This window comes from Eretmochelys imbricata, chromosome 2 (assembly GCF_965152235.1).
Source record: "Eretmochelys imbricata isolate rEreImb1 chromosome 2, rEreImb1.hap1, whole genome shotgun sequence".
In the NCBI taxonomy this organism is placed as follows: domain Eukaryota; kingdom Metazoa; phylum Chordata; order Testudines; family Cheloniidae; genus Eretmochelys; species Eretmochelys imbricata.
The window spans coordinates 91,926,366-92,070,544 of NC_135573.1; the positions used below are offsets into that span (position 1 = coordinate 91,926,366).

Here is a 144,179-nt window from a genome sequence, read left to right on the forward strand (position 1 = left end):
GAAACTTAAAAGTGGGGTATAGGGGGATAGTCTATTTCAATGATACCGAAGCAAACCCAGAGTAAATATAGAATTTCTGCAGTCCCAGCGATAACTGGCAAACAAACTAATAAAAACCCCACCAACAAAACAGAAACAAAAATCCTTCAGAAGTTTCCAAAGTGACAGAGGAGTTGATGCAACTGGTTGAGAATGTCGATGAGTTTAAAGGGAGTTTTTCTTCAGTCTCGCTAGAAATATTCCTTTTTGAAGTGTGGAGCCAGTCAGATATTTTTGCTTCATTGTAGTCTCTGAATTTTTATTAATCATAATTTTGTGCTTCTAATTTACCTTGGTTTAATTAAAAATATTGACGACATTGCACCTCTTCCAACAAATTCCTCCCCTCCACTCCCTATTTGTTGATTTGTTGACTTTAAACTGAGGAAGCTGGGCGACTTTGGAGGCATCAGGAAACAAAATATGTAAAAATGGCTTTGAAAAGTCACCTGCCTGATAAATCTCTTTGTGAAATACAAAACAAGGAAATTATTTTATGAAGCATATGCAATATCGCAAGCTCTAAACCTTGACTATTATCTTTACTTTAAGACCTTTTAGTGTGAATACAATAAGCTTTATCAACTGCCATTATTCTTTCAGGACCTAAATCTAAAGCTTCTCTCCATAAATTAGTACCAAAAGCAGGAATATACCCATGAGAAGACCTAGCTGGAACGCTAAGGTTTTTACTTCTAATATTTTTTAATTATTAGTTTAGCATGAAGAGACATATCATCTTCCATCCCAAAATCTAATACTCTTTGAAAAGAATCAAATGTAGGACTCAATACATGAGATTGTTCTTCCTAAGTATATATCTTGAAGCCCAGTTCGGCAATGCCCATCATCTACCATACTAGGGAGAAAAATTTAAGGGAGCATACTCTCCTAGCTATGCCTTGATAGCATAATAATTAATGTAGAAACCACATCTTTTAAAAACATCATTGAACAGCATCCCTTTAGTTAGAATATTCAAACCCCACAACATCCTAAGAGTCATAAATGCCATAGCCCAACCTAGCAACACATGGTAAAAGAACTGAGCCAGGAGGCAGTCCCTCTGAAAGCAAACTTCTTATAGCTAACTCTTCCCACCCCAGTCAGCAACATGGAGCTGAGTCTTGGCTGGTGGAGTAGCAGGAGCTAGTGCCAGGACTGAGAGGCATCCACTGCTTTATTTAAGTCTAAAAATCACAACTCCTTTATTTAAAAAAAATAACTGGTGAATTATTCGGAAAGGGAAAGTAGTTATTGTTTATACCTAGTGATCAACTGATGAGTGAAAATAAGGTAAGAGCCATAGATTTTTTTTTTTTAGTATTGAATTACTATATCTCAGTATATTGATTGATAGAGAAATAGCAAGAGAGAGTGAGAGACTACAAATACAATACTATAAAATCTTTATCTTATTTTAAATGGTGCAACTTCAGGTTCCAGGAAAGGAGATAAAGGAGATCTCTGGCTGGCAGCCAGTAGCTGAGAGTGAGAACTCGTCTGCACTCTTCAACTGCTGGCTATCAGGTGAAATCCACAAGTATGGGGGTAAGGAGAGTATAAGGAAAAACTTCTTTAACATGTTCCCTTTGATAGATGAAATAATTTCAAGGATAGCAAAGAGGCTGAAAAGATCTAACTTGGTATCAGATACCTGTGCAGCCAGAACTGTCTTTGGCCAAATACATGTCTCCTTTCATAATGGAGATAAGAGTTTCTTTTTAGAGTGACGGGAAAAGCCCAAACAATGTTTATGGCATCTCAGTTCCTGATGCAGCAAAGCATGTAAGTATATTAAGCCCTACATTTTAAACTAAAAAAAGTTTAATTAATTTAGGAAATCCGCATCCAACCCCTCATCCCCCACTGTAAGAGCGAGAACCTAACAAACTGAAGTATACTTAATAAGAGGGGTGAGAAGCATTCAGTGCTTGATATTAAATACAAAAGATTTTTGTTTGCAAAACCTTACAATATCTTTCAAATATATAAAATCTAATAAAATTATAAAGAAGACTGTACACATCCATTTATTTCTCTCTTGTTTTTTCTCTCTCTCATTTTTCCTCCCCTCCCCCATTCTCATTTCTATCTTTTTCACTTTTTTCTGTTCTCTTCCCCTTTTCCCAATTTGGCACCTTTCCTCCTTTTTTGCATTTTGTTTGTTCAATGTCACAAAATTTGTTTCTAATGGTTCTTGTGGGGCAGCATATCTCTTTCTGCTTCTCCAGGAGGTTCTTACACATGGAATAGCTGCGGATTGCAGTGCAAATTTACTAACATCCTTCTCACTTTCTCCCTGCATCCATGTGATTAGCCTTAGGGCTTGTCTACATGGAAAAGTCGTATCAGTATAATTATATTGGTGCAGATAAATTAATACAAGTTATACTAGTATAATTCCCTGCACTGCATGGACACTCTTATTCTGGATAAAAGTGGACTTTTCCGATTTGGCTTAAAATGCTTGCAAAACGATATATGCTAAACTGGAAAAATACAATAAGAATGAACCACTATAGTTATACCAGTGTAAATTCATACCTTACCTTATACTGGTATAACTTCCCCTGTAGATAAGCCCTTATTCAGCCCTGGGTGTAGAAGGAACATGACTCAGTGCTGTGTGCTAGCCCAGGAGACTATCCTTGTCTTACCCCTTCTTCCCTGACACAGTTCCCCCTCACTATTCAAACTATCTGCCAGTGCTCTTTCTTTCTTTCTTTCTTTCTTTCTTTCTTTCTTTCTTTCTTTCTTTCTTTCTTTCTTTCTTTCTTTCTTTCTTTCTTTCTTGTGGGGATTAGGAAAGCAGGTACACATTTCTCACATTGGAAAAGGCTCAAAATGAGCAATGGGAAACTGAGGCAGAACAGCTCCTGCAAAGTGAATAAACGTGCCGTAAATTACCAGGGAATGAACTGAAGAAGAGAGTATGTAAATGAGCTCCAGGGATTTCTACATAGAGGAGGATTGAGGGGCATGGTGAAAAAGCAGGAAGGTGAAATTTACAATAAACCCAAAGGGGAAAAATGGCTTTTTCCTGTTACTGGCATTTCTTATATTTGTATCATGACAGAATTGACTTAGTTCCAAGAAAGTTATCATAACGGAGATGCTTCAGCAAAGCCAATTACTTCGTAGAAATAACATTTTTATTTTGCCACATTTCGACTGAATTTCTGTGCTTTACAGCTTCTCTTGTCCCTTTTGGATTTATCTTAAAGCTGTATTCCTTTCAGCTGTGATAGTTTCAAGTGAAATAAAGCCATTAAGGTAGTTATTGCTGCTCTGAAAAGAAAAATGTAATGAAATAACAATATACCTTAAGCTCTTTTCCCTTATTGACATTTTCTTATGTTTTGTTCGTGCTTTCATTCTGCCCTTAATGTTCTAAAGTGTCAAAAATGCATTAGTAGCATAAGAAAGAAAATCCTTAGCAGGGAGATGGCTGAGAATAGGGATTGAGGAATGGAAATTGGTGGGTGAAACCTTGCTTACGCCCAATGGTCATACTTGTACACTACTCTACCCTTGGGTTGGCCAAAGAGATCCTCAGAATATTATTTCATGGGGGAAGAGTGTATGTGGAGAGAGAGAGAGAGACTAACCAATGAGATCATGAATGTTAGATTCTGTTGGGGACCATTTGGGTCTTGTGCAGTAGCCCATAGTATTGCAAGAAAGGTAAGGAAAGTCACGTGAAATTCCAGGAAAACAGGCGAATGTGCAAGCTTGTACTAAATGGAAAAAAGCAAATTTTAAATATGGTTTAGTTTGAATGTCGCACTTATGTTTGCTCTCTGTGGTTTTGGCTGAGTTCTGGGTTCAGATTTCAACAGCAAAAGAAGTGATAGGTTACTTTTTAATAATGCTTCTTTTGATGAATGTAACCAACTGATGAAAGCTGATTGTTCTGAAAAGTTATCTTAAGTTGAAATAAAAATTATGCAAGAAGTTAATATTCTCCTCTGTTTTCTTTCTCCTGCTAGGAAGGGTGCTTGTGGCCTTCAGACAGCTCAGTGTCACGACAAGGTGCTTCAGAGGTAATGTTTAATTTCTTGGTAACTTTCAATGATTTGCTTTACTGCTTCTAACATATATTTCACCTCCCTCAAAAAACATTGTTTGGTTGACTTGCCTACAAGTTGGTTAATGAAGTCTTTTAAATTTAGATCAAAAGAGTAAAATAATAATTTAATAACTTTAGGTCCGATAGGTTCTGGGTGCCCACAACTTCTATTGACTAGATAATGTGAATCATTGTCTTTAAATTGTAAGTCCACGCATGATCTCTATGAAATCAATAGGATTCTGCACTGGAGCAAGGGATTTGGACCCTGGCTAAGCATTGAGGTCGAAGGAAAAAGGTGACGTTTTCTCATGGTGAGAGTGTGAGATGTCTTGGACATTTTTCAATTCAGTTAAAATGACCATCTGGATTCCTCTACAAAGCAAGATTTTAATCTGTGTAGGAAGAAAGGCTCTCACTGGCCAAAAATCAATGTTGGGATATTTTCTTAGGTTCGCAACTAATTTATTTCGGGGGTGGAAACAGAAATAACTTTTCTGGAATGTTTTATCTTTAAAGGAGTAGAATCTCTCCGCCCCCCTCCCTGGGTGAACATTTTTATAACTTGACAAGGAGGTGGGGGATTAAAACCCTTTAGGGAACCCTCTTCATTTTTAAAGCCATTCACAAATTACTTCTTCTGGATCTTTACCCCACCTCCGACTCACACTACCACTGTTGGGCATGTGTCTCCATGCTGCAATCATAGGGTGCAATTGCAGCTTGTGTAGATATCCCCGAGCTAGCTTTGTCTAGCTATCTCAGGTACCAGAATAGTGAAGCTGCAGCAGTATGAGTTTCAGCACAGGCTAGCAGTGCAAGTAATTATCCAGGGCTCCGGGCAGGCTTGTATAGTCCGTGCTGCAGCAAGTGCTGCTGAAGCTTCATTGCTCTGGTGCCCAAACTAGCTAGATTAAAGCTATCTTGGGTATGTCTCCATGAGCTGCAATCATGCCTGTGACTGTGTGCATCTGACTTGTTTAATCTGTGTCTGAGCTAACTTGTCAACTCCCTGCGGCAGTGACCATTTTCTCTTTGTTGGCCCTTGATAACTAATTAATTCCCATAATGTTTTGCTGGGTGATGCTTGGAAGTGGATTCACAGCTCCCTCTTACCTTTTCAGATCATGTATGCCCCAAGGTCCAGGGACAGGTTTACCGCTCCATCATTCATGCAGCGGGACCGTTTCAGTCGCTTCCAGCCAACCTACCCTTACATGCAGCATGAGATTGACCTTCCTCCGACCATCTCCCTCTCTGATGGAGAAGAGCCACCACCATACCAAGGGCCATGCACGCTGCAGCTCCGGGACCCAGAACAGCAGATGGAACTCAATCGAGAGTCTGTCAGGGCTCCACCTAACAGAACCATTTTTGACAGTGACTTGATAGACATTTCAACGTACAATGGGGGCCCATGCCCACCAAGCAGCAATTCGGGCATAAGTGCAACCAACTATAGCAGTAATGGAAGGATGGAAGGACCACCCCCAACATACAGTGAGGTCATGGGTAATTACCCAGGCTCCTCTTTTTTCCATCACCAGCACAACAATGCGCCTCCTTCATCACAGAGGGGGAGCAGACTTCAGTTTCAGCAGAACAATTCAGAGAGCACAATAGTCCCTATTAAAGGCAAAGACAGGAAACCAGGAAACCTTGTCTAAGTTACTTTCCCAGGTGCACTTGAACTGAAGACAAGAGAATCAAACAGGAATGTGGAGGAAAATTCCCACATTCCTGTGCACAATGTTGTTAAGTTACACGTGGTACAATGTAGTAAAACCAAACGTGCAAACCAGTTCGTTCTGATTCATTTCAGGGGAATTGCATGCAAAGTGGATTGAGATAATACAAACTTCCATTCAGTTTGGCCATGAGCAGTGTTTTGGGGGAAAATATATATTATTTTTTTTAAGTAAACTATTTGAATTATTTAATTCTAAAAGGAAACTTAGCACAGAAATTAGGCTTGTACAGCCTGTTTTATATTAACTGAATGGCAGAAAGAAGAAAATGAGAAGAAAGTTTTGCTAGGTAAATGGGGGAAGAATCGGCCAGTTTGCTTTTTTTTCCCAAGGTGTGGAATTTTTTTTATATGAATCAAAATTCCTGTTTTGTGTGCCAAGGTGTAAAGTTGAGAAATTAGATGAATGCAAGGAGTTAATTTGTGTTGTGAAAAATGTGTTTTAAAAAGTTGCACTATCTTAATGTTTTAAAAAATATATATATGAGGGAACTGTTTTACGTGAAGTTCTTCTATATGTTGTCTTTTCAAAACCTGTGGAATAATGATTAGACCCCAGGAGTAATCTGGAGGAGTTTGCCCCACCTGGTATTTGTCACTGAAAGGGGATTGTTGAATTTAGCCTAACACCTATTGACTTACATAATCAGGCAATACAGGGACACTTAACATGTTATTATCTTTGCAGTAATTTGCATTAAAATGACAGTGCATCAATGAAGTGTCTTGGAGACTTTTGGATGGAAGTAAGCAAACATGAAATTCCAGCATTTCACATCACTTAGGTTGTTTTAGCTATTATACAGTTTAGGCCATTTGTTTCATTAAAAGCAAAACAAAATCCCAGATATACTAATTTATATTAATTATTAACAAAGCACTGTAATTTTTTTTCTCCTTTTCACAATGCAGTATCGTTAATACGTAAGGTTTTAGAGATGTTGTTTTCAGTGTAGCCTGAAATATATTTAGTCACATATCCTGACATTATGCAATAAATTGTTTAAAAATGCAAGGTGGTTCTGTCCCGTCCCCCCAGAATGCAGTTAAAATATGTGACTCTTTCTTGTGCATTTACTGTCCAATTTCTATTTAAATTCTGTACTGGAGAATTTTATGCTAATCCTGTTTACGCAAGTGGACATCAGTAACCATACCCCCTCCTATGCAGTTTCTGCAACACATGTGATACTTTTTACAGTGCTAGTGATATTGGCAATGGTTTCTGCAGCATTAGAAAGCCATTGGAAGTGACTTGGAAACCCTGGTTAATCTCACTGTAAGCCATTAGCCTTTTCGTATGGGCCTGATCCCACAAACACTTACTCATGCACGTAATCCCATTGAGCCCAATGAGACTAGGCACATGGGTAAAGATTACTCACATGTGTGTGTTTGTGTGTAGGATCTGGCCCTATTTTTGTAATTCTGGTCTCAAAGTAATTGGAAGATATGTGTCTGCCTGACGAATGTTGCTTAGGGTTTTGCTTTCTTTCCGTGGTTAGCTTCTGTGCCGAAGCTAATGTAAGATTTGGAAGTCAATTGAACAATGGTGGTAGTGACTTCAAGAGCACACAGAAAAAGCACAACATGCACTTAAAATGCATTTTGGAAATGGACTTTAAAAGAAAAAAAGAATCTTTAGAGTCTTAGTTGTAATATTCCTAATATATATGTGTAGTAGAGTTTTCACTGTAAGGTCTCACTTTTTCTATGGTCTTAAGCCTAGTGCTTTGTTAACAGCAGCAACCAACGAGTGCATCAAATGCACTGCAGAAAAGTACTGTATTGTACAGCACCTGTTCCGATTGCTGGAGATTGGATTTCTGTGTGACTTCTACATACTACAGGGCTTGATTGAAACATTGATTACTGAAGCGAATCTTTGATCTATGCAGAGTTTTAATGCCAAAACAGCGTGTGTGTATGCATGTGTGTGTTCATTTTATGGGTCTCTGTATAGATAACTTCCTTAGTGAGGTGACTTTGTACTATTCTAGCTTGATGAATATTGGAATAACTATATTCTGAACAGACAGCCCCATTTATAACTGATCAGAATCTGCTTGTTTCTTGATCTGAATTGTCCCTGATAATGCAAAGTGAACCCTTTTTATTTATGTAGCTATATTTGAAGAGAGAAGTAGGAGACTGGATTTAGCGCAGCCCCCAGCACAGATGTTTATGGGATGACTGACTAGCTGTCTGTCGATTATAGCTCTTGCCTTTTATAGTTTCTGGGAGTAATACGTCTTGGAATTAGGAATTTACAGATGACCTGCAGGTTTAGGCCACAGGCAGTATCCACAATTTAAGTCACTTCAGGGAGTTTGTTGCTATTAAAGGTGAGCAGAAGTATGTTGTTGCCTAGATCAGGATTATTCAGCCCTGAGACATCTAGGTCAGAGAACAAATGGAAATCAATTGTCATTCTGTCAGGGAACCACTGGGTCAGGAGAAGGGCAGGTGAACAGTCCTGGGCTTTGGACCAGTTTGAATACAAGCTGTCCCACTGCTCTGCAGATCTCATTAAAGCCACATCTATTAACTTCAAAGCCTCCTCTTGGGAACGTATCTTCTTTGAGGATAACCCTTTACCATCTTTCCATCCTAGTGTCCCAGTGTGTTGGTGTAACTCCCATGGACACTGATGGATCTGATGCATGCACATACAGAAGAAAACACCTACCAAAGTGGTCTGTTAGGTTTCCTTGAACTAGGGTTACAAACGCTGCAGAAGAAGTAACACATTTTCTCCACTCTGCAAAAAGCGATTTTTAGACTTCATTCTGATTATATCTTAATGAATGTTAGTAATCTCTGAGGTGGATTGTGCCAACAATATTACAAAGGAGCGCTCTTTCTTTCTTTCTGCTCATAGAGAACAGAGAACACGCCAGTACTGTTAGAACTGAACTCCGAAAGAGAAAATAAGAAAAAATGATATCAAACAAGAAGTCGCTGTCAATCTGTTCAGGCTCAAAAATGGGCATTCTCTCAAGGGAGGTAAATTCTACACAGCAATTCTGGAGGATTCTCTGTAAAAAGACTCAGGACCGTATTCTAAACCTTCCTAGCCACCCAAATGTAATTTTTAAACTATTAAATTGATATATGTTCTATAGATTATCACATGGGTAAAACTCCACATACATGTTTCATTTGTGTGTGTGTGTGTGTGTCCATGTAAGTATATTATATATAAAATACACACAAATATACCACGTATGTAGAGGTTTTTATCCTCTGACTGCCTCACTTGCCCTCTGCCCAACAACCTATCTTCCCCAAGATTTATTCAAATACTCCACATTTCTGAGCAACTTCAAACAGCTGTTACTTTAAAAAAATTTAATCTGTCAGAAATAGATATTCCCTCCTCCTCCTCTCTCCCCCTCAAATGTAGAATTCCTCCCAAAAATTACCTTGTTCCAAGGCCCAGGCTGGACAAGTTTCAGCTGTTGGACTGGTGTCAGCTTTTCTAGATAGAAAAATGTCTAATCTTCCGTGTATGTTGCCTGGCGGTCTTACAGGGCTAGGAAAGGAAGAGGGGATTACAAACTTCCCAGTGGGATACATATCACTTCTAGCCCTGGAATTACAGAAAAATCTCTCGAGCCTATTTTTAGAGGTTTGCCTGGCTCCTTCTGAGCACGGCGCAGTTGGCCTCCTGGTATGTGAGGCACCTGACTATAAGGTATGAATGAGAGATGAAAAATAGTCCCAATAAAAATGTTAAAAGCTCTCTCAAGTATTCTTAAGATAGCATTTCTGTAAGATGTATGGCATATAGAGAATATATGATACTGTGATGTGATAGGAAGGTTTGGTCATCATTAGTTTGGGATGATTTCTGTACGCCCCACTCATGGCTTTGTCACTCATGAGGAATGCATCTAACTCAAACTCATGCTGATAACATTTTACCACACCGTTGTTCACTCTCTGTATGTGAGAAAACACGCACACGTTCTGTGTATGCAGTCACGATCAACAGAATAACTTCCTTTCTTTTTGTTTCTGCAACCATAGAATTAATTGGAACCGTGCAATTAATTGCATTTATTTTGCACCTTTGTCCTCATTTTCATTCTGCCCACTAATCCATCCCAGTTGGAGCTACTTCTGATGTTCCAAATCTCAAAACTACTAGTGTCAAATGAAAAAGAGCCTGCCACTAAAATTTTTCCCATAACTGTGGCTTGGGTGAAAATGGGGATTGAAATTACACTGCTGCAAGAATAGCACAATTCACTAGGAAAAAAGCTTTAGCCCAGTGAAGAGCTCAAAGTGCAGGCTTTCTAGTGTTCTCCTGTAGGAAGCATTCATTTCTAGCCCTGACAGAGAGTGTGTCATGGAACCTTAAAACTGACACCTGCATTTGTGAGAAATGTTTGAAGGTTTTAAAAATGTTTTATAACTAACATTTCTCTGACTCTGAGGCCTGCACACTCATGGTAACTAAGGCAACCTGGCTTTACAGGCAAGGACCACAAGAAAATAAGCAATCAAAATACACACACTCTAAAATTGTTCTTAAAAATCTTTTAAGCAGGAGGAATAAACAAAACACCTGCTGGTGTGTTCAAAAGGATTAATTGGGATTTGGATATTTGGGATTTTCCCAGAAACTCTCATAGCTGCCCTGCCTGGGACTCATGCCATACGTGACCATTTTGTGTGTGTGTGTGTGGGTGTGTTTGCCAACACAGACGTGCACACCTTCTCTCTATCTGTTCTAGTTATCCAGATATTAGTTATTATTCTATATACAACTTCCAGGGATGCTGCATGGGTTTATTTTATGTCATAAGCCAGTTTAAAATGTCCCTTTCCTGCTGTAGTAAACTATTTTGAATCCTACTGTTGAACATGGCTCTGTTACATGCCTGGGCAGTGGCAGGTAACCACTCAAAAGGTTGAAAGTGTGAGGAGCACCTGCTCTCTTCCCTCGCCCTTTGAATAATGTACAGTACCCTGCTTCAACCAGTTGCCCAGGTTCCCAACTCTGACATGGGGCACTGGTGCATCTTCCATCCAACAGCTCTCCTCTTTAGGATGCTTTTGACAGCAGTCCTCATATCTTGGGCACTGCCCTGCAGGAGACCGCTTGTGCTGAGCTACTGCAGTGAAACAGATTTTTAAAACTACAGAAGCACATTGTCTCTAATAAGCCTATGTGGTACTAACAAGGGACCCACGTTTGAGAGTTGGCTCAGATGAAGCTTTGCTTTAGGTTACTTTTGTTTTCTGTTCCATTTAAGGGCTGTTGTAAGAATCTTGTGAAATATGGTTGGCCTTTCCCGTTATGTACATGCCCCAAAACTAACCCCAAATGTCTCACTTTTGTTTTAACCCCCTCCCTCTCCCAAGGAGGCACTGTCATAGAATTGTTTAACATCTATAGGGGCCCTTATAGCAGCATTTCAAATGTAAAAAATCCTTGTGGGGATTTGTCTGAGTTACATCATTTCAGCTGAACTTTCAGAGTTTTGTTCTAATTTCTCTTTACTTGCTATGTTTCCTTTTTAAATTACAATTTACACTTCTCATTATAGGGTCCCACTTTAAAATCCAGACCAAGGCCCACCTATGAATGTTGGCTCAGGCCTGGTCTGGACTTAGCAGTTTTGCTGGCATAGCAGTGTTGCTCGGGATGTGATCCCCACCCCCTTGACTAACATAGGTACGTCAGCAAAAGCCCAAATGTAAATACAGTTAAACAAGTGGCACAAAAGTCCTTTTGCTAGTCTAGCATACTCCATTCGGGGAACTGGTATAAGCTGCATCTCCACCACCGGGGATTTGCCAGTATATAGGTATTCGCAAAAAGAAAAGGAGTACTTGTGGCACCTTAGAGACTAACAAATTTATTTGAGCGTAAGCTTTCGTGAGCTACAGCTCACTTCATCGGATGCATTCAGTGGAAAATACGGTGGGGAGATTTATATACATAGAGAACATGAAACAATGGGTGTTACCATACACACTGTACGGAGAGTGATCACTTAAGGTGAGAGATTACCAGCAGGAGAGTGGGGGCGGGGGGGAACCTTTTGTAGTGATAATCAAGGTGGGCCATTTCCAGCAGTTGAGCAAACCCTTCCATGTGTAAGCAAGGCTCAATGTAGATGAAGTGCTTTATCCAAACAGTAAATAGCACCAATGCAAAATTTAGAAGCTGATTAATGCTTTGTAAATCAGCCACAAATATTTTGCTTTAATACATTTAAAGGCCACGAACACCTCATTTGCAATCATTCACTCTACATTTCTCTGCTCCCAAAGCAAAGCAGGGAAGGTTGAGCTTGGTTTGTACTGAAAATGTCAAAACCTCTCCTTCTGGCTGTACTTCTGCCTTGGCATATTTTGTGTTACAGCTCGAGAATAAATACAAGCAAAGCTAGCATCGCTTTAGTGCTAAAATATTGTACCTTTTTGTGTTTAAAACGGAGAGAAACAAACAAAAATACTTCCCCCACCTCCCAAGGAACCCCGCCCTGTGTGTGATTTACTGCCAGAGAGGCCTGTGTCTCATTTCTTTGCTGTCTTCCTGCTGCTGCTGCTTTAAATGGTTTGCTATGTGAGTTGTCTGATACCACATGGTATGTGTTCAGATCACGTGGGTGACAGAGCTGTCTTTTTCTTCATTCTTTCTCGCCTCAGTTTGTGCTTGTCTGTCTGCTGTGGTAGGGGTATTAATAAATAAATAAATATATACATATATATTCGATATAATTTTGAGGAGGTTTGCATGTTAGTAGTTTGTAAGCAACTAAGGGGCCTCGTGTTCAGGTCTGAGCAGATAGGAATCCGCTTGCACTCGAGGGGCCGGATCCGAAGCTCATTGAAGTCAATGGAAAGACTCCCACTGATTTCAGTGGACTTTGGCTCAAGTCCTATGCTCCCACCTTTGTTGTGCCTCACTTAAAATGGTGCTTCTTCAGTTGTCTGTCTCTTCTTCTGAGTTTTATTTGTAAGGTGCTGTATATAACTTGAATATATTATGCACATATCCTACCCAATGGGTAGAACAAACAAACAAAAAAAAAGACATTGTTAATACTGTAAGATAATGTATAGATGATACCAATTTTAACACAAAAAATGGCATCCAATTTGTGAATGCCTACTTTCGTGCTTGGTCCTCTTTTGTAAGAAAATTTGCAAATGTATGCATACAAATGACAAAAAGTCTATGTATTTTATTTTCCTATTAAATATCAATATAATATCATAAGGGAAAAGCAGAGTTTGAACAAATCACTTTTGACCAGCTTGTATATAGCAACTGGTTGTTTGATGCATCTTTGCGATGAAGGTCATTCTTTTTGTGTGTGTCACTTTAAGGAAAAAGAAAAACAAAACAAACAAATCTTCACAGCTTTAACTTTGCAACTAGATACTTCTCTTCTTTGTTGTCACCTTGTTTTTGCTGAGCTGAACCAGTATTAGCTACTTCTTCTCCAGCAGATATTTTATTTATACCCTCAGTTACCTTATTTACCTAAAGATGAGTTAAAAACCTAGAACTTTTTATCCAAACCCTATGATACTGTATGGGCCTTGGCTAAATTGATCGAAACTGACCCTGCAAAAATGAAAAGTAGGCCAACAGAGTTTTTCAAAAACAAAAACAGTCCTTGTGTTGCACCTATATCTAATACACAACCTTCCCATTCTATACTCTGAAGGCTTGTCTGCATTCAGGATTCAGCAATCAGTGTAGCTGCAGGGGTACAAACCCCAGGTATAATAGACAAGGAAAGCTGTAATTTACGCTGTTTGATCTTACCCCTGATTGAAATGGGAGCATATTGAAGTGGTTCAGTATTCAACTTTCCTTGTTCACACTGAGGTTTGCAGCACTGCTGGACCAGTGATAGCTGAAGTGGGGCTAATACTGAGTATAGGCAAGGCCTAAACCCATCCAAGCCAGGTGAGCAGTGGTGTAAGGCCAGGTCTATACTTAAAACTTTTGCAAGTATAATGATGTCTATTCGGCGTGTGACTTACTTTATTTTTATGACATTTTATACCAGCAAAAGCCCAAGTGTAGACACAGTTATACAGGCATAAAAATCCTTTTGCTGGTATCCATTTTGTCGTTCAGGAAATTGATATAAGCTTTTGCCAGCATAACCTTCGTCTACACTTGCTGATATGGTTATATCTGTATGGCAAACCATTTTTCAGGTAGACAAGACCTAAGCTTTCGATTTTGAGGATGGGGTGGGAGTCAGTTTATTTTTAAGGCTGACGAGCAAGAAAAGCCTTTTGTAGTTTGACCGGCGCTTTGTTGTGCATGGCAAGGCCCTCTGGACAGTTTGCTCCTCCAGTCTTTCCACACTTTTGGTTGTCCATGTACACTCTTGGCGTGGCTTGTTAGGTAAAGCGAATACCTCAGGAAAACAAACATAAAGTTTGAGTTTGGAATTGCAGATAGGGAACTTATTTTTCTAAACTGCTTGTTTTAAATAGTCTGGGAACGTAGATGATATAAAAGTTAACTGTCAAAGACTGAATAATCCACTAACGAATGGCTACTTTTTTATACTTGTCAGGCTTTAACCACAAGCATAACATAGCAATGTATTGGAATATGTTTGAGGTGGCGTTTTTGTTGGTTTTCAGATATCTAGCTAAATGCTACACTAAAACTCAGGGGGCCTCATCTAAAGCCAGCTGAAGACAATGGTAAGACTCCCATTGATTTCAAGGGGCTTTGGATCAGGTCCATAGCACTCAAGAATTGACTTTGTCCTTTTATTGGCCTATCATGGCTTCTCTCTCTATTGACCTGAAACTTCAGCTAACCATTTGTCTCTAAATATCTTTTAAAGAAACCATCACAGCAGTCCTGTACCTGACTAGTGATCACGGTTGTTTTGTTTTGTTTTAAAGAACTGTGTAGATTTTGTGGCCAGTTCTCCTCATGCCCTTGCAAGTAGCTTTGTCCATCCCTTTCTGTATATTGTGCTGTGCTAGCCAGGAAGCAGGTAACATATCTGAATCTGCCTACTTTATGGTTGTCGTTTGTTAACTTGTTCATTGTTTATCAGGCACAAAGTTTTGCAAATAGGTCTTGCCGGCCATTTCCACATTTCTGTTTGCACTGCAGTAGAATGTGTGTGTCTGGAAAAAAATCTCGACTACGAAGAACATTTACAAAGTAAACCTTGTGCAGGGGGAGCCTAGAGTATGATTTACAATAGCAAACCTTGCATACTGAGTGGACCAAACAGGATGATGTCTCCCTTAAAAGTAACTAATCTCCTTTGAAGCTGCAGTGAAAAGATTAGAAAATCTATGAAGTGTAACCATAGATTACACATCCCATTTACTACAACGCGCAGCAGGCATCCATGATTTAAAAAGAACTATGATCCGGAGTTATGAGAGCCCAAGGCATCTTACTGCTGGACAGCAAAAATAAAACACAAAACTCATTCAGCTTAATATTCTTTAACAAAACAACTGTTTCTTTACTTGCAGTACAAAGGCTTGCTAAGCATTGCCAAGAAATTTGTCTTTTGTGGCTCTCAACTATCTAGTGCCTCTGTGTCAGAGTGTTTCATGATGGTGTGTACATTGATCAAGCTATTATACCTAGAATTTATCATCAGATTAATGCCTGTTTTCAGAGCTTTGACCATTTTTGTTGTTTATTGTTAGTTATTATTTTACAGCCTAATATGCTTTATTGCTGTATGGGTCTTTTTTTTTTTTTTTGGTGATTCTAACTTTGTGGCTTTCAGGATCACATTTTTCAACACGTCTGTCTGGATTTTTGTCCATTTTGTTTCACGTTATTCTGAAATATGTACAGCACTATCCACAATATTTAATCCTTCATTTAAATTTTATTGTTGTAAAAACAGGTCTATTAAAAGAAAAAGTCTTTTTACAACTGTATTGGAACTTCTCAGTAACTGTTTATGTGAAGCTGTGACAAACCTGGCTTGCTTTAAAGACTTTTTTATTTTCCTTTAACACAATCAACCTGTTGCTTATTTTCAAACATAACTCCCAGTTATATACAGGAGAAGAAGATTTCATCTGTTGTGTATCTGCCTCTTTTAATTGAGCAAATGGTGATGTCCTAGTTTTTAGACCTAAGGTCTGTTATTGCAATACTTTTAAAGAAAGATGTTGCTCTAAGTGCTGTTGTTAGTTTTAAATACAGATTTTATGCTTGTTCTTAATATGCTCTGGTCAAACCATAGCACAAAATTATTAAAAATCATGAAATAACATTTGTCTCCTGATGAATTTGTTTTCTCCTCAAACCGAGGGAGTAAAGTGAAAGGGGGTAACATCAAACTGATCCACGATGGCAGCATTTGCTCAACCAAACGTATCCACCTTTTTTCCTCCCACAGGATTGTTTCCGACTCCTGATTATTAGGGAATCTTGGAGAATTGAATTAGTTGGTTCTTAAATTCTAAATAAGTGAAGTACTAAAAGGAAACCCTTATAAAGACAGATAATCTCTTCATTTAAACTACCTAGACTTCCTTTTTAATGGGGGTCTCATCTGAAGGATTAGTTATTGGCCATTGCTTGGGATATGATACCAGGATTGATGAACCTGTGGTCTGACCCAGTATAGTAAATACTATATTCCCCAAACCCCGGAGTTAAAAAGGTTGAATAAAAAACTAATTTACAGGATACAGTTCATTTGTCCTGAAAAAACACAGATCCTCTTTGTCCATTGATTTAAATTAAATCAATCTTGTCACGAGATGGAGGAGGGTGGCGGGAGGAGGGGATAGACTGGGCTCGAAAGAGATGAGCTGAAATGATCCTTGAAAATCTTTGTGAAACAAGTCTTAACAAGATACCATTGATGGGCACATTTCAAGCTATTTTAAGATGCCTTTCACCTTGGTGCTGAAGAGTCAAACAAAATTATGAAGAATGAAAATCCCCCCAAACATGGGCTGTTCTCTTTATTCCAGGTTTCAAGGCACAAGTATTACACGGTGAGCTTTTTGTTTAACATTATTCCTGGGGCAAAGATGTATCCCACATTTTGCCTGATCTCAGGATTGCTGAAGTCTGAGATCTTCCAACTTAGTTTCATTGCTGGATTGTGGGTGCTTAGAATGCTGTGCTGCTCAAAGCCTGTCATCCTAAACCTTGGTTTTTCTCTCTCTTCCTGTGGAGGATGAGGCAGCCAGGTCTCACTCTGTTAAGGGCTTTGTACATAGGGACCAGGACTTTGATTTCTGTTCTAAAATAGAGGAGGAGCCAATGGAGTGATGTATTTGCTGCTCTATACTGTGGTATATCTGGTCATGCGTTCAAATGACTTGATTATTTAAACCTTGAGTGTATGCTTATTGACAAACAACAAACCCTATCACTAATTCCCTACCATTTTCCCTTTTTCTCTGGCTCCCTCAGTATGTTAACCGCCAGCGTTTCAATTCCTGTCGTACCAGTTCAATTCAAGGATGCAACTGGAAAAAAATAAGGTAGTTCCTCACCGTGACAGATATTGTAACCACGTGCGATAGCTCTGGAGACCATATTGTATGAAGCTTGTATATCACTGTGGATTCAGGGACTGTTTGCCACTCCAGGGGCTGGGGAGGGGAGTTATCACAGCTCCATAGTAACAGATACTGCTGGCAACAGACTGTTCATAGCGCTTGGGGAGAAAGTGCAACACACAGACTGGCTGGGGATGTCGCAGTGGCTGGCAGGGAGCTGTGCATTCTTAAAGCCCCCCAGTCAGAAGGGTGTGGGACAAGTGGCCCTGCCCAGAGACAGGTGGAGGCTGGATACCTGACTGGGGAGCAGGGGAGTACAGAGGCAGGTCCCCTGAAACGGAGATATAGTTTTTTCGAAGTGCTCCAAATCTCTGAGCCTCTGCTCCTGTTCTACCCATTGAGTCAAGCACTCTCTGGAAACTGTCATTTAATTCATCTGTTTTTAATTATAATTGTATTTGTTTTATCATATGACATTCAGCTTGTGGTTTAATATCTTTGTCTATGGATTGCTACCCCAAACCAGCTATAAATGGGCTGTCTCATAGCAGTAGGAGCGCTTTCCTGCTACATAATGAATACAGCATCTGCCACAATCTTGTAAAACCTTCAGGTCTTGCTTTCAGGCTCCCAGTTGTATTGATCCATATTATAACCATCGTATTTTTAACATTCTAACCCCTTTTCTTCCAAAGATCAGTGTATAATGAGATGGCATCACGCAGACACAAATTAATCAGTCCTCACTCACTATCACAGATTTGATCTGGGGTGCTTTGAGTGAGTTGTGATTAAAATGCTGTTGAATCCTCTCCTAATACATGCCCATTTGCACTTTCACAACAGCCCTCTTTTCTTCTGGCTCCCTATTGTGCCAGTTTTAAAGAACCCTAGCTCTGGGCATTATAAATACTTGCATGATTTTTATTTTATTTGGTTAAATCAGCCCTTCAAATCTTCTCCAGTCTGCCAGCCAAATGATTGCTTCAGCCAATGTGTCCATTTCAGGCTACCATCTTCACCAGTTGTACTCAATGGTGGCCACACTATGTCCAGCTGAAGACCACACTGCCAGGAGCCTGGAGAACGCACCTACTATTTAAAATGGAGCAGACTCGCTTATCATTAGTGGGGGGGGAGGGGAAGGGCGGGTGAAGATGGCCCGTGGAAGGTACACGTTCCCACCATACGATGCATCAGTCGAATACTAAGACGTTGTACCCATAACAGTTTCCATTCACGGATCTCAAAGCACTTTCCGAACTAACTCCACCTCACAGCAGCCTGCACAGTAGGTGCCGGTTCCTCTTTTACAGCTGGGGAGACAGGCAGAGGTAGGGCATGGCCGGTCACAGAGGCATCTGGCAATGCTAGGAACAGACCTCCACATCCTCCTGACGCTGAGTCCCCTATTCTTTAACTATTAGACTGCTTGCCTCGTTGTGTTACTACTGTAATAAAAATCACTGTACCGCAGAGAAGTTGCTGCCTTGTACTGCACTGGTTTTCTTTCTCCCACTGAGGATATTAGGCAAGCAGCCAGGATGTAGCCACATCTTATTGAGAGAAAATGGTGTTTTCCTGACAGGAGGCTAAGCTCCACCCTGGAGCTCCAGAAGCTTCCCTGAATGCCAACTCCAGCTCACGCCAGATTAAATTAACATTTCCAGACACTGCATTGATTGGCAGAGTAGTGAGTAGAAAATTCTCATTTAATCTAGCTCTCAGTGTGCCATAGAGGTAGTTTCAGACAGCTTGACCTACATTTTACCCCACAGAAAAGGAAGCACTTAGGGAAAATAAACCTACTTTTCACAGTGGCGTGGATTTTGCTCAACCTTATTCCGTGTGTGTGTGTGTGTGCACCTATGTATGGTTATAGTATTAGTCTGTAACTGACCCAGGTTTGCTTTACTCAGCAGTGGCAAAGTTATTAGTCCATATTAAGTTTAAATACCCTTTAAAAGGGAAAGATTTTGATGTGTATAGCACTTTGATTGGGTCGAGAGCAGCAGAAAAATGTCAGGGGCTGGTTATTATATGACTATAGTCTGAGCATTACTAATGCTTTTCAATTTGCCTAGATCTATACAACTTTGCAGCTCAGTCCATGTTGATAGGGAGGGGATTTTTGTCAATGTGCTGAAGAGAAACTTTTTGTTAAGGCCCTACTCAGACCGTCATTATAAAGCCAGATGGGACTATTGGGAATCATCCAGTCTGGCTTCTTTTATAACACAGGCAAGAGGACTTCCCTGAAGCAGTTCCTATTGGAACCAGAACAGATCTTTCAGAAAAACATCTAAACTTGATTAAAAAATTTCCAGTGATAGAAAATCCACCACAGCCCTAGGTAAGTTGTTCCAATGGTTAATTACCCTCACTGTTAAAAATGTGCACTTTATTTCCAGTCTGAATTTGTCTAGCTTCAATTTCCAGCCATTGGATCTTGTTATGCCTTTCTCTGTTTGATTGAAGAGCCCTTTATTACCAAATTTCTATTCCCTACGTAAGCACTTATACACTGTGATCAAGTCACCCTTGAACCTTCTCTTTCAGCCAGACAGATGTAGCTCCTTGAGTCTATTCTCTGTAAGGCATGTTTCCCAAGCCGTTAATATTCTCAGGGCTCTTCTCTGAACCTTTACCAATTTATCAACATCCTTCTGGAACTGGGGACACCAGAACTGGACACAGCATTCCAGTAAAGGTTGCACCAGTGACAAAACCAGAGGTAATTTAACCTCCCTACTCCTACTTGATATTTCCCTGTTTACACATTTCAGGGTCACAATGGCCCTTTTGGCTACAGCGATCCACCATTATTACCTTTCCCTCCCCCAAGTCCTTTGTAGACTCACTACTTTCCACGATATAGTCACTTATCCTGTAAGTACGGCCCACATTGTTGGCGGGGACTCATAAGGGGAACTTAGGCATTGCAGGACTCAGGGTTCCTTCACAATGCATGAGGACAGTCGGGTGCCTAAAAATGGGATTCTTAGAAGCCAGTAAGCTGAGTGGGGAGCCACCTCAGTTACCAGTAGGAAATACTCTGAGGGGTGTGGATTAAGCCCTGTCCCTCCAAGGGATTTAGGTGGCTAACTCTGGCACCTCCCTCCTCTCGATGTTCACAGATGTAAACCCTCTCCTGGAGTTAGGTGTCTAAGCCAAGTCAGTCATTTTTCAAGAAAAACAAGGAGGAGGTGCCACCTGCCCCTGATGACCTTTAGCCCAGTGGTAGGAGCACTCCCTCAAGGTTATAGGGGAAATGAGTTTAAAGCCCCTGTCTGCCTGATGTGGATCAGGAACTCGAAGTGCGGTCTTGCCCAGACCCCAGGGATACAGGCTGTTCTGGGGTGGTCTTGTGCACTCTCTCCTGCTGGAGCTGTACCACTGTGTATAAATAATTAAATACACACTGGACCAGAGAGAGTGTGTGACAACAGCTTGGCGACTAGGGCACTCACCTGGGACATGGGAGGCCCAGGTTCCAGGGCCCCTGCTCTAATATTTAAGTATTTATACAAAGTGGAACAGAGACTGAGACATCCCCCAGAATACCGCATAGCCTAGTGGTCAGGGCACTCTCCTGAGAGGGGGAAGACACACATCAGGGGGAAATTGAACCAGGCTCTCCTATATCCTGGGTGTGTGCTCTAACCACCCAACTAAAGGTTGTAAGGGTGAGGGCACCTCCTCCTCCATCATCTGTGTAGTTTTAGACGTGTTTAGAGCAGGCCTACTGGGTTAGGCCTATAAGACAAGGTAGGCAAGAAAACATCTTAGTCTTTGGGTCCCTGCTCCTTGTTCTTGCACATGACTTTACATTTGACCATTTATCTGCAAACTCTGTCTGTGATAATTCTATTTTCTTTTAGATCACTGATAAAAATTGTGAAGATATAGGTAGGAACTGAGAACCTGAGCCAAGTGGCTCTTAACTATATTGACGAGATTACCTTTGCCCTCCAAGTGACTTGACCCATGTTGCAATTTGAAAAAATAAACCAGTTCTTTGTATTTGTTAATGGATTTTACTAAAAAGAACAAGCAAATAAATGTAAAATTGAGCAAACATAACCCTGACTAAACTACTACATTTTAACTACAAATAGAACAATACATGGTAGTAACTGAGATTTAATCAATGGGTTTATATATCAAATCACCCATTCAATACCGCATGTAATCAAACCAAATGAACCATGAGGTTGACTCAGAAAAGGATTGCTCTTGCTAATCCTGCTTTGGGAGAAAGGAGAAGCCAGTTTCCTTCACTCTAGACTTCAGCCAGCAGTGCACTTCCAGACTCTTCTGCCTTCTCTTCCTCCATCTGCAGGACAGGAAGGGTCTCTCAGAAGATCACTTGGATGTTCTTCTTCAGCACACTGAAATCATCTATAATCTGAAAGGTATCCCACGACACCTCACGGATTATTTATGTGTGAAGCAAATCTGGTTACTTTGGCCCATATATCCTGTAAATGAAAGGCTGAGATAATTACACTAAGCCTAAATATTTGTTGTTGTTTTTTTAGCAGTCACTGGTACAATATAGGTGACATGTAGCAGTTGAAGTCTCAGTGAGTGATGTGTTTATACATATTCAGTACTATATAACTGAGTGATAACTTCATAATCCACTTATGGCTTTATCCTTTACAAAAAAGAAAAAATAATGTTCTAAATAATCTTGTATATTCTACGTATACCATGCTATGCCTATACATAAGAAAATAATGTCAGACAGATATAGCCATATCTCAAAAGCCACTTTTGATCTCATGCAAAATTATGCTGCAAAAGGGAAGGGTCATTAGGTATGTAAATATTCGCCATCTGACAGTAGTGTTGACAAAATAATGTGCTCATCAATGGTAGAACTTTACACTTTTGTGAATGAACTCTGCTCCCATAATGTACATATTTATGCACCAGCAGTTTAGTTAGTTATGTACAGAGTGTCTGTGTGCGTGACACTCATTATGCAGGTACGTGTAAATGTATATGCCTAAATGCAGCATCCCAGACACTAACTGCAGAAAGATCCTATATTTCTCGGAAGTACTGTAGTAGTGACAACAGAGAGTTCTCACAAGCTACTTCCTGTGCAAAACTGTAGTGGTCTTCTTCATGCATAGTTTGCTTCCTGTCTTAATTTGCACTGATTCTCTAATGTAAACCATGTCAAGAAGTAAATCTTTCTACTCCTGACTAACCCAGACTATAGTTTAAGTTTTGAAGTTATCAGTAAAGGAGACAAAACAAGATGCTTGAAAGCTTCTCCTTAAGAATTAAAGCAATAATGGCATGGCCACAATGTGTATTTTATTATAATGATTGTGTTAGCTTGAATGTTTTAAACACCTTCCTGTTTGAGGAAGAGACATCCTAAGTGCGTGTTACACAGTGCATTGGTGGTGTACTAGAGTATGGGGCTGGATCCTACCACATGCTGAGTGCCAAAGATCAATGGGAGCTGACAGTGTTCAACAGCTCTCAGCATTGGGTCTCTTCAGTACCATTGCGCTATAAAATTATCTCTGCTCTATAAGTTTCCTTCCTTTCCTGTTCTCTTAGGAAGCAACTGCATAAATAAACTATGAAAAATCTTTCATTTATCTTCCTCTGGAATTCTTTGTGCCTGAAAAAAAGCAAAGAAACCTCATTTTCCCAAAATGACTCTGTGTTGCCTGTACATTTTTCTCCCCTATGATTGTCCAATCAACTCATCAGAATAAAAAACAAACTTAATGTTACAAACTGCCCTGCGGGCTTATGAAATCAAGATGTATTCTTTCTACTTAAAAGATCATCATCATCAAAACAGCCAGATAACTGCCAGGGGATAATTATGATTCTGTAATTATTATTGTTGCTGACAGTAAATGATGTACGAGGAAGAATACAGCTTGATTTTCTAAGCTGAACCCCCCCAGAGGAGACACAGACAATCAGAAAACTTGTTTTGACTAGAACACTGAACAAACTTGACAGAGAAGTTACAAAAGGAAAAAAACACTTGCATACTCTCTACCAAGCTGAAGGGGATTCTACTGCATTTAAAGGCTGCACCTCAGTGACCGATAATCTGGGCAATGAAAAACGAAAAGTAGAAGGAATAGGCTTTTTTTGTTTTCTTTTAATAAAATACAAGGTTTTAAATACTTAAAAGTTCACACGATAACAAGCAAGAGCCTTTTATAAAATGGTTTTTAGCACCCTGTGCAAACATGACTGGCTTTCAGTGATGTAATACCAATTATATAATACTTATACACTGCCCTGCTCTGACTCTTCCCTCCTTAATACACTTTCTCTATTTAATACGCCTTCTCTATTGAAATGATCACTAAAATTATTGCTTCCTTGGTGAAGATGCATCAAAGGCTGGATTTTTTCCCCCAGCCGCTGCTGGTGACTTGATAAACAATTTTTTTAATAGAGACAGAAGGGAGGATCCTCCAATGACATTCACATTCTTTGGTTGAACTGCCAAAATCACTTCCTGCTTTGGAACTCTAGCCTTAAGGGTTAGCCTCTGCTAAAGTGGGCTATCAAATGATGTGTTTGTAATGGTCTTGCACAAAGAAATGTTAGTTTAGGCATTTTAAAAACAAGATCAACTTGATTAAACATGAACCAGTCGGCTGCAACTTGTCAGGCTTTAACATCCCAATGGAGGCAAGCCTTTTGTTTTGTTTTTTCAAGGAATATTAATTTTTCCACCCTTTCTTACACTAAACATGCAATTAAAATCAGTTATCTGTTTTGAGGCTCCTGAGCTAAGGAGGCAGCTGCTAGGTGTCTGTAAATGTGAGTCTGTTTCCTGTTTGTACTAGTTGTAAATATAGCTCATCAGAACCAATGCACCAGCTTGTAATATTGCCAATAATAATGAAACACCACTGAAACTGCATTTATAACCTTTTTATTTTTACAATAGGTGTCTGAAAGAATGCAGGTACAGATGCTATAAAGTGATTTAAATAAGACCGCTCATCCGCCTGTAGCCAAAGAAAAGAGCACACAAAAATATAAAATACAGCATCAGTTCTTTAGCCCAAATAATATGGTCCCCATGTTCACTTTCAGGTTTCAATTGTAGGGAGATGAAATCAATGCCCATTTGAGAAGAAAGGAAGTTAATTTGGGTATAAAATAAGCAACAACAGCTACAGCAGCTGCACTGAGCTAGTGAAATAAATGAAAATGAAATGGGGCGGGGAGGGGAAGGAGGAGGAGAACACAAAACAGGAGAGCTATCAGCATTATCGTTTCAGTAGTTGGAAGCCAAAGAAAAAAGACCATCTGTACCAGTATTTTACTTAACCTTTTACCAGTTATGGTTAATCCCTTATAACTATTATCTGTAATCTGGATCTAGTAATTGCAATGTATTTTTCCTTCAGAGCCTCCAGAACATTTTACTGCAACTATTGTTTGCATTTTTTTGCTTAAGAGCCAATGGCACCCTTCCTTTCCCAAGATTTATTATGTCTATTTAAGCCACTATGTCAGGCATGGTTGCTTTGCGTTAGACATCTCAATAAATGGCCTGCATTTCAGAAATGCTGAGCACCACTGAACTCTCACATTAGAAGCTTTGGAGTAGTAGATCTTCACTGCAGAGTTAATGCAAGTGTTTGGCACCTGGGTTCGCCTAATCTGGGTTTGAGCATCCACACTACAAAGCCATACTTGAGTTAATGTGTCTACCTGGTGCTGCATGCAGGTGGGTCACTAGGCCTTTGGGGTGTGTGTATAAAATGGTCACTTACCCGTATTGTAACTGTTGTTCTTTAAGCTGTGGGTGCAGATGAGTAGTCCACTCCAGTGTGTGTGTGCCCGAGCCAGAAACAGTTTCTGCTGCAGTAGCCATCAGGGCAGTGCACACACTGTGCATCGCCTTGTGGCCCCTCCCAAGGGTAACACCGCCCTGTTTCCCCTCCCCCCAGCCCCTTCACACCAGCATGGCCTCCAATGCATTTGCAGAGGGGCTGGAGGGTGGGGTATTTGTGACATGTGGATGCAGACAAGTTACAGTACAGGTAAGTAACTGTTTTTTCTTTGAATGGATGCAGATGTCTATTGCATTCAGGTGAGTCACAAGCTGCATTGTAGGCAATGGGACTTGGAGGCTATTTAAAGAGTGACTGAAAAATGACCTTGCCAAAGTTTGCATCGTCTCTTGAAGCTGTTCCATTCAGTCATCATTATGCCACGGCATTATGGAGGGCCAAGTAGCAGCCCTCCAAATGTACAGGATAAGTACATCATTCAGAAAATCTATATACGTTGCTTGAGCGCTCTTCAAGGGTGCAGAAAGACATGGCAGAGGAGATGTATTGGCCAAACCATAAGCAGCAGTAACAAAAGATAGGATTCGTCTGGAGCAGTGGTTCTAAATCCGTGGGCTGCTTGTGGCCCAATCAGAACACAGCTGCAGCCCATGTGACATCCTCAGGGCCATACAGGTAGTATATGTATTGTGTGGATGCGGCCCACATAACAGAGGGAGCTGCATATGCGGCCCACAATGATAAATAGATTGAGAATCACTGATCTAGAGCCTGCCTGGCCCGTCAGCCTACCCGCATAAAATCAAGGAGGCTGGTTAAATTACTTAACCATGTCTACATGAACAGGCAAGGCCCTTCTTAATCCAAGGTATGTAAACACTCTTCTTGCTGACCAGCCTGCGCTTTCAGAAAGAACAGGGGTGGGTACATTGTCTGATTGAAGTGGAAGCCTGACACCACTTAATTTAAAAACTTTGGGTGAGGCCCCAAAGCTACCTTGTCCTTAAAAAACCCCCAAGATGTGATGACAATAGGAAAGGTCATTTTCTGAGAAAAAATATTACTAGGCGCAAGTAGCCAAAAAGTTCAACTGGATGGCCCATGAAAGCAGCTAACACTATTAAACTCCCAAAGTGGAACTGATGCTTTTGCAGGTGGATACAGGTGAGTAGGTCCCTGGAGAAACACTGTTCTCTCATAAACAAGGGGGTGAATGGCAGAAATGGATGCCAGGTCACCCTTCAGGGAACCGAAGAAAAGGCCAGACAATTTCAGACACTGGAACTATTCCACCCTTGCTACTCATTCTCATAGGATGAGTCTGTTGAGCGGAAGCCCGAAGTAGAAAAATGCTTCCACTTACCTAAAGGTGGCCCTGGTTGATTAGTGTGGGCTGTTGGGGGCCTGGATGTAGGACCGACCCATGATGCTGTGAGAGCTGATCTGGGCGAGGCTGTAGAAGTTCCACTGAGAGGCTGCAAAGTTCTGACTAGCTTTGACGAAGCCCAGGTACTTAGAATAATCTTGGTGTGATCCTGCTTACTTTGAAGATGACTTGCAGGATCAATGGAATTAGGGAAAGGTATACTGTAGGCCTTATCTCCATTTCAATAGAAAGGCATTAGTCAATCAGCCAGCACTGAAGCCAATCAGTTCTTGTCTTTTGTAGCAAACAGGTCAACTGATGTGATGCCCCCCTACCAGGAAAATAGATCTCAAATTTTTCCAAAGTATTCTAGCATCTGTTTCACTAACACTATACAGGAAGGTAAAAATCACTTTCCTACACCTATTCACTACTCCTCTACTTATGCATTCATGGATTTCATTAGTCCTGTTTGCCATAGCATAATCCTGGGTGCACACATTGTTGCTTGTCTACTATGACCTCTAGATCCAGTCACTGCTTTCCATGATAGTCTCTGCTCCCGCCATCCATTTAGCTTTTTAAAAAAGACATTGTTTGAACGTGCCTAGCTTACCACGTGCTCTAATGGCTCTGTCTGAGTGCCCTCGCCTTATCATTACTTACACTTCTTTTATCAGCAGTGCTTTTATATTTACTTCCAGCTCACTGACTACTACTGGCAGGCCTACTACCAAACCCGGTTGTATCCCACTAGAAACACTGTCAGTCACTATTGCTGCTTTATTGATGACTAATTTTGAGATAGATCAGCTAGCCAGTTCTTAATCCAGTGAATGTGCATTGCAATGATAGTGTTATATCATTGCTGAGTCTGTTTTTCAAATGCATGAGTAGGAAGATAGCTGGCCTGCAGGTTTTTTTTTTTTTAAAGTACAAAATTATGACCAGCATTTACACTGTTCAAAGCTGTCAAAGGGAAAATTTAATTTTTAATAAAACAAAACGTGGCCATAGCACTTTATCCTGTGCCCCAAAGATCTAGAATCATATAATATCAGGATTGGAAGGGAGCTCATCTAGTCCAACCCCCTGCTCAAAGCAGGCCTAATCCCCAACTAAATCATCCCAGCTAGGGCTTTGTCAAGCCTCACCTTAAAAACCTCTAAGGAAGGAGATTCCACCACCTCCCTAGGTATCGCATTTCAGTGCTTCCCCACCCTCCTCGTGAAAAAGTTTTTCCTAATAGCCAACCTAAACCTCCCCCATTGCAACTTGAGACCATTTCGCCTTGTTCTGTCATCTGCTATCACTGAGAACAGTCTAGACCCATCCTCTTTGGAACCCCCTTTCAGGTGAAAGCACCTATCAAATTCCCCCCTCATTCTTCTCTTCTACAGACTAAATAATGCCAGTTCCCTCAGCCTCTCCTCATAAATCATGTGTTCCAGCCGTCCCGCTGGACTCGTTCCAATTTTTTCACATCCTTTGTATGGGGCCCAAAACTGGACACTACTCCAGCTGAGGCCTCACCAATGCCGAATGATCACATCCCTCGATCAGCTGCTGGCCATGTTCCTCACACAACCCCTGTGAGGTAGATACTATTTGATTACTGAATTGTCACCTTTATATAGCTGGTGAAGCCGAGATTAAGGGTTTTATCCTACACTCTTAATGGGCGCTTTGCCATTGACTACAACGGGGACAAGATCAAGCCCTAATGGTATGTGTACACTGCAATGTAAGACTAAGGTCTTGGTGTTTGTAAGCCTGGCCTTGAGCATTCATACTGTGTACTGACCCTATGGTTAGAATTTCTGGACCCAGCTCCCCTTCCTACACTCAGCTGTCTACACTATGCAGAGCTGAGTCAAGCCAGCATACCTAGGCTTCCTAGCACCCTCCCCAGCTGTAGCCCTGCTAGCCATATTTGTGGTACATTGTGGGAAAACTTGACTGTCTAGCCCGTGGCACTTAGCTGGAAGTTGTCACAGCCCACCAACACACGCTGCCAAGTCATCTTTTGGGTCTGCACATTTCCAGACCCTGAAGCCAGCAACATGGAGAAGACACCCTTTGAAGAACTTTGGCTTAGGCTGTCACACCTGTTTCAGGGAACAGGCAGCGCTTCCATGAAGCACTAGCAGACATTTCAGCAGTGTTTTCTGACCTACCAAAGGCACCCGTTGGATGAAGGGGATAATGATATAGGCATGGCAGACTCCAACTGGCTCATGCCGCTGGGGACAGCTACTGGTGGCCCCTATGTAGACTGCTCCTTCTGGAGCAGGGCCACAAGCACAGACTGGTGGGATCACATAGTCAAGCAGACATGGGATGACCAAAAATGACTTCATAACTTTTGGTGATGAAAGTTACATCCCTGGAGCTTTGTGAGCCACTTACCCCAAGCTTCCAGTATCAACACATGCATGAGAGCCAACATGCCACTCCAGAAGCGGATTGCTATAACTCTCAGGAAATGTGCTACCCCAGACTGGTACAAGGCCACTGCTAACCAGGCTGGTGTTTGAAAAATCAACTGGTGGCAGAGGTTTGTCACAATCAGGTACCTGCTTTACCCACAGGTGGTGGACAAAAACAGTATCCCTGATGGAATTGCTGGTTTTGAGAATGGAGTTCCAAGCTGTGCTGGGGCCACTGATGTGCCCACAGTTTGCCCTCCTCAAAGAGCACATAAGGACAAACTGCAAAGGGTCCTACTCCATTATTATGTAGGCCCTTGTGGAACACAGAAGCTGATTTATGGACGACAATGTGGCCTGTACTGGAAAAGTTCACGATACCTGGGTTTTCTGCCAGTTGGGAGTCTACCTTCATGGACAGGCTGGGACACTTGTCCCACCAAATAACATTGTCATAAATGGAGTTACTGTCCCCTCTGTTATTCTAGGGGACTCTGCTTTGCCCTGGCACAAGAAGGTTTAAATTACACTTTAAGCAGACATAGAACGTGGCTGAATGTGTTTGGCAGATTGAAATCATGACAGCATTGTTTACAGAACACTTATATTACCAGAACCATAAAACAAAGCAAAAGAGAACTGACATTGGATTAAACTAGAGCTGCTCTTTGCTCCTTGACCCCCAGTCAATCCTGCAACGTTGCTCTCTTTTCTTCTCCCCCTAAAAAACAAACCTTTGTGAAAGAAGTAGTGGAGGCCATCTTCTTGCTCCAAAGTGATACTTTTAACAGAAATAATGGAGAAGCCCACACCACACAGAAAAAATTCACTCCCCTCTCTTGCTTCGATATAGATTTTGGCCAAATGAGTCATGAAATGATGGTGCCTCGATAGTCAGGCTTTATACAGTTGCAGCAACAGACCTGGTATGATGATCAGGAACAGTGCATAAACCCTTACTCCAATGAGCAATTTTAGGTTAATCTGAAACCAGAAGAGCGTGTAGGGGAACTCGTTTTAAGTGTCTGATAAGATTCCTGCTTATTTGTGTTATCAGTCCTAATGACATCCGTGAAAATTCTCAAGTAAGTGAGCAACATTTGGGCCCACCACTCTATTTTTAAAAATTATCACTATATGCCATCAGTAGGTGCAGACTTATCTCCCTTTCATTTTTATTATTGCAAGTAGTACAAAGCGGAACACCTTCAGTAAATTACAGCATAATTCTGGATGAAAATGAATCAGTTATGCTTTAGTCCATATGCAGTTACAGTCAGTACATTTTATTCAATCCTATAACATTCTCAATTGTAATTCAACTTTATATAAAAACAAAAGTATACATGGCTACTGTAATTAACTCATCTTACTATAATTTTCAGTTGAAAGGCTTTTGAAAGTTTAAAGACATTTTTTAAAACAAAGATCCAGATCCCCAACTTGCGTAAGCTGTTTTAACTCAACTGAAGCCAGTGTAGCTATGACATTTTACGCTAGCTAAGGATCTGGCCCATTAGTTCACTCACTTGCAGCATCAGTGGTAACGGTTTGCCTCAGAGTTGAAATGGCAGTGGTTAGAGAGAGATCACTGCATATATAATATATGACTGAAAAGGAGAGGACTCCTTTCTCTCAAAAAGAAATCTGTATTCCCAGGGAATGGAGGAACCAGTCTGACACAATGCTGGTTCCCAGCTGACGGCCAGAATAATATTATGGATCTTAGAGAAACATCTCGACTTACAAAAAACTAACCACCACTGTTGCCATTGCACATATGAATTTTTAATACTCGATTCATTTTCTCTTTTTTTTCTTTTTAAAAGAACTTTAGCATTAAAGAATTTACAGAAATCTTTAATCCTGCGAACACTGATATTCTCCACCCAGCCAAATGAAAGCTCAGCAGAAAGTCCATATCCAGATGCTCCAAAGGGTTAAATTGCATAATGTTTTGCACAACCAAAGCTGAGCATTTTCTTATTCTTTTCTTTTTTTAAATGAAACTTTATCTTTGGTTTCTTGTATTTTTTCTGTTATCCTATCCTTTGTTTCTTCCATCTTCTCTGTTATTCTATCCTTTGTTTCTTCCATTTTTTCACTAATCATGTCCCTGGTTTCCTCCATTTTCCCTGAGAGACGCTCTTTTGTTTCTTCCATTCTATCCTGTAGGTATTCCGTTACCGGAGGGGGCGTGGACATGTAGCCATGCTTACGAAGATACTTGACAGTAATGGATGTTCCTCCTAAAGTTACAGTGTATCTGGCAGGAGTTGCAATCTTAAAGGAAACCAAAAAAGTATCAAAATTATGTGTAAATGGGATTGGATATTCTTTACAAAATTTCTCCATTTTTGTAAAAAGCTTATATTGGTCAACTCCAACTTTTAAAAAAAGGAGCTCCAGTTATAAGGAAATAAATTAACCCATTCTGAAGGGAATTCTTCAGAAAGGCACTTTCTCTCTCACATACACACACTTTCATTTGAAGTATCCCAAGTATTACAGGTTTGAAGAGATATACCAATGAGGCATAACTGCATGCACCCCTGAGGTGTATCACTTCTGGGATGAAATACAGCAGCTGTTTAACATCACAACCAGTTTGCCCAACAAAGTCCATACCGGTACTTTGTTGGTGAAACTTGTTGGTCAGAGGTGTGTTTTTTCACTCTCTGACAGAAAAGTTTTACTGACAAAAGTACCAGTGTAGACAAAGCTATAGTGAAAACAAGGTCTAAATGAACCCTCTGGATTGTGCTGTCTAATCTCTCATCCTTTATTGCTCCTTTTCTTCTCCTACCCAAATCTTTGTTCCCAGCTCTGATCTCCACATAATGATATATCATCATGAAATAAAAGTGGGAGGACAAATACTAATTCCTAATTCAGCGAGAGCTGAAGGTTTGGCAGCTCTTTAGCTACTTATAAATACTCTCTGAATCTGTCTCTCACTTTAAAATAATCTCACTTTGGTTAATTGCTCCTTACTGGAAAATACTAAACAATGCTATAAGACTTGACAGAAGCTTTGAAGGCCAGTCACTTTTACTACGGCTAGACACTGGTGTGGAATAAGACAGATAGGTTTTCTGTTTGGGCTTAAGAAGTCATAATTTATCTTGTTATTGACAGTCACTGCACCCAGTAACAAAAGAGCAAGTTCCTAAAAATATTTTAAATACCATTTAAACAAAACAAAAATAAAAGAAAGCAAATGGCAAGCAGCCACCAGGATGATCTGATAACCCAGAACGCAAAGTAGGACTGAAAGAATCTGTTTCATTACAAGAAAACGCACAAAACAAATATTTTAAAGGTGATGTAAGATTAAATGCCAATTCATTTTTCATAAAGTTTACAATAGCAAAGATAAGTTAGTACTGAACGTAAACTGTATTTTCTACTGTTTTCTAGCAACAAAGCAGAATCAGTCCTAGTCTGCATCAAACCAGGCCCCTGATTATGTATAATTAAAAGGGACTCCTGCTTACTGAATAGAATTATCAAACCAGTGGCAACTGTTTATAAAAATTGTTTAGAAAACCCCTTTAATACTTATACATTCTATACTACCTTCTGGGATTCTATGACATCTAGCCTCTAGTTAATGGTTAAATGAAACCCTCTTGTTAAAAAGGGTATTTACTTTACAGGGAAATATTAACCCAATATCCAAAAATGAAGAATACTGGGAGAACTTGGCAGTTACCCCACAACGTGAGCATCTACAGAGGGGGCAGGAAATGTAACGGGAAGGGATAAAGTTGGTCAAATTAATATTCTCTTCCAAAAAGCAAAGATCCTCAGAAAAAGATTACTAGCACACAATTTTAGATTATAAATTCTTTGGGGGCAGGAATTATCTTTTAAATATGTCTGCACAAGTGACTAGCAAAATGGGGCCTGGATGTGGTTTGCCTCAAGACTCCACCACCTGATGTTAAATAATAAGTCAACTCTGAGTAGGTACAGGGCCAGATTTTCATAATGTCACCTGCATTTATGAAAATGTCACCTGCATTTATGGACCTAGATAGGAGATGAGTATTTTTTAAAACATGGCCCTTAAATTTACATCAGGCTTGATCCTACTGCCCTCCATTTCAATGGAAGCAGGATTGGACTCAATGCAAGAAATGTACATATACTTGGCACAGCCAAATCTCCGGACAATAGTACACATATGTACTATATACCAATCCAAGAACAGGTTGTGTTTCTTATAAAATCTTTATATTTTAAATGCATACATCCATTGACTTTCTATAGGCACCAGTATACTAAACTGTTTAAATGGGCAAGTGTCTGTGCCTTTACTTCATCATCACTTTACTCAGGATAAAAGTTAGATACATAACTAGTAAAGCGCATTAAAACAATCAGATATATGCACAACAAAAGGACAACGTATCACAAATAAAGATGTTAATACTTAGCTCTTGTACAATGCTTTACACGTTCAAAGCACCGTACAAACAGATTTTGGATATTTTTTTCTGGGTTTAGATCTACATAATCTGATCTTTAAGTACTGTATTAGGACAATTGGACAATTAAATCTTGACTAAGTCAGTGACGAAAGCATAAGTACTAAACGAAAACATTCAGTAGAAAAAAAAATTGCACTGTCACCTGAAGAACTCAAAGCATTTAAACTGTCATGCTCTGGCTCTGTGAGTTACGTACAGGGAAAACAGAGGTATTACACTGGATTGTCACCACTTCTAGGGAACACCAAACAGCCATTCAACAACAAAAAAATACCAGTTTAGGAATATTTTCTTGCGATGCAAAGGTGCTTAAAAGCACTATGATGACCCTTTTAACCTGAGTAATGTGAATATTTAGGTTTAAAACTTTCATTTTAAAAAGTCTAAACCATTAAGAGGGAGAACAGCGCTAATTTTTTCTGATCTAATAGAATTATTTAGACCACTGGGCGACGTCAGAACCAATTAACTATAATGGTACTTACCTTATACATTGCATATGCAGTTAATGCATATCCACTCTGAGAGTTTTTCAGAATGCTTACAATGCTTTCTGGTATGCCAATGAACTCTAGGAAAGGAACGACATTCACTCCTCTATCAAAGAAAAAAAGATATACATAAAAATGGGATGATGTTTGAAAGGATCATTAAAACTTGTAAATTGTACTAAAAAAATCATTTCTCTTCATTATTAGATTTAATGGTAAAAAGTTATATTTCAAAATGGTAGTTTCATTCAGCAAAGCATTTCTTAATCTAAGCAACATGCTCGTTTTTAAATAGATTTTCTGGTATGTTTGTATAACATGTAAACAAACAAGATTTTTACATTATTTGAAGAAATGAAAGTAATAAATTAGACCTGATGGTTTGAGATACTGCTTAATCAAACTGCTTCTGTCCCTATTTAGTATATTTGGAGGTAAGTAGATACACTGGTGCAAAGACAAAAAGTCATATTGATATAAACTGTGAAGGCTCTGTTTGTATGAGAACTGAGAACCAGCTTCAATCTAAGTGCTGGTCTTCACTAAGTGCCGGTCATCACAATCGATGCAGCAGGGATCAATTTAGCAGGTCGAGTGAAGACCTACTAAATCGATGGCAGAATGCTCTCTAGTCGACTCGGGTACTCCAGCTCTCCAAGAAGAGTAAGGGAAGTCGACCAGAGAGCGTCTCCCGTCGACACAGTGCAGTGAAGACACCGGGGTAAGTCGACCTAAGCTATGTTGACTCCAGCTACGTTTTCACGTAGCTGGAGTAGCGTAACTTAGGTCAACTTACCCCACAGTGAAGACAAGCCTTAAGAGATGGAGACAGAGAACACAATATACTTGTTTGTTTTAAGATTAATTTGCAGCCTACCCCCATAACGAGGTATCCTGGTTCCAGTCCCTCACATTTCCTCTCCAGAGGCATTAAACCAGTGGTGGGCAAGACATTTTGCTGACGTTGACTATCTGCAGGCACGGCCCCCTGCAGCTCCCAATGGCCACGGTTCGCCGTTCCCAGCCAATGGGAGTATATGCAATTAATTATACAAGAAAAGGATTCTCCGATATTTAGAACTATTGTTCTAACATTTAGTTTTGCCAGCGTCACTGAAAGCCTTAAGATTACCTGTACAGGATGTTCTATAAGTAGTATGCTATCGTAGTCAGCAAAATTTTCAACTTCTCTAAACTATTTTAGAGTTTTAGTCCTTATGCTGTGCATTATCAGTATCAGAAGGAATAAATACAGTACTGGAAATAGTGTGTTACCAAACTCTTGCTCTATAAAAGAAAGTGGCTTTTTTCAGCGTTAAACATTAAAATGTTAACTACTAAGTATTAGAAGACTCAGATTAGAAAACTAAGATGGGCCTAAATATGTTGACACTGCCCCTTTTAAATTTGTTGATAAATAACTTCAGACTTGAATAATTTAGCCCTATGCAACTATTATTCATGATCCAACTTACTTTTCACCTCAAGAATGTTCTGCTTTTCTAGTATGATATACTGAGGCTCTGCTTCTCACTAGTTTCTAATTAAATGTTTTCATCTGTGTCCATTTGTCAAAAGTTTGTTTTAACTGCTAACTAAAGACTCAGACAAACTAGCTACACTGTACTCAGTCTAAAATGTCTGGATGTGAGCATCAACTTAGATCCATCCAAAACAAAATATTTTAATAGCTTGGGACCTTTATTACTCTGAGATGGGCTAAATTTAGAATGACATTTGGATCTATAGCTCCTAGAAAGGGCAATTATGCCAGCTGGTTAGAGTAACTAAAACAAACACTTGTGTCATAATGCATTCTGATGTCAAAGGCCCATCCTTCCAGCCATAAACTATCATTGTTTCATGTCTTCTATTATTAAATATGCAACATGCACAGTCCAGAGATAAACAATTACTCAAATTCAACAAAAGTCACAGACTAATAAAACCTCCCTCTAATCTAAACTGATCTTGTAGCTGACATGAATATTGCTTATTCCAGTCAAGGTGAGTTTCCAAAACAGAAACACACCATTGTAAGTCTTTGGGATCCAGCAATTTCACATTAGATCTAGTGTGGCTAGACGAGAGTAGATGTTGTGGAGCGTTGATACATAAGTTTTATTACAAGATGTACAAATACTAACAAGAGAAACAGAAAAAGCAGGATGATTGATGGTATCCAGAGCTCATATGCAAACATGTATGTATGTCTGGCAGTCTGTTCAAATGATGTCCAGACCTGAAATAGCACGGGCATTGCAAATAAGGACTGGAGTGTATTAGTAAGTGCTGCATACTCCATGCACACCTGACACTCCCAGTGCTTTTGTGAGGGTCCAAAAAAGAAAAGAATTAGTTTAAATAAAACCCCAGAAACAAAGCGTCACCATACTATACATTTTCATCCACCACATTGTTTTGGAGAAGTATGGGGAGAGAGATGACAACTAATCTCAGTGATAAAACTAGTTTCTTGGGAGGAATAGAAGCAAATGACACATTTTCTTAAGTTTCTACTAATGGGTCTAACCTAGACCACCAAACACGTGGTGAAACTGGAAGTTTTGGTTCCCAGTTCCTACTGGAGGATGGAAGATAAAGAAGATAGTAATGGATCAAAGAATTCTTCAAAGGCTTTGTGTCCCTCTCACAAAAAGCTTCTGAACACAAAGATGGGGGGTGGGAGGGAACTATATTTAAAAGGTAACGTGAAATGGCTGGCTTTGTGGCTTAGCAGACAGCGCAACCATATAGGGAGACCTGGGGTGGAGCAGGGGGTTGAGCGCCCGGAGAAACCCCTGCGCCCGGAGAAAGCCGGCACCTATGATGTGTGCATTGTTTTATTTTGGTGACAATTACATTCCTTCCAAATGAAGATAAAGTATTTGGTATAGACAGACTTTCATTAACAATCTTGGGCTTTAGTACTAAAGACATGGAGTCTCCTTTTGCTGATGGAGTAAGTTGGGTAATTTCTGACACATAATAAGATCCATATTGCAGATGGTCTTATATATATTTGTCTCAGATTAACAGCAATAATGATCTTGTAACAAATCAGTAACTTACTTCATGGCTGCGTAGTAAAAGGATCCAAACCATACACTGGAAGTCAACAGATGCACTGGAATCATAACTTTTCCATACTGTTTAAAAGTTCTCTTGAACCTCTGAAAGAGACTAATTGATTTGTCTTGTAATGGATCAGGCTCTAAAGAACTTGATTCTACAGGGGTCCCCTGGGGTATATCACTAGCTGGTTTCAAAGGGTTTTCTTCCTTTTGTTCTTTGTGGTGAGTGCCTTCTGGTTGGGATGAAAATACATCCAATGACTTTCCTTCCTTTGAGAGATACAGTGTAGCAGATGCATGGAGACACTGTTTTTCAGGGCCCAATGCCAAAACCACTTTGCATCCAGTCTGAGGCAAGACTGGTTTCCCATTTAAGTGTTGAAGGAAACCAGTGCGATGTGGTACCAAACATGTCCGATGTGCCAGCTGAAACACAGTCTGTATTAAATTCCTTTGCATTCTGATGACTGATGAGAGCTTGCTACAGTTCCTAGGGAAAGCAAACAAGAAAAAAGTTGATTTCTCTAAATTAAGAATAGCCATAATAATGGTATTTCAAAAGATTAATCTGCAACTTCTTCAATGTGACTTTAAAATCTGAGGATACTTTCAAGGGTTAGAAGAATAAAAAAGTATCATACTTAAGTGGATAGCAACTAAAGCGGTTTCCTTCTTTACTCAAGAAACTGAAAAGTTTTGCAGTTATTACCCAAATCATCTTAATGCTCATGTATTTAATATTCTGAAAAAAGTGTGCTGTTAAATTATCTTCCTCACACTGAAAATGCTCATTCTAATGCTTTATGTGTAACAGAGTGATCCTTTTAGCTGACATAAATATATCACAGCCTCACTGATTTGCTCTAATGACTGTATGGCGCGCTTTATTAGAATGAGGAAAACCATTAATACTATAGTGATACTGGATCAAATAATGTATTGATAATGGAGTTTAGTTTTAATGATCTACATTACTTTGTACTAAAATAGTAAAAATTATTTTTTGTTTTTTGTTAAACCAATGACATTTTCGTAATTCCAGACCTAACAATGGAATGCTGCTGTTGAATCTGTGCTGAGAAGTGGTGTGTGTCACTGTTGGATTTCAATTAACATGATGAAGTATTAGCAGTTACACTGTAATTCAGAATTTTTCGAACTATATATAACCCAGATGAACTTTGCATTTTAAATGCCTAGTGAGTATTTCTGAAAGTTCAGTAAGACCAGCTGACAGCTCACACACACTCACACACAAAACAAACACGAAGATAATTTCAAATAGTACACATAGATTCCAATGTCACGTTATTCACAAAAATTGCAAGTTTTAGGGCAATAAGTGAAATTTTAACTATTTCCTTTCATTTACATAATGTAGCACGTTATAGCCCAGCTGAATGCGGACCTCTACCTTAATTTTGCTCAGGTTAATGCTGGTTAAGTCAGTTGCTGCTCCACTTACCTTTCAAATCTGCCTCTGATAGCACTTAGAATTTTAAATCCCATGAACAGTCTAAACTCACATTAGAAAACCAGTGGCATTTAATTGTACATCGCTGTCTCCCTTTAGATTTGACTTGTTTAAAAAACAAACAAAAACAAAAAAACCCACCCAACTTTGGCTGTATTCTGTATTTGGTAGTTGAGGTGCAAAGTTAACATTTTTTAGCTTGCTAAGAAAGACTTCATGATGTAAATGGAAGACTTGGTAGCACACAAAAAATTGGGCATGGGCCTTTTGCTACTGTATGGGTGTATAATAGAATGAAAGACTTGGAAGGTTCTTGACCCTAGAAATACAATTCTTGTGTACACTAAAGACTCTGATGAATAGAGAATCAGGGAAACAGACATTACAAGACTGCAATTTAAGAGGGGAAAGGATTTTTCGTCAATCTGAGGGTTGTCTACACAGGAACGGTTTACTCGGGAGACACACTTATTCTGGTACAAGAGTGGCTTTTTTCAGTAGGGAGTTTAAAGTTTATCCCAAGCGACATAAGTTAAACTTAAAAAAAAAAAAAAAAGGCATTCATATTGGAATACTGTCTACATGTTTTCTCACCTTTTGCAGTATACACAGGTATAATTAAACCAAAAGAGTAAGTCCACACTGCTTTGTCTAAAGAAGCTGTGACTTCCCTGTGTGAATCATAGCATCCACAAAACACTGTGCTTTTCCTTAAAAAGTGCACAGCATTCTGGGCAGGTATCCCAAGAACATTCTGCTGCTAATATCAAACCATTATACGTTGTTTCTCCTGGTGGATTATGGGATACCTTCTGAAATTCTGGGCCGTGGGGTCAAACTCCTATGATTCCTTCCATAATTTTGCAAAATTCATCTGTTTATCGTAGCCAATACCATTTTCAAAACTGTTGGTTTCAAACAAATTTTATAAACTGCTCTCAGGCAGCGTGGAGGAAGCACTACTGAGCACCATGATCTTGACCATCCTACATACAGACAGGATGCTCCTGATATACTGGCAAACACTCAGGTCTGTGCCAAAACAGACAGATCACCACCACAATACTGTACAGAAACAGCTATTGGAGGAGGCCGACGATGAAATTGGGCAGTTATTTCTAAGTATTTTCTTAGGCTGGTGTCACAGAGTAGAGTGCCACTTCTGGGTTCAGCTAATGATCACTAACTGGTACGACAGGACACTGCTGCGGAGCTAGGATGTTTGACTGCAGAACTTCAGGATATGGAAGGCTGCTCTCTTGGAAAACTGTGCAAAGCTCGTCCTGGAGTTGCAGTGGTGAAATACCAATGAGGCCCACTCAGTGTGCAGAAGCATGCGGTCATTGCCGTTGGGAAGCTTGCAATGCCCAGCTGCTACCAGTCAGTAACTAACCAGTCTAGTTGGTAAATCAACTTTCAGGTTTGTTGGTCATGGCGGTACACATTGTTGGCTACGAGGGTGTTGCTGTCCTGGGTCATTAAGCTTGGCAATGCACAGGAGGTTAGTGATGACTTTTGAACCTTTGGGGATCCCAAATTATATAGAGGTCATTGATGGACCCATGCATCCCTGATGCCAGGATATGTAGAAATTCACCTCTGGTTTAGGCAATGAAAAAATGGAACTTTTGCTCCCAAAACTACTATAAACACATATGGTGTCAGGGTTGTCGGGGAGAATTGGCTTACTTTCTGCTTCTCTGGCTTATCAAGCCTTTTGCTAAACACATGGTGTGACAGGTTGGATCACAGAAACCCCCCTGGCGCTGCCAACTGAGGTGCCAAGACTACTTCTGCCCCTGCTTTCCCTGCCAGCTTGGGACTCCAGAGCCCTGCCTTGTGCCAGACACGCTTGCAGGCCACAAACACAGACCCAGGTCTGAACCATGTCCCACAAACTTCAAGCTTAACTGAAAGAACCTTAAGAAGCGTTCCTTTCTTTAACGCTCAGATGCCCAACTCCCAATGGGGTCCAAACCCCAAATAAATCCGTTTTGCCCTGTATATGAGTTTATTCTGTATAAGCTTTAAATTGTTCGCCCTCTATAACACTGATAGAGAGAGATGCACAGCTGTTTGTCCCCCCAGGTATTAATACATACTCTGGGTTAAATAATAAGTAAAAAGTGATTTTATTAAATACAGAAAGTAGGATTTAAGTGATTCCAAGTAGTAACAGACAGAACAAAGTGAATTACCAAGCAAAATAAAATGGAACACGCAAGTCTAAGCCTAATACAGTAATAAAACTGAATACAGATAAAAATTTCACCCTCAGAGATCTTTCAATAAGTTCCTTTCACAGACTGGATGCCTTCCTAGTCTGGGCACAATCCTTTCCCCTGGTACAGCCCTTGTTCCAGCTCAAATGGAAGCTAGGGGACTTCTCATGACTGCAGCCCCCTTTGTTCTGTTCCACCCCCTTATATATCTTTTGCATAAGGCGGGAATTCTTTGTCCCTCTCTTGGTTTCCACCCCTCCTTTTAAATGGAAACCAAGAGAGTGACAAAGAATTCCCACCTTATGAATTCCCATCCTCAGTCAATTGTCCTGGCTGATGGGAGCCATCAAAATTCCAAACCACCATTAATGGCCCACACTTTGCATAATTACAATAGGCCCTCAGATTTCATATTTCTAGTTTCAGATACAAGAATGATACATACATACAAATAGGATGACCACACTCAGTAGATCAGGGGCTCTCCAACATAGCGCCCACTGGGCCAGTTGTGTGCGCCCGCAGGACACCATGCCACCGAAATGCCGCCGCCGAGCGCAGCCAGTGGAGAACCGCCCGCTGAAATGCCACTGAGAAGCACTGCTGTTTCTCAGTGGCATTGCAGCGGTGACGCTTCCTTCTGCTGCCACTTCTCGGCAGCATTTCAGTGGCGGGGTGTCTGGGAATAGTATTGTGCTATTCCCGCAGAAAGGTTGGGGACCACTGCAGTAGGTTATAAGTTTTGTAATGATACCTTACAAGAGGCCTTTTGCATGAAGCACATTCTAATTACATTATATTCACACTCATTAGCATATTTTCCTAAAATCATATAGAGTGCAACGTCACACATGGATAGGAGAAAGAACTGTTTAACTATAACCTGAGTAGCTGCAGAATGACTACGGAGCATTTGGAAGAATGAAAGCTTAATATATCTCATGACAAGGCCTGGGCTTCTGAGATATCTGTCTTGTATCATAGGTGCTTCTGTGTTTTCCACATCTGAGAGCAAGGGAGAGAGCCTCACCAATGTGTGGGAAGTGAAGAGACTTCTGAGAGGTTATGACCAGCTAGAGAGGACGCCTCTATCCAATTCCCCCATGTGAGACAGGAAATCACTGTGCATGTACTTAGACCGCATGGTATAGGGAAGGAAAATGAAAGTAATGTAATTTAATAAATGAAGCGTATACAATGTAGCATAGACTCTGAATTGATTTTATTAGGAACTGATGGTAGAGAAAGTTGTGTCTAAGTGAATTTTTCAACGTAGGGCAACTTAAAACGAATAATTTGATTGGCGGGGGTGGAACGGGTTGGAAGGACCAAGTGTAAACTTAAAAAAAAAAAAAAAAAGGTTACTCACCTTCTTGTAACTATTGTTCTCTGAGATGTGCTCATATCCATTCCAATTAGGTGTGCACACGCTGTGCACACGGTTCGCTGGAAGGGTTTTCCCCTAGCAGCATGGGTCAGCTCTGAAGCCCCCTGGAGTTGCGCCCTCAGGGCGCTGCATATAGGGCCCTGACGACCCGCCGCCTCTCCAGTTCCTTCTTGCCGGATACTCCGACAGAAGGGAAGGCGGGTGGGTTTGGACTGGATATGAGCAACACGTCTCGAAGAACAAGATTTAAGAGAAGGTGAGTAACCGTTTTTCTTCGAGTGCTTGCTCATATCGATTCCAATTAGGTGACTCCCAAGCCTTACCAGGAGGTGGGATCGGAGTTTATGGAATCGCTGATTGAAGCTCAGCCCTGCCTAACACTGCATCATCCCTGGAGTACTGGCTTAATATGAAGTGAAGGTGTGGACCAAAGACCGCGTAGGTGGTCTACATATCTCCTGGATTGGTACCTGGGCCAGGAAGGCCACCAAAGAAACCTGAGCTCTAGTGGAGTGTGCAGTCAGAGTGGGGGCAGGGACCTTAGTGAGGTAGTAGCAAACTCGGATACAGGATGTGATCCACGACGATATCCTTTGTGTGGACACTGGGAGGCCTTTCATCCTGTCTGCCACAGGAACAAACAGCTGGTTCGACTTACGGAATGGCTTAGTTTGTTCATTGTAAAAAGCCAATGCATGGCGCACATCCAGGAAATGGAGCCCCTGCTCGTGGCTATTGGCATGGGGTTTCAGGAAAAAGACCTGAAGGAATATGTCTTGATTGGCATGGAAACTCAAGACCAGCCTCGGAAGGAACACCAGGTGGGGTCACAGTTGCACCTTATCTTTGTAGAAAATGGTATACAGAGGGTCGGATGTGAGAGCCTTGAGCTTGGACGCCCTTCTGGCTGATGTTATTGCAACCAAAAAGGCCACCCTGTAGGAAAGGTAGAGGACTGAGTACGTAGCTAGGGGGTCCCATCAGCCTTGAGAGTACCAAGTTAAGGTCCCAAGCGGCAGTGGACCGGTGAATATGAGAATATAATCTGTCTAACCACTTGAGGAACTGCCGCACCGATTAGTTAGTGAAGATGGTGCGTCCATGCTCTCCTGGGTGAAAAGCTGAGATGCAGCCAGGTGAACCTTTATCAAGGAGTGAGACAAGCTGTGCTGTTTCAACTTTAGGAGGTAGTTAAAAGGGTACTGATAAGATAAAGGGGACTGACAATTGTGTTGGAGCGATACGACTCCGCAAGCATCAAATCGTGAATCTCTTCCACTTGGCTAGGTAAGTTGCTCTGGTTGAAGGCTTTCTGCTACCCAGAAGAACCCCCCTAACGGAGTCTGAGCATGTAAGCTCTAGCGGGTTCAACCACGCAGCTTCCAACTCATGAGGTGGAGAGACTCGAGATTGGGGTGTAGAAGCCTTCCGTGATGTTGAGTGATGAGGTCCGGAACTAGTGGTAGAGTGATTGGAGTGTCCACCGACAGCTCCAGTAGCATGGTGTACATGAATGCCCTGAACTCCCTTACATTGATGTGAAGCATCAGTTCCTTCTGAGACCAGAGGACTTCAGTTCTGTGCTCCCTAAGGTGTGCTTTCCACCCCACGGTCGGGGCATCGGTGGTCAGACATTGGGATGGGCGGGATTTGGAAAACGTGACCCCTGCGCCCACCAAGTGTGGTCGAACCACCAGTGAAGAGACTTGAGCACGTCCGGTGGAAGACTAACCACCATGTCTAGATTGTGCCTATTTGGCCAATGCCAAATGCCAGCCAAGCTTGGAGAGGTCTGAGTCTGAGCCTCACCTGTTGCACTACATATGTGCAAGATGCCATGTGACCTAGGAGTTTTAAGCAACTCCTTATTGTGTATAGGGAATCGTTTGAGGTCCTGTATGATGTCATGAATGGCCTGAAAGCAGGACTGGGGTAGGAACACTCTGGCCTATGCTGAGTCTAGCTTTGCCCCAATGAACTCTATTCTCTGAGTAGGGGTGAGCATTGACTTTTGACTATTTAAGGGGAAGCTCAATGTATTGAAGGTGGATCTTATGAGGAAGACTTGTTGATCCACTTGTGTTCTGGACTGGCCCTTGACTAGCCAGTCATCTAGGTAAGAAAATACCTGAACCTGCCTTTTCTGCAGAAAAGCGGCGACAACTGACATACATTTGGTAAACACCCGAGGTGCCGATGATAGGCCGAACAGTAGTACTGTGAATTGGTAGTGGGAACTCCCGACTATAAACCTTAAGAAGCGCCTGTGGGGCGGGATTATGGAAAGGTGGAAATATGCATCCTTCAAATTGAGGGCGGCATACCAATCTCCTGGATACAGAGATGGGATGATAGTGGCCAAAGAGACCATTCAAAACTTTAGTTTCTTCATGAACTTGTTGAGATTGTGCAGGTGCAAGATGGGTCTGAGGCCCCCTTTTACTTTCAGTATTAGGAAATACCACGGAGTAAAACCCCTTTCCCCTGAGCTCCGGCGTAACCTCCTCCACAGCCCCTGCTGATAGGAAGGTTTGTACCTCCTGAACGAGAAGTTGCTCTTGAGAGGGGTCCCTGAAGAGGGACGGGGAAGGGAGGTGAGGAAAACTGGAGAGAATATCCTACCTCTACCGTGCGAAGTACCCAACAGTCTGAGGTGATTTGGGACCACGCTTGATAAAAATGGGACAGATGTTCCGAAAACCGGAAAGAAGGAGCCAGTTGAGAGATTGCTATAACACCCTCAGAAGCATCCTCAAAATGTCAGCCTAGTGTTGTGGGCGGAGGCCTAAATTATCTATGCTGGGTGGCAGGGGTGTGCAGACCCAGCTATCTTAGAGTGGCTCAGGAGTCTTTCAGATTGTGGAGTCTCGAGTCCGTTTTCTCTGAAAATAATGTGGCCCCCTCGAATGATATTGTCTGTTGGACCTCCCCAGGGAGGCATGAGGCCTGCAGCCATGAGCAACAGCGCATTGCGATGCCCGAAGCCATAGTCCACATTGCAGAGTCCGCTGAGTCTAATGCTGCTTGCAGCAACATCCTGGCGACCGTCTTGTCCTCATCCACAAGAGTTGAGAATTCTGGCTTAGAATCTGGTGGGACAAGGTCCAAGAAGTTGGACATTGTGTTCCAAGACTATGTATATCGGCTAAGGATCACCTGCTGGTTTGCAATCCGAAGCTGGAGCCCTCTGGTGGAGTATATCTTCCGCCCAAAGAGGTCCAGCTTCTTTGCATCCTTAGCTCAAGGGGTAGGTCCATGCTTTTCCCTCGCGTTAACAGTCGCCACTCCCCAGTCCAGCGTGGGGTGGGTAAACAAGTATTCCTTGGAGGGTACAAAGTACTTTCTCTTGACTCCCTTAGCTGTAGGAGCCAGAGAGGATGGTGTTTGCCACAGGGTTTTTGTGTTCTCCTGAATGGTCTTTATCAGGGGAAGGGCCACCCTGGTGGGTCTTGCCAGGGATAAAATGTCTACCATTGGGTCTGACACCTAGGTGAACTCCTCCATCTGTACCCTGAGATTCTGAGTGATCTGCCTTAGAAGTTCAAGGTGGGCTCTGCTGTCGGGAAGGGCGGGGCCCCTCCCGAGGATGTCCCTGCCATCGCCTCATTTGGAAACGATGAGGAGGAGCCCGGAATATGGGAGGGGCCCTCCTGCCATTCCAGCTCCTCAAAATGCTTCAGCTCTGCCGCCAAGTCAGGGTCTGCTTCGGTGCTGGACTCTGCTGCGGTGATAGTACTGTCCATGGTACTAAGTGTAGCCACGGTGCCAGGTCCAGTGCTGGGTCTGTTGTCAGTGCCAGGCGCGGTACCAATCGTGGTGCTGGCAACGGTGGCTGATGCCCGGGAGAAATCCCTAGCCCTAGACGCAGTTCTTCTCTTGGATGTGACAGAAAGGGAGTGTACTGAGGCGGACCCCTGGGACTGGTGGTAAGCCCATGGGGTCCAGAAAGGCCACTGGGTTGGCATCTGAGCCGGTACCTGCCATTGTGGTGGCCACAGTACCAGAGGAAAGGTTTGGGTCAGCCCCGCTGACTGGGAGTGCTAGTGGCTATGATGCTGGTTTCTCTGGGACACGTGTGTCAGTATCCGATGTGGACTCTAATGAGTCCACGTGCATGGCCCATTGTGGTGCCGTGCCTGTCGGTGACAGGGATCAGTGCCGGGGCGACATAGATTATTGCCGAGTCATAACTGGCTTGCCCCTAGACTTCACCGGTGACCTCTGAGTCGTTTGGGGACTTGGGAGTGGTGCTGTGAACCATGGTTGGGGGAGTGCGGGCCTGTCAATGTTATCAGGTTCTGCACTGCCTCATAAGTCTCGGGTGTGGAAGAATGGTCCAAATCTGCCACCTGGGTCTCCTCCGGTGGCACTGGACTCATCAGTCCCTTCCGTGGGCCCAGAGTCAACGGTGGCTGTTGAGCTGGAGGACAGGTGCAGTCTCCCTCCCTTGGGTTCACGTTCCTGTGCGCAGGAATGGGAGCGCCCTTCCTGTGCTGCTGCTTCGGAGCAGGAGACCGTGAGCAGTGCCGAGATTGATCCCGTGCAATGTTCAGTGCTGGGGAATGCTGGTGCCGAAGGTCTCTGACCCCAGAGTCTTTCCTTGGCACTTTCTGAACCACAGCCAGTGCGCTGCGCACCAACGCTCAGGAGCCCGGTGCTGCCTCCATGGTGCTTGACTCAGACTGAGGGCAGAGAGCTGCTTCCAATTCGTAGCAACTTTAGTCTGTGATCCCTCTCCTCCTTCGTGTGGGGGCAAAAGCTTCTACAGATCTTGCACCTGTCCGCTTGATGGGACTCCCCCAAGCACTTTAAGCAAGCTGAGTGTGGGTCGCCCTTTGGCATAGGCTTCTGGCAAACCCCGCACAGCTAAAACTCCTGGGTCCAAGGAATGCCCCAGGCCTGGGAGAGGGACCCCCCAGTACCCCAAGTCCACATATCTAACTAACAAACAATTTTTAAACGATCTTTAACTATTTACAGGAAATGCACTAGAGGATCGCTTGTTGAAAATGAGAGACAAAACGTTCTGACGACTGCCACTGATGGTAAGAAGGAACTGGGGAGGCAGCGGGTTGGCAGGGCCATGAAGGCGCAGCTCTAGGGGGCTCCAGAGCCGACCTGATGGGTGCTGCTAGGGAAAAAGCCTTCCAGAAAACTGTGCATGTGGTACGCACACACCTAATGGGAATCGATATGAGCAAGCACTCAAAGAAGAATAAATAAAATGGTGCAGAAATAGCCAAAAGGACAGAATCAACTTGTTTGTATAGATGGGATCACAAAAATAAGAAGGTGGGATTGTAACTGTTCTCCTTATCTTCAGGGGTAGAATGATGTGGGAACTGTCTATCCTTTGCAGTTGGGGGTGTGAAAAGGGAATCTCAAATTTGCTGTATTCTCAATAGGATTAATTAGGTTAAGGTGTTGTCCATGTGAGCACAGCATAACAAAGTCCTCCAGCTAATTTATCTGCTTCTGCATCATATTCGACATCCTTTCCTGCAAGTCTATTTCTCTGTCCAACTGGTCCATACACTCTCGACAGCTCCTCGGCATGTTCCTAGTTTGTCCTTTCTCACTTGTTCTTCTCTTGCTGCATAAATCCTCTAACCACAAGTGGCCAATTTACCTTGTTAAAATTTTAGTTGTTTGAAAATTCTAAAATCTAAAAGAGCTCAGAGCAGTGACTAAGTTATGGTCTTTTATGCATTTCTTACTGGTACACTTCTTTTTTTTTAAATTTTTCTACAACCAACCACTTTGGATGACTGTTTTAACATTTTTTTATGGCACCGCCTGAGTCAAGTTGCAAGGAGAAAGTAGGGAAGCACATTTTGATTTAGGCATAAAACAGTAAGAATTTTTGGAAAAAAAGATGCTCTTACTAGTTTAATTTTCCAACTTGGATGCCACCTTGAGTGCAGAGGCTGCAGAAAAGCCAAGCAAGCAGAGGACAAACCAGCTGCCATGCCACGACAGTGCAAACCCAGCATCCAGAAGACAGGTTTTCAAATCTCACAAATAGGCACAACAAGACAGTTAATTGTAATACAGCACCTTATACTTACTGGATGAGGATGTCATTGTCATTCTGTCGCTCTGGCTGGGTCTCAGCGGTGTCTCCAAATGGATCTCTGGATGGCAGTAAGGCATACCAAAGAGATCATGTTGTCCAGGGAAATTTTCTCCTGCGTGGGATCCAGTTTCCTATGCGGTTTCTGAAGGCATGTCTGCCTCATTGTGGGCCATGGCCAAACTGTCCAACATATATTGAGTTTTGTGGTGGCCTCTCGAGCAAAAAATCCAGTCCAGCACACATATTGGGAGCAATATGACAGGTGTTTTTTCTCTTTGATATTTTTGTAGTTCTGTCACAAGACCATGGCTTTGGCACAGTGCTGGCACGTGTTCTGGGAGTACCGCTTTTCCTGCATTTACGCTGCTAAATCTGCATTCCAGTGACTACTGGAAGGATGAGACTGAACTTGTTCCTTTCTCTAGAGCAGTGGTTTTCAACCTTTCATTTGCAGACCCCTAAAAAATTTCAAATGGAGGTGCGGACCTCTTTGAAAATCTTACGATAGTCTGTGAAGCCCCAGGAGTCCACGGACCAACAGTTGAAAACCACTGCTCTAGAAAGAAAGGAAGTCCAGGATCTCCTGATGAGACAATGTGAAAGCACTGGACATAGTGGCTGTAATGGACTTGGCATCTGAACTAGAGTTACAAGCAGATGTGCTTGTGTGTATGCCATCATTCAAACCAGAGAGAGAGAGAGAGAGAGTCTTGAGAGGACTCCGAAGCAGCAGAGACTGCTCAGATAACCAGACAGGCCAATCCAGATGTGAAACAATGCAGTGTGGGATAGCTGTTAGAGGGCTACCTGTAGAAGTACTGGTAATTCAAAATGGAGATGCATCCACATGAATCTTATAGCAGTATAATACTCATTCCGAAATAGAATTATGTCACATCCAAAGTGGATTAATTATAGCAGGATAAAACACAAGATGAAACAAAAAGATAATTCATGTGTGGATGCAAGGCAGTTTACACCAATAAAATCTAAAGATATACCAAAAATATTCCCATGTAGATTATGCCTAAGAGTGTTAATCTGGGGAGCGGGGAAGGATATCAGTATAACTACGCTGGTTTAAATTCACACTTTAGGTTGGACCAAAAAAATCTTTCCTGGGTAGCAAGGCCTGATTAAAACTATTTTTCATTTGTGTTTGTTAAAATGTAAATAACACTTCAATTACAGCATAACAGAGTTCCCAATTCAAATTCATGAGCCTGTACCCTTCATGTCCTGCTGTGAAACCAGGGAAGTCTACACTTGACATTTACGATATTTCTAAGGGATTTTTTTTTGAGTGTGTGCGAGTGTAATATTACATATCTTTTATATGTTAAAGAATCAAAACAGGGCAAACCCAGTTTTAAAAAGTCCTTTATAGCAGAGGTTTTCAAACTGTGGTCCATGGACCACCAGTGGTCTGCGAGCTTCATTCAGGTGGTCTGCAGATAGTTCCCTCTAAGGTGTGTGCCTGGGTGGCCGACACAAGACCATGAAGGGCCACCCACCTAATTAGTGGAGCTGCGCAGGCAGGGAGGGGGCAGTGGGGTGAGAAGAGGGGGTAGGGTGAATTTGGGATGTGCAGGGCTGCGGCGGCCAGAAAAAGAGGCGACTTTCCCCAGCTCCAGGGCTGCGGTTGCCGGGGAGAGACCCCCCTCCTTCCCAGCCCCAGCTCAGGGGTTGCCATGGTGGGGTAGAGAGGGCACATCCATCGCATTTGAAAGGTAAAACTACTGACATGAAAATATGAGTTATGTGCTTTTATCTGTAGAACAAAAAAAAGTTAATTTTATCCAAAGCACTTTACAATAGTTAGCTAATGGTACAAACAACATTTGGAAAGATCATTAAGTGGTCCGCCAAGACCCTCAGCAATTTTCAAGTGGTCCGCGGAAAAAATACAGTTTGAGAACCACTGCTTTACAGGTTACCTTTACTGTAAGATGGGTGTACAACCAGAGAGACTGCACTCAGAGTAGTTACTGATGGGGTCCTGCAGGATCAAGTACTATTCAATATTTTCATTAATGACTTGGATAACGGAGTGTATTATATCCTTATAAAATTTGCAGATGATAGGGTTGCAAGTACTTTGGAAGACAGGATTAGAATTCAAAATGACCTAGACAAAGTGGAGAATTAGTCTGAAATCAACAATTAAATAATGTCAAAAGCACAGTTCTACACTTAGGAAGCAAAACCAAGTGCACAGACACAAAAAGGGGAATAACTCATGGGTGGCCAACCTGAGCCTGAGAAGGAGCCAGAATTTACCAATGTACATTGCCAAAGAGCCACAGTACTATGTCAGCAGCCCCCCGTCAGCTCCCTGACCCTGCTCCCAGCACCTCCCACCCACCTGAAGCCCCGCCCATCAGCTCCTCCCCCTCCTTCCCCTCACCTCCCGAGCAGCGGTTTCATGGCATGCAGGAGGCTCTGGGGGAAAGGCGGTGGGAAGGGGTGGAGTGGGGGCAGGGCCTGGGGCAGAGCCAGGGGTTGAGCAGTGAGCACCCCCCCCCCCCGGCACACTGGAAAGTCGGCGCCTGTAGCTCCAGCCCTGGAGTTGGTGCCTGTACCAGGAGCCGCGTATTAACTTCTGAAGAGCCGCATCTGGCTCCGGAGCCACCGGTTGGCCACCCCTGGCTTCAAAGGATCTGGGGGTTATTGTGGATCACAAACCAATTATGAGCCAACAGTATGTATAGTTGTGAAAAATACATCTGGTATATATTAACAGAGGTGTCATACGTAAGACAGGAGCTAACTGTCCCACTCTACTCAGCAATGGTGAGGCCTTAGCTGGAGTATTGTGTCCAGTTGTAGGCACCACACTTTAGGAAAAATGTGGACAAACTGGAGGGCAACAAAAATAATAAAAGTGTTAGAAAACGTGACCCATGAAGAAAAGTTAAAAAACTGGGTATGTTTAGCCTTGAGAAAAGGCCTGATAAGTCTTCAATTATGTTAAGGACTGTTATAAATAGGACAGTGATCAACTGTCCTCCACATCCACTGAAGGTAAGACAAGAAGTAATCAGCTTAATCTGCACCAAGGGAGATTTAGGTTAGATGTTAGGAAAAATTTTCTAATTGTATGGATAGTTAAGCATTGGAATAGGCTTCCAAAGGAGGCTGTGAAATTCCCATCACTGGAGATTTTTAAGAACAGGTTAGACAAACACTTTAACTTTCTAGCGATCCTAACATACAAACATGCAAGCAAAAGTCTAAGATGTGACTTCCCCACATTCATTTGCAAAGTCTAGTGGTGCCCCACAGAAGTGTTCAAAAATATTTAGGAAGACTTCTACTAATACAATATTTTCGCCAAAACAGCTTAATGCTAACATGAAAACAAGATCTTAAAGGACTTAAATTCATCCCTTTCTGCTGCTTATTGCCAGCAGAATTATACCACCACCACTCCCACCAACAAAAGAGACATCCAGTTTTTCTTGTAAATATCCCTCTATAGAAGTGGAAAGAATAATTAGTTTTTTTTTTTTTTTTTTTTTTTAATTTTTAAAAGCATTTTCTTTAATGCAACGTTTTCCTCTTTTTTCCATGAAGTATCATGGAGTCTTTAACTGGGTATTAATCTATAATCTTAAATATGACAGTGTTGACTATTCTGCTAAGTGATTTAACTAGGAAAATCCAGCAACTGTGTTTGTCCAAAGCAGCTGGACATACCTGGTACAGTCATACATTCTTGTACAGGGTCCCCAAACATGAGCTTGCCGAGAAATGAATTGATAGAACACCAGTTTTTTAAGGTGGTGGTATGTTAACCAATACAGTTTGGGAACCTCTGTAATGTGAACCATATTCAATAGGAAACCGTTGCACATTCCAGCAGCAGTAAAGGATAATGTGCCACAATCTTAAACCATATTTATACTTCACAGTTTTGTAGGCAAAAGGCAACTTTGCTGGCAAAACCGTGAAGGTGTACATACTGGACTGCTACTTTTTTGGGGCAAAATTCTCCTATTTTGCCAACAAAATAAAACCACCTCAATGAGAGGCATAATGCTTTTTGCGGCAAAGTTAAAGTGACGAACAGCAGCGTCTACTTTGACAATTTGTTATGTTGCCATAACAGGCCTCTCCCAGTAGCCCACAATGCCCATCATGAGTGATGTCTCTGCTCACTGTTTTGATCTCGGCTGCCCTGCACAGAGCTACACAGACATGTGCCCCTCTCCTTTCAAAGCTCCGGGAAGTTCTGACAGCTGAGCATGCTGCTCTGTCCCACAGCAAAGTGCAAATCATTAATGTGGAATCCTACTCTCTCCAGCACTAGGAACACAGCAGCAGGCAGGCTGCTGCTGCAGGGAGAGAGGGGAGAGCGGACTGCTGCTCAGTGCACAACCAGGGAGAGAGGTGGAGGCTAATGTATGGGGGATGTTCCCCTCCCCCACCTTAAGACTAGTTGCTTCCAGTTGCTGTCTCAAGTTAAAGAGACAGCATGCCGACACACTCACTCAGTCCCAAAGCATGCAGTGTTCTCTCACATATACACTCCCCCTCCCCAATTCCCCAACACACACACACACACACTGTCTCTCCCACACACAGAAACATACACACTCCATCACACACTCTTCTCCCGCACTCCACTCCCGCTTCAGTTGAAATGTAGCTAGCAATCTAGTAGGATGCTCATGGAACAATGGGATTGACGCTGTACCTGCCCCATGTGGCACTGCAAACCCTTCCCAAAGCACACTGCTCTCAGTGTCGATGTAAGAGCTGCTCGTGTGGATGCACTCTGCCAAGACAAGGGGCATAGTGTGGATATGCAACTGTGGTTTAATGAAAGTAGCGGCTGTATGTCAGCATAAACTTTTGTCAACAAAACTCTGTAGTGTAGACAAGGCCTTATTCTCTGTGGTATTTCCACTTGTGGCCGTGTCTTCACTGGCACTTCTAAATCTCCCACCGCTGAGCTGCACTGGTGCGGCTCCCGTGGTACTAGCACTAACAGAGGCTGGTCACCAACTTTTTTACATTATTGTATCTAACCTTGCTTTGCTTGGTCACAAATAGTTTAAATCTGCAGATAGATGGGATTTAGCTAGATCACAGAACCATAATAAAACCTTGGACAAGTTAAGTCTATGTCTAGATTTTAATATTCACTGCTGTAACAGAGTTTGTTGACAAAGCAGTATTTATAGTGTAGACAGACCTTAAGAAGAATAGGAAACAGCTTTTCTTAAAGATCTTCAAGTGTTAGCGATTGAACTAAAGGGTATTAGAAAGTATATAAGTAGAAGAGCTGTATTTTATATATGTGTATTCAGTTAAAGACGTGGGATGTTAAACAGTAGGTTTGTACTTACTTAAAAAGCATTTCAATTACTCTTTAAACTGATGTGCAGTTTAGCTAATCTGCATCTAACTAGAAGTGACAGAAATACTCCCACCCCCGCCTTTACTTTGACAGGAGTCAGAGATCTGAAGTTTTACATTGTACTTAGTCCTACCTTTTAACATCACACTAAATTAAATCTCTACAGCTTCTTAAAACATACAAAACTCTTTATAGCTCTTTCTAGGCTGTTACATTTCTGCACCCTACTGCAGACACTGCTTCAATTACTTTTCTATTGGATGGTGCTAATTCCAACTCCATAGCAACCGCTCAACTATCCCTGCTCTGTAATACTGAGCAGCTATGCTGGGCTCTTTCCTTTAGAAGTTTTGTTCTGCCCTCTACTGAATTCTTACAGAATTACGCTTGAACTTCAGAATGTATTGCAATCAACTATTAGCATTCATGTCCCCTTACCACGTTATACTTATTCAAAAAATACAACTTTCAGAAAAATTGGTTACTGCCTTTTCTTTCAACAGGTCCCCCGGGCTGTTTGTGCTCTTCCCATGGGTTAAGTAAAAACTACCTACGAAATAGATCCATAAACCAATAAATTGCCTTTTAAATTATGTCTGATTTATATTTCATAGAATATCAGAGTTGGAAGGGACCTCAGGAGATCATCTAGTCCAACCCCCTGCTCAAAGCAGGACCAATCCCTAATTTTTGCCCCACATCCCTAAATGGCCCCCTCAAGGACTGAACTCTCAATCCTGGGTTTAGCAGGCCAAAGCTCAAACCACTGAGCTATCTCTCCCCCAGAACTAAAACCCCATGGTATTGTACCTGATCAGACAGTTAGTATACAGGAGAGGTGACTGTAAATAAGGCTGTATTACAGTATTAATATAATTCATAGATTCATAGATATTTAGGTCAGAAGGGGCCATTATGATCATCTAGTCTGACCTCCTGCACAACACAGGCCACAGAATTTCACCCACCGCTCCATAAGCACTTTATGGCTTTAATTTTGTCTTGTTACTTGGCTTTGCAGAGACTTTCTACAGCAAATGATGAAATAGTAGAGGTTCTATTGTCCAAGCACCAGGTGCTGGCTGCCTTGCGATTCATCACGGGTGTTGGAAGACATGACAGTGTTTCTGCCCGCAAGTTCCTTGACGCAGCAAAAAAGGCAGATGACATGCTTTTTTATACCATATTCAGGTTCTTTGAACAAAGAAATCAGAGGCTATGAGAGAACCCTAATTTCACCCCAGGTAAAAGGATGGTATAAAATGGAATTACTGAGTTAGTATCTGCCTTTCTTTAATGTAAATGTGTGGTCGAGTTAGCAGTGGCTTCCAGTTCAGCAGGTTGGGGCCTGGTTAGTGAAGATTACCCCCACTGGCTCAAGACAGCTAAAATGTTTGTGCTAACATGGAGGTGATCAACCTGTGGCTCCAGAGCCACATGCAGCTCCTTGTATAGGCACCAACTCCAGGGCTGGAGTTACAGGCGCCAACTTTCCAATGTGCTGGGGGGTGCTCAACCTCTAGCTGCCCCTCCCCCCCTCCCCCAGCCTCCTGCACACCATGAAACAGCTGATCAGGAGGTGCTGATCAGCAGAGCTGCCAGTGGGTGGGAGGCAGCTGATGTATTACTGTGGATCTTGGCAATGTACATTAGTAAATTCTGGCTCCTTCTCAGGCTCACCACACCTGTGCTAACATCATCTGGTTTGATTGTGAAGAGGGCTAGAGATGGCATGCCCCCAGGGTCAATGTTGGCGGTGGAAGTTAATTGTTAGCTCTCAAGGGGGAGAGATGCAGGGCCATAGTTCTAACTTGTAGTATCTGTATGTGGTCTGCCTTATCCCCACAATGTATAGAATGATTCCAGTTATAGATGAAATGTCTAAGCTGTAGTAACAAGCACTCTAACCCTGAATATAATTAGTTTCAAAATATGCTGCACTGTCAAAGGCAAACAACTTTACCTTATATTAAAAATTAAAGGCTGATGCTTACATTTGACTAGTGCTGGAAGAATAATATCTTGATTAGGATCAAAGCTGTGTGTGTTCACTAGAGCTCTTAAACATGTTAGCTAATTCCTGTAAAGCATTTGGGCTTGACTAGGCTCTCAGTCTTGTCTACAATGCAAAGAAAACATGCTAAAGATTTCATTACCGTACTGACATGGACATGTTTAGCTTGACCACCAACAGCTCCTAGAACTCCAACTTGCCCTGGCTACAGTAAAGTTACTTGGGGGGGAGGGGGGGGAACGTTCTTACTGTACACATTCCTGTAGCGCTAGTTGGCTTCTAACACTGGCAAGATTTAGGTTACTATGAGACTGATTCACACCAGCCTTTCATCAGGTGTTTAAAACTCATGACACTTCCCTTGAGGCAAAGAAAGAGGCCTGAAAGGACAGATGTCATTACTTGTAATTTAGCAGATAATTTTGTAACTTGAATGAGTGGGCAGGAGTCTAATCATAAATGGGTGTCCAAATAAGTCAAAAAATGAGTTAATTTATAAAAAGGACAGTGTTTAACATGCTGTTTTAGCTGCAGCATAGCCATAGTAGGTGAGTGTGCACCTCCCAACCCAAGTAGAGCACTGAACTAAAAATAGCGAGGGGTACATTGCCACATCACCTCATCACCCAAGTGCAGACCCAGGGCCTCAGGCACACTTGTGCTCAAGCTGCAGTACAGACATCCCTTAAGACAGCTACTACTTAGAACTTCAGCAAACATTCTCTGTATTCTATACATGTGTTGCTTTCTTTGTCAGTGCACACAGCCAAGTTACACATCAAGGTATAAACAAACAGCCTCTAAGTTTATTAAAACATTTAAGTTGTGCCCTTCCCCCAATATCAAGTTTACAAAAGTGTGCATACAGAAGAACCTTTCAAAATAATTAGTTAAGTGAATATTCTCAACCAAAAGCTATTTGAAACTTTTAACTGCATAAAAAAATTGACTTAAACCATCCCTGCTGTCTCATTCCTCTTGTGTGAAATCACTTGAACATGAGATAGAATTATGGATTAGTGAACAACACAATTTTGGACTCACAAGGTAACACTCTCAACCTAAACCCAAAACAAAGGACGATCCGTTTCCATTTAACTACTTTAATACTTCCCTTCCCAGTTATTGCAAAATTTGTGCTGCATATGCCTCTAGCCTAGAAGAACTATACCCAGATCTTGCAGTTTTCACTACAGGCAATCTTACAGTCGCACCATTAAAAACAGAAGAAGCTAACACAAATGTCCACTTAAGGCTATTCAGCTGACAGGCCCTAAAAGGGAAGTTCACTTTAAAAATAGTAGCTGCTTCTAATGAAAAAAAGCTAAAAACATAAGCAAGTAAAGCAAAAACCGCTTCCATGTAGGAAAAACCTAAACACCACTACTGGTGCAGTTGATTTTGTTCTGAATTTTAGTGTCACCGCACCGATGTTAGGGACAATATAATAGGATTTTGTGCTAACTAAGCCTTTTGTCCTGTCTTGTAGGAGAACATTGTGAAGAACAGGTCACCTTCTTCGAGCAGATTTTTGGAGAACATGCTCTCATGAAGCCTACCACTTTCTGAAAGTGTACTGTTTTCATACAAAATGTATAATTTATTGCATTTAAGTAATGAGATTTTGAACTACAAATTTTATAATAAAGTATATACAGACCACTGTGGCAAATATTACTAAAAATATTACACAACCTCTGGAGTGATGGCTTGTTTTTCCCCTAAAAATAAAGCCAAAGAATTGCACTGAGTTGCATTTATAGCCAATTATTGGAGGTTCAATATTGTCTAAAATTTGCTTTATTTGTTTTTGTTTTGGGGGGTTAACTGAGCAATAAGTCCTCTTTGAGCTAAAACTTAAGCATGCACTGAACGGTGTTCTTGTGAGGAATCATGAAATGGGCAGAAGGTGTGATGAGGCATAATTTGTGAGAATTGAGAAAAACATTGAGGGTGGAGAGTGATTGGGTACAGAACTGTTTGTAGAAGAGTAAAGAATATCTCCTTGAAATTCAGAGAATAAAGAGGTCACAAATTATTATTTGCATTGAAGTAGCACCTAGAAGCTGCAACCACAGCAATTGTTAGCAATTGCTAACACTCTAAATAGACAAAACAGGCAGAGTGAGAGAGAGATTATTAGGGGGACCCTCCAGTCAGAGTGTCTGCTTTTATCATAATTTTCTTAGTTAAAGTCTGAGACAAAAGTCTATTGGAAATGTTTTCAGTGGGTCAGCTACATCAGGAAGCCACCACTATAGTGAATCATCAAGATTCTAGCTAGATCAGAGGTCTCAAATGACCACAAGGGCCACATGAGGACTTTTTCACTAGGAGAGTGGTGAAACACTGGAATGCATTACCTTAGGGAGGTGGTGGAATCTCCTTCCTTAGAAGTTTTTAAGGTCAGGCTTGACAAAGCCCTGGCTGGGATGATTTAGTTGGGTATTGGTCCTGCTTTGACCAGGGGGTTGGACTAGATGACCTCCTGAGGTCCCTTCCAACCCTGATATTCTATGATTCTATGCTAATTGCTAAGAGTTGTGAACTGTCCCTGTTCACCTCAACAGGACTTTAATTCAGATGCCATATGATAGATATTAACATTAACTACTTCACTGCTGATTAAAACATGTAAGAGGAACTATCAAATCATCAATATGAGCAAAGTCTGCTGTGACATTTTATTTTGACTCTATGAGAAGGTGGTGCTTGGGTGTGCCACCACCACTCCCTCCTCCTCAATTTGATGCGAGGAGCCTATAAAACAAAGGGTGAGAGTGGATCTCAGGGGACAGGTATGCGGGAGGAGACGTATCCATACCCCATCAAGAGAAAGTCAGAGCATCTCTTCTTTGGCTATGTCTACGCTACGGACCTCACTGCAGCACCGCTATACCACTGCATCTGCACCACTGTAAGGTCTCCCATGTAGCCGCTCTACACCAGCAAGAGAGAGCTCTCCCACCAGCATAATTAAACCATGCCTAATGAACGGCGCTAGCTATGCTGGCAGGAGAGCATCTCCCACTGACATAGAGCTGTCCACACATAGAGCTGCTTATGTCGGTCAGGGGTGTGTTTTTTTACAAACAAAAGTGCTAGTGTAGACAAAGCCTCTGAAGTGTTAACTTGGGTGATTGTGTCTGCTCACCTGGTTGGCCTACTGTGGGTTACAGCTGTCACACTTGCAAAGCCATACTTGAGCTGCTGCATTCACACGAGTGTAAGGTGATAGAGATTCTGGGGTCACAACTCATGGTTCTTAGTGCTTCAGTAACTGACCTGCTCTATGGTTCTCTCCTAGAATTGTGAGAGAACTTGTTTATGTTCTTGGATATATAGGGCATTGTGAGAAGGCACCGAAGGACTACCAGCAGTACTCCAGTACTTTAGCCTATATCCACACTGTAAAGTGGGCAAGTTACCAGCCTCAGTATAAGCAGCACTCAGATTATAGCAAGGGTCTCAAACACACAGCCTGTGGAGTTATTTCCTGTGGCCCCCAAGCTCCTCTCACCCGCCACCCTCCTTCCCCACCAGCACGCCACGTCTCCAATCCTCTGCCTACCTCCAGGTGCTTCCTGCCACAAAACAGCTGTTTGGCAGCATTTAGTGCTTTCCAGGGGGAGGGGAGTGGGGAGCTATGCGCTCAGGAGAGGAGGTAGAGAAGAGGCGGGGCAGGGGTGGGGATTTGGGGAAGGGGTTGGAATGGGGCAGGGAGGGGGTGGAGACCTTGGGGAAGGGGTGGGAAGAGGAAGGGCAGGGGAAGGGACTCATGGAAGGGATGGAGTGGGGGCAAGGCCGGAGGCAAGGGGTGGGGCGCTTTTGTATCTTTATATGAAAAGGTGTTGGTGATATGGCCCTCGGACCAACGTACTAGTCCTCATGCGGCCCTCGTGGTGATTTGAGTTAGAGATCCCTGGATTATAGTCTATAGCCCCACATGGGCCCTTTTAGCTCAGACTGAAAGCACCAAATTCATGGAGCTTTGTGCATGTTTGATGACAGGAGTCATGTTAACAACTAAGAGCAAGAGCTCAGGTTAATTCTGCAACAAAGGCACACAGAGACCAGCAAGGAATCCCATTCCCACTGAGGGTAGGCATCGACCCCTATCAAGGGGGAGCCAAGCCTACAGGTGTATTTTCAGCCCCATGAGGCATCTTTAGTCTACTATGAGTGAATGTTATATCATTTTGGTGTCTTGCATGTGGTCATTAGCAGACATCTGATGGGAGTTCCCCAGAGTAACTTTGGAACAAAAGTTGACACAAAGTTCCCTATCTGATTTGATTTCAGTCAGCTACTTTCTGCTTTGGTCCCAGGGTGACTAGGGAGGTTGGCTGAGGCAAGGTGGGAGCAAAGAAAACCCCAAACACTCGGTAGGCAGGTTCCTGCTGCCTCCTTGCGCGCACACACACACACACAAGCAGGGAGCAGAACATGGGAGGAGGAGTGAAAGAGGAAGACGATTTCTTCAATCTGAGGCTCCCCTCCTTGCCTGAAAAGGACCCTCTCTACTTGCATTAGGTAAAGCCACATCCTACGAACTTAGAAATTATTCACATAAAAAGCATGCTACACGGATGCAACACGTTCGCAGAGAAAGCAGCTGAAGGAGAGTATGAAGAGGCGAGGCCCACCCAGGCTGGTTTCCCGGAGGGAACGGAAACAGGCTGGGGCGAGCACAGCTCAGATGGCAAAAGCACTTTTTACACGGCCACCTCCGCTGGTGGGGCCCGCTCGAAGCGGAGCAGGCGGGAGGCCCCCGGCGGCGCGCAGCCAGTCTCCTCCCCGCACCGCCGGGGCCGAAGCGCAGTCTCGGGGGGCGGGCGGAGGTCAGGCTGCCCGGGGTCACGCCCCTCACTCCCCGCCGACCAGGGACCCCCGAGCCCCACGCACCCCCCGCCCCTGCCGGCAGAACGCGGGGGTCGGTACCTTGCGCTCAGGCCGCTGCTCCATAAGACCGGAGCCAGAGGGTCACACTCGGGGGGGGTGGGGGGGCAGCGCTGGGACCTGATTACAGCGGCCTCGCCCTGCCTCCAAGCAACGTGCTTGTACTAAGCGGCTCCCCAGACCCCCACCACCTGCAGGCCCGATTGTTCACACTGCGCATGCTCCCCTACAAGGCCTTCTGGGGACTGTAGTCCTGGAAATCGTCAGGCTGCCGCCTCCGCAGACAATTCCCTCCCTTCAGATGCGCTCTAGACTGGAGAGGACTCACGTCAGCGCGTGCGCAATTGGTACCCCACTGCGGGTCTCTCATCCTCCTTCTCCCGCCCCCACCGGATATGACATACACAACTCAATGCATTCTCTGTGCGTCACTTCCGCAAACAGGATGGCGAAAAGCCTGGATTGGTGAGCGCTGCGCAGAGCCTTAGGTTGGTTCCTCGGTCCTGAGGAGCCGCTTGTGGATGGGAGCTACTGGCCGGGGTCGTAGTATGGAGCGCGAAGCGTCCCTTCAGAAAACAGCTTCCGTGCGCCCGCGGCGTCTCTGCGGCTCGGTCGTTTGCTTTCCGCAGAGCGGGAAGTTTGGGGGCGGGGCCGATGCTCACATTCCCGCGCGCGCCGCAGAGGAGGAGATAGGGCGAAGGGCTGCGCGCGCTGCGGAGAAAGGGGGCGGGGCAAAGTGGTGCAGTGGGGGCGAGGACTCGCAGTCGCCTGTTCGGTGGGACGCCGAAGAGGGAGGTGCGCGAGGGCGCTGTTGCCGGGGGACGGGGTTGGGCTCGCGCCTGCGTGCGGGCGGGGCGGGGCAGTGAGAGACCCAGAGATGATGGGGTGGGCCGAAGGGGCGGAGCCTGGCCCTGGCGTTGCGGGAGAGGAGGAGCTGTTCCATCCTCGTCGCCCCGCCCCTTTCGAGGTTGTCGGGTGCGGGGGTGGGGGGCGCGTGGTTCCCGAAGGTGACCTCCCAAGAGTTTCGTCTACCGGTCGCGGGAGAGGGGTTGGGGGTGAGTGTGTCACAGACCGGGGCGTCTGACTTCCCGCGGGGGGCGGGTCTTTGGCGCCCGGAGCCCCGCCCTAGTTCCCCTTTTGCTGCCGCGGGCCTAGGCCTTGCGCCCGCTCACGCCAGCCGGCCGTGCGCGAGGCCGGTACCCGCGCGTGAGACTCCCCGAGTGTGGCTGGGACCGGGCCAGAACGCGGGGGGGCGGCGTCACCTGGCTGCCTTGGGCCTAACTAGCCGACCAGAGCCGGGGGTCCGGAGCGAGACCCTGTGGCCCTCGCTACCCAGTGGATAAGTTGATGGTCCCTTCTGGCTTTAGACTCTGGAAAAAGTCAGCTTGAAATCTAGTTTGCTGGGGAAAGGTGTGTCTGGCCCTTACCTGGGCTAGACAGGCCCCTGACCTTTCTGCCAGCCCTTGCTTTTGACCCCCTTGTTTTCCTAACTTTAATTTTTTTCTTCTCTCTTTTGTGTGACAGAATCACACTGACAGGAGAGCTGCTCAGGTGAAACAGTGAAGCTAGCTGTAACAAAGTCCTGTCAAATGCACAAAATAAACTGGAACAGAGAGAGACACTCATATGGTAACTTGGGTGTTATCTGTGTTAAACCCAATTGAATAAATTTAAAATGTTAATTTTTAATCTGCTGCCCTCTTTTGACTAATCAAAAGCACTAGGTATGATGGGGCTTTTATAATGTAAGGGAGAACAAGCATAAATTGTCAACTGAAAGTCATCTCACTTTTCTGACAGAATTTATTGATGAAAAAAACATTGATTCCTGTTTGATCAAGCAACAAGAAGAATAACCTGCAACATGTCTGATTCAAGCAGGGTTGAAGAACAAGAGTTAGAAAAGAGCTTAGTTGAGGAAGCAGATAGAACAGCATCTAAAGCTTCAGAGGCAGAATCTGCTGTCAGTTCGGATGACAATAATACAAATTCAGGAAAAGGGTATTGTGCTGGAAATGAAAAGGAAGATGTTAGTGACCATGAGGACAGCACATCAAAAAAGAGAAAATCAGAATTTGAAGATCATCCTAGAAAAGTGGTGAGTATTATCTGTTTTCAGTTATGTCTGAACAGTGGGCTGGGATTAAAATCTTGGTTTCAGGCTGTGGGTTTAGAGAAGTTTATTGATCCTTAAAGTATTTATACCAAGCATTTTTACAGTGTATGTTTATAAGATTTTAGCAGCTAGTGTCTCATGATCCACTTAACATAAAAATTAATTTTAGCATCTGCTGCTATTGTCTGAAAACTATATACAGAATTATCTTGGAACTGAAGGAACTGGGAAGAAAAGTGGTAATTAGAATGATGAGACTTTAAATCTGGGTGGGCAAACTACGGCCCACGGACCAGATGCAGCACATGAGTTGTTTTAATCCGGTCCTCAAGTTCCTGCTGGGGAGCAGGATCTGGGGCTCCGGCTCCAGCTGGCAGTTGGATTAAATGAACAGTGCATATGTATCTGTTCTTGATCTACACTTAGAAAGGGTTTCTGAGTTTAGGCTACACTTCTAGGTTGATCTTGCTACGTGGTTCAGGACTGTAAAAAAATTTTGCACTCTGTGTGATGTACTTAGTTCAACCTTTCCCCCTATGTAGAGGTGGCTGTCAGAGTTGAAGCAGCTGTCAGAGAAATGGATTATCTGTCTTGATGGAAAAGTCACTTCCTTTGATGTAGGAAGCATCTACACTACAATGCTACAGCAGCTGTAGTTTAGGCATAACCTGAGGCTGTGAATTCAGAATGGGTTTCTGATACTAAACTTCTTTTAAGTTCTAGTTTGGAATAACTTTTGGAAAATGTACATACAGCCTTTAAATCCATGGCTTCACTGGGATGAAATTGATTCTTTCAGTGAACACTGGGAATAGCATTCAAGAAGTTAAACCATCTTTCTGCAGTGAAGAGATGCCTTGAATCACTGAGCAGGAACCACTTTGTCCAGTTCTGTTTGCACAGTGTCTAGCACATTGGGATCCTGGTCTATGACTAGGGTTCTTAGGTGCTCCAGCAATATAACATCATCATAATAATAATAATAATAATGGTGTTAGGTATTAAATAGAGTCCTCCTCTTTGGTTGGAATTAAAGAACTCAGGACAGTGATCGAGGGAGGAGTTGGGAAATATTCTTTTGTAAATGAAGCCAGTAAGCTTTGCCATTACTTCTGATGTGTTTTAAAAACCTGTGCTCAACATGAGTCTTTTTAATTAAACACTGAAGTGTGTTCACACTTTCTCGTTTGATTCTCTTATTTTCCATTGTGTATAGCATTTGGAAGAAGGGCATGGACAAACTGTAGCTGCACATTACAATGAACTTCAAGAAGTTGGACTAGAAAAACGTAGCCAGAGTCGCATTTTCTTCCTCAGAAATTTTAATAACTGGATGAAGAGTCTTCTCATTGGTATGACTCCTTTATTGCTTACATTTGTCTTCACTTGAAAAGTTAGTCACTATACTACACTTTATTGCAGTGTATCTTATTTTCTTTGGTTACATTCAAATATGTCCTGTGGTCATCACAAAACAATCATGGTGGTGTTAAGACTGCAGGTAAATGTTTTCTGCTTTCTCGTGTTCAGTACAGTGTATCTTTACTCAGAGGAAATTGTTTCGGTTCAGCTCTTTTAAAATTTGATTGCAAGCTTTCAAGGCATTGATTTTTCTTCCTTTTTCCTATGTGCTTTTATGCATCTAGCACAATGGGAGTCCCTGTTCTGATAAGACTCTCTTACATTTATGGTCATGCCAAATGTTGTTTTAAAACATTAAACACCAGCTGACGCTTCTGAAAACTTGATAGATATTAAGTTTAGGAGCTAATCTGCTTGTTGTAGTTTCCCCACTACCCTCTGCCCTCCCCCACAAGGAACATGTGCATGCAAACAGAACCTTTGTTTCTCAGAAGTTAATCTGTTCTTGTAAAATGTCCCCTAGAAGTCCTAATATTTCATTTTTTATTATCTTTTCCTTTAGAGGTATTACTTCAGATGCAGAAAATTTTATATAATGTATATTTTTAGCATTTGAAGACAGTGATGTGTCAGAGCATAAAGGGAAACAGTAAATGTACTTGCTGTATGATCAATAATTTTTAAAAGTATAGAAAAACTACAAAATATTAGAGGGAAAAGAAAATGCAGTAACTTTCAAAAGTGAGCCTGGTACTTCCTTTCCCATAAATCTACCTTCAAACTTGAGTAAAGTAATGGAACAAATACCAAGAGAAATCAATAAATAAAGAATAGCAGAGCCATGGGAAATAAATGCCAGGGATTTATAAAGAAAAGATTTTTCCAGGGAAAACTTGATAGCATTTGTCTTAACACTAGAAAAATTAGTGGATGAAAGCAGTGAGAGGTGGTAATTAGATTTCATGTAGTGTCTCTTGAAATCTTACTCAGAATAAATTTAAATCTGTTTGGGTACATGCTCTATAACATAGATTAAAAACTCTCCGAAAGACCCTGAACAAAGGGTAAGAATTAGTGAAGTATCAAGTTGAGGAGGAGGGGTCTGCAGGTGTGCCAAAAGGAACATTGTACATTGGGCCTAGGTTTAATTTATTCCCAGTGCATTCACAAAGTTATTAAACTAGCATTAAAGAAATTTGCATAAGACGCTAACACCAGTTAGGGCAGAGAAATAATATAGGGTCCTAGACAGAGTAATACAAGGGATAAAAAGCAACAAAATAAAATTCCCCTTTCAAAAATGCAAGCTAACACATATGGGATAAAAAATACTCTTTGGAAAGGAGAGTCCTTATAATGCTTACTAAAACTTAGACTGGGTAGTAAAGAGCAAATCTAATGTGTAAATTTGCAATATGATGGCAGCCAAAAAAAACTACTATATTCTGTCACCATTTGCCGCTCTCCACGCGTTTCTGATTTGGACTGCAATAGTGTTTTTAGACCCACTAGGATAGCTCATCACTTCTTTAATTAAAGAATGCTCTCTCATGCTCATAATTCATACCTAGCCTCATTCTGGATGAGATTCCTTTTGTATTTTATCAGACCTGCTTCTTAATCACCTCTGGGCTCAGTGTTAAGCAAAGCAATACACTGCTTTTTTCTGTCTATAAAACACCCCTTCCTTCCCAAGGCTTGGCTTACGCTGCACACACATTCAGCCCAGGAAGTATTCATTCCTTTTTTCCCCTCCAAATCTTTTATGAGATTTGATAAAACGTGTATTTAAAGAAAACCACTCTCTTAAAAAAAACACACTTCAGGAAAAGAAGTATACAGAACTCGAATCAAACTTTTTTTATGAACTCTAATGTAGTCTTCAAATGAATTTTGAAATTCTGAAATATCAGACTTTGGTCTTTAGGGAACTTTGTACAATGAAAGAGGCTTTGTTATCAGTTGAATGTGTGCTTTCTCTTTTTCAGGTGAATTTATAGAAAGGGTACGACGTAAGAAGCGAGATATCACTGTGTTGGATCTGGGATGTGGCAAAGGTGGAGACCTGCTTAAATGGAAAAAAGGCAAAATCAGTAAACTTGTGTGCACAGGTAAGAAGGCAAAGTAACTTTCTAGAGACAGTACGAAAGGTTCTGTGGAAATGTATGTATGTACCATGAACACCACGCTTTGTTTTTTTCTTTCTGGATATGTCCAAAAATGCCATGCTTGCTGTGAAGGAACTTCATTTCCGTGCTCTGCCCTGGTTTTTTTTTATCATGGTTCCTGGTTAAACTGTTATCATAAATAGAGGGGAAAGTCCCTAGTGTTCCTATCCAGTTATCTTTAATTTTACCTCTTAAATACAAAGTGAATGTTGGGAATCGAGTAAAAATGTTTGTTTAAAATCTCCATGAAAAACTGAGTATATATTTACACTGCAGTTAAAAACCCACAGGCTCAGGCTAAAGAACTATTTAATTGTAGCATAGATGTTTGGACTTGGGCTGCAGACCGGATTCCAGGATCCTGCGAGGTGGGAGGGTCCCAGAGCTTGGGCTGTAGCCTGAGCCCAGACTTCTCCCCGTAATTAAATGGCCCCTTAGCCCGAGCCTCATGAGCCCAAGTCAGTTGCAACAGGCCAGTTATGGGTGTTTAATTGCAGTGTAGATAGTGCAGACACCCTTAGTCACCACTTAATTGCAGAATCAAATTAATCAACAATTAATTACAGAATTAGTAATACAAAGTTGTATAATCTTGATCTTCAATTTGCATTCCAGTTACTGGAGCATTTTATCAAGGAGGTTTTAAAAGAAGATACTGGCAATATAGCACTGCAAAACAGGTGTACTGGTGTTATCCTGAAAACTATCTTTATGATGGAAAAAGAATTTAGATTCTGAGAAAAATTACAATGCAAGGGAAAAGACTAATTTTTATTTTATCAGTTTGTGATATCTATCACAGGGTTGGAATTGCCTTTGCTGCAGAATTAGCTATGAGGAGTAGTTGGGATCTGACTGACTGACAACCCTTGCTTCATTCCTTTTACCATATCTAAATAGCATTTTTGTTTAAATCTGATATATTTTAAAGAATTCTTTATAGTAACAGTCCTTTATTAATAGTTATGTATTTTATAAAGAGGGGAAAATTATTTTTGATATTTTGAGGACCACAGTTATTTTCTACACTCATTGGGTGTTTTTGGCCATTTGCATGTTCAGTTAACTGATTTGTGTACACACTTCCTATAATGGTATAAACCAGTTACACAATTGCACACTAAGGGTACGTCAACAGTACGAAATTATTTAGAAATTATTCTATTTGAATTTTTGGAAGCTATTTTATACATTCAGTCTTCTGTGTCCCCACTAAAGCGCGTGAATTCGGCATATTGCGTCCACAGTACCAAGGCTAGCATCGAATGTCGGAGCGGTGCACTGTGGGTAGCTATCCCACAGTTCCTGCAGTCCCCGCCACCCATTGGAATTCTGGGTTAAGCTCCCAGTGCATGATGGGGCAAAAACATTCTTGCGGGTGTTTCTGGGTGTGTGTTGTCAGAAAGCTATGGCAGACAATAGTTTCGCACCTTTTTGGCGTGCAGACGCCATACTGCTTTTAGCAGACGGTGCACTGTTGTTCTCCTGATACTATGAATCCACCTCTCCAACTCAACTCTGCCATCGTGAACTGAGCAACACAGCTTCCGCCGCCAACTCTGCTCTCCCGCTATTGCCATGCTTCCGAGCTTCTCCATGTTGTCTGTCCTGGGCTCCCACCTCTGCGAAAGCCACAGAAGACAACCATTTTCAGCCTTTGTTTGGCTACCATGAACCAAACAGCACAGCTTCCGCTGCCACTCTGCTCTCCTATGTTTCGCACCCTTTTTCCAGGATTACCCGTGCGGGTGCCATAGCCATGGAGCCCGATCAGGTCTCGGCTGCAGTTTTGATCATTGTAAATACGTCGCGCATTATCCAGCACTATGTGCAGTACCTGCAAAACTGGGCAAGGAAGCGGTGACAGCGCGATTATTATAGTGATGAGGTTGTGGACACAGATGGCACGGCATGTGGCGATTGGGAGATCATGGTGCTGTTGGGCCAGGTTCATGCTGTGGAACGCCATTTCTGGGCCTGGGAAACGAGCACAGGCTGGTGGGACCGCATAGTGTTGCAGGTATGGGATGATTCCCAGTAGCTGAGAAACTTTCACATGCGTAGGGCCACTCTCATGGAACCTTGTGACTTGCTGTCCCCTGCCCTGAAGCGCAAAGACACCAAAATGAGAGCAGCCCTCACAGTTGAGCCCTGTGGAAGCTTGCAGCGCCCGACAGCTACTGGTTAGTCGGGAATCGGTTTGGAGTGGGGAAATATACTGTGGGGGCTGCTGTGCTGCAAGTAGCCAACACAGTCATTGACCAGCTGCTATCAAGGATAGTGACTTTGGGAAATATGCAGGCCATTGTGGATGGCTTTAATGTGCTGGGGTTCCATAACTGCGACGGGGTGATACATGGAATGAATATCCCTATCTTGGCCCCGGAATACCGGGGCGGCCAGTACATAAACCGCAAGGGGTACTTTTCCATGGTGCTGCAAGCACTGGTGGATCACAAGGGACGTTTCACCGACATCAGCGTGGGATGGCTGGGAAAGGTGTATGATGCTCGCATCTTCAGGAACTCTGGACTGTTTGAACAGCTACAGGAAGGAGCTTACTTCCCAGACCAGAAAATTACTGTTGGGGATGTTGAAATGCCTATAGTTATCCTCGGGGACCCAGCCTACTCCTTAATGCTATGGCTCACAAAGCCGCTCCCCGCCCCGCAGGGCTCCAATGAGGCTCTGAGCAGGGATGAGGCCTTTAAACTAAACATGAACAGCCCAGCGCGACTGGGTCGTCCCCCCCGTTCACCCCACTGCGTCGCTCCGATCAAGCTCTCACTCACCAGAAGTGCCTTCTCCGGGGTCATGGTCCGGGAGCATGCTTTGGGAGTAGGGGGAGGCTATTCGCTCCAGCGTTAATAGTTCCTGGCTAGGGGGGAAAACAGATTCCCCACTTGCCGCCTGTGCACTGTCCTCCTCCTCCTCGTCCTCCAAAAACTCATCCTCCTCGCTCCGTGCTACTTCCCCCTTGCAGGTATCCATGGGTAGTGGTGTCATCACTCCCTATAATTGCATGCAGCTCATGGTAGAAGCGGCATGTATGGGGCTGTGACCCACAGTGTCCGTTCGCCTCCCTGGCTTTTTGGTACGCTTGACTGAGCTCCTTGATTTTTGTTTTGTACGACACTGTTCTGTGTCTCTGGAGTAGCCTCTTTCTGTCATGGCTCTGGAGACTGTAGCATATGTATTTGTGTTCCTTTTTTTTTTTTTTTTTTTTTTGGAACGTAGTTCTGCCATAACAGATTCGTCTCCCCAACATGCAGTGAGATCCAGTACCTCCTGTTTGGACAAGCTGGAGCTTGTCTGTGAATCCGGGACTGCGTGGCTGCCTGTGATGGTGGACTCTGCATAGTCGCCTATGATGGTGGACTGTGCTGATGGTGACCAAACAGGAAATTCAAAAGTTCCTGGGGCTTTTACTGCCTACCTGGCTAGTGCATCAGAGTTCAGAGTGTTGTCCAGAGTGGTCACAAGGGAGCATTCTGGGATAGCTCCCAGAGGCCAATATCGTCGAATTGCGTCCACAGTACCTGTAACCCGGAACTGCGATCTTGATTTTAGCGCTACTCCACTTGCTGAGGTGGGAGTACAGAATTTGGAGTAAAGAGTCCTTTAAATCGAAAAAACTGGTTTGGTCATGTGGACGGAACCAGTTTTATTCCGAGGTAACTCAGCTAAATCCGAAATAAACCGCATACTGTAGACCAGGCCTAATAGTATTGAAAACTGTCTCATTGTCTTCATTACTTGGTCAGCAGTTATGCCTGTGGTGTTCACATCTCTTAGGTGTAGTCTACACTAGAAAAATTTCTTTCTGCTGACAGGGAGATAATGTCTATATTAGAAACACTACAGTGATTTCTATATCAGGGCTTAGATCAACTTAAATTTCATGCCTTGCGTGATGTAATTTTCAGAGCCCTGAGCTACTTTGTAGCATAGATCGGGCCTGAATTTCCTCAGTAATTTCAACTAAGTACCTTTTGTCTGCACGTGTAAAGAAAGAGAAACCTTCTTCAGTAGCACTTCAGAAACCCACAGAGTTGAACTGTACCCATCCATGTCAACAGTGTGTTTATTTTTTTTTTTTCTGGTCTAGACAAGGCCTTAGAACTGTTTAGAGCTCTCTACACATTCTTGAAGACAACACTGCATAATTTTTATATCCGTCAGTCTCTTCACATTGTGAAGGTTTCCACTACAACTGTAAAGGCTAGACATTTTTTTTATTTATTCCACATTCTGTGGAATTTGTATTTTATTGTATCGGGCCTAGAATATAATTAAGTGTGTTTGGTTTGACTCTTTTCCATTTTTAGTACCAAGTATGTGTGTAACAAGTTAGTGTACTTAGTTCCTTGTAGTCCACATAAGTATAAATAAAACTTCATAATGGAGCACATGTACTGAAAACCAGCTTTTACTCATACTATGGTATCTGCTTTCACTCCAATCATATCTATCTGAAGAGAAGTTTGTGCATGCAGTTTATTTTTTTTATAGATATTGCTGAAGTTTCCATGCAACAGTGCCAACAGCGGTATGCTGACATGAAAGCCCGATGTCGTTCTAATGAATACATTTTCAATGCAGAATTTATAACAGCCGATAGCTCCAAGGTACAGTTGTTCTGCTTTATATATTCCTAGTGTCGTAACTAGTTTCTTGGCATTCTTATTTGAATAAATGTTGGAAGTCACTAGAGTAAAAGTTCAGGAGTGTTTCAAGGAGAGAAGACTTTAATTTAAGGTTGAATTGTTACACTAAAGCAAGGGTGGGCAAACTATTTGGCCCAAGGACCACACCTGGGTATAGAAATGATATGGCGTGCCATGAATGCCCATGAAATTGGGGGTTGGGGTGTGGGAGGGGGAGAGGGCTCCGAGCTGGGGCAGGGGGTTGGGGTGCAGGGGGGAGGGCTCTGGCTGGGGTGCAGGCTCTGTGGTTGAGTTGGGGATGAGGGGGTTGGGATGCAGACGGGTCCTCCAGGCTGGGACCGAGGGGTTCAGAGGATGGGAGGGGGAATCAGGGCTGGGGTGGGGGGGGCGTGTCGGGGGTGCAGGTTCCAGCTGAGCGTACAGGCTCTAGGGTGGGGATGAGGGGTTTGGGGTGCAGGAGGGTGGGACCGAGGGGTTGAGAGGGTAGGAGGCAGATCAGGGCAGAGGGTTGGGGCGGGGGGGTAGCGGGGGCGTTGGCTCAGGGGTGCAGGCTACATGCAGCGCTTACCTCAAGTGGTTCCCGGAAACAGTGGCATGTCGTCCCCCCCATCCGGCTCCTACGCAGAGGTGGGGCCAGGCAGCTCTGCTGTGTTTTTCCCGTCTGCAAGCACTGCCCCTGCAGCTGCCATTGACCCTGGTTCCTGGTCAACGGGAGCCGTGGGGACCTCGCTTGGGGAGGGGGCCATGTGCAGAGCCCCCTGGCTGCCCCTACACATAAGAGCTGCATGGGGGACATGCTGCCGCTTCTGGGAGCTGTGCGGAGCGGCCCCTGACCCTGACCGGAGCTCCGGAGCGGGGCAAGCCCCAGACCCTGCTCCCCAGCAGGAGCTCGAGGGCCGGATTTAAATGGCTGGCAGATGGGATCCGGCCCGTGGGTTGTAGTTTGCCCACCCCTGCACTAAAGGCTTGCCTATATGGAAACTTAATGTGTGGCAAGATGGGGGTGTAAATGTACAGTGCACCAGTTGGCTGTGTGGACTCTGCTGCCTCACACTCATTCCATAGTGCACCTTGGCCACTTAGCACACAGCAGGTTAGTGTGCTGTAGATTTTATACCATAGCTTGCTATACACTGAGGGCAGGTCTTCAGTACTCGCCAATCTGCGATAAGTTGATCCCCGAATGCGCTCCCCCTTGACTGCAGAACTCCAGCTCACGAGAGGCGGAAGCAGAGTCAACGGGGGGAGCGGTAGCGGTCGCCTCGCCGCCATCCTCACGGCCAGGAAAGTCGACCTAAGATATGCCAACTTCAGCTATGCTATTCGCGTAGCTGAAGTTGCGTATCTTAGATCGACCTCTCCCCCCAGTATAGACCAGGGCTGAATCTTTATGTAGAAAAGCCCTAAATTAATCATTAGAACTATATAAGTTAACAAGCAGTTGCTTCTAAAATAGAAGATTAAACTAGTTCCGACAAACTCTTTCGTTGTTTTGTAATGTACTCTTGAAAGGCTGAATACATGTTTCACCTACCAAAGGTGTCCTTTCAATTTCCTCCCTAACTAGTGGGGTCATATTATTCCCCAAATTTTGCTAATTGTTGCTACATAGTCACTAGGGAAGTTATAAAACTTTGTGTTGATGGGCCTGTGTTCTTTCCGACCCCCAGAACAAATGTGGAAGACTTTCTGACTTTATTTAGTCCTCTTGCTCCTAAATGACTCTTAATGCTACTGAAATGCAGCCTATTAGGTGAAGTTTTCTAATAGCATTTTTATTTTCCATACTGCTTATTTTTAAAACTTATTTTGATAACTTTCACAGCTTTGGTCTCTTGTAGCAGGGCCGGTGGAAAGACCAGTCTGACTCAAATTCCAAGGGCTCAGTCTAACAGTCACAGGTTAATTGGGTCAGTGGAGAAAGGGTGTGCATGCAATAAAACCATGTGATTAAAAATAATTTTAGATGATAACTTGATTTTTTAACAAGTAAATTGTATTTCAAAGATTAAAAAGCAGCTAATCTATTCTTTCAAAACTGAAGTCACTTATCTTGCTGTTTTTATCTAAAAAGCACAAGAACATGTACAAATATCTACAGATTTTGTGAACCGAAAATTCGTTTTAATAAAATTTTCCATAATTCACTTACAGTTGAACTTTCAGCAACAATACTAGAATTTATTTTGGAAACTAAAAGTTGTAACTTAATAGCCACATTATTTTGGCTTCTGAAATTTGATGAGCCAGTTAATTCACAGATATTTTTTTTTAAAGTGAGGAAAAATTACAATTTTAAAGTGATGTATAAATATATTCTGGTGGCTTTGGAATGCAGTATATGGTTTCTTAAGTAGAAATGGGCTTTCTTATTTCATCTTATTTCTCCTTCTACCAAGCAGTAGTTCATGCCTGAATTTTCTGAGGGCAGAGGGAAATAAACTTTACTATTTTTCTTTCAAGTACTTGTATTCTAGGATTGGCATGCATTGCTGGAAGATTAACACAAACCACTTCTTTGTTTCTGCAGCCTTTGGTATATGTCTCATAACTCTTTTTAATCCATTTCAGGAACTTCTGTCTGACAGTTACAGTGATCCACATATGTGCTTTGACATATGCAGCTGTCAATTTGTTTACCATTACTCATTTGAGACATATGAGCAGGCTGACATGATGCTTAAAAATGCTTGCGGGAATCTCTGTCCTGGAGGGTATTTTATTGGCACAACTCCAAATAGCTTTGAGCTTGTGTAAGTGCTATTCATTCTATTAATTTTTAAAATTGTATGAAATGGTATCAGATTCAAAGGAGGGTCACTCTTTGGGTGCCCTTGATGTATTTTACAGCAAAATCTTTCCAGCTGAGGGCCTGTGTTACCTACTTGCTAGGAAAGTCAGACGTATAGTAACTTGAATAAAATGGAGCAGATTGCACCCACCCTCATCTTTAGGGAGGTGTGCCCTGAGGGTACTACACTTCCTAGCACGTAATGCTTCTGTATTGATTTAATTGGTGACAAAACAAGTACAATGTGGGCTGTAGCTGCAAGCTTCCTCTGACACCTTTGAATCTACCTACTTCTAACCCTGACCTGCCTCTACAGGATAAAAGAAAGTTCAGTTTCCATGGTTATCTAATTCTTGACCCCTTTGAATGCTATCTTCAGACTGTTGAAATTTGAATAAAAACTTTTTCATTCCCATGTTTTTATATTAGTCTTAATTGATGGTTAAATTTATTAAGGGAGACAGTGTGGTGCAGAGACTAGGGCACTGGAATGGACTCTGTCTTTCTGTGACCTTGTTGAAGGTCCCTGCACCTCTCTTTAGTTTCTTTATCTGAAAAATGGTAATAGTAGCTTATTTATCAGTTATTACCCTTTTTATATATCTTTATATAGAAAACGACTTGAAGCTTCAGAAACTGATTCATTTGGGAATGATGTGTACACGGTACAGTTTCAGAAGAAGGGGGAGTATCCCCTGTTTGGCTGCAAGTATGACTTTAACTTAGAAGGAGTTGTTGATGTCCCTGAGTTCTTGGTTTATTTTCCTTTACTGATAGAGTAAGTTTACTTTTGACTTCATTATGTAATCAAATTTTGAAGAATTGTATGAGCACAAGTCTAGCAGAAATCTACCACCAGGCATTACTGTAATATCAGGTTATGCTCCTTAAAACGTTTTATTAGTATTCTCTCAAATCTGGTTCATATTTGGAGTATGGGTAGCGAACATTCTTGGAATAAAATATCTATCTTCAGATCCTAAGTGGTAGCCCCAAATTAAGATGCTAGTGTAAAACAGTGTTTCAGAGTCTTGATCAGATAGCTAAAACTTTATATTTTTATGGTATTGGTAAATTGGTCATGCTGTGCTGCCAGCTATTTTAAGGCCTCCATGGTTTTTAACCAGGACCCTACCAATTCCAGTTGTGGCTCAGAATGAACTCCTTTCCCCTGCTGCTGTTTCTTAAAATGCTAAGAAACTTGGGGAGAAATCCTAGCTTCATTGAAGTCAGTATAAAACTGTTTCACTCATTGGGGGTAGGATTTCACCCTTCAGGGAGCATTTCTGCTCTGAAAAGTGTCACTAAAAGGGCACCATCTTACTGAACAGATCTTCTGCCTATGTGATATATGTGGATAAAATAAAAAAAAATTCCTACTGTTAGGCTCATAGAGCCAACATATCTAAGAATGCTGGGGATTCTGTTCAACCTTGTTAGCCTATTGATATGATTGCTTACTAAAGCACAACTAGTTGCAGGCAATAGGGTTGCATGGGAGTCAATGAAGGCATAGTTTGTCCTACAGAAATCTTATTATTAGGGATTATTGTGAAATGGGATGTAATCCAGGTTGGCTCTTTCGGGCCATCTTTTTGAATCATAATGAAGCTAAAGAAGGTAAAAACCCAATTTTTTCTTCTCTGAAATAGTATATACTCCAGCAGTGTTTCTCAACTTTTTGATACCAGGAACTGACTTCCTGTCTTCCTAAACTGTGTCAGTGAAATCTCAGGGACCCAGGAGGCTTCCACAGACTGGTGGTTGAGAAACAGTGCTCTATAGTATGTGCGTGGGGATATATAAATGTGCATCTAGCTAAAAAAATCTCACTTTCAGCTAACTTGGTGTGTGTGTGTGGGGGGGGTATTTATACGTATATACAAAATGAATTTTAATTAAAAGTTGTTTCATTATGTATGAAACAGATTTTTTTAAAAAATCTAACACTAAAGTTTCAAAAATTGGCAAAAGACAATGTGACCTTCCTCTACCCTCAGATTGCCTTTTCTTCCCACATTCTCTTCTTTCTCCTTTGTCTCCTCCTGTAACATCTCCACTTTGTGTACTGAACCCATCCCGTCTCCTGATCTCCCTCACACCCATACTTATCTCCTCCTACTTTTTCTCCTTAAGCTCTTGCTCTTTCTGCTCATAATACAAGCATGCTTCAACCTCTCCCATCTTAAACCTAAAAGAAATAAAACATGCCACACTTGACACCATTTATCTCTCCAACTGCTGTCCCATCTCCCTTTCATGTCTGAGGGCTTGTCTACACTTACTGGAGGAGGACGTTTGGTGGTTGATTTAGCGGGTCTAGTGAAGACCCACTAAACCGACCGCAGATCGCTCTCCCGTTGACTTCTGTACTCCACCTGAACGAGAAGTGCGAGGGGAGTCGATGAGAGCGTCTCCCGTCGACATAGCGTACTGTGGACCCCCCAGTAAGTGGATCTAAGTACGTTTACTTCAGCTACATTACTTAGATCGATCTCCCCCCGTAGCGTAGACAAGGCCTAGGCTAATCGAAAATGTTATCTACAATTGCGGTCAGTAGTTTCTCTCCTCCAGTTCCATCCCAGACTCCTCCAGTCTAATAGCTGCCCCTTGCACTCCACTGAAAAGGCTCTTGCCAAAGTCTTCAATGATGATTTCCTAGGCGAAGCTCAGAACCAGTACTCTTCATCCTCCACCTGTAAATGGCCTTTGCACCATCAGTTGTACTCTTCCTGTCCCTTGATTTCTGTTACTCTGTCCTCTTCTGGTTCTTTTCCTACTTCTTTAATTGCTCCTTCAAGAAGTCCTTCAGTGTGTCCACCTTATCCTCCCCACCAACTTTGTCTGGCTTCCACAAGGCTCTGTCATTGGTGTTTCTCTTCTTTCTTTACAGTTGGGATAATCTCATCTGCAGCACAAACTCAGCTAGTCTCTCTATGGAGACAGCTCTCAGATCGATCTCTTCCCTCCGGACCGTCATCCTTTTGTCCAAAATGAAATCTTGGCCTCTGTCTTGTGAATATCTAACTGTCATCTGAAGCACAACCATCTTGCTTGTTGCCCGTGCCCATAATTAGTGCTTCATCTTTAACTCAGACCTTTCTAGGTCGTTGGATCCAGGCTCTATCTCAGTCTTATAGATTCTCTTACCTGTAAAACACAGCCTTTCCTGTCCATCCACACAGCTTGTCCAGGTTCTCACCATCTCATGTCTCCATTACTGCAACATTCTTTTTTCTAGCCTTGACAGATGCGATCTTGCCCACTCCTATCCATTTAGAATGCTATTGCAAAGGATATTATTCTAGCCCACTGCCTTGACCACGTAGCGTCTCTCTTTGCATCGCTTCACTGGCTTCCCTTTCTCATATCAAACATTAGATGTTTGTGTTCACTTTCAAGGCCCTTCATGATCTATCCCTACCCTATCAGTCATCTATCATTTACTATTGAAATGTCAGTCCTGCTGATTGGCCAGTAATGCCAGCCTTCATTGCCCACGTGTTAATTTCTTAAATGAACACCTTCATTCTTGGGAGGAGATCCATGTAAACACCCACAAAGCTACCTCATTATTCTTAAAATCCCTTCTTAAAGGTCTCGTCTTTGCAGTGATGCCTCAAACTTGACAACAGTTAGGCTGCTGGTATGCTAATACTAGTTTCTATTATGGTGACCAATATTGTCTCATTGTTTCCTAGTATTCCCTGTCCATATCTCTCTGTTTCTTGTCTCCCACTTTGATTGGGGAAGAGACTCTCTTTTTGTTCTCTCTGTACTGAGCGTAGTACAATGGAGTCCTGGTCCATAATGAGGGCTCCTAGGCATTATGGTAATACAAATAAACTAATAATTAGGGAAAAGGCCCCTGATACCTATAGGCCCAGCCCCAGTATTAGGTTCTGTTAGTATATACCTGTGCAGAATCCCATTCAAGTTGATAAAACTCTTCATGGGTTCAAAGGGTCATAGTAGCTGATTTTGATGCAGGAACATAATGCAAAAAAAAAAAAGTTTTAGACTGCAAATTCAGATTTTCATTAAAACTTTTGTGTTTCAGGGAAATATAAATTGCTCTGTCCAAGTCAGAAATATTTATACCAAGGTTTAGAGCAGAGAATTTTTGATGACATTATAACTCCTTGAAAATGGATATTTGATGGCAATGTGGACTTTTCTAGCCTTTCTAATAAAAGCCATAAATATATAAACTTAGAGATTGCAGTCCTACTGAAGACCATATGGTGTCCCTGTGTTCAAAACTATCAACTGTGATAAACTCAGGCTTTTGTTGATTTAAAAATATCTCTACAATAATTTTTGGATCACTTATGTTCACAGAATGGCAAAAAAATATGGCATGAAACTAGTCTACAAAATGACATTTCGGGAATTCTATGAAGAAAAGATTAAGGATGAGGAAAATAAAATGCTATTAAAGCGAATGCAGGCTTTGGAGGTAAATATAAAAATGCTGATTTAAAAAAAAAACTCATTCTTTCATTTAAATAGTGTTTTGCATCTTGCTGGGGTTGATCTACTTTAGCAATAGCTTTGGGCAGTAAATTATGACTAGTATTCAAGTGCTGGCATTGTAGGAGCCAAATAGTTCCTATGGCATGCTGCTGAAAGCACTTAATCTTCTAAATTTTGTAGCTAAATAAAATACTAAATAGTATTTTCTGTTAAGGACAAGTTTTTATATTAGGTTACTAGGCAACTGTGCACATTATACTTGTATTTTCCATTTAACAGGTTCAACACACTTGTGCTTTGCATTGAATTGGCTCATCTGTGTGTGTGTGTGTGTATTTGTAATATCTGGTGCTATATAATTAACTGTTCATTGTAAAGAGTGGTTCAATGCTCCATTATAAACAAGAGTAAGAAATGGAATAGAAGGACTTGCTGTTGCCTGTTATAGAATTACCTTTTTTATGTGCAAGAATCCTGTTAGAAAACAGAGCAAGAATTGAATGAATTAGGTATATAAAAATACTTTGTATATACAGGACAATTATACTTTTAAATGTAAATCCATAACTAGCCTTATATCCAGCAGTAATCTTTTACCCTCAACATCTCACCTACACAGTACCTGTCCCTTGGGGGAACCAAAAGTGTATCTCTTCTGCAGCTTCAGGCAGTTTTCCAAACCCGGAGAGGTTAGCATTATACACACACTATGGTTGACCTTGCCTAGTTAACATTGCACTAAAACTAAAGGGCCTTGTCTCCACTATGTTTATTCAGCAGAATAGCTAACCAGCATTAATTACACCATGATAAAAGCACACCTTTTTGTGGTTAGTGAAGACCTAGCCATAATCTGTCAGGAGAGAATTTGCTTAAACCGGAAGAGCAGAAAGCTTAGGGTGAGCAGAATCAAGAGCAAGAGTTGAGAATAAGAGGAAACAAGATTAAAGATGTATAAACAGGGACAAAGATGTGTTGAAAACTGAAGACAAGGATGGTAGGTTAATTTTGCAAGGAAGCTAATGAAAGGATTCAAGAATGGGGAAAGGGATCAGAATAGAGAGAAGAATATGGGTTTGCCACAGTATTTTGGATTAACTATCAAAGTGAAAAGGATGCTACAATATTTGAGGTCAGAAGCAAGGTTTTAGCAATGGCAGCATCAAGAAAGGACAAACATTGGAGATGTAAATACTATATAAATTATAGTGTGTTACAGATGCAATATAAATTTTTGTGATGGCTTGTGTGAAATGATGATAGTTTGTTATGGGTTCGTAGACTTTTTTTTTTTAACATGATGACTGATGCCCATCCAAGTTGACAGCCGTGGTAGCATACTAGACAAAGCTCTGGTCTACACTACAGAGTTAGGTTGACGTAAGGCAGCTTACAGCAACTTAACTCTAAACATCTACACTAAAATGTCACTCGCCTGCTATAATGACTTCGCTATCCCTCTTGCAGAGGTGGAGTTCTTAGGTTGATGTAGTTAGGTTGACACAGTGTCAGCGGAGACACTGCATTGCTTATATCTATTGTTGCCTTTCAACAATGCCCCAGACCAACAGTAAATCGGTGCAAGTGCTACTGGTGAGGCCATGCATCGCCGACACAAGGAATAGTGTGGACTTGCAAAAGCGATTTAATGACTGCGGTGGCTGTATGTCGACGTAACATAGGTTGACATAATTTTGTACTGTAGATGTACCTTTGGTAGCACTGGGCCTTTATGGGTAATTCATGTCCTGGTCTAGAAGCTTCCCCTTCAGAACAGGACTATGGTGTGTTGTCCTGACAGTGTGCAGGAACTTGTATTGGTACCTGTCCTACAGCTAAAGTGTAAATAAGTAAAAATCACTCTCCGTTATCTAGAATCTTTCACAAGTACTAAATCTAATAGGTAACTTTGTTTAAAATGATAGCTGTGTCATGTCTCATTTTGGATGTTTTGAACATTCATCTATTTTTATAACTTCAGAATTGCATAGGACTTCATTTCCAGTACTTGGAGCAAACAGTTCAGGAGCCACTTCAATCTTACCAGTTCTACCCTATTACAAAACAGTGATGGGACAGTCTTACAATAGTGAATGTGATCGATAAGCTCTATAGATCGAGATACATATCTATCACTTTTCTGCAGTAAGTGCTCGTCAATTCTGGTTCACTGTTTGAAGTAATTAAATAGGATTTTGTATGAATCTGCCTGAGCATAAAAATTGGTTTAAATTTTTTTTCCCCAGAAAATAAATAATGAGACTAAATTTTCAGACTTGGCTATCTAATGGTAGGCATCAAAATAACTAACTGCAGATTGACTTTTTTCATAGGTATTGAGTTCCCTTTAAGGCCTCTTTTAGGGTATGCCTACAGTGTAATTGAAAACCCATGGCTGGCTTGTTCCAGCTGACTTGCGCTTGTGGAACTCAAGCTAAGGGGCTGTTTAATTGTGGTGTAGATGTTTTGGGCTTGAGCCTGGGCTCCAGCCTGAGCCTGAATGTCTACACTGCAATTAAACAGCCCCTTAGCCTGAACCCCATAAGCCCAAGTCAGATGGCACAAGCCTATTTTCAATTGCAGTGTAGGCATACCCTTATTTAGGAGACATCTTTTTTGGTTCACATGTTTTTTGGCTAGATTTTTTTTAATATAGTAACTTGTGTCTTTTCTTCAGCCATATCCTGCAAATGATAATTCCAGACTTGTCTCCGATAAACCTGATGATTATGAGCATGCAGAAAAGCTCATGAAAGATGGCAAACCAAAGTTACCTCTGGTAAGTCTCCTTCCCCCACGCCCCCAAGTGATAGAATCTTGTCAGAAGCAAAGTTTGCTCAGTGATACCTAGGGTCTAGTCTTGCAAACACTTAGGCATTTGTTTAACTTTATATAGATGAAGAATTCCATTGACTTCAGTGGAATTAAAATAAAGTACATACCTAAGTGTTCAGAAAATCAGGGCCTTAGCAGCTAATTTATTTAATGACATATGCAATTTTATAAAAATCAGTGTTAAAATTTAGATGGAAAACCTACTATGTTCTTCAAAGAAACAACTATAGTTTAGAATGACGAATACACTCTCTTCCACGAGAGACCTGACGTTTAATTGTCCTTAATTGTAAAGGGTAGCATATCCATGTAGAATGTAAGTCATAGGTTGAAACATTCTTCCCTTTAGACTGAGATTATTTTTCAAGCACTTGTTTATCCACTCTTATTGATATATTTAAATAAAGGTCTGATCTTTATAGTAAAAATGTAGTGATAGTGTCACATGAAGCCCTATATCAAGGGGGAAAACTTGAATAAAAGAGTTAGCTAAACTATTCTCTCAAACCTGCAGAGGACTGAAAAAGAAATGCCCTTAGTAGTAGTTGATAGGTTAATTTATCACCTAGGTAAAGAAAGAGCTGCTTGGTTTCCTCAACTAATATTTTTGTTACTAACTGCTTAAACTATTCATGATTTAGGGGAATGTTTGATTTATATTTCATCATACTCCATTTGTGATATGTGCCTTATTGTCAATTTCTTTAAAGGGAACCTTGAGTAAATCTGAATGGGAAGCAACAAGTAAGTACTATTTGCGAAGTTCGAATACTATTGCTTAGCAAAACTGTTTGATAAATAACATGACTTCCTTGGACATTGTGCATGAGTATGACAATTAAACAGATACTTTCAAACTTGGTGACGTAAAGTTAAGCACTAAATAAAAGGTACCCATTTTTGTTTGTGTTCAGTAGCTTTGAAAATCAGATTCCTTTTTATTTAGGTGCTTAAATATGGATTTAGTTCCCTATAACTGGGTTTCAATGTAAATATACTTAACTGAAGCAGTTTACAATGCTCAAAACTTTGAGGAATAAATGCATACTTTGGGAGAAGACTTTTTATGGACCAAAGATGGAATGGAAACTCTGAAGACAGATGGATTTGGTCTTACCTTGTACCTCAGTTTAGCACAGGCTTTTTTTCTGATTGTGCAGTAAAATTTTAATAAAATAGAAGCTTTGCCTTTTTGAGGTGAATTAAAGAACCAAGTAAAAATTAGCAAGCAATTATCAAGCAAACCTGATTATTTTCTTGGGGGCTGTTGATATCGCATATTGCTTTTCTCAGTAGTCAGTATACTTCATACACAAACAGTTTAGGAATAAATGATCAGTCTGAGGGTGACTGAGGATACAATCTGTGATGATGTGTAGGGTTTTTTAAATAATACAGCTTTGTTACATACATTCTAAATGTTTTTAGAGAGGTCATTAAAATTTTGTGATTTAGAAAATTTTCAAAGATTGATTTTTTTTTCCTTCTGAAATGCTTTCCAAAGAAGAAAAGAAGTTGGTTGGAAAAAATATTTCCTTCCGAGAGACACAGTTTTCATATAACTTATGGAAGACAAAAAGCCATATGTTATCAGGTTAATGCTCTTCCAGAGTTTGGTATGTGTTGGCATCCTCAGAAGTGTGTTTAAAAAAAAAAAAAGTCCCTATTTATCACATAAGTTTTCATACAGTCTTGGGTCACAATTTTTCTCATATGGAGCAGGTGACTTAATTTTCTTCAAATAATTCTTTACTCTTTAGTGCTTTGGTTGTACAACCCAAACTGATGTTCTCTTACTTTGACTGACTGTCTCCTTTTTAGATAACATACATCAGTCCAGTTGTAAAGGGAAAACATGGATAACTCTTATAATTTCTTTTCAGTAACAATTATAATCTCATAAATGTGGGTTTTCACATTTTTGTAAAGTAATTGTTTCTCTTTCCATTAGAGAGAGATTGAGGAATAGTGCCTATAAGGAGTAGGATGTAGTCATAGCTTGATCAAATTAAAAAGAATAACATTTTGTTTCACTGCTGGAAAAGGCATTCAGGCTTACTGTATAGATTGAGCAACCTTCTAGCAATGACTCATCTTATCATAAACAAATACATTTGATGCCAACTGGAAGCCCATAATGACTGTCAAATCGGATTCTGTTTGGTTTTGCAGCACTTTCTGACACAATAAATGAAGTCTCTGCTACTATAAAACATAAGGATCTCCACAGGTTTCACTGTCCCATATAGCTTTCTTTGATTACATGCCAAATTAAATATTTCTGAGGAGTGTCACTCTAGTCGAGACTGCACTGAAGGTACATCTTGCAGTTCACAGAATGCTAGCTAGCAGCTGTAAAGTCCTACTCAGCAGTATGTTTTCAGATCTTGCTTTTTTAAAATTAGCGAACTTCAATTCTTCTTATCTTTTGGATTTTAGTCAGATTTCATTATTTTTAGTTGTACAGAGTTGAACATACAAACTTAATTCTGCCCCACTGTATATAAATAAGTCTAAATTTAGGGTTGTGTATTACCTTATGTGCACCTATAAATCTAAGAAATTGTGATCGTGAATTTAAAGACTGCCCCTCATATGTAAAGGGGGAGCAGAGTTAAGGTGGCATGTCAAGCACTCTGGTAATGAAATGTGAATGTTTAACTGCAATTAACGTTGCATGAAGCTGGGGGTGAGCAAACTAGGGTCTGCCAGCTGTTTTTAATCCTGCCCTCAAACTCCCATTTGAGAGGCAGGGTCTGTGGCTTGCTGTGGTCCAGCCAGGGAGCAGGGTCGGGGGCCACTCTTTTTGCAGTTCCCGGAAGCTGCGGCATGTCCCACCTCCAGCCCCTATGCATAGGGGCAGCCAGGGAGCTCTGCTCTGCATGCTGCCCCCACTCCAAGTACTGCCCCTGCAGCTCCCATAGGCTGGGATCTGTGGCAAATGGGAGCTGCAGGGGCAGTGCTTGGAGTGGGGGCAGCATGTGGATCAGTCACCTGGCCGCGCCTCTGTGTAGGAGCTGGAGGGGGGACCTGCTGCTGCTTCCAGGAGCCGCTTAAGATAAGTGCTACCCAGTGCCTGCACCCCTGAGCCACTCCCGCATGTCCCAGCCCTGATCCTCCTCCCACCCTCTGAACCCCTCGGTCCCAGCCTGGAGGACCCTCTGACACTCCAAGCCCCTCATCCCCAGAGCCCGCACCTCCAGCCGGAGCCCTCACCCACACCCCTGCCCCACCCTGGAGCTCCCTCCTGCACCCCAAACTCCTCATTTCTGGCCCCATCCCAGAGCCCACACTCCCAGCCAGAGTCCTCGCCCCTTCCCGAACCCCAACCCCCAATTTTGTGAGCATTCATAGTCCACCATATAATTTCTATACCCAGATGTGGCCCTCAGGCCAAAAAGTTTGCCTGCATTAAGCAGATAATAGTATGTTACTAACTGCATTTAAAATACTTATTTATCATTACTTTGCATTTCATTCTAGATTCATATTTTATATTTTAAATTTGGGGTCACGCTTTCAGAAGAAATCCAACCCAGCCTCTTAAATACAAAAACATGTTTGAATGGAGATGTGGGTTTTTGCATACAAAAAGTTGCAGGTGCAAGACTAAAAGTTGCTTTTAAAAATTTGCTGTAATAAGAAATGGTAATTGATGGGGTAGCCGTTGGTGGAGTTTCTTTTAATAAATAGAATTTGTTCTGCAACAGCTTAGGAGAGAGGGAAATGTTTGTCTTTATGTTTGAAACCTTTGGAGAGCAAGAAGTAATGCAAATTTTAAATACTCTCTTCTTTCATAGGTATTTACTTGGTTTTTGCATTTGAAAAGCAACAGTGAAAAGAACAGTACTGGAAGTAGCAAGAAGAGATTGCATCCTGGTACAAGTTGGAGTGATGTAAAACCATTGTGGCGACTATTTTTTTATGTTTATTTTTTAATTATTAGAAGTGTGCAGGACACTACCAAAAACTAGGGCAAGCTCATGAATCTGAGTTATAGTTGCCTGTCTGCGACAGATGGACTTTTGTGTATATAGAAGATTGTCTGAACCTGGCTTTTTAAACACTTTTCAGTAATCTGCATGCTGTCAGAAATGCCATTTGAACTCCACAGCGCTCTTATTTCCAATAAGCAGTTTGTTAGTCAAGTTTGTTCAGGTGACCAAGAGCCTGGTCCTGTACCCATTGAAGTCAATGGAAGGACTTCCAGTGACTGCAGTGATGTAGGATCAGGGCCTAAGAGCACTGTACAGCAAAGCTCAGATTGATTCACAGTGCAGTACTTCAACAGTATTAAATTGTATTGAAGTTGTAGTTTATGTAGAAAGGTCCCAAACTGTTCTTGTTTTTTGTGATCACTGATATGTAGTGTCATTACGTGGTATCTTCAAGATTAAATGGATTTATGTTCTGTACAACTGAATGTGCTGAAAGTATTGTTAGATGCCTTAAGAACTGAATTTCTGTCATTTTTAATGTTCTGTAGATTATCTGCAAACAGGTAGCAACCTCTAAATTTAGATTGCCTAACACTTTCAATTATAAAAGACTCCTGTGACTTTTTTCTCTGAGAAGCTTTAACACCTTTCTTGTTTGTGGCAGTTATTTGAAACTTGGCAGGGACAAAGCCTGGGGGCTAAAGACATGCTTTCCACTCGTTCTGCGAAACGTTATTCAGGTTTGGCTGAGTTGATAATTACTTTCAACAGTTTATTTCCCTTCCCTTACTTGTGCTGCTGAGAAAAATTTTGGCAGCATATCAAAATAACGAACAGTAGCTTTCTAAAGAGCTGGGCTTATGGTTCACTGAGAATACCTGGGATTTGACTGAGCAACTACAGTAGTGGGCACAGGAAGCTTTCCCCAAATGGCATATAGCACTAATGACCACGTCCCCCACCTTGGGATAAAGCCCTTCTGAGCTGCCAGCTAATGAAGTCTTATAGTTCAGTTGGTACAAGTATGTACTGCAGTGTTGAAGGTTTAGGGTTCAAACCCTGCTGTTACATGGTATGGGAGGTTGTTACTGTTCTACCTGATAGAACTTGGTTTTATACCTTTTAAAAAAAAAAAGGCAAAAAAACCAAACCCAAAACAAAAAACCCCCTAAAATTACATGCCCAAAACAATCAAACGAACATTATTTAGGTTGCAACGTCAAGCACGCAAAATTTAGGAAATGTCAGATTTACAGTTTCCTGGGCATTCTTAGTAATGTGATCATATACTTTCTATGTGACCCTTGCCTCATTCACTGCATAAGATGGAAGCACAAAGAAGAAGAGTTAAGTTGCCCCGGCAACTGTAAATTGCTTGGTTGTAATGATGCAACTCGATTGATTATAATGCCACTGCTTTGGTGTAAATGAAGCTCCTTCGAGATTAAGTGTCATCTATGGCTACATCTACACTACACACGGGTTCGACCCTCCGAGATCGATCCACCGGCGGTCAGTTTAGCGGGTCTAGTGAAGACCCGCCAAATTGACAGCCGATCGCTCCCCTGTACTCCACCCCTGACAAGACAAGTAAGGTAAGTCGACGGGAGAGTTTCTCCCATTTACCCTCTGTAGTGTAGACCCGTCGGTAACTCAACCTAAGGTATGTCGACTCCAGCTACGTTATTCGCTTAGTGTAGGTCGACTTACTGCGGTAGTATAGACATAGCCTATGTTGTAGCTAAGGAATTTCTAAATGTGAGAACTCTTAAGTGTTTTATGGAACTCCATAGAAACATGAAATCTAGGTCAGATAAATCACTGCTTATATCAAGTTGTGTTTGAAAATGCTCTGTATCCTTGTGAAAGTCCCCTTGTGCAGTTTAAGTTACTGAATTTAAAAGAATGTAGAATTATAGTTGGGGCTGAAAAAATTTGAAAAGAGGTGCTGGGGGAGAACTGGGAGTTGCTGGACAAAGAAACTGCAACAAGGAGTAGGGTAGGGGAGGTCACAATGTTTGGGAGCCAGTAGGGATGGAGATCTTGAGCAGGAAGAAGGAGAGAGAGGTTGGGAAGTGAGTGAACTGGACCGGGCTGGGCAAGTAGACTGGGATCAGAAGCCTGAGGAGTGGAGATCAGGACAGTGAGTCAGTGGTGGAATAGAGACAGACCTGGGACAGGTTCAAGGGGGGAAGAGGTCAGGCTTGCAGGGGGTAATTGCAGAAGTCTGTGCTCACTAGAGAACACTTACTTCCTTCCAGTGCCTAGCCTAGTACCCAAGATCTGAGTCTTGCCATTCCTCTGATACCAGAGATCTGTGAAGCCTAGAGATGGTAAGAAAAATTCATTAAAACAGTTATCAGAAAAAACCGTTCTGAGAAAAAATGAAAATTTTCATGAAATTGTATCAATTCTGATGAAAAGTCTCCAACTTTCAGAATGATTTTTTTTTTTTTTTTTAGTTTTTAGCTTTAATTTTATTTTGGAATGCAATTTTAGTAAATTAAAAAAATTTGAGCAGCTTCTACTTATACTGATTTGAAACATCTTCTTTTATAAATCAATGTCTTTTATTTGTGTTATAATGAAATAGCTTGACATTTTGACAGTGATTTAAAAAAACCCTGTTTTTAAAAAACACTACATTTCACAAGGTTTTGTTCCAAAACAAATTCAAAACTGAATTTTTTAAATGAAATTTTCAGAGCTTCCATTTCTCAAGAAATTTCTAATTGAAATTTTTGTTCTGATTGGAATGAAAACAAATTTGGAAAGGTCAGTTTCCCACAAAACAAATTGAGTTTCACCTAGCTCTACTGAAGGCCACTGGGAAAGAGTCCTGTATCACTCTAGTGCTGGTTCACATAGTGAATAACGACCCTACTGTTGCTGTCACATACCCTGTTAGCTCAAGTGTCAAGCTAGCTCCCTGGATGGGAAAATAAAAACTTTTCCAGCTGTTGATTTGTTCATGTTTAGAACATGCCAGAAGCTGACAATTCCAGAGTAATGCACAAACCTCCCTTTGCAAACTGTACCCACCGCCTATAATGTGTCTCCAGATATCTACCATACTTTTTGTAATTATGGAGTGTGGAATAGTCCACGCTAGTAGCCATACAGGGTAACACAACTGGAGAGAAATGTATTGACTGAGTCCCTGTCATAGTGTGCCTGGACTTAAAACAGAAGAAGAAATAGACTTTCTATCCCCAGGAATGTAAAGTGTCTAGAATGGCACAAGACCAGTAGATAGCTGAGCGGGGAAGAAAGTGTCATTTCAAACAAAGTGTGTAATAAGCAGTGTCATGTAGGCCATCTTACTGGAAGTCTAATGGTAAATCTTTGAGCAGGAGCTATTTTAAGGCCTCTGGAAGGATTAAATAATCTCCACTTTTTCGGTCACTTGGAAGAACCCAACTACCATATCTGCAGATTGGACTACTTTCTGAAACTCCCTGGCTTCCCTTGTGTGTTTCAGTTTTCCATCACTTACCTTTCTACTCTAAATATACTGGTGAGTTACATTTTTGAGGTATGGGGGGAGAATCCTCTGCAAATTTAGGATTTGAAATATCTCCAATTTCTTTTTTGGGGTGGGGAATATACTCTGTACCTTTATCTTTGTAACTCCACTGTTCTGTTGATGAGAAACTTCAATTCACTCCTCATGAATTACCTCTGTTTTTACTTTTCCAGAGGCAGAAACATCTAAAGAACAAATTGTTACCTAAACTAATCATTCTTGGTGGCTTATTAGGTAAATCCATATTGGCAGACCTAAGTAGTTAAGTTGAAACTTGTGAGGGGAAAAAAATACCAAGTTAAGGGTGTATTGCACGCTGCCTATGGAAGTGTAACAGCAATGACAACAATTAGTTGGTAATTTAAAGCAGGTTTATCTGGCAGTCTCACTGCTGAAATGTTTTGTAGTTTCAATGCTGAATGATTATTGTACTATAGAATAATTGTGAGTTTTAAATACTGTTCAAGAGGGGCTAGTTTTTGAAAATTAGATAACTGCACACAAATACACATGATTTGGGTGTGAATGTGTAATTACCACGTTTGCAAATTAGGTATGTGATTACATGCTTTAACTGTCCAAATATCTGCCCCAAGCTTTCTGGGAGTGTACTGCACAATCGTTGAGCCCAATTGTGTCCCTTTAATCAGTCAAGACATTCACTGGCTCAGACAGCAGTTTTGCCCTTTGAGGCTTCAGAATTTGGTCCTTTTGTTACTGAATGGAAAGAATCTGGTATTTAAGATTAATGCTGCTGTTACTAATTTGGGTTTTAAGGTAAACTCCTGCCGTAAAATATTTTCATTGCAGCCATGACACTGATTAAGTGTTCTCTCATAATAAACTCATTTTCAGGTTTTTAACTATCTGAAAATGTACCCAACCTTATTTTTAGCTCCAGGATGAACTTCTGGGGCAACATTAGAAGACATCCATTTGGCAATTTTTGAAATACACAAATATAAAGGTCTCAAGGGTTATATACAGACCAGCTAAGAGAATGTTCAAGTGCATTTTTTTGCCCTTGCATACTTCTTTTTAGTACTACAGGCCCAGTCTACACACAGAAATTGCACTGACTCAACTAAATCCCTTTCTAAATCTGTTTCCTTAAAATTGGTGCAGTCCCCCTTCACAGGCATTTTGAATCCGTTTGAGAGGTTAATATTGAAGAATTCAACATGTACAAATGTTCCTAAGCTACTGCGAAGCTAAATATCTCTGGCCTGTTGCTAGAATTATAGCTTAGATATATAGAGCCCTTTATGGATATAAAATTTTGTATCTGGGTCCAATCCAAGATCTGCAAGAATAGTCCGGGGATATAAAGCAGATATCCGCAGTTTTCAGGGCTCTAGATACAAAATTTATAGCTGCATTTTATCCACATAAATGGTCCACAGCCCCATTTGCAGGGCTCTACAGATCTAGACTTTAAATATTGGTTACACCCCATGATGTGTAATTCAGCCTACCCACTCTGATAGCATGAGTGTTGGGGTTTGTGGGGAGAGAAGGGTTGCCATGACACCTGTGTGCCCGTCTGTGTTGACTTATGGCCACTGGGTCTGTGTAATGGCTGATCCAGTGGCCATGCCTTCCCTAGCCTATCCCAACTTGCTTTTGATGGCCTACTTCTTCAGAGCCCAGTTCTGCAGTGTACAGCTGTTGTGTGGTGGTCCTATTCTGCTGAACGGTGGTTCTGCTATAATGGTGGCTTTAGTCCTGTGCATCAGGAAAAATTTCATCCCTTTGAAAATAACCTCTTAAGATGCTGCTGGCTGGAGACCTGATCTGTACAGTCATGTACCAGCACCTTTTTAAGAACATAAGAACGGCCATACTGGGTCAGACCAAAGGTCCAGCCAGCCCAGCATCCTGTCTACCGACAGTGGCCATTGCCAGGTGCCCCAGAGGGAGTGAACCTAACACGTAATCTCTCTCTCTCCTGCCATCCATCTCCACCCTCTGACAGACAGAGGCTAAGACAGACCATTCCTTACCCATCCTGGCTAATAGCCATTAATGGACTTTAACCTCCATGCATTTATTCAGTTGTCTTTTATACCCTGTTATAGTCTTAGCCTTCACAACCTCCTCAGGCAAGGAGTTCCACAGGTTGACTGTGTGCTGAGTGAAGAACTTCCTTTTATTGTTTTAAACCTGCTACCCATTAATTTCATTTGGTGGCCCCTAGTTCTTATATTATGGGAACAAGTAAATAACTTCTTCTTATTCACTTTCTTCACACCACTCATGGTTTTATATACCTCTATCATATCCCCCCTTAGTCTCCTCTTTTCCAAGCTGAAAAGTCCTAGCCTCTTTAATCTCTCCTCATATGGGACCCGTTCCAAACCCCTCATCATTTTAATTGCCCTTTTCTGAACCTTTTCTAATGCCAGTATATTTTTTTTGAGATGAGGGGACCACATCTGTACGCAGTATTCAAAGTAGATTTTATTAAAAGATGTCATATTAACAGTGCTACACAGTGACGAAGACTTGTATTCACAAAACAGGTACATCGCTATCCGTGGCAATTTATGCTAATTTGTCACCATCTCAATATAACTCAACTTTAAAATGTAGAGATCACCTCTTGTGAGTATTTTTGTCTTCCTGTCCTCTGCTGAGGCTACCAAAATAGGTGCCAATTGTGGTAGAGAGTTTTGTGATATAGATACCTGTCCCTTCTCTACATTTTATGTAGAAAAATGATAATTTATGCTAGAAAGTTACATCCTAAAATTCAAAGTTGCAGTTTTTGCAGAAACTGTAACTCAATCTTATTGCCCATAGTTAATAGACCAGTCAGTGAAACAATGGCTTATGAGATTCATTTTTCAAGGTGCTGAGCATTTTGGCTCTGATCGCACGAAGCACTTAAACATGTGCTTACCTTTCAACATGAAGTTATTGGACTACTCAGTCTTAAATATAAGCAAGTGCTTAATTGGAAGATTGCTGTATTGAATTTTTCTGGTATAAAACACTTTTTATGAAAATGGTGTAGGATGTGAAATAACCCTCTTACAGTATTTGAATAACTAGTTTACATAAAGGATATGTCAGTCCTTTGATTGAAATGAGGTATTTTTCAGAATCTTATTGCATATAACCAAGCATTACCCTATCTGAAGTACACATTTATTAAAAGCGGAGTAATTAGCATATGCTCGCTACAAATATAGTTTAGCAATCACAAAGACTTAAATGGTTACTTTGGGGAACATCAATGCTGGGATGGAAATAAATCTAAAACAGCTGCAAAGTAATCAAGTGGTTGATAATGAATCCTCTTTGTAAGCTACTTAATGCCAAAGTAATTCTGTGGGGGGGAAGCCTAAAATCTTTATATGTTAAGATCCACCATCGTAGATTTATTATCCTATTTGGCACATCTTTGCTATCTAGAGGTAAAATGAAAATACCAGGAAGAATATAACTGATTTATTGTAGGTTTAGGATTTTCTGGTAGTACACAAGTATCTTCTTAATAGATGCTGATATCCAACAGTTATGTGGTATCTTAAACTTCATAATTTTTTTACTTTATGCTCTCTTTCAATAATTAGTTGAAGTTTAGTTTCAAATAAAGGTGTATTTTTGTCTTCTAAATATATGAGGTTTTTGCAAATATCTTCTCTCCTGGTTGACTCTTAGTTCTAACAATTTGAGCCTCAGGAAAGGGGATAAACTTTTAATTCACTGAAACTAAACTAGGACCCAAGACAGCCCATATTATTCTCACTACTAATTTCATAAAAATGTCTTCAGGTTACTTTGAAGTCTCAAGTCCTTGCCTAGACTCTTCCAGGTTTCTGAATTTTGCAGTCGTAGGGTGTAATTCCCTGCTGTTTTGCATTTTGTGTAGTTGTTTACTTACAATGGTAAACTGGGATTTCTTTTCTAACAAATTGTAAATTCATTGAAAAATGCCTTTTTCAGAGTAATGAAGCTGTTCCAAAATTTGGGTAATAGTTTGGGCCAAAGAAAGGAATTTTTTTTTAAAATAAGTCAAACCAATTCATTTTGACAACTTTTTAAAATATTTTGACTTTTTTGTTTTGAAATATAGCTACATTTAGTGTAAAATAAAAAAGTGAAATGCCTGACGACAAAACTGGGGGGGAAAAAAAAAAAAGTTTCACGTATAGTTCTTTTGGGTTTTTTTGAGGTTTTTAATCCTAAACTTTTGCTTCCAGACTTTCATTTCAGGAAGAAAAACGTAAGTTTCATTATAAAGGAATCTTTTTATTATTATTTTTCAATTCAGCCCCTCAACTGAAAAATCAATTATTCACTCAGCGTTATTGCCTGGTGAAAGTAGGTGAGAAAATAATCAAATCAAAATAGTAATATTTTACACTCACTTTATATTGATGTGAATGATTTACACAGTGTGCAGGGCACCAGTGAATGAGTTCCCCAGAGTCCAATCCTTCCTCAATCCTGCATTAGTTCTTGGCTCCGAATCCTGAATTCTTCACACTGCCATCTTCAAATAAAGTCTACTTAGCTGGTGATTCTAACTGGCTGCTGGACAACTCATCTCAAGTTCCCTTCTCAGTTCAGGCTATTTCTTTCACTGTCAAATTGGACAAAAGTTGCTCTAACTTATGCTAAAGTACAAAAACTTTTTAAATAGGTGCATAAAGTAATAAACTCAAAGCCCTTTTTGTTAGTGGCTATATAAAATGTACCTTACAAATAAAATCAAATTATTACAAAATCAAAACATTCAAAAATCAATCAACATTATCACTAAATCTGAGTCCAAGCAAACTTGCTTTGCAGTGCTATCTAGTGGCAATAAGGGGTATCACATTTTCAGAATATCACATTTTCAGAATAATTTACAGGAAGCTACTTTGTTCAGTTTTTTCCTTAAGGAAGCCTTTCATTTCTAGGGTGAACAATGGATGACTTCTCAGTCCACTGTTTTTGAGGATTGTCACTGTTGAGCTTGGCTGTTAGATTTGTTGCCTGCATCTTATAAATCAAGGGAGCCATAAATGAGCCGAACAAATACATCAACAGTTTCCAGCACTGAAATTACTGTTGAGCTATTTGTTTTAACAGCTCCTAGTCAACCGTGAATGAGAAGCAAAGGGGTGGAGCCATTAACTGATAACCTGAGTTGACAATGTAACAGTTATGGGCTGTACAGGAATGATAGATTTAATATTTCCTGCATCAAATAGAACACTATTAAAATAACAGGAAAAAAAATCCATGGTATTGTTGACACTGGTTGGCTCAGAGAGCTGGTAATGGGTTATGGAGACTTTCACTTAAGTGACTAGACTGAATTGGGTTCACTTTAGTTGTAACTGGGTGTTGTGTGGTTTGTCACTATTATTTATAGCCTGGTAACACTTCTGTATGCTAGATACCGTAAAAATATGGGATGGGACAGTTCCTGTCCCAAAGAGCTTACATTTGAATGCACCGATCCTGCAAATTGCTCTGCATGCATGGACCTTTGCCTTCTCTAGGGCTGTGAATGGGAACAGGATCCTGCCCAAATGTAGCAGCTTACAGGATCAGTGCCTGACAAAGATGAACTGACATTTTATTGTAATTAAACAGTCTCTGCTCTTTAGAATAGAGAAACACCATTCTAAAGAACAGTGGTGTTCTTTAAGCATTTTTTTAAAGGGTACTTTAAAAAATGATGGCTCATCTTATAGACCCACGTCATAAACTGCCTAGCACAGCAGGAGAAAATAAGTAGGTGCATTAACCTTCACGGCCAGAATTCACATGCTACTAGACCAAATGAACTATTACTCAAAACTCCCAGGGCAGAAGGATGGCGAGTTGGCAAAAAGAGGGTGTTAAAGGATGGGGGATAAGTCTCTCCTGTTGAAGCCAGTGCACTATGGCCCAGTGACTATTTAAATAATTATACACAGGGGAACAGTCATTGGGCCAGAGAGAGAATGACTGTGTAGTCCAGTGGTTAGGGCACCAACCTGGGAGGTGGAAGGCCCCAGTCCCTCCAACCATTCTTTCATTATTTATCCACGGTGTACACATCCCTCTCCTCAGCATCTTTCATTGACTAGCTTAGGCAACTCCTTGTTTAGCATGTTGGCTGTTGTGAATTGCATTCTTAGACCCCGTCTCTCACCATTCATTGTATAGGGAGCATAGGTGCCTAACTTGGCTTTGTGTTGTTCCTGTGATATTCTAGACAACTAATCGGTGTCTAAAGCCCTTCGTAGATCCCACCTCAAGTTCTTCCAGCCAAAGAGACACAGCGCTCTTTTAAAATTTTCTTTAGACCTAAACAAACCCATCTATCAACATGACTCAGCAAATATCCGTATCCTTAACACATATTTAGCACCTGAATGACTGAATTTTAGGTCTCATCTTCACTACAAAATTTTATTGTGGCTGAACACAACTGTGAGCAAGAAGCCCAGGTTTTGGCCCTAGATCAATACCAGGAGTTCTGTAAATCAGAATTCTTGTCATTTGAATAACACTTTAATCCTAATAATTTAAAGAGCTCCTGTCCACCTTTAATTTTCACAGCACTCCTCTGATGCAAATATTTTATATACATTCTATAGATGAGTAATCTAAAATGCATAGAAGTGCTCTGAATTATCTAGCCTTACTGAACAAGTCAGTGACAGAGCCAAAAAAAATCAAAATGTTGTGACTCCCTGTTCTCTGATTACGTACGCTTTCAGCCCCTCTGGCTGGTGGTATTTTAATTCTATGTGCAGTTTGAACACAATTTCTTCCTATGCTCTGAAAGACAGCAATTTAAACGAAGACAACAACTAAAGACAGCCCCCTTGTGGCTATGATTCTCTTTCACTGCACTTCATTTATTCTGAGCTAAATAAGTATGATTAAAGTGCACTTTTTTAGTACAATAAAACTCTTTATGAAAATCATTTCTGAGTACAGCAAATCAGTAAAAACGTTTTCTAGAGACTGGAAGCCTTAAGTTCAAATTAAAGAACATAGTTTTAAGGCTGTAGCAATGGAGGAAGAGACTTTAAAGGAGTTTAAAATAATTTTGTATGGCCCAGTCTTCTTTTTGATCTACATATGAAAGGGATCCTGTACTAATGCTGACTACACAAATATATATATAATTATTTTCAGAAAATTTTTGAAATTCTGTTTTGTCCTGAGTTGGGACTGAGGTGTGTGTGTGGTTTTTTTTTTTTTTTAAACTGGAAAAATAAAAATTTTGGATTTTTTTTGGACTAACCAAAATGTTCCCAAAAACCTTGTTCTGGGGCAATCCGAACATTTCATTACCTTTTTAACATTTTACATTTTTAAAACTATAAAATGTAATACATTTAATTTAAAAAAAGTAATTTGTAAACAAAAAAATCAAAATTTTCAATTCCAACAACTTCAAACCAGGATATTTCAACATTTTCCAATGCTTTGTTTCAAATTTTCCCCCAGAAATGAAATTTTCACCAATATTGCCATAATGTTTAGTTTTCAATGAAGTGGGGGGTTCAGATGGGCTGGAGGAGGCTATTTTGGTGGCTCTCAGCCTGCATGCAACTGGCAAGTGAGTATCCCCAGTTAATCTGAATAAACAGTCTCTTTAGTGGTTTATAATCTCTGGCATAGTGATATTTGCATGTAGCTGGCAAGTGAGTGGCCCATGAGGAGGCTGGCATATTGGGGAGCCATCCTAGTACCCATGGCTGTTTCCATGGTTTGGACGAAGTCTTTGTTTGTTGAGGAGTGTTAACAGGATATTTCACTTTGAATGGTCCCAGGAAATACTGGTTAACTGCTTATGCTAAACAGTCTGTTCCACTTTGTGTTTAGCTGTGCCACACTGAAAATGTTTCCCAGGCGTGAAGAAAAGCTCTTTGAAAGCTTGTCTCTCTCAGTGACAGAAGTTGGTCTAATAAAGGACATTACCTCACCCACCTTGTCTCTCTAATATCCTGGGACTGACATGGCTACAACTATGCTGTATCAGACTAGTATGAGCATATATTAAACAATGACTAGACGTAAAAGAAATCCCCATGGGAATCCTAATGGAAACATTAAATATGTGTGATGATTAATGAGGGTAGATTCCTTATTAGTGGGCTATGATTCAAGGTGAGCTGTTGTCATGAACTACCAAAATAAAGCTCAAGCATCTGTAAGATATCGGGTCTCCAAGACATTCTATAGACAGAAGAGCCACTTATTTATGGTCACTTTTTCTAAAGGTAGTGAATATTCTTTGAAAGTAAACCATAGACCAGTCAACACTGCTGTCATTAAGGAATACTAATAAGACATGGCAAGCTATACATTTCTGGAGAATTGTACATACAATTCATTTAATGACATAAGGCAGAAATCAGTCACTTTAATCAGGCAGATCACCAACACGTACAATTACAGAGAATGATTTGATAAAAGACTGATTAGTTTTGTTGGCTATTGATATTACTAGGGAAGTGCAAACTGAGTCAGCAAGAGTGTGTTGAATATTTTTCTATATAGTGTCCCCCAGACACTTGGCTATATTGCTAACTTGATCAGAAGCCGATTTGTAAAGTACAGCTTCACCGTTCTATGGCACTTGGGCACCACTGCATCACAGAAAAAGGATTTGTTCAGTTTAATTCTGTAGTTGTCTTTTTCTAGATATTATAAGATAATTAACTCATCTTACTGATTGACTAATACACCCACTCTGATTGTACCAAATGTCAGTAGTTGTCTGCCAGGCAATCATTTACTTGTCTTGTACCTTTGTGCTTCAGTGAACTAATTTGTATTCATCTACAATGCTGATACAATGACGTGAATGTATAATTCCATCTGAGTCTTTTGTTAGGGTAAAAACAATGAGGAGTCATTGTGGCACCTTAGAGACTAACAGTTTTATTTGGGCATAAGCTTTCGTGGGCTAAAACCCACTTAATCAGATGCATGGAGTAAAAAATACAGTAAGCAGAATATATATTATAGCACATGAAAAGATGGGAGTTTCCTTACCAAGTGAGGGGTCAGTGCTCACAAACCAGTTCAATTAAGGTGGAAGTGGCCTAGTCTCAACAGTTGACAAGAAATGGTGAATACCTAGGGAGGGAAAATTACTTTTGTAGTGCTAACGAGGCCAATGCAATCAAGGTGACCCACTTCCAACAGTTGACAAGAAAGTGTGAGTAAAATTACTTTTTGGAGTGACTCATCCACTCAGTCTTTATTCAGGCCTAATTTAATGGTGTCCAGTTTGCAAATTAATTCCAGTTCTGCAGTTTCTTGTTGGAGTCTGTTGTTGAAGAATTGCCACTTTTAAGTCTGTTATTGAGTGTCCAGGGAGATTGAGGTGTTTTCCTACTGGTTTTTGAATATTACAATTCTTGATGTCTGATTTGTGTCCATTTATTCTTTTGTGTAGAGACTGTCTGGTTTGGCCAATGCACATGGCAGAGGGGCATTGCTGGCACATGATGGCATATATCACATTGGTAGATGTGCAGGTGAACGAGCCCCTGATGGTGTGGCTGATGTGGTTAGGTCCTATGATGGTGTCCCTTGAATAGATATGCGGACATATCTATGTTAAGGTGACATTCTCTCCATTGTCCAAAACCCAAACCAACTCTAATACTTTCCTTGTTTTTGTCCTGCCATGGGATAGTTGTCTGACTCCTGTAAAGTATGGGACAATGTCCCTAAATGCAAGGCAGGTCCAAGCAAATCTGAGATCTCCAGTGCAGCTATTTGATTGAAGGTCCCTTGGTACAAGGGGGAAAATTCAGTGTGACTTGCCTACACCTTTGCCTCAAACTCCTCAGTCAGCTGGCTTGGGGAGTAGGTGTTCCATATAGCTGGTCAGAAAGAGGAGCAGGGGCGAAAGGAAGTCTCTTTGCCTGAAAATTTTTCATCAACATTTTCCATCAAGTTCTGGCGTTCAGTTTCTGTAGCGTGTGGGGTAAATCATAAATGTGTCTGTGCTATAGTCTGTTTTTGAAGGCATTTAGATGATGGAGAGTTCCATTAAACAGTGGGTGAAATCTGTGGTGTGCCCCAGGGAGGGTCACTATAAAGGTCTAGGAGACATTTAGATCCACCAGGAATCTCAAGTTATTATCACTGAAGCACTCTGGTGGTTTGCATTTTCAAGCTGTGCCTCGTGGATGGGACACCCATTACACTACCTGCCCTCTGGGTGTAGGTTTGATGGCACTAGCCAAAACAGTCCTTTTAGAAAATACAAAAATCCAAACAGCTGAGGAGGTGTCAGCAGCTTGGAGTAATATGGGAGTTTATTTCTTTAACTTTCTGTGTATAACATTGTCTATGATCTCGGATTCAAGAGACAGCATTTCTTATGTCAGAAATTGACAGTAACATGGGTTGTGTGGAGCAGAAGTAAATGTAGGTCTAACATAAGCAACATGCCTGGTAATTAAGCAACTAAGAAATATCACTCTTGGGCAACACATAAACTGTAGTATTTCTGGTCTGGTGGGCTGTAAGATTATGGACATCTTGCAGTGGATTTGTGCCAGAGTATTGCTTGAACTTTTTATCTCCAAGCCTGACTGTATGTTTTCTAGTTAATACATTATTTTGCCCTAAAAAAGATAGATAGTTTGAAGACAGTCCAGGATATTTCATATTCATGCTAATTTGAAAATTAAAATATGGCATAAAAATGGAATAAAATATTTTGAAGTATCAGATCAGAAGAGAGGAAAGTGCACTGTTGGTCAAAAAGCCAAAATGGGGCAGACTTAGCCTGCTTCTTGATTAGTCAATATGGCTGCAAGTTTTGGTTAAAAAAAAAAAAAAAAAATTCCTTGATATGGAAACCAGCTAATATTAGTTTTCTCTACTCACCATAACAAGACAGAATATAAAGCCAGTTAATACAGCATTTTATTTGTAAATTTTATGTTATTGCAGCTCTGCTTATACTGTATACTATTTGCCGAACAAAAATAAAGGACGTGAAGAGTGTCAAGAGCATGGCAGACTGTCTTGGGTCACTGAACTAACCATACAACCTTTAACTTCTGGGAGCCCTACAACCCAGTCTTGTTTTATCACAGGTGACTAGATGCTTTCATCCTACTTCCTGTATATACCACAAGCCCACCATGTAACTTGCAAGAGCTGGACCTCTCTTCTTAAAATGTCAATGGGATTAAGGGATCAATCCAACTGCTGTTGACATCAAGGGGAATTTTCTCATTCTGTGGCCTGAATCAGTTCCTGCTGAGTACCAGGGGCTGCGGTACCACAAATCAGGACGGAAGTGCATTGGCACAACTGTCTGGGCAAGCTGCAGTGCCATGCCTGGCTCAGTCCAGCTGCTGCTTAGTTCCTCATTTTTGTGGCCTCTAAATTAAATCAAAATGTTGTAGAAGTCATTTTATTTTGTTAACAATCCATTTTCCTTCTGATGGCTGCAGTCCCTCCTTCTAGATAAAGGAATCAAAATGGCTTCAGCTTCCCTTTTGAGGACCTTGTGTCAGCTCAGCCAATCAGGAAACCTGAAGGAATATCCTCTGACTTCAGCCTTCTAGTCACAGGTGTTGATTTTTATTTCTTTGGTATCCACCCCTTCTCGGCCTCGCCCTTGTTCCGCCTCTTCCCACCCCATCTCCTCCTCTGAGTGAGGCCCTCTACCCATCCACTGCTCGCTGCTCTCGCCCTCCCCCAGTGCCTCCTGCCAGCTGCCAAACAGCTGATCGGCAGCCCTGCTGAACAGCTGTGGCTGGTGGGTGCTGACCACCCACTAATTTTTTTTTTTTTCCTGTGTGCGCTTGAGCCCTGGAGCACCCACAGAGTCGGTGTCTATGATTCGAATCCCACTATGTAATCAGTCCCAATTTGTAACTGAAAATGTTGCATGAAAATCTGTCCCAGAGTGTTCACAGGCACCTGAACACAGTGAAGGTTTCACTGACATGAAAAATTTCATTGAAAACACACTGTGTGTTTGTGGAAGTTTCATGGACTAAAGAAAAAAAAATGGGGGGGGAGGGAGGACGGGATTTTCAAACTTTTATCACATATTTTGCACGGTTCTATCAGTATGGACCATGGTGTCAGGCATTTCCTAAGAATTAATCAGACTGACTGAGTTTAATGACTCTTTGCTGCATTTTGGGCCATTAACTCCCCTCCCCTCCAGTCATTAGTCTGCAGGGAAGGCCCCAGGCCTCCATTAGAATGCAGCAGTTACTATTTTTGTGTGGCCAGGAGTGCCACTGCAGCTCATATCACAGCTTTTAGAATTCAATCAGAAACGAACAGAATAAGCAGTACAACCCCCCCCCCCCAATTCCAAAACAAACTGGTTTGTGCTGTCACAGAAGGAGCCCTCGGGGAAGGCAAAGGGCAGCCCACAAATGTCAAGTTATACAATTTTAGTCACAGCAGTGGTGCACGCAGGCGGGTGTGTTGGCAGGCGGATGCTATCAAAATAAAATGTTTTATTCAATGAGTCCAGAGCCTTGGTTGTGGAGGGACAATACCTCCTTGAGCTACAGAGATAATATATTTATTTGCTCAAATAAATTTGTTAGTCTCTAAGGTGCCACAACTACTCCTTTTCTTTTTGCAAATACAGACTAACACGGCTGCTACTCTGAAACCAGAGATAATGACTTCTTGCATCACAAATGTTGTAATGACTTTACCTTTCAAAGAAATGAAGTCACCCCTGCGATGAAGAGTGGCAGGCAGCTGCACAGTGATGTGGAGAGGGGAAATGTAGGTCAGGGACTGCAGAGAAAACTGCTATGTTTACCAAAACAGTACTACCAGATCTTTTATTTTTTTTTTCCTCTGAAAAAATGACATTGGGGGATTCCATGCTTACTGCAGCTTGTTGGCTCTCATAAAATTTTCTCAGGAAAAAAACTGTCATTTTATAAACAAACTACTAACCCTGAAACATTACTCTGAGCTCTAAAAGGCACATGGAGTAATTTCTTCCTCAGACATCAGCTGTAATAAAGATTCTGCAGGCCAATGTAACCTTCAGTTACATCTGCCAATGGAGTTGCATAGGTGTCCCTACAGAATCCTTAATACTGGTGATTGTAAGAGCTGTATGTATGAAATAAGATAACTTAACTATTAGATCCCAGGCTGAGTTCGTAGGGCTGGCAATTAGAAAACCCCATGTTGTTACTTACAAACTGAGCAAATTGGACATGGAATCAGTAAAGCAAAATATAGCAGGAAGCCCTGTAGCTACTTTTACAGTTACATTTCAGAGTAAAAGTGCCCTGTAAGGTCTGTTCAACACAGACACTCACAGTTTTAAAGGTCTGGTTGGAAAGACCACATACAGTTCACTGCACAGCAATTAGGAAGGAAAGTGTGAGTGACTGCTGCTCATATTTGAACCAGTAGTTCTAGGAAGTCTAACTATAGTTCTCTAAATTCAGTGCTAAGGCCACAAAGCCCTCTCTCCAGTATTACAGTAAGTATCACTTTGAAAAAGACCAGTGTAGCCAAAATATAGGATGTCTGCTTTGTCCTTTAAATGTAATGCATTTTATCCATGAAACTGTAGGCTAACAGAATCATTTTGAATTTTTTTATTCTAAGCAGTGTAACTCCTGTGTGTGCAATTAAAGCTGTGGTGTTATCTTATATAGAGTGGACCACTTTTTGATGCACCTAATGCATATATTTAACTATTAAAACAAGGTCATCTGGTTAAATTACAGTGCGGTGCATAGATGCTATACTGCTAACCTCTTTTGCCCATAACTTAAACTCCATAACCTCATGATAATTACCTTGCTGTTATTATGGAGGGAGCCGCCTCATTTGTCAACATGTTGGATTTCTATCACTTTAGAAAGGTAACTTATCTGGTGCTGGGACCCAGCAAAAAGTGGAGTTCTTTGGTGCGAAAATGGATGAGGACTACTGTACCTTCACTTATGTAACTTACATATTATAATTATTCTTTTATTATTTATACTGTAGTAGCATCTAAGAGCCTCAATAACAGATCAGGCCACTGTGCCAGATGCTGTTCAAACACATAACAGAGACAGTCCCTGTCCCAAAGAGCTTACAATCTAAGTATAAGATGAGACAACAGCTGGGGAGCTCAAGGTAATAATCAGATAAAGCTGTACCATCACAGTCTACAGTAGCAATTGAGAAACATCTACAGAAAATACAGTAAAATTACACTACAAAGTTCAAAGGCCAAGATTTCAAAAAGGACTAGTGATTTTTGTTGCCACTATTTTTAGGTACCTAATTTGGAACAACTGATTTTCAAAAGGCTCAGCACATTCTGAAAATCAGGCCCCTTTCTGATGGGCTCCCAAAAACACTAGTAATTTTTTAAAAACTTGGCCAAAATGTAGAAAACATATATACGTCCCTGTGATAAGCTACTGTCATGACTTGTGTCCATTAGTTCTAGCAGATAGATATAATACTGATCAGAACACACACACACACAGAGAGAGAGAGAGAGAGAGATATTACCAGATATGCCGTGACACACACACACACAGAGAGAGAGAGAGAGAGAGAGAGATATTACCAGATATGCCGTGACACACACACACACACACACACACACACACACAGAGAGAGAGAGAGATATTACCAGATATGCTGTGACACACACACACACACACACACAGAGAGAGAGAGAGATATTACCAGATATGCTGTGACACACACACACACACACACACAGAGAGAGAGAGAGATATTACCAGATATGCCGTGGTCTCTCTCCTCACCATTCTAGTTGAAATTAACATCAGGTTACATAACTATATCAAGCAAAAAACCTACCTCTACATATTGTAATGTAGCAATAAAATGAGAGAATTCTATAACTGATGTGTAGTACATACAACAATTATCATGGTCTGCTCCACCGCACGTACACAGCATGGCTTGTTGCCCTCTTGCAACACAATTAAACACGTGGTAGAATTCAGTTTACAGCTGCATTGTTTTAAGTTCAAACATTCTATGACTATATGGGTGTAATAGTGTATCCCTGTGCAAGAGCTTCTAAGGGAGTGATATTATCAGAAAAGGCTGCTTATTCATCAAATGGAAAAGTCACACGTGTAACAATGGTTGGTCAAGTTCTGCTCACCTCATTATGCGTTGGTGCAGTGATCTATTCAGTTACTTATTTGGTATTGGTTTAATACAGAGTCTCTTTACAGAGGAGTTTGCAAGTTCTTTGATGGATGGCAATATGAGTTTAGTGCTGGCTTCAGTGGTGCAGGCGGTGAGTGAGAGTCCAGGGGTTTGCAGTGAAGTGCTTACTATCAAATTGGTCCTCATGTTTACACCATGTGTTGCCTGATCTTTAGATTATGTATTAATTATATCGATTACTTAAGAATTCCCAGTTATCACTTTGAGGGTTGACCGGTTCTTGCCCCAAGATCAGGCCCAGTATTATTCAAATTATTATATAGTTGGGAACCCTGATGTGCACAGTTGCAACACTCACACTGTAGAAACTTTTATATTTACAAATATACTTTATTAATACGTTTATCACAGTAACAAACACCACAATTTAGTAAGATAGAGATACTACAGAATGTACATCTGCACGTCCATATACTCACCCCATCTCCTGTTGAACAACCTGAAATGTTAGCCATCATCTTCCTCATGAACACTACCTTCCCTATCATCACCAGTGGCCATCATTCTGGCAACTCCCAACAACTACATCTCTCTTGCCCACCGCCCCTAGGCTGCGATGCCACTTTTATAATATGTTACGTTGATGCCACTATGTTTGATGCATATTCAGTAGGGGATTTTTTCCTCTTTTCCTTATCTGTATTTCTTCACCTTACTAATGTTGGAGTGTCTTTTCCCTATAGGTTAGTATATCAGCGATCTCAACTTATTATCCTATACGTTCATTCTGTACCATGGCCCTGTTGTCGTTAGGGCAGCAATAACAAATGTGATACCTAACTGGTTATTTCGATTCTTTCCAAGTTGTGGTGTACCTGTTAAGTTTAAGAGGGTAAGAACTTAGGAAGTCCCCTATGCCAACCTACTTCAACACATCCTCTATGTTAGAGGTCACAGCCATATATGGACCTTATGTTTTAGCTCATCACCATCTATCTAGGTGAAAGGTCCCAAACATATGTATGCTAACTTTGTCTTTGCTCAACATAGAAGATGTGGCCTGCAGGTCCCTTGTGTTACGGCCAAAATATACTCTAATATAAACCTATAAACATGTTATAATAAAACAAATAATCAAACCCATAAGAAACTTATAAGAAAAGATGTATAGGCAAGCAAGGACACTAGCCTAGATATAATCTCATGTATCTGTTATGTACATCAGTTCGTAGCCAGGACACTTCTGTGGTTCACTTATGTACCTGTGGTCAGAATTTCCCCTTAAACTCTATTTTCAGCTCCCCAAATATTTGGGGTTTTCCACTGGGTCGTTTATTTGTGCAAAGTTTATCTATTCAAAGTTCATAGGTCTCAAGCCTTATGTTAACACCCTGAAGCTAATATCTTACAGGATACAGACCTGTAGGTTTCTTGCATTACTGCTGAATATAATGCAAAGCAGTGAACATAATAAAGGCAAGCTAACCCACTGGGCTACAGTAGCAGTAAATATATAATTTTTTCAGTATTTATCTGTAAGAGAAATAGTAATTTTGGCCATGGGTGGATCAGTTTTCTTTTAATTTTGCACTTGGAAAACGGTTGAAACAAAATTATTACAAAGAAAAACAAAAATAAGCCATAGTCATTCTCACATACATATATCCAATAAAAATAAAACCATAAAGAAAATATCTTTGCTTTTAATTTGAAATAATTAAAATAGGGGAGATAGAATGTTGGATCACCTGTTATGGTGTCAGTACAACACATGGTCCTGCATATTTCAATACAAATTTTCTCTTCAGAGTAGCAGCAGCCTCCAGAATACTCTAGAGCAGCAGAATCAGTCCTTGATGCTGTGTTAGGGTCTTAAGTGACTCTCTATGGCCAATGGTCATAGTGCTATCAATTAATATAAACCAACAAGAGGAAGCACCACTGTGATACCTTTAGAATGGGGGAAGAATAGGGAGTAAGGAGAATGAAATCCCAGAAGATATCACCAAAATATAGAAAAATAAAACGGTTAGAAATCATGAGATTGTCAGTATGTAAAAGCCTTCAATGTTCTGATGGGACATTCAGCTTCAGTCATGAGCCACTTGCATCTGCACAATGAAACCTTTAGAATGTCCTCAATTGTAGTCAAAAGTGTAATATTACAGAGCAGGGGTTCCAGAACAGGAGGGGTCAGGAGGCCATGGCCCTCCCACTTTTTGAAAGTGGATGGGCCTGGCCCCTCCACTTTTTGCCATGGGCCCTGCACTACCCCGTCCTCTCCTCCCCAAGGCCCTGCCCCCAGGCTGGGCCAGCAGCTGGAGCCTGGCCGGGGAGACCGAGCAGCTGTGGGGAGCTGCAGATTCTCCGCCTGCCCGAGGTGGGGGCCCCCGAGAGCGGCCCGTGACCCTGTTCTCCCAGAGGGCAGAGCCACATTCCGGTCATGCTAAGAGCCGCCCAGGCAGCTGTGGGGAGCCACGGACCCTCTATCTGCTTTGGGCAGCGGGACTGGAGGGCAGGGACTCAGGCCAGGGGCTTGGCCGGGGTGGGGCTTTGGGGTGAAGAGGAGCGGGAGGGGCAGGGCCAGAGAGGGAGTGGGGGGGCCCTTGGTCCCCCCACTTTTGGGAAGGCTCCTGTTACATACAGCATTGTTTTCCTCTACTAGTGGCCAAATTCCAAAGTAAATTAATGACCATGCACGTTACATTTTAGATGCAAATGCATACATTTTAGGTCTTGTGAAAGGCTAGTGCCTGATATCTTCATTAGCATACTGCTCTGCTTCTTTTCAGAGAAGTTAATGTGCTGTTAAACCAGCATTTTAAAATGAATGTATTCAAAAGAGGTATGTTTGTCTCAAAGGGTGGGGCTCATAAAAATTTTAAAAGGACTTTAAAAGTACAACCACAGTGTGATTATTTTTTAATTAAACAAAACCAAAACCTCTCCCATTTATCTTTTAGATTAAGTTTGACATTTTCTATTGCTTGACTGAAAGGAGGGGGACAGAGTTGCTTTACTGATATAACCCCAGAGGCAGAAGCAGCCATGCTGAGACACTGTAACAATTAAAGGAAAATACCTGTCTACTTTTCCTATAGCTCTCATATGGGGTGGCAGCGGGGTGCTAGATTCCCAGCAGCTAATGGGAGAAGGAATTATTAGAAACCATCTGCCTTATTTTGGGGGGGGGGGTTGATGCTGTGAATTGAAGGAAGGAGCCAGTGACAGCAGGATGCATCTTACCTGACTTTTCTTCTACTTTCTGTTCCTCTTGCAACTGAAAGGAGAAGTCTCTCTTTCCCAAAGAGCCCACCCCAGCCTGTCTCTCTAGCTTTCTACCTGGCCAGCTCCACTGCCTGTGTGTGCATGGATAGGCACAAGGGCTAAAGCCTCAGACACACATGCAGACCAATGGTGAGCAATTGTACCTGACTGAGGCCTGAGGGTTCAGCCTCTAACATGTTGGCAACAGTTGTATAGCTTTTGTCTTGCCCATAAAATATTACTGAACTGAAAAATTGTGGATGTGTATGACATACCAGGGTACAATCCAGACCAATGAGTAGCTGTGTCACCCCTGCCCTGTAACCTAGGGTGTTTTTTACAATGCCTTGCTGCTATAGCTTCCCACCTGGATTGCCCAGAAACAGTCTCAAAGCATGTAAGTCACTCCCAACTATTTGTGTGTGTGCTCCAATCAGCCAGCTATACCTTGGCCCTTACCAGCCTTAAAGACTATCATAGAGTGACCCTGACATACTCCCACTGCCAGATTTCCTTCAAGAAACATATGTCCTTGTCACAGAGTCCCCGAGCGATGCTCTGGAACTGCTCCCTAAGAAGCCAGGCAGGACTCTGGGGAAGTCTCCTCTCTGTGAGCAGACTGTCTTCAGGGCAAAAAGCTCACATGGCTTCCACCTTCCTGGGTCTGACCTTGGAGCATTCAGCATCCTCTGCACCTCCGTGCGCTTCCCACAGGCGGGGTCCTGGGGAAGCCAGAGGGTCCTGCACCCCAACTTCACAATCAGACATAACTCTCAGCGAGCCAATGAAACAGAGGTTTATTAGATGACAAGAACATGGTCTAAAACAGACCTTGTAGGTACAGAGAACAGGACCCCTTAGCTGGGTCCATTTTGGGGGGCAGTCAGCCAGACAACCACGTCTGCACTCCACTCCTTGTCCTCAGCCAGCCCCAAACTGAAACTCTCTCCAGCCCCTCCTCCTCCGGGCTTTGTCCCTTTCCTGGGCCAGGAGGTCACCTGATCTCTTTGTCTTCAACTCTTTAGCTCTCACCTTGCAGGGGGGAAGGGCCAGGCCATCAGTTGCCAGGAAACAGGGTGTTGGCCATTCTCTGTGTCCAGACCCCTGCCCACACTTGCCCTCTAGGGCTCTGCAATGATCATACACCCTTATCCCGCCACGAAGATACTTAAGAAATGCCTAGGGGAAACTGAGGCACCCCCACAATATTCAGAGAAAACATTAAGAACAGTCCCACTTCGTCACTGTCCTATACTTCCTAGCTCTCTCCTGGACAGTACAAATTAGGGCTCTCAAAAGATTAAACAAATTAATTGAAAGATTAAAAACATAATCACAATTAATCGCACTGTTAAACAATATTAGAATACCATTTATTGAAATATTTTTGGATGTTTTCTAAATTTTCACACTTACTGATTTCAATTACAACATAGAATACAAAGTATATAGTGGTCACTTTATATTATTATTTTTTATTACAAATATTTGCACAGGAAAAAAGAAAATATTTTTCAGTTCACTCATACAAGTACTTTAGTATAATCTCTTTATTGTGAAAGTGCAACTTACAAATGTAGGGTTTTTTTTACATAACCGCACTAAAAAAATAAAACAAGGTAAAACTTTCGAGCCTACAAGTCCACTCAGTCCTACCTCTTGTTCAGTCAATTGCTAAAACAAACAAGTTTGTTTACATTTATGGGAGATAATGCTGCCCGTTTCTTATTTACAATGTCACTTTAAAGTGAGAACAGGCATTTGCAAGGTATTTGCGTGCCAGATATGCTAAACAATTATATGCCCTTTATGCTTCGACCACCATTCCAGAGGACATGCTTCCATGCTGATGACGGGTCCTGTCTGATAATGATCCAAAGCAATGCGGATTGATGGACGTTCATTTTCATCATCTGAGTCAGATGCCACCAACAGAAGGTTGATTTTCTTTTTTGGTGATTTGGGTTCTGTAGTTTCTGCATCTTGTCCCTCTCAGATTTTGGAAGGGATTCTTAAACCTTGGGTTGAGTGCTGTGGCTGATCTCACCTTGGTACCTTTGCATTTTGTCAACTCTTCAGTGAAAGTTTTCTTAAATTGAACAACATGTGCTGGGTTGTCATCTGAGATTATCATAACACGAAATATATGGCAGAATGCGGGTAAAACCACTGAGCAGGAGATATACAATTCTCCCCACAAGGAATTCAGTCACAAATGTAATTAACACATTTTTTTAAATGGAGCTCTAAAGTTTTACATTATTTTGTTTCTGAGTGCAGTTATGTAACAAAAAAAATCTACATTTGTAAGTGGCACTTTCATGATAAAGAGCAGCGAACAGGAGTGGCTAACGGGAGTTTTGAGAGGGAGTTCAGAGGGGGAGTGTGACGGAGGACTAGATACACTTAACATTCTTTAAACAAAGCCAAAAATATCCCGATAATAACAAAGCATCAACAAAGGAGTGAGCTGCAGGAGTAAAAAGAGAATGCAGGCAGAAGTCCAGCAACAGAGTGGGGGCTATTCTGTTTATTGCATCCAGTGCAACATGTATGATTACCTACCCATAGGGCAGGTAGTATATGTGTGAATTCGGTGCAAGGAGCTCCTGGCCCTCAGAGACCATATATGGGCTTTGGAGACAAGAGTAGCTTAACTGAAGGAGTGCCCTCCCACCCGGCTGGGGTTCAGTGGGAGCTGAAGCCAGGACCGCACACTCCTGTCCCGCAGCTGCGGCCAGCTCTGGAGGAGGGGCTGTGTGTCCCTGTTACTGCATCCCCCGCTGCAACTGCTGGCAGCGGGGGGCGGGGGGGGCTCAGCCTGTTAGCCCCTCTGATCCCCCTGGGACTCCATTCTTCCCCCTACCGAGCCCTGCCCCCAGGTTATTTTTAGTAAAGTCACGGACAGGTCACAGGTTCTTTGAATTTTTGTTTATTGCCCATGACTTTTACTCAAAATAACCATGATAAAATCTTAGCCTTACTTATGGTATCTCCACATTCTAACCCTAAGTGAACAATTGCCAAATGAGCAAGAAAGAAGGCTATGGTTGGCAAGAGTTGCTCTATGATAGAGGGAGAAGTACTTCTCCTTCTAGGATGGGGAAGTAGAAGAGAAGGCTCGTGGGAAGGAAAACATTCAATTACTAGCTTCCCTGCCCCTCTTTCTGCAACTGTGCCTATGGTAACCCACACCAAAATGTGGCACTGGGTTTCTGGTCCACAGTATTTGCCCACCTCAGCATCCTATACTAGCAAGTGAGTGAGGCCTTTTCTTTAGTCAGAACAGCATACCACTATGAGAGCTGTGCTCTGATAACCCAGAGTTATTAGAAGAATGATATTGCCCTGACTTTTATCTTAAAGTATTATTGAGAAACATGAGTGCACCTGGTCCTAAATGGCAAAGGTTATAAATACCAAAGTTTGGTTTAACTCTTAGGTATTATTTTTCCAAGTTAAAAAAAAAAAATCAAACAAAAACAAATACAGCCTGCGGTTTTACTGTTTAAAAGCCACTTCAAAATTGTTTAAGAGGGTTTATAGTGTGGGGAAGAAAAAGCTTACAAGAAGTGGAAGCTTGGACAAATGACCAGGGAAGAGTATAAAAATACTGCTCGGGCATGCAGGAGTGAAATCAGGAAGGTCAAATCACACCTGGAGTTGCAGCTAGCAAGAGATGGTAAGAGTAACAAGAAGGGGTTCTTCAGGTATGTTAGCAGCAAGAAAAAAGTCAAGGAAAGTGTGGGCCCCTTACTGAATGAGGGAGGCAACGTAGTGACAGAGGATGTGGAAAAAGCTAATGTACTCAATGCTTTTTTTGCCTCTGTCTTCACGAACAAGGTCAGTTCCCAGACTACTGCACTGCTCAGCACAGCATGGGGAGGAGGTGACCAGCTCTCTGTGGAGAAAGAAGTGGTTTGGGACTATTTAGAAAAGCTGGATGAGCACAAGTCCATGGGGCCGGATGTGCTGCATCCGAGTGTGCTAAAGGAGTTGGCAGATGTGATTGCAGAGCCATTGGCCATTATCTTTGAAAACTCATGGCGATCGGGGGAAATCCCGGACGACTGGAAAAAGGCTAATGTAGTGCCCATCTTTAAAAAAGGGAAGAAGGAGGATCCGGGGAACTACAGGCCAGTCAGCCTCACCTCAGTCCCTGAAAAAATCATGGAGCAGGTCCTCAAGGAATCAATTCTGAAGCACTTAGAGGAGAGGAAAGTGATCAGAAACAGTCAGCATGTATTCACCAAGGGAAAGTCATGCCTGACTAATCTAATTGCCTTCTATGATGAGATAACTGGCTCTGTGGATGAGGGGAAAGCAGTGGACGTGTTATTCCTTGACTTTAGCAAAGCTTTTGACACGGTCTCCCACAGTATTCTTGCCAGCAAATTAAAGAAGTATGGGCTGGATGAATGGACTATAAGGTGGATAGAAAGTTGGCTAGATTGTCGGGCTCAATGGGTAGTGATCAATGGCTCCATGTCTAGTTGGCAGCCGGTATCAAGTGGAGTGCCCCAAGGGTCGGTCCTCGGGCTGGTTTTGTTCAATATCTTAATTAATGATCTGGAGGATGGTATGGATTGCACCCTCAGCAAGTTTGCAGATGACACTAAATTGGGAGGAGAGGTAGATACGCTGGAGGGTAGGGACAGGATACAGAGGGCCCTAGACAAATTAGAGGATTGGGCCGAAAGAAATCTGATGAGGTTCAACAAGGACAAGTGCAGAGTCCTGCACTTAGGATGGAAGAATCCCATGCACCGCTACAGACTAGGGACCGAATGGCTTGGCAGCAGTTCGGCAGAAAAGGACCTAGAGGTTACAGTGGATGAGAAGCTGGATATGAGTCAACAGTGTGTCCTTGTTGCCAAGAAGGCCAACGGCATTTTGGGATGTATAAGTAGAGGCATTGCCAGCAGATCGAGGGATGTGATCGTTCCCCTCTATTCGACATTGGTGAGGCCTCATCTGGAGTAGTGTGTCCAGTTTTGGGCCCCACGCTACAAGAAGGATGTGGAAAAATTGGAAAGAGTCCAGCGGAGGGCAACAAAAATGATTAGGGGACTGGAACACATGAGTTATGAGGAGAGGCTGAGGGAACTGGGATTGTTTAGTCTATGGAAGAGAAGAACGAGGGCAGGATTTGATAGCTGCTTTCAACCAACTGAAAGGGGGTTCCAAAGAGGATGGATCTAGACTGTTCTCAGTGGTAGCTGATGACAGAACAAGGAGTAATGGTCACAAGTTGCAGTGGGGGGGGGAGGTTTTGGTTGGATATTAGGAAAAACTTTTTCACTAGGAGGGTGGTGAAACACTGGAATGAGTTACCTAGGAAGGTGGTGGAATCTCCTTCCTTAGTTATTGTTAAGGTCAGGCTTGACAAAGCCCTGGCTGGGATGATTTAGTTGGGGATTGGTCCTGCTTTGAGCAGAGGGTTGGACTAGATGACTTCCTGAGGTCCCTTCCAACCCTGATATTCTATGATTCTATGAAAACTGTCAATACCCACCTTTGAAGTTAATTCACATGGCTGTGGCTGTATTCAAAAGGCACTTTTGTTGAAAGTGCTATTAGCTATTTATTTTTAAAACAGCAACTCAAGTCCAGCTTCTATCAATAGGAAAAGCACAAAGAAAAGTCCTCCATACTTAAAAACAATGATTGATTTCAGAAAAGAGCAGGAGTTCTCTGAAAAGTAAAGGAACAGAGTGTTAAGACTTCAGGCACAGTTTATATCAAGATATTTGTACCCATTAACTGAGGACAGCAAACATCCTAAGGACACATTCACCCTGACTTTTCTTCAGAGAGGGAGAGTAGATATAAATAGAATGAACTGGACTCCACTTCCTTTAGTGCTAGTGAATGTCTTCAGAAAACTTGACTTCAACTAGGGCTGTCTACACACAGAAATGGTACTGCTTTAATAATGCTGGTATAGTTAAAATGGAAAAACCCTTCTGGGATGGACATACTTACAGAGATATAAAGATGCTTATATCAGTATATTCTTATTCCTGGATGGGAACGGGAACTAACTATACTGACATAAGGCACCTTTATACTCATATAATTAGGGCCACACAAGGGGTTGTATCAGTGTATAATCGAGACCAGGCCATAATTGCCAACCACCGCTTCACAAATAGCCTGCAGAAGTGCACGTGCAATTACTAGCTTACCTCTGCTTCCCCATCTTTAGGTAGTCCTCCATATCCCACTTCGCATTTATTACCACTTCTCCCAAGTTGGCAGAACAACTCCCCCCGGCCATCTCCCTTACAGCCCAGCCCAGGGGTCCTACGCAAATGGGGAAGATTGTGAAAACATCTTATCAACTCCAAGATCACCCAACCCTGGGAAGAGCCTATGGGAATAGAATGCTAAAACTGAAGAAAAAAGCAACATTTTATCACTAGGCATGGAAACTCAAATTTTGACTATAACTAGTTGTCCTCCTCACCCTGAGATGTTGAGGAGACCATGGACAGGGGTGTTATCACTGAGTGACCATCTGTCCAATCTACATAGGAAGAAAAGGAGCTCATGAGATGACATGTGCAAGGAACTCTTATGCACAGCTGAAGAGAAGGATTAAAAGATGGAGAAGGGTTCCTGAAGCTTGACAAAGTGGAGAGAGAAAAAGACAGGGAAATGACTAGCTCCTCACACACTCAGCTGCTAGGGATGATGGAGAGGTTAATAGCCTTCCTGGAGAACATAGGGGCTCTCTGGTGAAGGACAGTGCCACACCCCCCAATATCCCTTGCAGCCCTGTACCTCTGAGGCTACTGTGTTCTGGGATATACCATTCACTGCAACAACTCCCCAGACAGGTCATTTTGTAACTAACAAAGAAAATGGGAGTTCCCCTTAAGTCCCTCACCTGAGTTGCAGAGAACAGTTTTGAACATGCTCCATGCACACATTTGTGATCTTAAAAGCACAAACTTGCTCCACCTTATAACTCTTGGTTTTTAATGGGTTTCTAAGTCTGCACATCTCTACGTGCGTACAATTTTTTAAAATTGCTCACAAAGTTGAAATTGGTATATTTATTATTGTTTATTATAAATTCATTGAAAATGTCTTCGCAGTCATGGTTCCATGTCTAGAACAATTAATGAAAATGCCCTCCAAGCACTAAATTCATTAACCAATTAGTGAAAGTGCCCACCTTTGCTGCACCTTTACATACACTATAATAAATTGTTTAACCAGAACTATGAAAAAGTCCCCACATAAATTATACAAGAATCTCCACATGTTGCATGATAAAAGTTTTGCAGCACTGCACATACACATTCATATATGTGCAGTAATCCTGATTGAAGCCTTATACAAAAGCATGTACTTTTTTCGCAAGGGACTCTTGCCCTTATAGTAGGAGCATAGTACCTCCCTAACTCTGTGTCCCTAAGTAGTTCCAGCACTTTGTAGAGGTATCTTCTCTGGCTGTTCAAAACATACAGCAAGTCTGGCATCCTCCTCCTCCTCCCATCCATCTGCAAGGCTCTCCTTGCTCTCACGAAGCTTGTACAGCAAACAGCTACCTTAAAATGTGCATATTTCTCATCAGTCTCCAGCCTCAACATCCAACTCCTCCATCTACGTTTTGCTCTCCTAAATGCTACTGTTATTTAGCAGCTACTCAGGGCATAAGTTAAACTGTTCCTTTCTCCCATGTTATTGTCCATTAAAAGGCAATAAGCATAAGCCAGGGAAGCAGAGGATAAGCTGGGTCTCCCAGAATGAGTGGAAGAATGGCAACGCCATCAATGTCCATAGAGACCCCAGGAGCAAAAGTTTTATTTCACATTGCAGAAAAGAATCCAGAGTTTCTAAAGATCCTGGCACCATGGACCTTTCTAGACCACTCTCATTAATATTCCCCTCAGGCGTTCAGCTGGCTCCCATCATGGTCACTAGGCAACCCAGCAAGCTCAGCTGGGCCCAATGAGCCTTCTCCAGATGGCTGTGCTTCCTGACTGGGCAGGGGAGCCAGCAGACAGCAGTCTACCTGAGCCTTGCAGCAGCAGCACAATGGCTGCTCAGTGCATACCATACCCAGAGCTGTGCTAGCCCTGCTCTTGCCTCCAGTCCTGCTCCAGCCTGCTTCCAGTTCTTGCTCCAACCTTGACCCCTGTCTGATCCAGTCTAGTCTTTGCCTCCCAATTCCCACTCTGGTTCTGACCCTTGGCTTGGCACCTCAACTTTGATCCCAGCTTCAAATCAGCCTAGTATCTGACTCCTGGATCTATGCTGACCAGGATGCTGAACTGTCACCACAACCACCAGACACGACCCTGCTCCACCCACTAGATAGGCCATCCATGCCCAAGCAGCTAGCTGTAGGGAGGGCATAGGCTTAATGACGTGGAGATCCCTTCTATAATGACCACAGTGGCAGCCCAGGTCACCCTTGTGGATTTAGTTGGGGCCTTACAGGACCTGGTAGCCCAGGTTGCCATGTTTAAAGAACAGAATGCAGTCCTGCAGGCCCAATAAATGCAGGCCTAGGCTGCCACACTGTAAGACAGGAAAGCCACCCTTCAGGCCTCCTGACCCTCACACCTATTGCCTGTGAGCTCAAGATTTTCCTATCATGCCAAATGCTGGGGGTTCTTGAATCATTGTTGTCTGCTGTTCATACTGAGGCCTCTACCATACCCCATGGACCTGTCCTTAGTAGGACTTGTAATTAGCCTGCTGACCAGAGAGGCTCAGGCATGAACATGAGCTTCTCCACTATTGGAGGAGTCTACCCATCTGCTCAAACTCTTTAAGGAATTTGTCCAGACAATGACTGGCATTTTTGATGACCCTATCAGAGCTTACACTGCAGAAGCTGTGTCCAATCCCTCTGGCAGGGGTCCTGGTCTGTGGCCAGATACGCAGCTGAGTTTTGATGCCAGGCAGCAGATACCCATTGGAATGAGGCCACACAACGACATCATTTCCAGCAAGGACTCAGTGATCCTATTAAAGACGAATTAGCTTGGATGGATTCTCAGCCTAGTCTGAGGCCCTGATCATTCTGTGCAATAGGACTGATGACTGGCTAACAGAACAATGCTAGGAAAAGAGGTGCAGCACTCAACCTTCATCAAATCCAATTCTTCTGTTGCATGCAATTCCGGGTAATCTACCAGACCCCGAGCCAATGCAGACCCCGAGCAAGTTCGACCCCACCTCGCTGCCAATGAAAAGAACCAGCACCAGGCTTGAGGACTGACATTTTGTAGCTGGATGCCCAGTCAAGAACTGGAACACCTTTCCAGGTCAGGAAATGCTAGGACCCAGCCCCAGTAGTGAGGCCAGGGCTGAATCTGTACTTCACTCCGCCCTCCCGTGAGTCACTCTGCCACAGCTCTGCCAGAATCCTGACAACTCCTAACCAGCACACCACTGCACTTCCTCTTCCTCTCCATCTCCAGGATGACACAATGCTCAACGACCACTTGGAGGCACTGGTCAATTTAGGCATATGCAGTAACTTCATCAACCAAGAAATTGTCAAATGTCATTGGATTCCTACCCTCTGCAAAGACTCCTCCAAGCTCACTAAGACCATCGACAGCTCACTCCTCTTTTCAATGCCCATCACGTATCAGTGCCTTTTGGAAGTCATCACGAGTGGCGGCCACTGGGAAATTATCCAGTTCAGGGTGATCTATGTCCTGCATTAGCCAGTCATCCTCAGTGCCCTTTACCTCATCACCTACGACCCCTTAATCTACTGGCAATCAAGGACAGTGCTCTTCTGCTCCCTGTGGTGCCTGCAAGAATGGCTCCTGAGCCCCCATTTGTGGTTAATAGAAGTCTGTGATAGAAGTCTGTGGTGTGATCCAAACCCCAAGAGAAATAAACAGTGGGCCCTCTCAAATACTGGAAATTCACCCAGGTGTTCGACAAACAGAAGATGGACACCCTACCACCCCACTGCAATTACTACTGCCCTATCGAACTCCACCAGGGTACAGAGGTTCCCTTTGGACACATTTATGCTCTTTCTGAGCCTGAGCAACTACAGGCCCTCTGGAAGTACCTAGAGGAAAACCTATGGAAGGGATTTATTTGTCCCTTCCCCTCCCCAGATGGCACCCATATATTATTTGTTCATAAGAAGGATGGCACTCTCTGAAATTGTGTCGATTACCAGGCATTAAATCAACACACAGTATGCAATTGATATTCCCTTCCTCTTATCAGTGAGCTCCTGGAGAGACTCCAATCAGCCTGAGTCTTCATGAAATGAGACCTCTGTGGAGCATATAACTTAGTCAGAATCTGGCAGAGGGATGATGGTGTATTGACCCAGATATAGTCATTTGGAATATTTGGTCATGCCATTTGCCCTCTGTAACACTTCTGCTACCTTCCAACATTTTATGTATGATGTCCCCAGGGAGATCCTTGAGCAGTACATTGTCATCTCATCTCTGAAAATGAAGAGCTTCATGACCCCCATGTACATATTGTTCTAGATTGGTTTTGCCAGAAGCAACTCTATGCCAAGCCTGACAAATGTGAATTTGACAAGGACCCTGTGGAATTTTTGGATTATGTCATCTCCCTGGCCGGGCTTACTGTAGACCCTCACAAAGTAGCAGTGATCAAAGATTGGAAGGCACCCTCAAATGTGTAAGGGGTATAGTGATTCCTGGGCTTTGTAAACGTTTACAGATGATTCACAGAACAAGGGGTTCTCCAGTCTGGTCATCGCCTTAATGTCCCTCCTTAAGAAGGAAGCCAGATTCACCTGATCTGCTGATGTGCAGGCTTCATTTGATCACCTGAAAGGAGCCTTCATACTGCCTCCTATCCTAACTCATCCACACTCCACTCAGGTCTTCATCACTGAAACTGAGGCCTCAGACATTGTAATAGGTGCAGTTCTTTCCCACTTCGCAGGTCCCTGTAAGGTACTTCATCCCTGTGCCTTTTTCTCTTGGAAACTGACTTTCACAGAGAAAAACTATGACATATGGGATAAGGAACTCCTGAACTTAAGGTTTGCCTTCAAGGAATGGTAGCATCTCCTTAAAAGGGCCTGCACCCCTGGCCAACTTTGGGTTGATCACAAAAACCTAGAGCAGCTACACACAGCCTGATGGTTAAACCAATGCCAGATCCGAAGGGCATTTTCTCGATCCAGATTCAATTTCACAGTCACTTATCATCCAGGGACTGATAATGGGAAGGCAGACGCTCTGTCTTGCAAGGACAAGCAGCACAAAGTAAAGAAGGAAGCTCTTACCACTGTTATCAAACCCTCCCATTTCATCTGCAGGATGGGCAAGGGCCAGCTGATGACTGCCATCCACTCTCTGCCAGTCTGTGGTGCCAATCAGCCAGTACCTGGAAAACGCTGGCGCCTCCCCAGGATTAAGCTTCTGTCTATAGCAAGGCCTCCTCTCCTATAGGGGGATGGTCTTTACATTTCTGAAGGGGGCCCCCAGCTCCAAGTATTGAGATTGTGCCACAACTCCCCCATGGCAGGACATTTTGGCTAGTTTAAGACTGGGAATTTGATTTCCAGATATTTCGGGTGGTCAACCTTATGAATAGACACAAAGGACTATATTAAGATTTGTGATAGCTGCAGCACACTAAAAACACTACACATGAGGCCAGTGGGCCTTCTCCGGCTCCTTCCCACGCTCTTGATCCACCCTCTTGATGAACTTCAATGTGGAGCTCCTAAGGGTGTTGGGAGTGAAGGCATATTTAGGCCTGACAGAAGCCTGCTGTAGATTTTAAGAGTCTGTTCTGATAACATTTAACAGAGTAAGCATAAGTAGAGCTGTGTACGTGTAAGAAATTGCAGAGTAATCATGTTTGTGAGAACAAGAAAAGATAAAGTAACTAAAAAGCTAGAAAAGACCAGTTTGAACAAACACTAAACCTGTACTGACAGTAGAGGAGAGTTAACACAGAAAGGAGAGACTAATACATATGTATAAGAAAAGATAATAAAAAGTTACAAATAAGTTTGCTTAACAAAGGGCAGTTGAAGCTGTATGGTTCAGTGCTGGATTCAACGGTGATGAGATTGTCCTGATAAGCTTCCCGCTTGTAAGTAATTGCTCACTGCTCACTGAGTGTTTTGACTTCATAAGTATTTGTTCGGCCTATCTGCTGAGTAAGTGAACCATAATCCAACAAAGGGCATTCAGTGGTATTGACAGTTATGGACCTTCTGACAAAAATGGCTCATTTCATTCCCTGCTGTATCCTTCCATCAGCCCATGAACAGCACATCTCTTCCTGGTACATATCATAGAATCATAGAATATCAGGGTTGGAAGGGACGTCAGGAGGTTATCTAGTCCAACCCGCTGCTCAAAGCAGGACCAATCCCCAACTAAATCATCCCAGCCAGGTCTTTGTCAAGCCTGACCTTAAAAACTTCTAAGGAAGGAGATTCCACCCTAGGTAACACATTCCAGTGTTTCACCACCCTCCTAGTGAAAAAAGTTTTTCCTAATATCCAACCTAAACCTCCCCCATATCTTCTGTTACCACAGCATACCATAACAGATCATTTCCAATAGGAGTGCCCACTTAATCTCACAGTTCTGGGAGGAATTCCTTTGACTTTTCAGTACCAAGCCCCTCATTTCAGCTGCCTACCACCCTGAGATTGGTGGCCAGACTCATAGGTCAATCAGACACTGTAACAGCATGTCTGCTGCTTCTTGAATTTTCACCAACGTAATTGGGTCCCCCTATTATGACTGGTTGAATTCACTTACAATAAAGCAACCTATGCCTCCACCCAGCAAAGCCCCCACAAACTTTGGTTTTTGCCCCCAGTTTCACCCTGAACTATCAGAAAACCCCTTGATTCTGGTAACCACAGACCTGGTCCTTCATCTCCAACAAATTCCTCAAGTGCTCCCAGAGCAGGGCTGGGCAAAATTTTTGGCCTGAGGGCCACATCTGGGTATGGAAATTGTATGGCGGGCCATGAATGCTCATGAAATTGGGCGTTGGGGTGCAGGAGTGGGTGAGGGCTCCGGCTGGGGGTGTGGGCTCTGGGGTGGGGCTGAGGGCGAGAAGTTGGGAGTGCAGGAGGGTGCTCCGGGCTGGGCCTGAGGGGTTCAGAGGGATCAGGGCTGGGGCAGGGGGTTGGGGTACAGGAGGGGGTCAGGGGTGCAGGCTCCGGGCAGTGCTTCCCTCAGGCAGCTCCCGGAACCAGCGGCATGTGTCCCCTCTGGCACCTACGCAGAGGCACGGCCAGGCGATTCCTGGCCAATGGGAGCTGCAGGGGCGACGTTTGGGGTAGGGGCAGCATGTGGAGCGGAGCCCCCTAGCTGCCCCTATGTGTAGGAGCCAGAGGGGGACATATCGCTGCTTCTGGGAGCCGTGGGTAGCCATGGCATGCGCGGAGCGGGGCAAGCCCTTGACCCCGCTCCCTGGCTGGAGCGCTGGAGTGGGGCAAACCCTGGACCCTGCTCCCCACTGGCAGCTCGAGGGCCAGATTAAAATGTCTGAAGAGCCGGATGCGGCCCCCCCGGGCCGTAGTTTGCCCATCCCTGTCCCAGAGCATTTTGCTGCTGCACAGGAGTCTTATAAAGAGCTATGCCGATCAACACCAGCAAGTCACCCCGGACTTAAACGTAGGTGATAAGGTGTGGCTCTCTGCCCAGAACTTGAAGTCAACCTATCCCTCTGTCAAACTCCATGTAGCTCTGCCCCTTTCAGGTCACCCAGAAAATAAGTCCAGTGACTTTCAAACTCCAGCTCCCGGAGTCCCTCAAGGTCCATCTTGTCTCCCTTCTCAAACCATTCATCAACAACCCTCTTCTGCCGGTTGGATGGATTCACCACTGCCACACAAAATGGTCCGGGGCAGGAAGACTATGAAGTCCATCAAATCCTTAATTCCTAGTGGGTTGGGGTAAATTCCAATACCTAGTGGATTGGAAGGGGGTATGGAACAGAGGAGCCATCTTGGGAGACTGTAGAAAGCATCCATGCTCCTGTCTTTTTACAGGAATTTTACCAGCAATATCATGACAAACCAGGACCAATGTCCCATAGAAGGACCCCTAAACCAGTGGGTACAGTCAGGAGCACAGCTGGCTCCCAGTCTGGTTGCTACACAACCTCGCAAGCTCAGCTGGGCCCAATGAGCCATCTTCAAATGGCAGTTCTTTCTGATTGGGCAGGAGAGCCTGTGGCCTGCTACTTGAGCCTTGCAGTAGCAGCTGCACAGTGACTTCTCTGTGTGTACAACGTCTGCATCTGCACTTGCTCTGCTCCTGCTTCCAGTTCTTGTTCCCACCTCATTCCAGCCTTGACTCCTGTCTGCTCCAGTCTAGTCTTTACCTCCATGCCCTGCTCCCAATCCTGACTTCAGTTCAGATCTTTGACTTGGCTCCTCAACCCTGATCCCAGCTTCACCCTCACCCCGGTACCTGATTTCTGACTCCTACGCTCTCCACTACTCTGAACTGTCACTGCAATCGCTAGAAGAGGTCCTGCTCCACTCATACTGCTGATAGCCTGCTATCTTACAATTTATGAACCTTCCACAGTGATCTACCGGGTTTTGCAGCACCATGGAGAAATACTCCTTTCTGTTTATAAACTCTGAGGCTTGATGTAAGGGCAAAAAGTAGGCATATGGGTTTTTACCAATAATTCCCCTATAATTCCAGAACCCCAACCATTCCAAACCATTGACAGTCTTCTCTGTATTGTCCAGTCTTATGCCCCAGTGTGACGTAAACTTCTTGAGGGCAGTGCACACCTCCATGACCACATCCCTGAGAGTTGCTCTGTCCACACCAAATTAGTTAGCTACTGATTGGTAGCAACTGGGGTTCGTGAGTTTCTAGTCACATGCCTCTCCACACTGAGGGCACTTTCATGTTGGTGTTCCCCTGCTGTAGCTCTAGGTGAGCTCTGCACAGCTTTCTAGGAAAGTGGCTTTCAACACCCTAACGATCTGTTGCCACAGCTGGTCATCCCAGGTCTGCTGCATTAGCTTGTCCCACCTCTAGAGCCCCAAAGCAGTGTTCCTGCTCCAGATCTTCTAGGAGAAGTGTCTGCTCAATTTTTAGCCTCCTCTTCTTCAGGTACCCTTATCACCTTGGTTCTGAAGTCACTGCATGACTTTAAATATGCTTGCAGCAGGAGCAATCAGTTCATATTCATCACCATGAGGCTTGCAGTACTCACTAATTTCCTTCATGCTGCCTGACAGTGCTTTGAAAATGGTGCTGGCTCGCAAAAGTCAGCGGGATGATAGGATGAAAGGAGAGGAATCATGGGAATTATGTAATTTGACCCCCAGAAGTTCTTTGCCTTCCAGTAGGCACCCCACAACACACACTGTGAAAAATCCCACAATGCATACGCCACAGAGCAATACACCATGGGATGTCCGACCATAATGCTTATTTCAAAACATCACTGTGCTGTGCGATTGTGATGATATGAGGCAAAAGTACCTTTAATAACGGGACAAACAATGCAATGTGCGTCCACTGATTGTGCTACAGTAGTTGTGGATCACTTAACATGGATACACAAAAATACTTGGATAACACAGTACTGCATTAAAGTTAACACTTTCAAATTTGCGTATCTAAACCTGGCCTTTTAAAGCACACTGGTGAAAGTAGTCTAATTGTCAGAAGTCCGGAGCACCAATAACTCCCAGTGCAGTCAGTGGAAGTCATGTGTACTCAGTATCTGAAAATTCATTTACTTCTATTAAGGTGCCTTTGTAAAGAATAGGTGCCTAACTTTAAGTTTTGAAGATTATACTAAACTAGTAATTACAGTACAGATCTGGAATATTTAGAAGGGCTATGTGACATATAGGCAAAGAACATAGTCATAAGACAGAACCTGAAGAACAAATACATTTTCATTGAACAATATAAAATTATTCCTATAGCCAAGGAGCGATACTGGAGTAAAAGTAGTTGTGTATTACGACCAAGCAAATAGGGTAGATCTGCATTGGCTTCCGTTAAAATTGTACACTACACCAATTAGGATTAGCATCAACTAACACCCAAATCCACAAGTGTAACAAGCTCTTTTTAACATTCATCTCTTCTGGGGGATATGCTACAGTATTCACCAATAAGTCATGCTGTCATGAATAAAGTAATATGCAACTTCCCTTTTACATCTTGCAGATATACTATAAAGGAGTGAAAAAAATCTATTTCCCATCCACCTCCACTCCTGCCTGTACTGGATTTAGACAGTACTGCATTTTAATGTATTTTGCTCACAACTAAGTTATTTTTGAAAGTGTACTTACTGTTATCCTTTGTAATAGTAATTTCATAATTTACAAATGCACTGAATGACTGCTACGGATTAGAACACACATACTACAGTGATACACTCCCAGGAGCCATAACTGAATAGTCCTCTACATGTACTGTATGCTCCAGAGCATGTCTTTGACCTGGTTCGTATTTCACATCCTGAATCCCACATAACAATTGTACACTAATGTAAGGGAGTGTACAATTGTTATTATATATATATATATAAAATTTACAGTGTGTCTCCTCCTCTCTTTAACCATCTAAAGCAATCTTTCCTATTCATTCTAAATTTTAAAATACAATGCACATCCACTGGCCGTCTTCACAGTAAAGAATCATACATGTTTCAAAAAGGGTCATTGTGAGGTGCTGTTCAGGAAGGAGTTTTTGGCAGACCTAGTTAATCATCATTTGAAAAAATAATGTATGAAGAGGGGTTAACTATGGCCTTTCCAGCTCCCTCTGTTCTGGTGAAAGCAGTCCCAGAAGAAACAGGGTTTTGGAGTGGCTTCCTGCTGCCTCAAGTGTCACCACCTTGTTTGAAGGAAATATCGAAGCAGTCAAATCTCCTCTTTCACAGCTGCTGCTCCCACCTCACTGCTGTCCTATTGCAAGAGGTGTGGGCATCATGAGATGGTTGGAATGGCTCCCTGTCCTGGTGGGAGGAGAGGTGAGTGGCCACAGCAAGCCCAGCCAGCTCTTCCACTGCTGCTGTTCCATTTCCTTCTTTAATTGTGGCCATCTGTGCACCTTGGGCCTATCCCTAGAGAAGGTAGTGGTAAACTCCTGCTGATTTCAGTGGGAGCAGGATGGCCCTTACACTCCTGGAGTAAAGGATCAAGCTCTTTCTCCAGAGAAGATCAACTACATCCTCTTTGTGATGTGTGGAGAGCCTCCTCCCGCTCCAACCGCATGGAACAAGAATCCAAAGGCTGACTCAAAGGCTGAGTGTGTGACCTGGCATTGCACTACTGGCCGACAGCCAAACCATCTAGTCTGGTGACTGATTTCTTGTAATCAATTGGTCTACCCAGAGTATTAAAAAGAACAGTGAAAGCTATTGTAAATGCAGTTAAGCTGTGATGTAAGGAACATTATCAAGGGTAAACAGAATGCACAGAGGAATTTATAAATGGGAAGATTAGGAGAATTAAAAAGAAGACAAAGTAATAAACAAACAATTAGTGGACTAAAAGAAAATAACCAGCACTGAAAAGAGCACAGTATCTACACTGTTATCGGAAGGTTTATAAACAATGAAAAGAAATTATTTCCCTTAAGAATCTGATTTCCAGGTGCTGCAGACAAAGGATTAGAAATTATGCAGAAAGCAAAAGAAAGGTAAAACATGCCATACATCAGAAGTACTAAAGAAACTTCAAGATGAGAACCCTATATTCTTCTCTTTAGGCCATGGGATCAGAACTATGAGATTGCCCTGGAAACACAAACCATGCTAGTTACAACAGAAAGCTTTGTTTGAGAACTGTGTTAGAGCCTTATTATGAAACTGTGATAACTAGCACCATCTACACAGCTGAATCAACTGTGTTTAACCACTGTGCTTGAGCTGTTGCTGATAGAAAGAGTTATAAACACAGTTGGATAGTCCCAAACTATGTTAAACTGTAAAAGAATATGTTATTTAACCCTGTTAAAACACAAATTGGAACAATTTAATTTTGCTGGCCCAACTGATGTTATTTAAATAAACTGTTTGGGCCACATGCTCAAGTGCATTTGTTAGGCTAGGTTGTTTCAGTTGTGTAGACAAGGCTGGACTACCTACCAAGTTAGTCTCTAGCATGATTCTCAGGAAAAATTCCTGTCCATAATGGTTAAGGAAGACATGTTTGAATCCTGACCTCAATAGGATTAAACCATATTGTGCAACCAACATGGTTCTGATACCAGTGTGGATTGTACCTTAGTACTTAGGCTTGTAATTAGAGCTGGGTGAAATATTTTGGGGTTGAAACTGTTTTTTTTTCCCAGTAAAAATGCAGATTCAGTAACATCAAAATGTTTGCGAATTCTTCTCACTTTTGCTGAATTTGTTGGAAAAAAAATCTGAACAAGTTGAAACAAAAGATTTTAATTAGGGCTGTCAAGCGATAAAAAAAATTAATCATGATTAATCGTGCTGTTAAAAATAATAGAATACCATTTATTTAAATATTTTTGGATGTTTTCTACATTTTCAATTTTCATTTCAATTATAACACATAATACAAAATATACACTGCTCACTTTATGTTTATTTTTATTACAAATATTTGCACTGTAAAAAACAAAAGATATAGTATTTTTCAATTCCCCTAATACAAATACTGTAGTGCAATCTCTTTATCATGAAAGTTGAACTTACAAATGTTGAATTATGTACAAAAAAATAACTGCATTCAAAAATAAAACGATGTAAAACTTTAGCGCCTACAAGTCCACTCATTCCTGAGCCAGTTGCTCAGACAAACCAGTTTGGTTACAATTTGCAGGAGATAATGCTGCCTGCTTCTCGTTTACAGTGTCATCTGAAAGTGAGAACAGGCGTTTGAACGGCACTGTTGTAGCTGGTATTGCAAGATCTTTGTAGCTGGTATTGCAAGATCTTTACGTGCCAGATGTGCTTAAGATTCATATGTCCCTTCATGCTTCAACCACCATTCCAGAGGACGTGCGTCCATGCTGATGATGGGTTCTGCTCGATAACGATCCAAAGCAGAGCAGACTGATGTATGTTAATTTTCATCATCTGAGTCAGATGCCACCAGCAGAAGGTTGATTTTCTTTTTTTGGTGGTTCAGGTTCTGTAGTTTCCATATCTTAGTGTTGCTCTTTTAAGACTTCTGAAAGCAAGCTCCACACCTCGTCCCTCTCAGATTTTGGACAGCACTTCAGATTCTTAAACCTTGTGTTGATTTGTAGCTATTTTTAGAAATCTCACATTGGTACCTTTGTGTTTTGTCAAATCTGCTGTGAAAGTGTTCTTAAAATGAACATGTGCTGGGTCATCATCTGAGACTGCTATAACATGGAATATATGGCAGAATGCGGGTAAAACAGAACAGGAGACATACAATACTCCACCAAGGAGTTCAGTCACAAATTTAATTAACACTTTTTATTTTTAACAAGCATCATCAGCATGGAAGCATGTACTCTGGAATGGTAGCTGAAGCATGAATGGGCATACAAATGTTTAGCATGTCTGGCACATAAATACCTTCCAACACCGGCTACAAAAGTGCCAAGTGAATGCCTGTACTCACTTTCAGGTGACATTTCAGGCAGAAGTATCTCTTGTAAATGTAATCAAACTTGTTTGTCTGAGAGATTGGCTGAACAAGAAGTAGGACTGAGTGGACTTGTAGGCTCTGAAGGTTTACATTGTTTGTTTTGTTCAGTTATGTAACAAAAAAATCTATATTTGTATGTTGCAATTTCATGATAAAAAAATTATACTACAGTACCTGTATGAGGTGAATTGAAAAATAGTATTTCTTTTGTTTATCATTTTACACTGCAAATATTTGTAATAAAAATAATAATAAAAAGTGAGCACTGTACATTTGGTATTCTGTGTTGTAATTGAAATCAATATATTTGAAAATGTACAAAAATATCCAAAAATATTTAATAAATTTCCATTGGTATTCTATTGTTTAACAGTGTGATTAATTGCGATTAATTTTTTTGAGTTAATTGCGTGAGTTAACTGCGATTAATCGACAGCCCTAATTTTAATTTTTCAGTTTGAAATTACTTCATTTTGAAATTCCCTTCAAATTTATGATTTAAAAATAATTAAAAAATAGAAATTAAAACCAAACATTTTGTTTTGGGTCAAATGAAACATTTGGTTTGGCCTGAAACAATTCTTTTCCTGAAAAATTTTCTGAAAAATTTCATTTGTAGTTTGACGTGAAACATTTTTTTTATTTTTATCAGAATTACCAACAAACCGAAATAAGCTTTTATTCACACAGCTCTAGTTGTCACTCTCAGAAATGTGCCCACTCCCCCAAAAAGAAGTTTGTCTTGGAAGGATTTTAGAATGGGACAATTAGCCACAGAGATATGAAATACCCTTTTTTCTGGATTTCGTTCTTGTGGAGAACATCGGTACAGATGACTAATTGTGAGTAGTGGTGAGCAGAGGCGGCAGGTTTGTATAATTTTTGGTGGTGCCCAGAACAGGTCCAAGTCCCGCTCCCCCCACACTTGCCTAAGGCTCTGGGAGGGAGTTTGGGTGCAGGAGGAGGTTTGCGGTGCAGGTTCTGGAAGGAAGTTTGGGTGCAGGAGTGCGGGCTCTGGGATGGAGTTTGGGTGCTGGGTGCAGGCTCTGGGCTGGGGAAGGGGATTGGGGTGCGGGGGGGGTGTGGGCTCTGGGAGGGAGTTTGGGTGCAGGAGGGGGTTTGGCTCAGGCTCTGGGAGGGAGTTCGGGTGCTGGGTGCAGGCTCTGGTATGGGATGGGGTTGAGGTGCATGAGGGGGTGCAGAAGGGGACTTGGGGTGCTGGATGCGGGAGGGGGTTCCTGGATGCGGTAAGGAGCTTGGGTGCTGGGTGTGAGCTCTGGGCTGGGACAGATGGTGCGGGAAAGGGAGCGGAGCTTAGGGCTGGGCTGGGGATGAAGATTTTGGGGTGCAACAGGCAGGCTGCCCTGGGGCTGGGGGCCAGAGAGCAGGACTCCCCCCCAGCCCTCTCCCCGCCGGCAGCAGCGAGCTCCAGAGGAGGGGGAGGGCCTCCCTCTAGTCTGACACTCACACAAGCCTCCCCCCCACCCCCTGCTGCTGCTCAGGAGGTCCAGCCAGGATAAGCCCTTCCCCACCCTTGGAGACGACTCGGAGTCGCCTGCTGGGAAGGGGGTGAGGCTGCCATGCACCTCCTCCCCTCCTCCGTTCATGGGCACAACGACTGCCTCAGCCTGCCCCCGGCACCGCTCCCTTGTAACTGGCAGTGGCTGGTGAGGGAGCGCAGGGCGGAACTGCAGGGGGCAGCTGCCTGGTGCCCAGGGCAGGCAGAGACACTCAGGGGAGGTGCACGGGGGCGGCAGGCAGGACCAGGAGATGCTCTGGGGAGGTGCGCAGGGGTGGCAGGTGGGGTCAGGGGAGAGACCCGCCCCCAAACATTGGTGGAGCCGGGCTCCCACAGGCCCATATAACTCGCCGCCCCGGTGGTGAGCTGGCTGTCACTACAGCACCTTCCCTCCATTCATGTCTTCTGATATAATAACATCGAATCCCAAGTTGGAGAATAACCTTGATATTGTTACTTGAATATACACACAGGTGAAACATGTTTTGATGTTGCAAGATCATTAAGGGTGGCATGAGCCAGAGAATTATCATGATATGGGCTTTTGAAAAGTAAATAAGGATCCTCCCACTCCTGAGTGAGGCCTTTGCCAGCACTTTGCCTTGAATTGTGTTGGTGTGTCAATTCTAGAGAAAGTTCAAGGGGTTCCGATTTGGAGCAGCTTCTAAGGGCCTGTTCCTGCTTCTGTTCTTGTAATTGTCGAAATTCCCGTTGGTCACAAGTGGAAAACAGGAGCGGGAGCAGGTAAAATCATTCCCAGAGGAACCTCATGAATCCACGCTCAAAAACACAATGAATCAAACCTCCTTGGGGGCAGTGACATGTTGTCTTCTATATTTGCCCTGTGCCTAACAAAGTGCAGCCTGATCCTGAGTAGAACCTACGGACATTACCACAGTGGAAACAATTATAGCGCTAAAGAAAGTTCCTGCTGTGCATCATAAAGAAACACATTGATTTAATTCAAAATTAATAAAGAATTCCTTGTGATCTAGATCTAAAATAACTGTCATTTCACTATATTGTCATTTGTGGTACATTGCAATGAAAACACACACAGTGACATAACATGCCCCGTTTGATATTGCAATACAGTTTGTGCTTAGTCCCGTATTGCTGTTAATTCTTTAAGAAAACTGACATATTGAATAAAAATATGCATTTTTAAATTGCTGTGCACCGTGGAAAAAGAACTGGTGAACTGCTGGCTAAGGGAGGCAAAGCTTTTCACGTCACGCAACTCTGGTACCAACTGCTCAGGTTCAAATCTGGCACCAACTGCTAGTTGATTAGTGGCTTATGTGGAATAAGTTGATGGTCTGAGTGCTGATTCCAGCAGATTTTGTGCTGATTTGATTTAGACAACTAAATAACAGTCTTAGCACAGAGGTAAAAGACTCAGGGCAAAATCCAAATAGGCTGACCATATGTCCCAATTTTATAGGGACAGTCCCGATATTTGGGGCTTTGTCTTATATAGGTGCCTATTACCCTCCCATCCCCTGTCCTGATTTTTCACACTGGCTGTCTGGTCACCCTAGATCCAAAGCCCACAGAAAGTAAGGAAAGACTCCCACTGATTCACAAGTCTTTAGATCACCAAAATGAACACAAGGACTAGAGGAGAGCCCTAGGTTAAGTTAGTTGATCCTTGCGGGGAAATATGTAGTTCTCAATGACTTTTCTTGTTCTGTGGGTAGAGGCTGTCAGTCAGTCAGTTGGGCAAGCAATACATTTACTCAAAAAAATAAATAAGCTATGAAGCTTTACATCTATAGAGCTTTATTTTTGCTTTTCAGTGATGTGCAGCAAGTATTTGGAGATATCAGATAGAAAGCTATAAATATCTTTCTAACTACCGACTTGTCTGGCAGGCTCATAAATGTCTGTTTGCTAAGGTTTAAAGTACATCTGACATAAACAACAATTGTGCTGTCACTTGAGGTCTTTGTTGTGGTTTCATTCAAAATGTCATTTTTTCAAGACCTGTAGTAAAATCCTATAAATGCTGGCAGAACAATGGAACAGTTGGGTTTTATTTTTTCCATCACTGCATGTTTTGTTCAAATAACAGTAACAAAGAAAAATATAACTTACTTGGAGAGCTGAATATTTATTGGCCAAACAATCATATCACAATAGCCTAGGAATAATTTGAATAACCCTGTTGAGAGAAAAGGAGTACTTGTGGCACCTTAGAGACTAACAAATTTATTTGAGCATAAACTTTCGTGAGCTACAGCTCACTTCATTGGATCCGATGAAGTGAGCTGTAGCTCGTGAAAGCTTATGCTCAAATAAATTTGTTAGTCTCTAAGGTGCCACAAATACTCCTTTTCTTTTTGAGTATATAGACTAACATGGCTGCTACTCTGAAACTGTTGAGAGAGATTTCAGAGTAACAGCCGTGTTAGTCTGTATTCGCAAAAAGAAAAGGAGTACTTGTGGCACCTTAGAGACTAACCAGTTTATTTGAGCATGAGCTTTCGTGAGCTACAGCTCACTTCATCAGAATGATTTGTCTTTCTTTTATCATAGAGTGAGTGGAGCAGTTGTAAGGGCTAGATTCTCTTCTTAGACAATTTTTTCATGCTTTCTTGCCATCTAATCCAGGGCAGAAGTTGGGCCTAACACTATAAATTGTGCCATGTAGACACAACCAGATGTAGAGAGTGGTGCAGAAATGACACTGCTCTATGGAAAGCAACTGTACCTCAAAGGCACCATGCTTCCCAGGGCCCCATAGATGTTCTGGGGTGTGTGTCTGAAATTTGGGACACACCTTTTTGTGCAGCATACCTTTCCATATGCAGCCATACAGCTCTGCTGGCTCGTGCATGAGGGAGGAGAAAAGGGAGCCCTGGTTCTGCCTGCTTCTTCCCTTCTACACGTTTCCAGAGAGAAGATTATGAGGTGCAACACCCAGGCAGGGGATCTGATTCTGGGGAGGGGTTACATGGATGCGAGAAGCTGGTCAATTCTTATTTCCCCCAGTCCAGTTCTAGATTTCAAACACCAGTTCAAGAGTCATCAGATCTGCTGCCCAGTAGAAAAACAGACTTTTGCAAAATTCAGGCCTATTAGCAGGATTAGATTTCAAACATCCTCCAAAGTTTAAGGGTGTTTAAATCTGGAGTCTTGGTTCAGGTCCAGTTTCCAGGAAACATTTTTCTTCTAGAATAGGGTGTTTACCATTATTGCTATTTCTTGTTGGTTGTTTATACAGGACCGAAAGTGTACATGGCACTTTAGAGTGGCAGAGGCGCTAAGGTACCTGCCCAGATAAGTTTGCCGTCTCACTCAGATGGATACAATGCAGGAAATGTTTTACTTGGAGTACTTACGAGTTCTCGTTCTATTAGAAAATGACTGGGAGATTATGCGGATGTAAATGCTGCTTATTTTGCTGTTCTGATTAAGTTCATTAGTAGTATTAACTATTATTGTATAATAAATACCTCACACGCATTTTTGTGTCTTGAAGGAATCTAAGGGACAAGCCCCTGCCCTATGTGGATTTGCTAGTGGGAGCAGCACTTAGCTGTAGAGAGGGGGAGTCAGTTCTCCTGCATGCTACAGGTAGATCTACAGGTCAGTATTTTAATGTTGGATAGGGGTGTGACTTTTTTAATAACATTTTTATACACTAGTAAAAGCCCTAGTGTAGACATGGTTATACCAGCAAAAGCTTTTGCTGGTATAGCTTAGTTCGGTCAGGGAACTGGTGAACTCTACTGATAGAATCACTCTTTTGCCAGTATAAGCTGTATCCCACTAGAAGGGTTTGCCAGTATAGCTGTCCCTGTATGGCTACAATGGCAAACCTTGTCTAGCACAGACTAGACATTTTCTAGTGGAACGTTTTTCATCTTCACTAATGCTGGTTTGTTGAAATCAAAATGTCCTGGGTGACCATGCCAATTCTGACAAAATTCAGGAATAAGCCAGGCAGGTTTCCAGTGTATCCCTGCCTGCCAGGCTGATTTCAAAACCTGCCTTGTTTCCTTTTAGCTCACCTGCCTGGCTTCTCAGCAGCCTGACTGGAATGGGGAGCCTGGAAGCCTGCGAGCCCTGGTTTATGGCTCTTTGGCAGCCTTGTTTCCTTTTAGCTCACCTGCCTGGCTTCTCAGCAGCCTGACTGGAATGGGGAGCCTGGAAGCCTGCGAGCCCTGGTTTATGGCTCTTTGGCAGCCTTGTTTCCTTTTAGCTCACCTGCCTGGCTTCTCAGCAGCCTGACTGGAATGGGGAGCCTGGAAGCCTGCGAGCCCTGGTTTATGGCTCTTTAGAAGACTAGGCTCCCAGGTCTTTCAAGGTCCCCAGCTTCAGAGTAGTCTGGCAGGTCGGCTCCTAAGGCTCCCAGCTCCTCAGCAGCCCAGAAGCCCTGGGAGCTCCCTCTCCCAGATGCCTCAAGCGATGGGTTGTCAGGGCTCTGGGCAGCTTGGGAAGCCATAGAAAGGTTGAAATGAAATGTGTTGACTTCTGGGACCTGCTAAATTTAGACCTGCAGCCTGAGCCCTGTGAGCCTAAGTCAACTGATCCATGCTCTGAGACTTGGTTTTTCTATGCAGTGTCAACATACCCTTAGTCACAAACCTGACCCACCAGTCTTCGTTTCACGCACAGGACAGAGTTCCTGCCTAGCCTAGGTCATCCTGTCCTGCCCTTGTGGGCTAGTTTCTGCTAGTGCCCATCTGGCACTCGTCCATTTGATCCCCCAGCTTGGAGGGGATCCTACTAGTAAAGGAAGGCTTAGTGTGTTCTTCTTTTATGTCTTTTTGCAGTTCTGTTTAAAGACAGTGTTGCTCTTTGTCTGTTGAAGATCAAGTGCCACTGACAGTGCATATAAGGCAAATGGTAGGTGTTAATAAAAATAAATAAATAAATAAAAGCTACCACAAAGTTCTGTTATTGTGCTCTCACCAATTTTAGATCGATGAATTCAGTGGAGACTTGTTTTCAATCAATACTAAAAATAATAGGGAAAGAAAAATAGAACAAGTGCATAAGTGTAAGAAAACAAGCCAAGCAAACATGCCAGTTATTTACCATTATATATATATAAAAAGTTTGGGAGTGAATTCTGGATCACAAACAGCTGCCAATAAAAAAATAAAAGTTGAAGTGCTCTACAAGCGTGAGCCACTAGGTGGTGGTAAAAACCCAAGCCTTCAGTAATGAAATGTTTGGGAAGAGAAGTTGGAGGCAAAGAAGGGGGTAGAGGAGGAGTCAGATATTGAGCACTGAAGTCATTAACTCTCTGAGACTATATAAGGACAGTTGCAGGGTAAGTAGTTTATACCTGGGCAGCCTTGGCTCTATGAATTTGAACATTCTTTTTTCATTTAGCCCTTGAGGATGGACAGGCAGGAGAGCTGAAACTTGTGACAGCTAGAGGGAAAGAATACAGGATATGAGGAGAAATAGGATCTGAAGGAACAGTCCTGGTAAATAAGTACAACTGCTTCTTAATTGTATAGGAAATGTTACCTTTTAAAATGGAGAGTAGTTTATCTTAAAAACCTTTGAATTTTATTTGCACTGACTGACAGCAAGCTAAATATGTTCTGCTTATTAGGAATTTTATTGCTTATGACATTCTTCTCAAAATATTCTCATTAGTAGGAAAAAAAGCCTTGATTAAAATACCCATAATTTGAATAGAATACCTGTGGCTTTCCTGAGAGAAATTCCCTGTGATTTTAGTGGGCAAGTTAAAATATTTAAATCTTAATTACAAGAGAATAAAACAATGTGAAACCTGAAATATATAGATTTGTCTTTTTTAATGGTTTAAAACAGTATTATTAAGCTGAGCATGTTAGTCTGGAGCAGATAAGCTGTTTATATCACAAGTTATGCAAATTTAAGAAGTACAAAGGTCAGGAAAAATATTTAAATCTTTTGCTTAAAAGGCTCAGTCATTAATTCTTTCAGGAATTCAAATTTTATCTAAGTATGATCAGATGAGAGGATACAGTCTGATCTCAGTTATGAATAGTGCATTCATATGGGTTTTAAGGCTGCCAGGATTGAGACACATGTCAGATACTATTTGTTGTTCTGTAGGAATTTAGCTGAAAATGTTCAGTGTTCACCAGAATTTCCAGATAAAATGTGCTAGCTTCAGGGAAAGACAATCAACACTGGAGAACGAGCAGAAGTCTGAGGAGAAAGAAAAAAGAAGGGGAATAAATCTGTCTATTAGTTTGTGATTTGAATTTCCCTCCGGAAGAATAGTTGGAAAAGCTCTGTGAATCTATAAAAGGTTAACTTAGAATAAATATAGAATATGGAGCAGTCGTGGGCTGGATATACTGAGTTAAATAGAAATATTTTATTCCATTTGATATTTGCTTTGTCAATTCTTTCCTGTTTTTGTCTTGTTGTTATATTTTTTTTGGCAGGGATTCTTGCCTTTCTGGAAAATGCATTTACCACCCTGCTTTACAAGTCCTTTGGAAAGAAGAGAGCATATTTGCCTCCAGAGATGAACTCATCCTATCAGCTACACATTCAAGAACTTAACTTGAGTACTTTTGGCAGCAACTTTACGGTGCCTACTGTCAAGAACAAGTCGTCACCATGTGAGCAAGTGGTCATAGCAGTGGAGGTGTTTCTAATCCTGGGCATTATAAGCCTCCTTGAAAATATCTTGGTCATCTGTGCAATAGTTAAGAACAAGAACTTGCACTCACCTATGTATTTCTTTGTGTGCAGTTTAGCAGTAGCTGACATGCTGGTCAGTGTTTCTAACGCTTGGGAGACCATAACGATATATTTAATAAACAATAAGCATCTAATTATTGAAGATGCTTTTGTACAACATATAGATAATGTTTTTGATTCAATGATCTGCATATCTGTGGTGGCTTCCATGTGCAGTTTGCTGGCTATAGCAGTAGACAGGTATGTCACAATTTTCTACGCCCTGCGTTATCACAACATCATGACAGTGAAAAGATCAGGGCTCATCATTGCATGCATATGGACATTTTGCACTGGCTGTGGCATTATCTTCATTCTTTATTATGAATCAACTTACGTTATCATTTGTCTCATCACAATGTTTTTCACCATGTTATTCCTCATGGTCTCTCTGTACATACATATGTTCCTCCTGGCTCGTACTCATGTCAAGAGAATAGCTGCTTTGCCTGGATACAATTCTGTCCATCAAAGGACCAGCATGAAGGGGGCCATCACTCTGACCATGCTACTAGGCATCTTTATTGTTTGTTGGGCTCCATTTTTTCTCCACCTCATCCTGATGATTTCTTGCCCTCAGAACCTCTACTGTGTTTGCTTTATGTCTCACTTCAACATGTACCTCATCCTTATCATGTGTAACTCAGTGATTGATCCCTTGATCTACGCCTTTCGTAGCCAGGAAATGCGGAAGACCTTCAAAGAGATTATTTGTTGCTATAGCCTGAGAACGGCCTGTGGGTTGCCGAGCAAGTATTAGGAAAATGCATTTTTGAATGCGGAAACCAAGATGCAACATTACTATTTATCAGGAAAATCATGCATCAAAATTGTTAGCATCTTCTTTCCCCTATTTCTGCTGAAGGACTATAAAATGTCTTTCCACCTTATACTTGTAATGAGGATCATATTTTTATGGAAATTAGAAAGCTGTTTTTCTAGTTTTACGTTATTTGGTCTATTTTCCCCTCCATACACACCCATAACTCTAACTGGCATTAATAGGAGTTAGCATATGCATGTGAATCAAGAGAATAATAGAACACTTGGGGCCAGATTCAAGCCAGGTATCTTATAAAAGTAACAGTAATTTCATCCTTCCCCCCCTTTGATTTTTACGGGCAGGGTACATGAATATGTACATGTGGGTAGGATATCCCTATTTGCCTCACTGCCAAATGCAGTAAGCATTAACTAACACACAACCAATAGTTGGGTTTCTAGTTACATTTTCTTTGGGTACAACATGGCTCATTGTGGCTGTCCGGTGCGAGAATGGACAGGTTTCCTGTCAATTTCTCCATTGACATAAAACCAGAAGAATAACTGTGATTAGCATGAAGTGAAAAATATAATCTGTAAACTTCAGCATTCATATGCCTCAATCAACACAATTATGAACAAGAATTTATATATGTAGATACACACACACATTTTTGTATCCCAATCATGATTGTTGCATTCACAAAATGCATACTGCACAAGAGGTCAATGTAATTGCAACATTTCCCAGTATTGAGCATAGTATTTTGTGGCACTTGTCTGTATTTGTTCCAGTGTTCCTATTACTGTATGTCTCGGCAAAGGTGTACCACATGCTGGTTTTAAGGCTGCAGTGGTTCATCTTAAAGGCAGCGCGGATATCATTTTTTCTGGGCCCTGAAATGAGTACAGCATCTTTGGCTTCAAGGTAGACAAAGGTAACCCATGTAACATTTTATGGAGGGGGTTTGGCCAATGAGCATGTCATACGCAGCAGGAAGATTGTCAGGTGCGGGTGGCTTTGGGGCACTTATTATTGAAGAAATTACAGCGTATATCTTTCACGATGGATATTACACAAAGCAGGGATGGTTGTCAAGGCATGGTGCGGGTAGGCTGTCAGCAAAAGATGGCTCCCAGGAACATGGGAGAATGTGCAACATGTTTATATAGGACTAAGCCAGCATCTGATATGCTTTTCTCTTTACCGAGAGGCTGCCATTTTCATAAAATACATCAACCCTCTTATATTTTGTATGAGCAATTTGCATCCTGTTGTGTTCTCTCCAATATTGTCTTTTGTAACAGTTATGTAATGTGAAGAATATTGGATTTGGTCACGGAGGAAGAAAGTACAATCAATTAGCCACAAAGTATTCTAATTTCTCTTCCAAGGAATGATACAGATGTCTACAGAATGTCCTCCCAAATGCTGGATTTTTGCATTTAGATATAAAATATATAAAAACTCATAGAGGAAACAGTTTCATACTGATTACACATCTGAAATGCAAGTTAGCTCACAAGAGTAAATTATTCCTTTCCAAAGTCAAGAGGTTACTCTTGTTAAATTGTCTCCAGTGAACCTGTTTCAAGGCCTTAACCAAAGCCCATTAAAGCCAGGGGAAAGACTCCCATTATCCCAACTGGTTTTAGATTAGGTCCTTAGATCGTAGCATATTGTAGAAAAAAATCTCAGATGTTTTATTATAAATGTCAATTTTTTTTCTCCAAACTCAGCACCTTATGCAGAGCTAACCTCAAAAACACAGAAATCCAGAGATCCACACTGTTAGGAGGACAGCTGAATATCTTCATGCCTACATTTTCAATGTGGAGGTTTGTGGTATTATGATAGGCTATTATCAGCCTTCCTGACTTGTACCTTTTTCTTGCTCTGCAGTGGAGATTGGATGGTAAAGCTTTGGACTTGTGTTGGGAAAGTAGACAAGTTTACAAAATGAGGGCCATATACTGCCCTTGATCTGCATTCTCAGCTCCCATTTACGTGAATGGGCATTTCACTCACAGTTGAGAGACCTGAGTACAGAATTTTAGTATACCAATTGTATTAGGAACCCACCAATACTTGAGGGGCCAGATTATTCCCTCAGTTACACCTGAGAATGGGATTTTACATTGGCAGAATTTTGCTTTAAGGTGAAGTTCACTCCAGTGCACAGTTCACCACTTAAATCCCACTTTAAGTAGCATGGATAGCCACTCTGCACTGCGGTGAATTTCACTCTAGCGAGGGTGAAAATGAGACAGTACCCTTAATTTCCAGCAACATAATTAAAGGCACAACATGTCTTCAAATCACTATGTAAATAAACCATGAAATCCTCATTAGGTAATTCAGTTTGAAGATATATATGTGTATATGTATATGAGGTCATATTGTAAATAATTGTAAATCAGTAAATAGGAAACCAATACTGTAAAAGCTTTGGATATTTTCTTGAATTGTACATTACCTCATATTTTTTTTTGCTCTGGAATTTTATTTGATGTAAAAAGATAAGTATTTGAGGTAATTATTAAAGTGGACGGTTGGGAAACCCATTTGTTGTTGAATATTCATTGTAATGTAGTCTCTAGAGTTTATTTGGAAAATTGTCGGTATTTTTGGGGTGTTACTTCAAGTGGTAAATTGCAAACAGAATTCCTGGGGAAGGGAATATTACACGCCAGGATTTCATGTTTCAGTTTAAACTGGTATTTAGTGATGAAAGCCTTATAAAAGAAGTTATGGACTAACAAGAGATATTTAAATGTATTTATTTGCTCCTGCAGCTGACATCATCTTCTTTACCCATCATTGTCAGCTTTACATGGGGAAGGGGGAGCTCTGGCTTGACACTGGTTGCATAGGGTGGAAACTGCTCCCATCTGTATGGAAAAATATGCCACAATAGTGGCCCTGATTCCCTGTTCTGTCACACCAGTTTCAGTGGAATCATGCCAGTGTAACTAGTATAACAGAGTGGCAAATTAGGCCCAGTGTTTATTGGTCATCGTGATTCACACTATTAAAACTAATGCTAAATAAATGAATACATAGATACCACCATACATACGCCTCATATTCAACAACTGAATGAAAACAAATGTACTATGTTTTTGTTTTTACTAGAATCTGATGAGGAAAAAAAGTGGGTATTCTGATTGTTTCTGGCAGTCGTCATTATTGAGTTTTAATTAAAAGTAGGAACCTTCATGCCAGTAGCCTCAAGAGAAAAACCACAAGAAAATTAGCCACTGGGTTCTGCTCTTAGCAGCCCACCAATCCATGATACCACCCTTGCTCATGCTGTCATACAGTTGTGTTTCAACAGAGGGTCTGTCCACCAGGAAGGCACATGCATAATGACTCTGTAATAGAGCTGAATGTTAACCAAGAAAAACAGCCCTACCTTTGAAGGGCATATTCGATCACTAGTTCTTTGCCAATCCATTAAAAGGCCACTTCATTTCTGACCTGGTGGTGATAAGATCTCAAAAAGTTATCCTCTGATGTTTAATTTATTTTTCCTCTAACCTTAAACACAACAGGTATGACCACTATTATTTGCTGTATTGAATGTTTCCCTTTTCCCCATGTCAAAAAACAAGAAAGAACAAGAAGGGAAAACTTGTTTTGTTCTGTGTGGACACCAGTAGTGTTCTATTATGAGTCATTACTATACATCTCATTTATTCTGCATTCATACCTATTGAAAGTAGATGCAACTTCCATAGGAGTCACAGGGGCAACTGATGTAAAGGGATAGTGTCAGTTACACATCCAGTCAAAGGCGGTCAGAAGGAACTAGGAGAGTGTTAGAAAACTGAGTCACAGAGCTGCACCATAACTCTGCCCAGCAAAGCTGAGTTTTGGAATCCTTGATCCATAGGGCTGCTGGAGGACGGTTCCCCCCCCCCGTATAACATAAAGCAGCCCCATGGCTGCTGTAAGTTCTGTTGGCTGCAATGGACTCCAAGAGGCGTGTTGTTGTTGGCATTCCAATAGTGTGTCTGGGCATTCCAGCCATGACCCCCATCATGCTCCCTGTGCTGTCTCTATGGTACTTGAAGATTTCCCTATGCCCTACACACCATGGTTGGTCTCATTGACTTGAAGGAGGTACCAACATGAGTAAGGCATGCACAGTTAGGCCCCAAGTCAGACATTGTCTGTCAGATACAGAAATCCATCTATCTTCTCATTTAGCATTACCAAACTCTTCTCACTAATAGAGCTGAGTGAATAATTGATTTTTCAGTTCAGTGGCTGAAACAAAAAAGAATAAAATAAAAAAATCAGCTACTTTCAAACTGAAACTGATTTTTTTTTCCTCTCACCAAAATGAAAAACTAAAAACCAATTCCCTTTGGGTCAAACAAAACTTTTGGTTCCACCTGAAACTAATTTTTTTTTGTTTCATTTTATTATGTTTTCAGGTGTTCTTTACCCCTTACATTATTTTAAACAATTAACAAAATGAAAAGTCAAAACATTTTGTTTCGAAAAATGAAAAACAAACTTTTGACTGTATTTTTTCCCCCATTTTTTATTCAGCCAACACTATTAGCCAAATTCCACTCCAATTCACAAGTAGTTTTGGTTGCCCTGAAACTGCATTGTTCAGCGAATTTACTATTTGACTGAAAAATTTTGCCCATCTCTACCACCGGTGACAGTACAGGTACACCCTCAACTGGACTTTCATACCAAGTTTAAATTGATTCTGTAGTGACTCTCTGGAAGGGGAATGTCAGAGGGTGACGCTGGCCTTTTATGAGGGAAGAGGCCAGTGACTGGTCAGTTGACCTCCTTTTAGGCTTCAAAGAGGGCAGCTGGTCCCCAGAGGGGGTGGTCCCTAAATGGGAGACAAGAAGCAGCAGCAGAAACTTGCTCTGGGAGAAACCTGAAGAGAACAGAAAGCTCTGCATGTCCTCCCTGGAAAGAGGGAGAAATTTCCAGGAAGCCAGCAGAGGGAGAAGCATGCTGACCTTTCTGAGCCTGAGAAGGCTGGAGAGGGCTGAGAGCAGCGGGGGAGAGGGCTGATAGCTCTCTGAGCCAGAGTGCTGATGGAGGGCCAGAGAGGGCTAAAGGCTGGGCTGAGAGGCTGGAGCTGCAGAGAGCCTGAGCATGGTGCAAGATGCTGGGGCTGTACATTGATGAACTATTGAGGGTTTTCTTTGTGATTCACAGGGAGCACAGGTGCCAACTTTTGTTGGTGCCGGTGGGTGCTCGCGCCCCCCCAGCCCTGCCCAGACTCTGTCCCCTCCCTGCCCCTATTGGACCCCCTCCCCAAATCCCCATTCCAGCCCTGTCTCTTCCCTGAGCGTGCCGTGTTCCTCCTCCCCCTTCCCTCCCAGTGCTTGCTGCGTGAAACAGCTGTTTTGTGGCGCAAGCACTGTGAGGGAGGGGGGAGAAGCAGGACGCGGCGGCGCACTTAGGGGAGGAGGCAGAGGTGGAACAGAGGCAGAGGTGAGCTGAGGTGGGGGGGGCAGGCCGGGGAGCTGCTGGTGGGTGCAGAGCTCCCCATGGGAGTCGGCGCCTATGACAGGGAGGGTTGCCAGGTTTGGTTGGACATATTCCTGGAGATTTCATCACATGACATGATCTTTCATTAAAGATTAATCTTTAATTCCTGGCAACTCCAGGACAATCCTGGCTACCCTATACAGGATTGGTAGTAAAGGGCTTATTTGGACTATTTCTGGGAACCACTGAAGGGCAAATTGAGGCAAGCACATAGGTTGTGGACTGGTGTGGCTGCTGCAGGAGGGCACTCTAGGTGGGAGCTTGCCCTATAACAGGGAGGAATACATGAAAAATTAGAACAAAACAATGGAAAATTTAGACTCTCAGGATTTGTAAAATGCTACAGCTTGCCTCCCTGAGAGCTTTCAGAGGTGCAAACTACAGCTGGTGAACCATTTAAGTCTGAATAATTGCATGAAGTTATCATGTTCTAGTGAATTTAAGGAGTAATTAATAAATGTGTAATATAAATTTGATTTATAAACATGTTTAGATAATGGCTGGATTTACAGGTATTCAGTGTTGCCCAAGTTCAGTCCTTAGGACCAGATTTCACAGTTAGATTCACATTGACACAGAAGCTTGATCTATGGGGAAGACTGGCCTTTAGATGTTAAACCCATTGTGGCAGGAACAATGTCTTTTTTCTATGGCATATATTATAGAGTGCCCAGCACACTTATTGTACCCAGTAAATAATTAGTCTAGCCATGTCATTTTAAGTAAATCACTGGGACTATATTGAGAGTGAATTGAAAATGTGTGCCGTTTAATGAAAAGGGGTTTGTGGAGGAAGTTCACGTCAGGACTATCTCACCTGAGACAAGACTGGCATACAGACAGGCCGAGAACCAAAGACCCAGTGGACAACCTAATGAAGGAAATAGGAAATGCAATATTAGTCCCATCAAGCCTTCATACCGTGAACCTTTGGATGGGAAAGCAAGGAATAGGAAGAACACAGTGTTTATAGTCAATGACATATTGCTGAAAATGTCAGTTTGAAAATAATGTTGATAACAAGGAACTGAATAGAATAACGAAAGCTGAAATAGTCAGACAGGAAAAGGAAAGGAAAGGAGAGAACCTGGAAATACAGATATTATAAAATGATGAAGGATAAATAAATAAATAATATTCAATTAAATGTTAAAGAATGAGACGTGTTAGTGCTGGAGGAAAATCAGATTTGAAGGGTGTACAGTACATAGAAAATCAAAGAGAATTTATATAATTCCTAAACAGTATTACTTATTGACTGATATCTTACCACAGCCCTGACAAGAAAACCCTGAAATTGGTATAGAATCAGACCCAGAACCACACCTTTAACTAGATAGGTATATTAATAGAGCAATATTCTATCTAAAAACCTTCCACTGATTTCGGTGGGTTTTGGATTAGGCCCTAATAGTATTTCCGTTATGTACTGCATAACGCTATAGTGCCACAAATGATGGCAAAAGGTTTAGTAGAGATTATGTATCTAATTCCATATAATTTTGTCGTATTTAACTATGACTTAATTTCCCCCCAAAGTTACCCAATTGCTAATTGAGATCGAACCACAGCTAACATTTAAATTCAACCATATTTTAGTTTTGTGCCAAAAAAAATCTGAATTCAATTTTCTTTTTGAAAGTGTCACATTTCAGGGGCATGTACTCCCCTGTTTGTCCAGGGCACTCTTGTCAAGTGACAGGCCTGTCTCTACCTGCACTTCTCCGATAGTGGAACTCACCCCACGTTAGGCTGGATCACCAGGCTACGTCACTCCTCGTTCCCACAGTCCCATCATGCTAACAGGGTGAGTGATGCCTGAGACCCCTTTGCAGTCCCTCTTGAATGTACCACTCAGGTGACAGGTTCCGCTTCTTCACTGCTCTCCGGGTGGAACTCTGTGGTTCTACCAGTCTCACAACGGATCCCAGGGTAGCAGCCTACCTGTTTCCAACCATGTTAACACAACAGGCCCACCTGTATTTTGCACCTGTAAGAAATGTCCCTCTGGCAGCCCGTGACCAGGAATTGATTAAAGTGACTCAAAAACGGCTTCTTCAAAACAAACATATTGTTTATTCTCTCTCAAAGGTACATAACATTCAGAAAGAAGGGTTAAAACAACAGCAGTCGTTAGGCATTTGGTTTCACCTAAAATGTATCCTTTCCTGGCAAGTTTTGGTAGTTTCCACTTAACCCAGCTACCTCTGTCCCTGGGCAGGGAAAGACATAGAATATCAGGGTTGGAAGGGATCTCAGGAGATCATCAAGTCCAACCCCCTGCTCAAAGCAGGACCAATCCCCAATTTTTGCCCTAGATCCCTAAACGACCCCCTCAAGGATTGAACTCACAACCCTGGGTTTAGAAGGCCAATGCTCAAACCACTGAGCTATCCCTCCTCCTCACAGACAGTCCCCCGTGCAGCTTTCTCTTCTCTCTGTCTCTCCCCCTGAGCAGCAGCTGCCATTTCACACCCCCTTCCACTCTAGGCTTGAGGGTCTTTAATATTTAATGCTTTTTTGATTTTAGGCTCAGTCCTGGGAAAAATTAACCTGCTGGCCTGGTTGGAGCCAGGCAGGTGGACATTTCCCATTCAATAGCTTCCCCATTGTTTCCTCAAGAACCTGGGTATTCTCTCTGGCAATAGCTCATCTTTTCATTGTTTCATTGTCTGTTTGTTTACCCTACAGCCTTCTTTGATTTAACTCCAGGCAGGCACACAGGGTAATATCAAACAGGGAAACTGAGGTTGCACATGATAGTCATAAAAATAATACAGATAACCCCTTCATTTTGCATAAAGTACAAAAAATACATTTTGGCTTTCCTAAATCAGAAATGGCTGTACAGATTTTTTTCTTAAGTTTTCCCCCCCACAAAACTTACCACTAGATAAAGGTCAAGAATGAGAAACTTCAGTACAAAAGGACTTAAAAAAGGATCTGAGCATCTAAAAGAGTAATTCAGACTGTATTCATACTGATTTGCAACCTGTATTCCTCCTGATGACATGCAACAACTTGTCCTGGTAGATCAGAAGAAGTTTGGATTTGCATTATTTCTTAAATTATAAGTAAACGCTAATCAATTAAGAATTACTTATAGTTATTAATAAGGTCTCTCTTTCATGTTGGGTAAGTTGGACACTATGCTGTGTTGGCCTAAGCTGCCTCAGTGCCTCATGGGAACTGTAGTTTGGGTGCCTCACACTCCCATTCCCTCTGTGAGCTGGGCCTGCTGTTTGGACTACATCTCCCACAAAGCACTGCTCTCTCCCTTCTGATTGATTGGCTGTAGTGCATTATGACCAGCATGCATCATAG

The 144,179-nt window shown here is 42.0% G+C and overlaps 4 protein-coding genes across 10 annotated transcripts in view; 3 read left to right on the forward strand and 1 right to left on the reverse strand.

The window, feature by feature from the left end:
- LDLRAD4 (low density lipoprotein receptor class A domain containing 4) overlaps positions 1–5,909 on the forward strand; it is an 18,001-nt gene extending 12,092 nt beyond the window's left edge. For both annotated transcript variants that reach the window (XM_077809070.1, XM_077809069.1), the window contains exons 3-4: positions 4,032–4,085; positions 5,236–5,909. In XM_077809070.1, the coding sequence (XP_077665196.1) occupies positions 4,032–4,085; positions 5,236–5,778 (597 nt within the window). In that variant the 3' untranslated portion in view covers positions 5,779–5,909. The remainder of the gene's footprint in view (positions 1–4,031; positions 4,086–5,235) is intronic.
- A 24,202-nt stretch (positions 5,910–30,111) lies between these two features.
- Positions 30,112–60,794, reverse strand: FAM210A (family with sequence similarity 210 member A). Of its 3 annotated transcripts, XM_077810473.1 has the most exons (5): positions 60,501–60,794; positions 48,173–50,308; positions 37,020–37,511; positions 33,942–34,053; positions 30,112–31,243 (listed from the first exon to the last, which is right to left on the reverse strand). In XM_077810473.1, the coding sequence occupies exons 3-5, from the start codon at positions 37,478–37,480 to the stop codon at positions 30,944–30,946; spliced, it is 873 nt and encodes a 290-aa protein (XP_077666599.1). In that variant the 5' UTR covers positions 37,481–37,511; positions 48,173–50,308; positions 60,501–60,794; the 3' UTR covers positions 30,112–30,943. The 3 variants fall into 3 exon arrangements, with proteins under 3 accessions (XP_077666599.1, XP_077666601.1, XP_077666600.1); XM_077810475.1 differs by lacking the exon at positions 48,173–50,308; XM_077810474.1 differs by lacking the exon at positions 60,501–60,794 and having other exon boundaries at positions 48,173–50,508.
- Positions 60,795–60,874: 80 nt separating this feature from the next.
- RNMT (RNA guanine-7 methyltransferase) lies at positions 60,875–85,454 on the forward strand. Of its 4 annotated transcripts, none has more exons than XM_077810476.1 (12): positions 60,875–60,923; positions 61,983–62,087; positions 62,259–62,556; positions 63,791–63,926; positions 65,925–66,047; positions 70,617–70,732; positions 73,343–73,524; positions 74,176–74,340; positions 77,904–78,021; positions 80,716–80,817; positions 81,584–81,617; positions 84,674–85,454. In XM_077810476.1, exons 3-12 carry the CDS (start codon positions 62,323–62,325, stop codon positions 84,709–84,711), a joined length of 1,248 nt encoding a protein of 415 aa, XP_077666602.1. In that variant the 5' UTR covers positions 60,875–60,923; positions 61,983–62,087; positions 62,259–62,322; the 3' UTR covers positions 84,712–85,454. The 4 variants fall into 4 exon arrangements, with proteins under 4 accessions (XP_077666602.1, XP_077666603.1, XP_077666606.1 ...); XM_077810477.1 differs by having other exon boundaries at positions 60,890–60,946; XM_077810480.1 differs by lacking the exon at positions 60,875–60,923 and adding an exon at positions 61,204–61,253.
- A 48,888-nt stretch (positions 85,455–134,342) lies between these two features.
- MC5R (melanocortin 5 receptor) lies at positions 134,343–135,320 on the forward strand. The gene has a single exon (XM_077809071.1). It carries the CDS (start codon positions 134,343–134,345, stop codon positions 135,318–135,320), a length of 978 nt encoding a protein of 325 aa, XP_077665197.1.
- Positions 135,321–144,179: the final 8,859 nt, after the last annotated feature.

What these genes read in the sequence shown, in the direction of transcription:
- RNMT (XM_077810476.1), top strand. Translation starts at nt 62,323, where the DNA reads ATGTCTGATTCAAGCAGGGTTGAAGAACAAGAGTTAGAAAAGAGCTTA. An exon ending in TATTTTCCTTTACTGATAGA is followed by an intron (nt 74,341 to 77,903) that starts GTAAGTTTACTT and finishes TTATGTTCACAG; the next exon opens with AATGGCAAAAAAATATGGCA. An exon ending in GCAAACCAAAGTTACCTCTG is followed by an intron (nt 80,818 to 81,583) that starts GTAAGTCTCCTT and finishes ATTTCTTTAAAG; the next exon opens with GGAACCTTGAGTAAATCTGA.
- FAM210A (XM_077810475.1), bottom strand. Translation starts at nt 37,480, where the DNA reads ATGCAAAGGAATTTAATACAGACTGTGTTTCAGCTGGCACATCGGACA. An exon ending in TTTTACTACGCAGCCATGAA is followed by an intron (nt 34,054 to 37,019) that starts GTAAGTTACTGA and finishes TTTCTTTGATAG; the next exon opens with AGGAGTGAATGTCGTTCCTT. An exon ending in CTGCATATGCAATGTATAAG is followed by an intron (nt 31,244 to 33,941) that starts GTAAGTACCATT and finishes GTTTCCTTTAAG; the next exon opens with ATTGCAACTCCTGCCAGATA.
- MC5R (XM_077809071.1), top strand. Translation starts at nt 134,343, where the DNA reads ATGAACTCATCCTATCAGCTACACATTCAAGAACTTAACTTGAGTACT.